The sequence below is a fragment of the Cryptomeria japonica genome, chromosome 5, assembly GCF_030272615.1.
Source record: "Cryptomeria japonica chromosome 5, Sugi_1.0, whole genome shotgun sequence".
NCBI classification, from domain to species: domain Eukaryota; kingdom Viridiplantae; phylum Streptophyta; class Pinopsida; order Cupressales; family Cupressaceae; genus Cryptomeria; species Cryptomeria japonica.
Genome location: NC_081409.1, coordinates 715,164,424 through 715,286,923, shown reverse-complemented (window position 1 = coordinate 715,286,923; position 122,500 = coordinate 715,164,424). Strand labels below are relative to the sequence as shown.

Genomic DNA, 122,500 nt, shown 5'->3' with positions numbered 1-122,500 from the left:
ATGTGCGTATGAAATTCTTCCAATTTGTCAAGGTCATGAGGCCAACAGACATTGGTGTCATCAACATAACGCTTCCACCAATGTGGCTTAAGGGGGGAAGACATGAGGGCCATCTCCTAAAAAAAATCCATATAGAGATTAGTGATAACTGGTGAGAGAGGGGAACCCATAGCTGCCTCATCCACCTACTCATAGATTACTCCTTGGAAGGAAAAGAAGGTAGATATTAAGTACAACTCAACCAAAGAAGCAATCTCATTACTCACCTTCCACTTGATGATCTAAATAGAGTCTAGAATAGGAACCTTGGTGAAGAGGGAGACAACGTCAAAGCTCACCAAGATGTCATTATTATTCAATTTGGTGTCCTTGATAAATTGGATAAAAGGAGGAGTCCTTGACGAAAGAATCAGATTTACCCACCAAAGGAGAGATGAATTTGGCAAGGAAAGAGGATAAATTATACAGAGGTGAGCCAATGGCATTAACAATAGGTCTTAAAGGAATTCCTTCTTTGTGAATTTTTTGCACCCCATAGATGCGAGGGGTGAATTCTTAAGAAAGTAGAAGTTGCCTCTTGGTGTCAACATCAAATGAGGAACTAGACATGGCAACTTTGACTTTTTTAATGATTTTGGAGCAAGGGTTGTGGGAGAGGATCTTTTAGCTGTTGGCATCAGAGAGAAGATCCAACATTTTGGAAACATAGTCTTGTCTATTCATAATGATTGTGGCATTTCCTTTGTCGGTTTTGGAAATAATCAAGTCATTATTACTCATAAGATTTTTATAGGCAAGAATCTTAGCTTTAGGAATGTTACGAGTGGGAGGCTTAGCACGTCTGAGGTTTACGACACAATCTTGCCTCACCTCCTCCACAACACCCGACGGGAGAGAACGGATAGAATTCTCGATTTCAATGAGGAACCCAATGTGGGGGATAGTACGAGGGGCCATAACAAAGTTGAGTCCTTGCTTAAAAAAATTGAAGGACAAAGGGTCCAAGGAGGCATTCGATAAGTTAACCACCAACTTACTCTCCCAATCACGAACAACATGAGGGAACAGGGAAGGCAAAGGGGAGGACGAGACAGCTGCAAAGGAGCTGGAGGACATAAAAGAACGACTAGACGTGGGAGAGGAACCCGAGGAAGAGGAGACCAACGACATCCCAACAAGATGATTGATGTGAGGTGAGAGAACAAAAGGATGGAACGAGGCTGAGGAGACAACCTCCGAGGGTGCCACGAAGATGCAAATGTATATGTTTTTATTAAAAAGATCTTTATTGTATTTTTGATAGTGAAGTATAATACAAATCTGTTGTTTAAACTTATCTTGCCATTTAAAGAATACAAGAGATGGTTTTTTATATAAAAACTATCCTCCACCTTAATAAAAGCTGAAACTTTATCATGTACTTTGACTTCATTATATTATACATAAGATGTAGTAACTGAGCATAAGATTTAGTAATTGAACATTCTATTATTATAATCTTCACCTCCCAAATACATGTTGTCTTCCACATTTTTCCACTATGAGAATCAAATCATTGCAACCCATTTACTATTATCAATATATAATAATAAAAAATATTTCTTCCATCTAATTCTTTGTATTTAATTCCTTCAAAATATGACCTTTATTATTTTCCATAAATACATAACAGAGCAATGGACACAATGGGAATGCTTCAGCCATGTTCACTAAGAGAACCTTTCAGAAAATTCTCAAGGCATTTTGAAATAAGTATAAAATGTGCTGAATTTTAAAAATCCTGATTTTAATGATCTAAGAAGCTAAAATGTGAGGAAAATATTGTGCCATCACCTAAATTCAAAATAAATTCAATAATATATCATCCATTTTTAAGGAAAGACTGGAGATCATAACATTACTATTAGTAATATGCAAAGATATAATACATAATCCATTATTCCAAGAAAGCGATGATGATCATGGTATCAGTATGAGAATTTGCTAAGGACATTTGGGTCCACCCTTGGAGTTCTTCATATTGGCATAGCAAGGGCAAACTTCTTTGTTGCCATATGTACCAGGAGGAACACAATTGCATTTGCTACAACATATTCCACAACACCTAAGACACTGATCATGCAATGATGCCTTGGAGCATCTCCTAGTGCATTCCTTATCACAATCTGCATTTGGACAAACCATATCATCACAAACCTTATATTTACTTATAACACATAATATGATATCTTATTTCATATGGACGACCTTCATACTCGTGGGTTCTGATCTTATTGATCTTTAAACTACCAATCATTTACCACTTCTCTTGTGTGCAGGGTGTCTAATAGGGAGATTGGAAGATTGATAAGTTCTTTTTAATTGTGTGTCTATTTTTAGTATCAATGTTTTGGATCACATTCTGTGATCTATTATCAAGATGTGAGTCAATGATAGATCACAAAATATGATCCATTTACATTAAAAATAGAGATACAATAAAATCCAAAAATTAATTAGAAAATTCAAATGAATTGTGAAAATCTGATAACCTAGATTGAAAAATGGTCCCACATTTTAGAAAAACACTTTCCGATAAACTTACTGATGGTAGCCGTCACTCCATAACCTTGTTCAACCCCATAAGTCTGCAGTTGAACCATTATTTAAAACACATAAATTATACAAGTTTCTCTCAAAAATAGAAATTTAATCAAATAGACAGAAGAAGAAGGAACATAGCTAAGAAACCATTATTACCTTTACATGCTTCGCATCGTTCTCAATTATATGGGCTGATACGTTCCAAACCTGTGCATCAATATCACACAATTCACATCCAAAGCAAAAGAAAACAAAACAAAAAACTAAAACAATTTTACAGTAGAGTTGTTACCTGGACTATGAGTAGCAGGATGAGGAATACAAACATGGGAGAAGACTAGTTTAAACAGGCCATTGACGAACAAATTATGTTTCAAACTTTCAAATGAACAGATACAACCATATCATCATAACTTTGAAATAAACTATGTTTCAATTGTTATTTTAGTAAATTAAAAGTTAAGGGTTACGTAGTTAATTTTAGGAAGAATAGTGAAGGTTAAATTTAATGTCGTAGTGAAATTTATTTAGGATTAATAGCAGATATTTTTTATTCAAATTTTGTTTTGTAATAAAAGTAATTTGTAGGTCAATTCATGTCATGTAATATTGTTCCACTCACCATGATAATATTTTATGTGGAGAGGTGATTTAATACACATGGAAGTGAACTAACAACAAAACTTGTTGTGGTCTCTAATCTATGTTGACAATCAAGGACAACTAATATTTAAAGGTAGTTTGAAGAGATTAGTAGATTGCAAGGGTTGTGTTCTCCTAGGTTGACATTCTCAATTAGAATAGCTTCATATTCGTTGAAGTGTTGGAAGGAAGCACTTTTCCTCATCCAATTGTCCTTGAATATTTGATATAGAATTGGGTTCATTTTATTGTTCCAAAAGAGAGGTGTTCCTAGAATGATTCTTCTCTTTGATGCACAGAAGTTTTTACTAAGAATTGAATCTAGTTCCTTGTCAAATGGTACACATTTAATGCCTTTATATACTAAGACAACAATAAATTATACAAAACATTTACAAGATTACCTCATATGAAGAATAAAATGGGTAGGAGCCATGGAAACTTCGATTCTAATTTTTTTAATCTTGAGGACCAAATTATGTATGACATTGGTTCATGTGTAAGAATTGACAAAATTTGATTTTAAATTATAGCGATCAATTCTACATGGTGCTTTATTACTTATGGTTACCTAAAGTTGAACCAAGAGAGGGGGATAATAGTATTCATGTGAGGAATTGATGCAGTAGCTGTAATAGTGAAAAATTAGTGTTTCCACCATAGGAAAAAGAAACCACTGATTTTGTGACCTGGGAACCAATACAATAGGGAAAGATAGGAACTTTATAGATCTAAACCTAAGAGGTCTAATTGTTGATCAAATTCTAGGGATGTTGAATGAGCGTCTTCTTTCCCTTGAGTTGAACTGATTTGTCAAAGATATTGAAATTAGGGCAAATAGGTTGAAATTCATATAATTATGTGCAAATAGTTAACTACAATCATCAGATCGAGCCACGAACCTGGATTTAAGGATTGTAAGAGGATTCAAACCTATTCCTAGAAGAAGCTCTTGATTTGTCAGGACTAGTGTGACAACCACTCTTGTCTTTTGCACTTTTTCGGACTCCAATGGGGGATCAATTTGTCTTTGTAAATAAAGCTTATCCTGAAGATCGTAGCTCCATACCTGCTTCCTACACATAGAAAGAAGGGGAAATAGGGGTTCTCCTAATTCAAACCCCAGTTTAGGAATTAACCTTGAATGAAATATTGTAAATACTTGAAATAAAATAATGGAAAGATATACCTCAGATCTACAATGACTGATAATGATGCTTTACTTCTTTAATATAATCACATATGTATGAAATAGAATGAATATGAAAAAATCCTAATCACATAGACATGCTTGTGTATGAATGTTGTAATTTGCTCCACAATGGTTGAATGAAGAATGTGTAGCCTTGAAGATCTCTGAAAAATGCTTGATGATGAACACTTGAATGCTTGATTGCTTGAATGAAATTTCTAGGTATGAAGTTAAGTTGATCAAATGTCTTTATATATGATGATCTAGGTCAATTATCGATTAGGCTAACCTCCAGTGGTCATATAGAGCCACCAATTTATTTTCCTGTCGGAGAAGTAGGTCCACCCCCTCCTTGAAAATTGGGCCCCAAAGAGGGAGACTAGGGCACTAGGCACTTTCGTCCAGGACTAGGGCGCTAGTGATTTCATCCCCCTCAATTGGAGACTAGATTTTGGGCCAAGGGAGGAGGACACATCCTGAGGAATCACTTGGTATGTGTATTAAGCATAAAAACTAGAGTTAAGGAACTAAACAAACCCACATAGGAGATGAGGGGGAGATGGGCTAAAGTAGGGGCACAAACATGAGGTGTAAAGTGACAATTTATGATGCTACATTTATCCCCCCACTTTAACGGGAGTACGATCCTACGCAAATACTTGTGTTAAATTAGATGAAAGCCATGAAAGAGAGAGGAGCAAAGGAGCACAACTGCAAGGAGTATAAGACCACTAGTTAATCTCGAGGAACTAAGCCCTCAGTCTTAGGACCTTAACTCACTCAAACACATGCAAGAGAACACAAAACCAAAAAAATAAGTCAAAAGGCACACAACACAAAAGCTAAAGACCAAAACACAAGACCTTATGTAAATTACCTGAAAAGACCTTGATATCGAAATGCTTCAACAACTGATATCATTCTTGAAAAATGTAATCTCAAGAACACAAGTAATCACATGAAAGAGAAAAGAACGCATCATCCATGAACCACAAATAGAAAAGACATGAGCTCCTGAGAAGAAGGAAAGAGAGAGCATTGATACAAGATAGATGTGTTTTTCTAGATGATCCATGAGAGGAATGATGAGAAATGGAGGGTATGTACAAGATCATGGTGTGCCAAAAGAGGCCCTTAAGTGGCAATGAAATTTTAGAAAATTAGTGTTATGCAACTTGACATGAAAATTTGAATAAGTTGTGAACACTATTTTTAAAATATGTAAGAAGAGAATATATAGAAAATTGAATGTAGTTTCTAAGCTACTAGTTGTTTTTTGGAAAAAAAAAATCCTATTTGATGAAAATTTCAAATTTCAATGTAGTGGTACTAAAATTTCAGGAAAAACATAAGAAGTAGACGTATATCTGACCACCCTAATCACAATCAAATCATAATATTTTTTTATAATATTTATAATATAAGTATTAGACTCATTTTCGGATGTGACACATATTTTTTTTAATTTTGTATAATGTAAATAATTATTTATGAATTTTTTACTACAGTTTTTCAGAAATTAAGAAACCCCTACATCTGACCACCTTAACTTGGTCAAAACCTTATGAATTTTTATTTTTTTTCCCTATAGTATACGAATCATAGGATGTGATGCATGTTTCAAATTCAAAAAATGTTATACCGTTTGAAAGTTATGAGTGTTTTTCATTCAGTCTATCAATCAAGACTATTGTCAGAATTCAATTAGAAAATAAATAATAATTATTTATTAAAGTCGAAATAAGACAAGCCTTATATTGTTAGAAAGCTGAGAATGTCCTTAAAAAACCCTTTTCATTTTATCAATTTTGGCTACAAGAAAAGTAATCAGCCACCAGTGTAAAGTCTGGAAAATCAAGGAATACTAAAAAACACGTTTTTTCAGTTGACTTTCCAAGCTTGTCACTTCCAAGCCAAATTGCAAAGCATTCTCGAGTTGAAATTTGAAATTTGAAAATTTTACAACACAAATTGGATATCCGATTATATTGGATATCCGATTTTAATAAGTAAATTCACTAACTAAATTTGCACATATTTAATCTAATGTTTATTAATATATTAATATATAATATTTTAATATATTAATTTATAAATAAATTAGTATATGATATTAGGGAGAGGGAGAGGGAGAGAGAGAGAGAGAGAGCAGGAGAGGGAGAGAGAGATTAGGGGAGAGAGAGACATTAGGGGAGAGGGGGAGAGAGAGAGATTAAGACACCAAATTGTGTCGTTATGGGTCATATGGTGTCCTATGACACATTAGGACACAATATGGCCCATAAAGACCAAATATGGTGTCTTAAGGGGTCGTAGGACACCATATGACCCCTATGGACACCATAGGACCCCTTATGACACCATATGGTGTCGTTAGGGGTTATATGGTGTCCTAAGGGGTCGTAGGACATAATATGACCCCTTAGGACACCATAGGACCCATAAGGACACCATAGGACCCATAGCAACCCAATATGGTATCATAATAGGTCGTATGGTATCCTAACAGCTCATAAGGGTTCATAGGACACCATATGACCCCTAAGGACAACATACGACCCCTTATGACACCATATGGTGTTGTTAGGGGTCATATGGTGTCCATAGGGGTGATATGGTGTCCTAGGACACCATATGACCCCTCAAGACACCACATTGTATCATTATGGGTCATATGGTGTCCTAAGGAGTCGTAGGACACAATATGACCACCTAGGACACCATAGGACCCAAAGCAACCCAATATGGTGTCATAAGGGGTCATATTGTGTCCTAAGGGGTCATATGATGTCTTAAAGGGGTCATATGACACAATATGACCCATAATGACTAAATATGGTGTCTTAAGGGGTCATATGGTGTCCTAAGTGGTCATAGGACACCATATGACCACTATCGACACCATAGGACCCCTTAGGACACCATATGGTGTCGTTAGGGGTCATATGGTATCCTAACGGGTCGTAGGACATAATATGACCCCTTAGGACACCATAGGACACAAAGAGACCCAATATGGTGTCATAAGGGGTCATATTGTGTCCTAAGGGGTCATATGATGTCTTAAAGGGGTCATATGACACAATATGACCTATTAGGACACAATATGATCCATAACGACCCAATATGGTGTCTTAAGGGGTCATATGGTGTCCTAAGGGGTCATAGGACACCATAGGACACCTTATGACACCATATGGTGTTGTTAGGGGTCATATGGTGTCCTAAGGGGTCGTAGGACATAATATGAACCCTTAGAACACCATAGGACCTATAACAACCCAATATGGTGTCATAATGGGTCATATGGTGTCCTAAGGAGTCATAAGGGTTCATGGGACACCATAGGACCCCTAAGGACAACATACGACCCCTTATGACACCATATGGTGTTGTTAGGGGTCATATTGTATCCATAGGGGTCACATGGTGTCCTAGAACACCATATGACTCCTTAAGACACCAAATTGTGTCGTTATGGGTCATATGGTGTCCTAAGGGATCGTAGGACACAATATGACCCCTTAGGGCACCATAGGACCCAAAGAAACCCAATATAGTGTCATAAGGGGTCATATTGTGTCCCTAAGGGGTCATATGACACAATATGACCCATTAGGACATAATATGACCCATAACGACCCAATATGGTGTTTTAAGGGGTCATATGATGTCTTAAAGGGGTCATATGATACAATATGACTCATTAGGACATGATATGACCTATAACGACCTAATATGGTGTCTTAAGGGGTCATATGGTGGCCTAAGGGGTAGTAGGACACCATAGGATGCCTTATGACACCATATGGAGTCATTAGGGGTCATATGGTGTTCTAAGGGGTCGTAGGACATAATAGGACCCCTTAGGACACCATAGGACCCATAATGACCCAATATGGTGGTATAACGGGTCTTATGGTGTCATAAGGGGTCATAAGGGTTCATGGGACACCATATGACCCCTAAGGAAAACATACGACCCCTTATGACATCATATGGTGTCGTTAGGGGTCATATGGTGTCCTAAGGGGTTGTAGGACACAATATGACCCCTTAGAACACCATAGGACCCAAAGCTACCCAATATGGTGTCATAAGGGGTCATATTGTGTCCTAAGGGATCATATGTTGTCTTAAAGGGGTCATATGACACAATATGACCCATAACGACCCAATACGGTGTCTTACGGGGTAATATGGTGTCCTAAGGGGTTATAGGACATCATATGACCCTTATGGACACCATAGGACCCCTTATGACACCATATGGTGTCGTTAGGGGTCATATGGTGTCCTAAGGGGTCGTATGATACAATATGACCCCTTAGGACACCATAGGAACCATAACGACCCAATATGGTGTCATAACAGGTTGTATGGTGCCCTAAGGGGTCATAAGGGTTCATGAGACACCATATCACCCCTAAGGACAACATACGACCCCTTATGACACCATATGGTGTTGTTAGGGGTCATATGGTGTCCTAGGACACCATATGACCCCTAAAGACACCATATAGTGTTGTTATGGGTCATATGGAGTCCTAAGGAGTCATAGGACACAATATGACCCCTTAGGACACCATAGGACCCAAAGAGACCCAATATGGTGTCATAAGGGGTCATATTATGTCCTAAGGGGTGATATGATGTCTTAAAGGGATCATATGACACAATATGACCCATTAGGACACAATATGACCCATAACGACCCAATATGGTGTCTTAAGGGGTCATATGGTGTCCTAAGGGGTGGTAGGACACCATATGACCCCTATAGAAATCATATGACCCCTTATGACACCATAGGGTGTCGTTAGGGGTCATATGGTGTCCTAAGGGGTCGTAGGACATAATATGACTCCTTAGGATACCATAGGACCCATAACGACCCAATATGGTATCATAACAGGTTGTATGGTGTCCTAAGAGGTCATATGGGTTCATGGGACACCATATGACCCCTAAGGAGAACATACGACCCCTTATGACACCATATGGTGTCATTAGGTGTCATATGGTGTCTATAGGGGCCATATGGTGTCCTAGGACACCATATGGCCCCTTAAGACACCAAATAGTGTCGTTATGGGTCATATGGTATCCTAAGGGGTTGTAGGACACAATATGACCCCTTAGGACACCATAGGACCCAAAGCGACCCAAAATGGTGTCATAAGGGGTCATATTGTGTCCTAAGGGGTCATATAATATATTAAAGGGTTCATATGAAACAATATGACCCATATTGAGCCAATATGGTGTCTTAAGGGGTCATATGGTGTCCTAGGGGGTTGTGGGACACCATATGACCCCTATGGACACCATAGGACCCCTTATGACACAATATAGTGTTTTTAGGGGTCATATGATGTCTTAAAGGGTCGTAGGACATAATATGACCCCTTAGGACACTATAGGACCCATAACGACCCAATATGGTATCGTAACGGGTCGTATGGTGTCCTAAGAGGTCATAAGGGTTCATGGGACACCATATGACCCCTAAAAATAACATAAAACCCCTTATGACACCATATGGTGTTGTTAGGGGTCATATGGTGTCCATAGGGGTCATATGGTGTCCTAGGACATCATATGACCCCTTAAGACACGATATGGTGTCATTATGGGTCATATGGTGTCCTAAGGGGTCATAGGACACAATATGACCCCTTAAGACACCATAGGACCCAAAGAGACCTAATATGGTGTCATAAGGGCTCATATTGTGTCCTAAGGGGTCATATGATGTCTTAAAGGGATCATATGACACAATATGACCCATTAGGACACAATATGGCCCATAGGGATCTAATATGGTGGCTTAAGGACTCATATGGTGTCTTAAGGGGTTGTAGGACACCATAGGAACCCTTATGACACCATATGGTGTCATTAGGGGTCATATGGTGTGCTAAGGGGTTGTAGGACATAATATGAGCCCTTAGGACACCATAGTACCCTAAACAACCCAATATGGTGTCGTAACAGGTCATATGGTGTCCTAAGGGGTCATAAGGGTTCATGGGACACCATATGACCCCAAGGACAACATACGACCCCTTATGACACCATATAGTGTCGTTAGGGGTCGTATGGTGTCCATAGGGGTCGTATGGTGTCCATAGGGGTCATATGGTGTCCTAGGAGACCATATGACCCCTTAAGATAGCAAATTGTGTCATTATGGGTCATATGGTGTCCTAAGGGGTCATACGACACAATATGACCCCTTAGGACATCATAGGACCCAAAGCGACCCAATATGGTGTCATAAGGGGTCATATTGTGTCCTAATGGGTCATATCATATCTTAAAGGGGTCGTATCACACAATATGACCCATTAGTACATAATATGACCCATAACAACCCAATATGGTGTCTTAAGGGGTCATATGGTGTCCTAAGGGGTCTTAGGACACCATATGACCCCTATGGACACTATAGGACCCCTTATGACACCATATGGACACCATATGACACCATATGGTGTCATATGGTGTCTCTCTCCCTCTCCTCTTTCTCTCTCCCCTAATCTATCTCTCCCTCTCTCTCTCTCTCTCTCTCTCAATGTCTCTCTCTCTCTCCCTCTCCCCTAATCTCTATCTCTCACTCTCCTCCTCTCTCTCTCTCTCCCCTAATCTCTCTCTCCCCCTCCCCCAAAATCTCTCTCTCTCTCTCTCTCTCTCTCTCTCTCTCTCTCTCTCTCTCGCCCTCTCTCTCTCTCTCTCTCTCTCTCTCTCTCTCTCTCTCTCTCTAAAATATGACTAATAAAATCGGATATCATAGAAAAGAGCCTTGTGGGCCATTTTGTGGATTCCAACGGCCCACAGTTTGCATATTCTATTTTTTGTCGATGATCACGGGTTTTCAGATAGGTTGAGACAAATTTGTGCTTTTGGGAGATTCTTAAAGTCAAATCTTACATTGTCAATCATTTAGGAGCATATGTGTAGAGGTAAATGGGGAGTAGTAGTCGTCGAAAGTCTAAATGCAAAAGAAAACTTTCAAATGACCAAATTGAAGTGTATAGAGAAAGAGATAAAGAATGTCATAGGAGGAGAAGACAAGGTATGTTAAATATTGCTAATGTTACTTCAAGTGAAGAGGAAATTGAATTTGAAAATGTGTCACAAGTTATTGAAAATGACAATGCGAAGGAGGAGATTCAACAATTTTGGCACTCTAATTCTAGAGTGTCACTCAATGTAAATGACGTTTTGAAATTAAGAATCGGCAACCGAGACCGCACACCACATCCAAAAATTTTTGTGAAGTACATCCAACTTTGCAAATATCACAAAGGGCCTTTGAATCTTTGAAACCATTGTATTGTGTTCCTCTTAAGATTCGCAATACTTGTTGTTGCAAGTACCATGTGGACTTTTCAATGTACCATGAACTTTTATGTCATATTCATTCTACGATGCATACTAATGAGATGTTGCAGGAATATTTCCGAGACCATCAAGAGACTTGCAAGATCTATTTTTATGCCCTACAGATGATGGCTGCTATTTCTATAGAAATGATTGTTTGAATGAGAAGTGCTCAGAATGTGGTGGGTGTCAAAGTTTGTTTCATGTTTTCATGAGGGTAGCGAACACGAGTTTGGAAAGAATTATGTTGAAAAAAAAAGATATGAGACAGTGAAATATACTTTGAAGAGTGGAGGTGAAGGTTCTAGATGCGAATTAGTCCCAAGAGAAGTGAGTATTGCTGATTTTATTTTGGATTTTAAGGAAAATATTTTCTACAAGTATGCAAGGCACACCCATAGGTCTCAGTGGTTGGATCAATAGTTTGGGATGTGTAAGAACTCTTTCCCGATTGGCACTATTGTATCGGTGGTTGATTTTGCAAAGGACTATACATTGCAACCACATAATGAGGTACAGTCTCAGTACTACAATTCAATCCAGGTTGCTATTTTTGTTCACATTACATATAGACATGCTCCTGATAGTATAGAAGAGGAGAGGAAGATAATCAGGGAGTATCATTTTTATATGAGTGATGATAGATCACACTCCTTCGAGTATGTGCAACATTCTTTCAAGATATTTTTTGAGATCTTGTAATTGACCGGCATATAATATGGTCAGATAAATGTATGGGTCAATTCAAGAATGCCCATATGTTTTATTGGTTGAGTAGAATGCATGTAGAGAGGCGTATACCTCATATTTGGTGTTTTTTGGGAGCAAGGCATGGGAAGGCAGAGCATGATGGAACAGGTGCATGTTTGAAGAGAGCTCTAGTTAAGGAGCAATTGAGGATTTCAGGTGCAAATTTCTCTGATGCACGTTCTATTGTTGATTGGTATAATTCAGCATTGTCACATGGATGTACTCTTGATTCAACAGTGAACAGATTCTTTAGGTTGGTTGAGGAGGGCACAAGTGGAGATAGATTGGATTGTCAAACAATTAAAGATTCTTCAAAGATGCATTCATTTCTCAGCTCAGATGCAAATACATGGACCATTTCAACACGAGCATTTGCTTGTTTTTGTCAAAGTTGTGTTCGGTGTGATTGGGATCAATGTGAGTCAAGTGAGTGGGTTGATACGTGGGTTCCCCAATATCTAATTCCTTTATCTCAAAAAATATCCTTTTCAAACATTGACATGGAAAGTTCACTTGAGTATGACCATCTATCAGATCTTGTACAGCCAGGACATGTTTTTGCAATTGTTGCACCACAAGGGAATGAAGAGAGATCAGAATATTGGTTGGCACAATGTATACAGGGAAAACAAAAGCTAACACAACTAGTGACAGATGATGACGGGTTCACATATCCTACAGGTTCAGTTGTTATTGTGGGAACTTGGTTGTGAACATACATGATTAGAAAGAATGCCATACCTGCATTTGAAGACTATGAGAGACACAAAACCATTATAATATATTCATACCTTATTATAGCTAAAAGTGTCAAGTTGTTGAAGCATCAAGAAAAATCAAAGACCAAAGAGCTATGGACAGTGACTACTACCGATCATGAAGCAATACTGGATACTCTTAAGAAAAGAGATGACCCTTCAGGCACACTTGAGTAGTAGGTCTTTAATGGTGCCTTATTTTTTTTATCATGCATTTCATTTCAAACAATGATCATTAAACCTTAATGTTCAATTTTGTTACTTGTATATTAAATATGTGTTCAAAATGCAGGTCTATTAATGAACATTTTTTTTTGGCAACACGGTTTTTGCATGCACATAGCGGGTACACTCGATATAATCAGAAGGGATGCATTTTTGCAACATGACTTATTACCATGAATTTGATGAGCTTTACAATTTTTGTTATTAGAGAACACTATTTGACAATTTTTGATGCTATAATTATTGCAAAATCTTTATGCTCGCGCAGGTCTTTTTTGATGATATACAACAGTATCACATTATGATTTTTGTGTCAACATAGTGGGTTATGTTGATATATTTCTAAGGGACGTATTTTTACGGTATATAATCCCACCTTTTCATTTATTATCATATTTTTTAGTTGAAGTGATTATCATAAGGCCTTTATGTTCATCCATGCATTTTATGTGTAGACTAACAATTCTTTAAAATACAGGTTCATGCTAGATCAGTCATCATTGACAAGACCCTCTCTTGGTGATGGTACATATTCCTTTGTGCATTAATGAGATTAAATTTTGTGCATAAACATTAAGTCAAGTGAGTGTATTTCTATTTAGAAATGACCGTATCTACCATCGTCTTCAACCATGTAGAGAAATGCAGTGAGAAGGGCTTTCATCAACATGCGTCTTTCTTCAAAGTTATGCTTGTATACTTTGCAGAGAAACTAGTAAGTTTCATAATTAAACAATCTTGTACGTCTTAAAAATGTTTCAAATGATCTATTTATAATTTGACAAACTAATTTGTATTAAGTGTTATAATTTGTTTCTTGTAGCACATTCATTCCGCATAAAATGGTTACTTATTTTTTACTTCATTTATATGCAAACATTGTTGTACGTAAGATTTTCTCTTAGGACATGAGGATGTCTAATGTAGATGAAGTGGGATGTTGTATTTGTATATGAATGTGAATTGATGTATCATTGTTATGATGATATAAAATGTCCATGAGCAAATTGGTTTAGTTATATTGATGATATACAATGTATCTGTACATGAGTACATTGGTTTAGTTGTGTTGATAATGAACAAAAAAATCATGTTTGCATATCCCTTCATGGATGTCACATGCAAGTGTAATGGTAATTATGTGTATACAATACATGAAAATATTGATGATCATCATGTGTTTACAGTGTAATGCTTGTTTATCTATATTTTTCATTGAACAAGTTAGGGCCACAGATTCTGAGATAGGCTTTTGTAGGGACCCCTCTCATGGCCCCATAGGTTCAAAAAGATCATTCACAGGTGCCATGGACTTTGAGTTAGGGCCCGTCACAGTTTGACAATTTTTACCACTTAGTACGCTCAAGGGATGATGCTGGTAGGGTAGTACCCCGAGCATTTGACTGAGTGGGGGGGAAAAATAGGAGCATGCATAGGGTAATAATGCATATCTGGACATGTCGGAGCCAACGGTTTGTCATCGTGACGAGCAGAACGAGAAAATGACCATGAGACAACATTCAAATGAATCAGACTAATGATTTTTTCACCAACCGAAAATTGTTGCCCTAATAAAACCGTAGGGAAACTTGAAAAACTGAGATAGGATTTTGTAGGGACCCCTCTCGTAGCTCGTAGGATCAAACGGATCATTCAAAAATACCACGGATTCCGAGTTAGGGCCCATTAAAATTTGATAATTTTTAGCACTTAGGGCGCTCAAGGGACGACGTCGGTAGGGTATGACCCCGAGCGTTCGACCGATTTGGGGGGAAAAATAGGAGCACGCATAGGGTAATAATGCCTAACTAGACATGTCAGAGTCGACAGTTCATCATCACGACGAGAAGAATGAGAAAATGGCCACGAGACAACATTCAAATGAATGAGACTGATGATTTTTTCACCCACCGAAAAATTGTTGCCCTGATAAAACCGTAAGGAAACTTGAAAAACTGATATAGGCTTTTGTAGGGACCCCTCTCATGGCCTTGTACGTTCAAATAGATCATTCGCAGGTGCCACAGATTTTGAGTTAGGGTATGTAAAAGTTTGACAATTTTTAGCACTTAGGGTGCTCAAGGGACAATGTCGGTAGGGTATGACCTCGAGCGTTCGACCGAGTGGAGGGAAAAAATAGGAGCATGCATAGGGTAATAATGCCTAACTAGACATGTCGGAGTCGACGGTTTGTCATCGCGACGAGCAGAATGAGAAATTGGCCACGAGACAACATTCAAATGAATGAGACTGACTATTTTTTCTCCAATTGAAAAATTGTTGCCCTAATAAAACTGTAGGGAAACTTGAAAAACCGAGATAGGATTTTGTAGGGACCCCTCTCATGGCCTGGTAGGTTCAAACTGATTGTTCGCAGGTGCCACGGATTCTTAGTTAGGGCCCGTCAAAGTTTGACTTTTTTTAGCACTTAGGGCGCTCAAGGGACGATGTCGGTAGGGTATGACCCCGAGCATTCGACTGAGTGGGGGGGGGAATAGGAGCATGCATAGGGTAATAATGCCTAGCTGGACATGTCAGAGTTGATGGTTCGTCATTGCAATGAGCAGAACGAGAAAATGGCCATTAGACAACATTCGATTGAATGAGACTGACGATTTTTTCGCCCACCGAAAAATTGCTGCCCTAATAATACCGTAGGAAAACTTGAAAAAATGAGATAGGATTTTGTAAGGACCCCTCTTATGGTCTCGTAGGTTCAAACCGATTGTTCACAGGTGCCATGGATTCCGAGTTAGGGCACATCAAAGTTTGACAATTTTTAGCACTTAGGATGCTCAAGGGACGATGCCAGTAGGGTATGACCTCGAGCATTCGACTGAGTTGGGGGGGGGGAATAGGACCATGCATAGGGTAATAATTCTTAACTGGACATGTCGGAGCTGATGGTTCATCATCGCGACAAGTTGAATGAGAAATTGGCCACGTGACAACATTCGAATGAATGAGACTAACAATTTTTTCGTCAACCGAAAAATTGCTCCCCTAATAAAACTGTAGGGAAACTTGAAAAAATGAGATAAGATTTTGTAGGGACCCCTCTCGTGGCCCCGTAGATTCAAACCGATCATTTGCAGGTGCCACGGATTCTGAGTTAGGGCCCATCAAAGTTTGACAATTTTAGCACTTAAGGCGCTCAAAGGACGATGCCAGTAGGGTATGACCCCGAGCGTTCGACTGAGGTGGGGGGAAAAATAGGACCATGCATATGGTAATAATTAATTGTATTAAGTATTGTTCATTAAATGAATTGTATTGTGTTTTTCATTAAATGAATTGTATTGTATTGTTCATTAAATGAATTATATTGTTCATTATACAAACAACACTTACGATGAAATGAAATGAATTGTATTGTTCAATAAATAACCATTATTAACCATTGTTAATTATTGGAATGAAAATTAAATATTTCCATGATAACATCACGCACAGATGAGCAACAATTTATATGATCGAATATCAACTTCTGTATGTATAAAAATGTCAAATGATTACAAATGTATGTCCATACACAAATATGGCATAAGCACCAACTCAAACAAAATGCATGTCTAAATACGTGAATGTATGTCCATATACAAAATATACATGCCAAATAGACATGTAAGCATCCCAAAACTATCTATAACATCCTAAGCTACTGATGGATCATCAAAATCGATCCTCTTCGTCGCACTGCTCAGCTCTGAAGGATCCTGTACAAGAAAAACAAACCACAATTAATATTAGTTATATTATATAATTCACATTCAAAAAGTTAATATAAAAATGAACTATAATTGAACTATTCGTGTTTACCTTATCTCCATGTTTTCTCTTTGGCTTTGCAAGACTCTTGATGTATGTCTTCGGTAGAGGAGGTATGCTTTCAATATTTTCATACACAACCTATATATGTTCAGAAACATGACATTGATACAAGTTAGCATATAGTTGTCACTGATAATAACAAATTATATCTACTAAACACAAAATAAAATAAACACACATCTACTCGAGGCATCTCTTCTTCTTCATCATCTTTATGTATATTGGGTGTAGTCATCAAGGATGTGAAGCCAAGAATACTCTGTACATATACACATCAAGTATATGAAACTATCAATCTATGTCTAGACGTTTATAATCACTAAAGTTATTTAAACTATTCATTCAATCATATTTGCATTCAATTACTTTTCCCTTGTTTCCAACTGCACTACGAGATCCTAAATCGCACTGCCCCGCACTCGTGCTGCTTGTGCCCTACAAGAGTAAAATAAGATATACATGCAAGTTACTACATAATCTAATTAATACCAATAGAAACGATGAGCATGTATGTATAATAAAATATATACAACTAGGTGTAATAATATATGTACTATCAAGCTATCAAGGCCAAATGAAATGGCCGACAAGGTGCCCTCCTGAATCTATCTCAACTCCTCCTTGGTCATCAACTGTTAAATAGACCATGTAAATAAAAATTAGTACTTAATATTATCTAGATTATAAATATTCATTTAAGATATAACATGAATTGTGAAAATACAAATCTTACCACTATATCATCAATGTATGATGACGGTGCCTCCTCGCCTCTAGCATGCAAGGACTCCCCAGGGTATCCTCCAGTCTGTGTCATAACATCTGGTGCATCATGCATCTCATGCACCACATAATTTCCATTGTCCGTGGGAGGATCAACGGGCTATCCAACTGGACCCAAGAATACGTGCCCCCACATGACACAACTATGGGGCACACATATGTGTGGAGCCGAGGATGATGTGTAAACACGACCGGATGCACCGCTACCATCAAAAGTAGGCTGAGCTATTGACCCAGCCTGAGAAACCAAAAGGCTACTCAAAGTTTGAATAGCCGATATGGTCTGTGAAACCGCCACACAAATGATATATGGATGCTCCACTGCAGGTGGGGGATCAATAGACAGAGGGGGGACATATGGGCCCTGGACTACTCTAACTACCCCAGGTCTATTTTGGGGCATACCTAAACCCACACCCTGGAAAGGTTGGATGTCAAAGTAGTTCACATGTTTGTGTAAAACAAACTCAACATACAATTTTTTTATGAAGTAGAAGGGGACATGAAGATTGTTGTTGAGTGGTTTATCGAAAACCATCCACCAACGATCCCAAAAGTTTTTCACAATACCTTAATTTGTGCACCATTTAATATAATTTTTTGGGGGAGGGGGGTCTACGGGTTGATCAGTGCGTGGATTCACAAACAATGAGGCAATATCGGCTTTCGATATCTCGAGATCCTTGATCTCCTTATATGACAAGCCATCCGCATATTGTTCCCTCATAGAATCTCGCCACAAAAGAGCGACATTGTGCTCCTTAGTCATGGTTTCCATACTCTTTATGATCGACGTGAGAGGATCAAACATTGGGTTTAGACGAGGGATCCTATGATATACATCTGCAATCCCCCTCAATGCATTCAAATTTTGTGCAATCAAATCCTGAATTGAGGGGGGGTTTGGGAAAGGAGGGTTTGGTTGTTGCGGTTGTGGTTGATCAATGTTTTCATTGTTATCCCCCATTTTTAACCTAATTGAATGTAAACAATTGAATTTAGTTAACAAATTTAAACAATTTTGTATTTGATTTAAAAAAACCTAGTTTTAATGAAAAAAACATATTTTCAATGAAAAATCAAATAAACATTTAAAAAAAACAAAAATTGAATGAAAATGATTGAAAACAATAAAAATCTTACCTTTCAATCTATTTTTTAGCAATTTTTGTGCAAAACACCAAATATCGGATACAATCAGATATCGGATTTCTATAAAATCGTGTAGCCCGTGTGTTAAAAATGACTCACGGGCTATCACAGTCGAAATATATTTTCTCAGAAAATTGGATATCTGATTTTATCAGATAGCCGATTTTTATACTTCAATTATTTTAAAATAACATTATATTATATAACATAATAATATATTATATAATATGTATTATATATAATATATAATATTATATTATAATATAATATTATATAATATATATAATATAATATATTATTATATTATTATATTATATAATATATTATTATATTATATAATTATATAATATATTATTATATTATATAATTATATAATATATTATTATATTATATATATTATATAATATATAATATATTATTATATTATATATATTATATAATATATAATATATTACATTATATATTATATAATATATTTTTTAATTTAAAATTACAAATAAAAATCGGATATCCCATTTTATCCGATAATCGATTTGCTTAGGTAATTACCATGCCAAGGTGTACTGACACCCAGACCAAGCAAAAAGTCAACATGGATTTTCACTTTTTTAGGCGAGTGGAGAAGGCTAATTTTTTCACATCGCCACTTTTTGGGCCCGCATGATCCTACACTAACCCTGGAATGAATACAAACTCTAGATGTAATTTTCTAGGTGATCCATGTTGGGGAGGAGAGTAGGAATACTCTAGCCTTGTTTTTCTAGTTCCACTCATCCTCGTGCATGTGTGTAAGTGATGTCTAGTTTCAAGTATAGAACACCCTATATAATAGTATGTTTCCTCTGGTTTTGAGTATGCATCAACCTATAAATAAGACATATAATGCAAATGCAAATGCCAAGGGGTAGGTCTAGTTCTAGGAACATTTGTTTAAGAGTTTGTTTTCTCTGGTTTCGAGAATGTGTAACCCCATACAAGACATATACATGCCTAGTTTTGAGGACATCCCATGTAAGATTTTTTCTCTCTCATTTCGGTGATGTGTATCCCCATCTAAGACATATATCAAATATTGTGTCTGGTTTTGGGCATGAAGCATCTCATATAAGAGTTTTTTTTCTCTGATTTCAAGTTTGAACACCCCATTTAGGACATTTAAAAATGATATACAAAAAGATGGTACAATATAGCACAAGGAGGGCAATATAGGATCCCCACCTTTAAGATATCAACATATCCCTAAGTTGATTTTTTAAAGAAGCAACAAACAAGGATACCTACCTTCAACACCAAGGAGATATCCTTTAGGCAACAATGCTCATAAATCCCAGCTAAAGAGGGAATAATCTTACAAGCAAGGATAAGATAGTTGAAAAAAAGATAGCATGCAACAAGTGTAAATAGGATCCTTGGAGAAGAAGAGATCTTTCCTCAAAAGATAAATACCTCCTAAAGGACTTCTTGAACAAATATAACATCTTCTACCAAAAGAAGGGAAGGAGAACAAGAATACATACCTTCTCCCTATTGCTAGGTTAAAAGGATTCTTGATGAAGGATGACACACTTTTGACCCAATGTGAAGAGGTAAGTTTATAGTAGATATATATTGCCAAGTGAAAAAAAGGTTGTAGCCAAGGACATTCACCTCTTACATAAGAGATAATCCTTGGGAAAACAACAACTTCACACAAGGAATGGCATCAAATCATAAACAAACGCTACTCAACGAACAAAAAGTATATCCTTGAAAGGGATAAAAGAAATAAAGAGAAATAGAAAGAAATCATTTCCACCCAAATGTAAGGACAATGAGAAGAATTACACAACCTCTAAGGAGAGATTATAAATAAGAAAATGCACAATATACACACATGAAGCAATATTCAATGTAAGAAAAAAACAATAATATATATGTAAAATGCAAATATAAAGAAAAGGTAATCTTCAAAGGAATAAAGAGAGAATTTTTTTGAATGAAAGATCACATATTTGTCTAAAGATAAATATTAATAATACAGACATACCACTCTATACAAGAAATGATATCAAATTATGAAAAATGCATCCCCTAAAGGAAATAGTGATATTTTAACAAAAATAAATAAGATAGAACCATATTACTGCCCCAAGATGTTTGATTTTGAAAAAGCATCACCTCTTATAACAAAGAGACCCTAATTAAGTTAACTAAAAGTGTCATGGGTTGAGGAGAAACATGAAGGGTGAGAAGAGTGCTAAGGCACCACTTTTTCACCAAGAAAGAGAGCAATATCAATGGAAAGATTTATTTGAGCCTTATCGAATCGTTCTTAAACAAATTCCTTAAATGCTTTACATTTTCCAAGAGAATGGAAATAACTACAATGAAAGAGACAATGCTCATCACATTCTTTATTCTTTTTGTTAAATTTTAAGAAAGGAAAGACAACGTTCTTATCATTTTTTAATTTCCAAAAGATTCTAGTTGCTAACCTTTCTTGATCATCAACAGAAATAGGCTTCATCTCTTGTGATTTAGGACAAGGATTATTAGAAGAAGATGGTTTATAATCCATTATTTTAACTATGCCTCTATCAATGAGTCCTTGCATTCCATTTTGAAAATTAGAACAATCATTGGAAGTATGATCATTCGTTTGGTGATATGAGCAAAAAGGAGTGTTTGAAGAAGAAGCACTTTTAGCTGAATGATAGGTTTGTTGTCTTGCCAGATGATCTTTTAAGTCTTGAATCCTAAGGAGATCATCCATAGGATGATTATGATAATGTCCTAGGAGTTCTATACTAGCTTGTGTAGGAGGGTTTATAGGGACTCTAATTCCTTGTTCAAATTTTCCAAGTCCTTGTCCTCTAAAACCTTGTTTTGATAAAATGTTAAAGCCAGTCCTATAAGAATCTCTTAATTGAAATTAAGGAGGAACATTATAATGAATTTACTTTAAGTTTTTATTGTAAGTGTGTTTAGAAGGAACAAAGGGACAAGTATACGAAGAAGTAATATATTGTGGAGGAGGATTTGCATTTCTATCATCATACATATCCTCTTTTATAGATTGGGAAGGGAGATCCTTATCTTCTAAGGTCTCATATTTTCTTAATGTTATGTTGGGAGATATATCATGAATAAAATGCATAACATCATCTTCTCTACATATGTTCTAATGATTAAGATAGGCTCTAGGAGAATAGGGAGGATCTAGAGAGATTGAAATACCAATATTTTGTTCTTTCCCACCTTGCGCTAGGTTATGCGCATGAGAAGAAGATGGTGCCATATTTCTCTTCAATGCTTGCTCCACATTAGATAGATCATTTATAGGAGTATTAGTCTGTTCTTCATTCACATTAGATACCCTTGGAGAGGTACAAGTATTAGGTTTTCCATTAACATCTCTAGGATTGGGATCTACGAAAGCTTTAATTTGATATACATATGCAATGCACTTTCCTAGAAATATCACAATAAAATAACATGCACCATAAATGAAATCTTTGAGATCTAGTTGTTTGAAAGGAATAAATTTAGAAATTCGAAAAATGCAATATGCCAAAGTGCTATGGATGAAAAGAAGGAATATTAAGTGAAAGAAACCATTGTCCAACACATGATTATGATAAATATAAGTGAAAAGTAAAGTAATCATATGTGAAATATCAAATAAATTAGATCTATTAAATGTCATTATTAATTTTTAAAATAAGATCTAAAAATTGAAGTGATGAATTATACAACCCACAAATCCAATTAGCCAAAATAAATTAGGGTTTTTATGAATTAAACCTCCAAATTTATGTAATTTGATTAAAATGAGATCTATAAATGAAAAATTAAATTTTAAAATGTTCAGAAATTAAATCTAGACCAATTAACCCAAATTAGATAGTTCTTACAAGCTCAATTTTAAAATTTTAAAATTAGGGTTTTTGTGAAATTAACCTCTAAATTTTTAAATTTAATTGGAAATTAAACTTGTAAAAGTAAATTTGAATTTTAAATTGCATAAACACTCAAATATGAGAACATAAATCAGAATTAAAGGTTTAAGGAGTCGGCTTTACCAAAATGTAATGGTAAATAATTAGGGTTTTCACCATAGGAGGAAGAAACTACTAATTTTGTCTTCGGGACCAATACATTAGGTAAAGATAGGAACTTGATAAATCTAAACCTAAGAGGTCTAAATACTAATCAAATTTTAGGGATGTTGAATTAGCCTATTCTTTCCCTTGAGTTAAATTGATTTGTTGAAGATGTTGAAATTTAGGCAAATAGGCTTAAATTGATGTAATTATGTGCAAATAGTGAGCTATAGTCATCAGATCAAGCCATCATCATGGATCTAAGGATTGTGAGAGGGTTCATACCTATTCCCAAAAGGAGCTCTTGATTTGTCTAGACTGGTGTGATAGTCGCTCTAGTCCTCCGCACTTTTCACGTACTCCAATGGGAGATCGATTTGTCTCTGTAAATAAAGCTTATCTTGAAGATCACAACTCTGTACCTACTTCCTACACAGAGAAAGAAGGGGAAATAGGTTGGAAATAGGTTCGAAATAGGGGTTTTCCTAAGTATTGAACCCCAGTTTAGGAATTAACCTTGAATGAATTATTGCAAATACTTGAAATAAAATAATGAAAAGATATACCTCATATCTGCAATGACTAATAATAATGAGCACACTTTGCTTCTTGAATGTAATCACATTTGTTGTATGAAATAGCATGAACATGAGAAAATTGTAATCTCACACACATGCTTGCATATGAATGTTGTAATTTTCTCCACAATGGTTGAATGAACAATATGCAGCCTTGAAGACCTTGGAAATGCTTGATGATGAACACTCCAATTCTTGAATACTTGATTTCTTCAATGAAATTGCTAGGTATGAATTTAAGTTGATCAAATATCTTTATATATGATGATCTAGGTTAATTTACTGATTAGGTTGACCTCCAATGGTCATATAGAGCCACCAATTTATTTTATTGCTGAATAAATAGGTCTCACCCCCTCCTTGAAAATTGGGTCCCAAAGAGGGGGACAAGGGCACTAGGCACTCTAGTCAAGGACTAGGGTGGTGTCACCCTAGTTCTCCTCGATTGGGTTCCATATTTTAGGCTAGGGGAAGAGGACACCTCTCTGGGGAATCACTTGGTAGGTGTATTAAGCATAAAAATTAGAATTAATGCACCGAACAGATCCAAATAGGAGATGAGGGTGAGATGCACTAAAGTAGGGGCACAAACATGAGGTGTAAATTGGCTCGGTGACAATTTATAATGCTACAAGGGCATATACCTAGTTTTAAAGAAATATCATATCAACGAAAAATAGTTGAATCTTGCCTTGCATTCAGTCTATAGTTGTCTTAACACTTTCTTGCACATTTTACTGCATTGTTTCTTCATGACCTGCAGACCTAGATTTACACTCAGCATGAGGTCATCTATGTCATATTGAAAATTCTTGTGATTTGCATTTTTCATCGCTAAGTTATCTCTCCATGAAGTTACAATCATTTTCTCTGTCGGAGCATTTAGTACCTAATTAAGACATTCTACTTGTATACCATTCCCATTGTATGTGGATATTTGATGAAAATCATTCCAAGAATTTTGGGTCATAGAGGAACCTTTCCCATGGTCTACAACACGTTATGATCTTCTGCAAAGTACCATCTTATGTTTTGAGACCGACCTACATGTTTCATCATTCCTTGGGTTTTGAGAGGCTGATGCAAATCTTCGCTTGACCAAGAGAAACATATATTTAAGATCATTTTGAAATCAATAGATAGTAAGTTATTAGTTGTTCATATAGATATATCATTAGCATTTAAATTTTCCAAATCGCTAGTCCATGAGACTATGATTAGGTTAGTGAGCCATTGTAATGTCATGTAATCCCTTGTGGTAGGCTCATGAGACCATTTCCATTCCGCATATAAAGGCATGTGATATAATATAATATTGTATATGGTAAATGAATAATATTATTAGTTTCTAAGAATTTTCTTATGTTATTTACACTATGTTGAACTCTATGTTGTATGGTTGGAGAGTCCTACCTTGAGTTGGAGAGTCCTACCTGGACCCTCCATCTGTAACTACACCAAGTGATATCAAAGTGTGCTTCGAGTCCTTGTAGACAAGAGGTATTTCTTGTGGTGAACATATCACCAACCTAAGGTAGTTTGCAAGTGTTTTCAATAAATCAACGATTGCGAGATAGTTCAGACCTTCTAGCCAGATCATAGAATTGAGGCACTTGCACCAGATCCAAGGAAGAGATGTCACCAAGGAGAATAACTAACTATTATGGTAAATACCATTGATATAATGGATTAAATGATGGAGATGATGAGATAAATGAGATTCTAACTAGATATTGTAGAGGAAGATAAAAGGAGAGGCCTAAGACCTAGACAGGAAAGTGATAGTGATAATGAATTAGACCAAAACCAAATTGAATATGATTCTAGAGAAGAGGAAGAAGAATTATATAAAATAAAGATGATGGAAGTTATTTCAAATATTAGCAAAAGACATTGAATTGAAATTTAAAAGTATATGGGAAAGTTAAACCTTGAGGAATTGATTGACATGATAAATGATATGGAGGAATACTTTGAATATGAAGAAATTTAAGATCCAGAAAGTGTGAGATTTGGAAAAATTAAGTTGAAAGGTTTTGTCATTTTATGGTGTAAAGAAGTTCAGTTGGACAAGAATAGGAGAGGAAAGGCGAAAATCACAAAATGGGATAGGATGGTGACAAAATTGAAGAATAAATTCATACTTGTAGTGTCATAAAATTGAGACCCTTATAATTTTAACCACATTTGAGGTCCTCACCTTGGCAAAAACATCTTTCTATTCGACTGAGACCCCTCTCTACACTTTCACCCTGATCTCCTCTCTTTTCGACCCGAAGACTACCTCAGGGCCTTGTCCAGGCCCCAAGATAGGACTGGATACGGGTGTGGTGCCCTCGTCCCGCCCTCTTAGGGTGATCCCAAGATAGGTCCCTCGAGTCCTATCTGCATTTTGGGATTCCAAATCTCCCTGATGTCGGCCTTTTCTGAAATGAAATAAATTTTCTAAGGCACGTATAAACAGGAGTTAGTCTGCTCATTTGCATAGGGGTGATACATGAAATACATGATATGTGAAATTGAAGCGAAAGGTCTTCATCAAACATTCAAGTCTTCAAGAATCCATCAAGTCTTCTTTTTCATTCATCTTCTTCATTCATCCATTGGAGAAGCATTACAACATTCATTTACAAGCATGTGTGTGTGTTAGTGTTTTGTCATGTTACATGCCATTTCATGCAACATTTGTGATTACATTCAAGAAGCAAAGCAATCATCATCAATCAATTGCAGATCTACAAGGTATACATTTCCATCTTTTACATTTAAGCATTTGCATTTGCTTTCTTTCAAGGTTGATTCCTCAACTGAGGTTTGACTAAGGAAAACCCCTATCCACGACCCTTCTTCCCTTGTTTTCTGTGTGTAGGTTGCAGGCACATGTTGTAATTACAGCTGTCGACTCCATTTATAAAGATGGAAAAACCATTTTTGGTAGGAGGATTTTTCAGAGGACTATGCATAGTTTCAACATGGTCCCAACGACTTTTCTCCAAATTTGTAGGGTAGATCCATATCAGTATGAATATCCCATATCCGAAGTTACAGTGCAATCCCAAACTAGTAGCTCTTTATTTTATCTATTTTATCTCTCTTGTCTACATAGTCAACAATCAACCTATCTATTACAAAATAGGACAAATCACATTCCAACCCTTGCAATCCACTTGGAATTCATATCTTTGTTCCCCTTGCATTTCGATCTAGTGGATTCACGTCCCTATTTTGAATGAAAAGTTTATCCCAAGTTAAAATCATCCTAGTGAATTAATTTCTCTTTCCTAGGTGGGGAGTCACTAGGGTTCAATTTTCCACTTTACATTTTGGTGAAGCCGACGTCTTACACCTTAATTCTGATTTCTTATTGTTAGATTTGAATAATTGCAATTTGAATTTTAAAATTTCATTTCCAAGTTTGATCTCTTTGCAAATTTTAATAAAAAACCTAATTTTTCATTTTGACGAAATTAAGCTTGTGAAGTGTAGCAAAATTGAAATTCAAATATGTCTTCAAATTCTTAAAATTAAGTGGTTACAAAGAAAAATCCTAATTTTTCAGAATCTCTTATTTCCACCTTTGACTGCTAATTTGGCTGATCTAGATGTCTCCAAATCAGCTATTTTTTTGGATTCCGCATTAAAATCATAATTTATCATCCCTAAAAATTTTGAAAAAAGGTGGTTTGACTAAGTATACTTTACACACAGTCCCTAGGTTTTTTACTTAAATTTCGGGAGTCGGAATTGACTGTATTTTTCTACTTAAATCCAGAAAATTGGCGTACAAGTTATCAACTTTTGCACTCCTTAAGGTCAAATACAAATTCAAATTTTCACACTCTTAATGTTTTAATTAATTTTTCGTAAAAAGGTCCTAATTTTTAGATCTTATTTTCAAGAAAATTGAGATTTTAATTAAGTGACTTTCAATGGCAATCAATGGATTAGATTTATTTTATATTTCACATATGATTACATTGTTTTTAACATACATTTATTGCAATCATGTGTTGGATAATGGCTTTCTTCATTTCATATTACTTCTTTTCATTCATAGCACTTGGTCATATTGTGTTTCTAGGATTTCAAAGTCATTACCTTTTCAAATTGATCTCAAAGATTTAATGTATCATTTTTGTTGCATTATGGTGAATAAGATGAGAGCTATTATATTAACCAATGATCTCTCTAAAAAAGAGAAAACATTGGAAAGTAATATGAACCCATCTTCTTATTGACATACCCTTGAGCAAGAGGAGCAAAATCAAAATATTAACATTATTACATCTTTGGACCCTCCTTATTCTCCTAGGACCTATCTTCAACACCAAAACATATGTAGAGAGGATGATGTTATGCATTATATTCATGATCTATCCCCTCACATAGAGATGAGTAAATATGAGCCTTTAGATGATGAGGATGATCATCCCAAATCTCCCAAAAAGGACAAGCATGACAAAGGAAAGAATATTATCCTTTCACATGATATTCCTTCTTCATCTACAACACCCTTTATTCCTCCTTACACGTCTGATTTCAAAGAGATTCATGACCTTATTCCACCATCTAGTCATTTGCAACATTCTTATAGTCGTGGCTTTAATATAATAACAAAACAAGGTTTTAGAGGACAAGGAATTGGGAAATTTGAAAAAGGAATTTGTGTCCCTATAAACCCTCCTATGCAAGCTACTACAAGAAGCCTAGGAAGAAAAACTCCTCTCTCTAAGGAGGAATTCCATAGGCTTGAAAATTTTAAGAATTATCTTCAAAAGAAACAAATCAAAAGAGTCTGCAAGAATACTTCTTCTTCAAAATGTCCTTTCTACTCATTTCATCAAACCCATGATCACGATGTTGAAGATTGCCCTGATTTTCAAAAACCTATTCAAGATGGTATCACAGTGGAAAAATTTGAATCATTGATGATAAACCTCCTTCTTCTAATAATTCTTCTCTTCCATGTCAAGAAAATGGCTTAAAACATATTTATCATCCTGAAAGACTAGCAATGAGAATCTATTGGAGATTGAAATATGATAAGAGTATTTCCTTTCCTCCTAAAAACTGAAACAAGAATCTTAAGCAAGTGAAAGGTGTGGAATATTGTATTTTTCATGATTCATATTCACATTCTCTTGGGAAGTGTCATTCATTTAAGAAATTTGTTCAAAAGCAATATGATCATGCACCAATTTCTCTTACAATAGATCTAGTTGTGTTCCTTGACATGAAAATTGTCCCTTAGCACTTCTTTTCTTTTCATGTTGCTCTTCACCCTATGACATAACTAGCCAACTTAACTGGGCGCTCTTTATCATTAGTGGTGGTATTGTTTCAATTTTAATACTTTGGGGGTAGCAACATGAGGTTCATTTTCCTTATTCTTTCTATCTTTATGCATTATTCATTATTAGATCTCCTTTTTCGTATAAGGTTATGTGAGCATATAATTGTTCTTGGGTTTTTCCTCTTTGTTGAAGAGGAGAATTTTTAATGAGTAATACACTTCTTCTTCTTCTCTTTCTTTCATTCTCTTAGAAAACTTACCTCTTCTATGGTTTTGATTATTTACAAGTATGATATGCCTCTAGCATGGAACGGTCTCCTATGAAGTACATGTCACTTCCTTGAGTGGATTTGTTCCATTAGGAAGGCATATCACTTGAAAATGATCACCATTAGAAGATGTGTAATGTTTCTCCTTGTTCTTCTCACTTGGGGGGAAAGGATTCTACTCTTTCTTCTTTATTTCTATCTCATTTATCATTATTTCCTTTAGAGGCTGCATTTTTCATATCCGATTATCATTTCCGACAATGATATGTTCTTATGAATAATCCCTCTTGGAGAGTATGTGATGCTTTTTATCTCTTTACTTAGAAGATTACCATTTCTTGAGACGTTCATTTTACATCTACTAATGTCTTTTCTTGCATGTGTTCATGTAAGTTCATTGTGCATCTACTTATGTTTAATCTCTCTCTAGAAGATTGTGTAAGCTCTTCTCATTGTCTCTACACTTGGCAGGCAATGATATTGAACTCTCTCTCTCTCTCTCTCTCTCTCTCTCTCTCTCTCTCTCTCTCTCTCTCTCTCTCTCTAAGGATCCACTCTTTCCTATGTTATGGATGATGTGAGTTTTGTTACTTGATGTATTTCCTTGTGTGAAATAGTTGTTGTTTGCTCAAGGGTTCTCTCTTATACAAGAGGTTTAACTCCTTGACTATACCCTCTTTTACAGTTGGTAACATACATCTATAATAAATTCACCCATCTACATTCGGATAACAGTGAGTCATCCTTCATCAAGAATCTCTTTCAACTAGCAATAGGCAGAAGGGTTGCATTCTTTTTCTATTCTATACTTTGTTCTACAAGATGATATATTTGTCTAAGACAACTCCTCTTGGGAGTAGATGTCTTTTGAACAAAGATCTCTTCTCCTCCAAGGATCTCCTTTACACTTATAGAAAGATATCTCTTTTTCAACTATCTTATCCTTGCTTGAAGAAGCATTCCCTCTCTTTCTTGGATTTATGACATTGTTACATGGTGGATATCTTCTTTGTGTCGAAGGAAGGTATCTTGTTCTACTTTCCTTAAGATATCAACATTGAACAATTTTGACATCTTAGGGGGGGGCATCCACACTACTCCTTTTGTACTATATTTCTCTTGTGCATTGTTTCTCTTGTACAATGGGTCATTATTGGAACCAGAGGACAACCTCTTAGAGAAAGAGGTCGCCACTTTTCTTTTGTATAGTGGGATATTCTCGGAACCAGAGCATAGCCTTTTAGAGTGAGATGTCACCGCTTTTCCTTTCACAGTGGGATATTCTTGGAACTAGAGGACAACCTCTTAGGGAAAGATGTCGCCACTTTTCTTTTGTATAGTGGGATATTCTTGGAATCAGAGAACAAACTCTTAGAGCAAGATGTCACCACTTTTTTCTTATATAGTGGGATATTCTTGAAACCAGAGCACGACCTCTTAGAGAGAGATATTGCAACTTTTCTTTTATAAAGGGTGATTATTCTCAGAACCAGAGCACAGTCTCTTAGAGTGAGATGTCACACCTTTCTTTACATTTGTATTATATATCTTATACAAGTTGTAGCATACTCGGGCATAGACTGCTACGAGATTATTTGAACCTCACTTGCACACACGTGCATGAGGTTGGGTGGAACTAATGGAGTTATTACCTTCCTCCCTTACATGGATCACCTAGGCAGACTCTAGGGGCTAGTTTTCCATGTCCTTTTTCTCCATGGATCACCTGATTCTAGGGGCAATATGTCCATAGTTTCCTCCTTTTTGCCTTTCTTCTCATGGATCACCTAATTCTAGGGGCAATATGTCCATAGTTTCCTCCTTTTTGCCTTTCTTCTCATGGATCACCAAAGATTGTTTTCATGTCCTCTCTCTCCTTCCTCTCATTAACCCATAGTTTTACTATTGATGGTTCATGGATGATGTTAGCTTTGCTCTTTTATGTGATAATTGGTGTTTATGTAATGGCATTAGTCTTTGTGTCTCAATTAGTTTATTGAGACATTTGTATTGAGTTCTCTTTGGCTAGTTGATGTGTTGTCTTGTGTTTTTTTTCTTTGTCATGTGTCTTTTGTGATTTGTCTCATTTTAGTTGGTATTGTCCTTTTTGTTTTGTGTGTTGTTGCATATGTCTGAGTGAGTTAAGATCCTAAGATTGGGGGATTTTGTTCCTCAAGATTAGGGATGTCTTATACTCCTTGTGGTATTGCTCTACGCTTCTCATCTTCATCTCTCTCTTTCTTCTACTTTATCGGTAGTATTGGCGTAATCCATACTCCCGCTAAAGTGGTGGCTAAATGTAGTGTCATAAAAATGAGACCCTTTAAATTTTAACAACATTTGAGGTACTCACCTTGGCCACAATATCTTTCTATTTGATTGAGACCCCTCTCTGCACCTTCACCCTAGTCTCCTCCCGTTTCAGCTCTGAGACTGCCTTAGGACCTTGTCCAGGCCCCAAGATAGAGTAGGATAGGGGCGTGGCGCCCTTGTCCCCCCTAGGATAGGGGCATGGTTCCTGTATCCCTCCCTCTTAGGGTAGTCCAAAGATAGGTCCCTCTGGTCCTATCTTCATTTCAGGATTCAAAATGTCCCCAATCATGCCCCTATCCCTCCCTCTTAGGGTGGTCCCAAGATAGGTCCCCCCAGTCCTATCTGCATTTCAGGATTCAAAATATCCCCAATGTCGGCCTTTGGTTATATGAAATTAATTCTCTGAGGCATGTATAAAAGGGAGTTAGTCTTCTCATTTGAATAGGGGTGATACATAAAATACATGATATGCAAAATTTAAGAGAAAGGTCTTCATCAAGAATTCATGTCTTCAAGCATCCATCAAGTCTTCTTCATCATTTGTCTTCTTCATTCATCCTTTGGAGCAACATTACAACATTCATTTGCAAGCATGTGTGTGTGTTAGCATTTTGTCATGTTACATGCCATTTCATGCAACATTTGTGATTATATTCAAGAAGCAAAGAAATCATCATCAATCAATTGCAGATCTACAAGGTATACATTTCCATCATTTACATTTAAGCATTTGCAATTACTTTCTTTCAAGGTTGATTCCTCAACGGAGGTTTGACTAAGGAAAACCCCTATCCACAACCCTTCTTCCCTTCTTTTTTGTGTGTAGGTTGTAGGTGCGCAACTATAATTGCAGGTGTGGACTATATTTGCAGAGACAAAAAAACCCTTTTTGGCATGCGGGATTTTCAGAGGGCTGTGTCCACTTTCAACACGGTCCCGATGAATTTTCTCCAAGTTTGCAAGGCAGATCCGTATCAGTCTCAATATCCCATATCCAAAGTTATAGCATGCTCTTGAACCGGTAGCTCTTTATTTCATCCATTGTATCTCTCTTTTCTACATAGTCAACAAGTCAACCTATCTATTACAAAAGAGGGCAAATCACATTCCAACCCTTCCAATCCACTTCAAATTCATTAATGAATAATGATGAACAGTAAATACCCAACACGTAATAAGAGGGGGGGTGAATCAGTACAGACAAAAATTTATCTAACAACTTAAACTGCAAAGACTGCACTAACTGGTAAACAACATCACCAACCTAAACCAAGATAATACCGGTAAAACACAGTGTGACTGTGAAAGTTATAAACTGGTAACACTTAGATCTTCTCAAAACCTAATATCTCATCTCAACTTCACCCACATGCTTAAGCAAGTAATACATCAAAGATACAATGACCATTGGATCAGCTTGCATTACTGCTTAACAAAAAACACTAAAACATCACATGAAAAAGCATTGATGACACATAAAACACTGATTTTTCATGTGGAAACCCAACTGGGAAAAACCACAGTGGGGATGAATACCCGCAACTTGTTTTTGAACTCTTCTAAAGTTCACTCTGTTAGGAGCCTAGTCCAGTTAAAGTCTTTACAATAGGTTCTGCTAGGAACCGATCCTGCTAGGGACCACCGGTTAAGGGATGGCTAAATACCTGGTTAGAGGTTGAAACTCTGTTAAAGGTTACCTTGTAAGAGGATTTGAAGAACTCAATGATTTTGAGTCACCCTCTTAAAGGATTTACTAAAAGCCTGTTAAAGCTACCTGGTAAAGGGATTTTCCATCTACTAAAATGGTTAGAAGTCAACAGGTAATACACTGATATGATAACAACACTTAATGCCAAGGCAGATCCAATTCAGTTCCTTTACATCTGCAATCACACTCTGCAAATCTCTACTTACTTCTCTGGTCTGGCAAGAATCTCCTCACATACATTCATTTGCCAACAACTTCAAATAAAAAACATCATCGACCTTATAGACAACAATTAGGTCAGTGGCCAAAACCTAAAACCCTAAGCATCTAGGTTAACAATACAGTCGGTCCAATCTTGGTCGTTTACACACATTACATAGGGTAAAACAATCTTGAACAAATCTCAAGACGTTCTTCATCATCTGTTCTTCACCGCTTCTAGAATCTGATAACCCATCACGTGCTCTCCACCGTTTACTAAGATTTTGCACATTCTCGAGGTAGATAGAATCAATCTTCTCATGCAAGATCCTCAAGGAAATCCTTCACACGCACAACACTAACGTGGCAACACGATCCGATCTTCATTTTAATGCTAACTCATCACAGGTTGTCGTCAGTCAAATCACACAGACTTGGAATACATCAACCGAAAACCCTGAAGCTAAGACTACCAACTAGTAGTCATATCAAATGAAACCCCGATACAAACTTTGCATATACCGGTTCACACTCCAACATAGCGGTTCACTTTTTGCATATACCAATTCACACCATCATATCAGTTCACTTGCCAGTTTGATTACTTCAATATACCAGTTCACACTTCAACATATTGACATCAATGACAACATTCATTACCATCATGTCATCAAACTCTGCACATATGCCAACAATCTCCCCCTTTGGCATTGATGGAAATACACAAATATATTTCTACATCATCTTCCATATTATATGTCTTCAACACTACAAAACACTGCAGATATCTTCTCTGCTTCACATCTTCTCCCCCTTTGATAACAATGCCAAAGTGGAGGCACAAGCTTCCATGTTCCACTATGTTGCTCCCCCTAAGGACTAGCATCCTTCATCACATCAATCCTGAAAAGATTTGACAATACAATACCAGACTGATGTGGAGCACATACCTTTAGTTCACCTCTTGAAGGGGCAACACCCCTAATTCACCTCTTAAATAGGTAAATGTAGCCTTCGGTAGAGGCTTGGTGAATATATCTGCTAAATGCTCCTTACTAGAAACATGTTCCAATACAATTTCTTTGTTCTGAACTTTCTCCCTCAAGAAATGATACTTGAGCTCGAAGTGCTTGGTTCTAGCATGCAATACCAGATTCTTGGAAATATTAATTGCACTTGTGTTACCACAAGATATACTCACCGGTTCGGATACAGGGACTTTGAAACCACTTAATACATGCTTCATCCAAATTGTCTTAGTGCAGTTCATAAATGCTGCTACATATTCTGCTTCTGTTGTGGACTGAGAGATACAACTCTGCTTCTCACTCATCCATGAGACTAGTCTACCACCAAGAAAGAATGCACCACCGGTTGTTCTCTTTCGGTCATCCACATTACCAACCCAATCGGCATCGGTAAATACTTTGAGATTGAAATCATTATTGTATGGATACCACAATCCATAATCTATAGTTCCCTTCAATTATCTAAGAATCTGCTTGGCTGCTACCAAGTGGGATTCTCTTGGACTTTTCCGGAAACGTGCAACAATGCCCACTGCATGTGCTATGTTCAGTCTGCTATGTACTACATAGTGCAACTTACCAATCATTGACCGGTATTCCTTCTCATTCACCAATGTTGAGTCATCTTCTTTTGACAATTTACAACCGATCATCATCGGTGTACCAACCCGTTTGTTGTCTTCCATGCCAAAGGTTTTCAACACCTCTTTGACAACTTGGACTGAGTGATAAAGATACCATCTTTCATTTGTTGAATCTGTAGTCCAATGAAGAACTTAATCTCTCTGATTAGTGACATCTTGAATTCCTTCTTCATTTCATCTGCAAACGCATGGATCATCTTGTCATCCCCACCAAAAATTATGTCATCAACAAACACTTCACAGATCAGAATCTGATCTCCTTCTGACTTCAGATAGATATTGTTGTCTTCACTTGTTCTTTCAAGTCCAATCTTCACAAGATGGGAGTGTAAACGTTCATATCATGCTCTAGGTGCTTGCTTCAATCCATACAAGGCTTTATGTAGCCTACACACCATATCACTGTCTTCTGATAGGGCAAGTCCATCTGGTTGCTCTATATACACTTCCTCTTCAAGTATTCCATTTAGGAATGCAAATTTTACATCCATCTAATACACTTTGAATCCCTTAAAGGTTGCATATGCAAGTAGCATTCGAACTCCTTCCAATCTAGCTACTAGAGAAAAGGTTTCTCCATAGTCTTCTCCTTCTTCTTGAGCATATCCCTTACATACCAATCTTGCTTTGTTTCTTACCACTATCCCATCTTCATTCAGCTTGTTTCGAAGAACCCATTTGGTGCCAATAACGTTATTGTGCTCAAGTCTGGGTACCAAAGACCATGTACCATTCTTTTCAATCTGGTCAAGTTCCTCTTCCATAGCCTTAATCCAGTCTTCATCTTTGTATGCCTCTTTAAATGTTTTGGGCTGAAATTCAGAAATCATGCAAGAATTCTCTCTGACCTTTCTTCTTGTAAGTATTCATGCATCCTTATCCCCTATGATCTTCTTTGGATCATGATGCAGCTTTACATACCTAGGAATGATCTTGGTTGATTCCTCTTGTTTTTCCTCTTGATCCTCATCTTCATCTTCATCTACATCAGCGTCTACTGGTGTAAGAGCACTATTACTTGTACTTGGTTGTTTTGCAATTGGTTCCCAAAAGGTTACACCCGGTTTATCTACCGCTCACTCATTGCTGGTTTCCTCAGGTTTCTCAGAGGTTTCATCAACTATAACATTGATACTTTCAACAATTCTCTGAGTCCTATTGTTAAACACTTGAGAGCTTTGCTCTTGGTGGAATACCCTAGGAATATTCCCTCATCACATTTTGCATCAAACTTGCTCTGGTATTCACTTCTCTTGATATAACACTTGCTACCAAACACTCTAAAGTAACTTACTACTGGAGTCTTATCGGTCCAATAAGGAGTTTTATTCTTACCATTCTTGATGAGTACCTGGTTCATAGTGTAGACTTCAGTGCTCACCGCTTCTCTCCAAAAAGTGTGAGCAACCTTCCCTTGAATCAGCATCGTTTTGGCTTCTTCAACTATAGTCCGTTTGTTCCTTTCTGCTAGGCCATTCTACTGTGGAGTCCAAGGGGTAGATAGTTGCCTCTTGATGTCGTTCTCTTCACAGTACTTATTGAATTCACCAGAAGTGAACTCACCTCCTTGGTCGGTTCTAAGGCATTTAATCCTCTTACCGCTTTCCTTTTCAACTAGTTCTTTGAAGGCTTTAAAATTTCCAAAAGCTTCAGACTTGTCTTTCAAGAATGTGACCCACATCATTCTAGAGCAATCATCAATAAGAATCATAAAGTACCTATCTCCCTGAACACTCCTAGTTTTCATAGGACCACACAAATCAATGTGCACAAGATCAAGTAAATTATCTGATGTGAAAGATTTACCTTTGAAGGTTGAGGAAGACATTTTCCCCAGTTGACATTCTCTGCACAAAAGATTCTCTGGTTTGTTCAGCACAAGCAATCCTCTAACTGCCTTGATCTTATTGGCCTTCACAATATTATCAAAATTTACATGGCAGAGTCTCCTATACCATATCCAACTGTCATCAAACTTAGCCATTAGACATTGACTGATATTTGTATTTAACTGAAATAAGTTACCTTTGGTTTGCATACCGGTGGCCATCAGTTCACCACTCTTTCATTTTATTTTGCATACTCCATCTTTGAATTCCAGAGTGAGTCCTTTATCATTCAGTTGGGCAACACTCAAAAGGTCAAGCCTAAGACCTTCTACCCAATACACATTATTAGCACTGCTTTTTCCATTTAGGGAGATGGACCCTTTGCCTCTTACCATACATGGTGCATCATTACCAAATCGGACTACACCTCCATCATACTCTTCCAAAGATAGAAGCTTCCTCCAGTCACAAGTCATGTGGTGAGAACATCCGCTATCAATAATCCACTCATTAGAATTATCAAAATAGGAGACAAGAGCCTTCTTGTCTGACACATCTTCCTTCACGCCTACAAACACTATGTCTTCACTTTCTTCATCTTCTGATTCATCATCAATGACACCTTCATCGACTGCAACAAGATAGTTTCTCCTATTTCCTCCTTTGAACTTTTTGAACTTCTCCAGTTTGTCCTTATTATCATTGTTGGGATAGTTGACAACAATGTGTCCTATCCTATTGCAAGAAAAACATTTCAAAGAGAGCTTACCTCTGTATTTTCCAGTTCCCTTAGGAATTCTCTTGGCAAGAAGAGCTTCAAACTCCATCAGGATCTCCTCATCATCCATATCCCTACTTTGTCTGGGTTCACAGCTGGTACCAACTTCTTTTCCCTTTCTAGATAGTGCAGCAAATGCTCTAAAGGTTGATTCAGTCTTCTGAACACTACCATCATAACTATTTAGCTCATATGCGGTCAACTTAGCAATGATGGAGTCTAGGGATACCTTTTTCTTGTCAATAGATCTCAACTCCTAAATAGTGGCAACCTTTATTGCATAGACCGATAACAAGGATCTCAAAAATTTGCTAACAATGGTGGGATCATCTATTGTGCCTCCTGCACTCTTGATGTCTCCAACAACAGTTTTAATTCTTATCCCATATTGTTAAATTTTCCCCTAAGACTCTCTTCCTTAGCTTTCTTCACATGCTCATCACCACCATAGATAGTCTCCAGAGTATCCCATACATCTTTGGAATTGTCTTTGTCTTGAACATCTATAAAGTCAATATCAGATAAACTATTGATAAGAGCTTCCATGACTTGCCCATTCTCCTAAATTTCTCTTCTTTGATCATCGGTGAGAGTACTAGTAGGGACAAGATAAGTATTCTCAACATAGTTCCAATGTTGAGCACCCATGCTTTTAATGTAGATCTTAATTTTGTCTTTCCATATCTTAAAGTTATCTCTGTTGAACTTAGGACCTTCCCTCTTCATCATTCGAATAGAATATTTTCCTCAAGCAGTTAAGCTTATAGCATCAAGGACCTTGAGGACACTCTGATACCAATTGATGGATAATGATGAACAGTAAATACCTAACAGGTACTGAGAGGGGGGGGTGAATCAGTACAGACAAAAATTTCTCTAACAACTTAAACTGCAAAGACTGCACTAACTGGTAAACAACATCACCAACCTAAACCAAGATAATACTAGTAAAACACAGTGTGACTGTGAAAGTTATAAACCGGTAACACCTAGATCTTCTCAAAACCTAATATCTCATCTCAACTTCACCCACATGCTTAAGCAAGTAATGTTGGCAGTATGTGAACCGGTATAGGAACCGGTATGAGGATATAATGACATTGTATGTTGCCATTGATGTCAATATGCTGAAGAGGAGAAGAATCGGCATATGTGAGAACCGATATAACACTATGAACCGACATTTGTGCCTAAGTGAGGTCGTATGTTTGTTTATGGGAACCGGCACATGGAAACGATGTATGACTACCGGTTGGTGGTCCCAACTTCAGGGTTTCCAATTGGAGTGCTTCAAGTCTGTGTGGCTCAATCGGTGACATTGTGTGATGAATTAGCATTGTAAAGAAGAACAGATCGTGTTGCCACGTAAGCCTATGTGCGTGAAGGATCTTGCATTAGGAAGATTGCTCCTATCCACCTCGGGAATGTGCGAAGACTGTAAAATGGTGATAACGTGTGATGGGTTATCAGCCGCCATAAAATCGGTGGAAATGGACGATGGAGAATGTCTTGACATTGGATCAAGACTGTTGCATTTAATGCACTGTTCTCAACGGTCAAGATTGAACCATTTGAATTCCTTAACCTAACAAGTTTAGGGTTTAGGGTTTATGCTACCGACCTGTCTGTTGTCCTATAAGGTCAATGTTGTGACTCTTTCAGAGGTTGTTGGCAAAAGTTGTGTGTGTGTATCTAAGAAAAGAGATACATGATTCTTGCCAGACCAGAAAAGAGAAGTGATATCTGCAAAGTGTAAGTGCAGAAGGTGAAAAGGAGCTTAAGCGGATCTACATTGGCATTGAGTGTTGTTATCAGGTCATTTGTATACCTATTGATCTTTAACCACTTCAACAATTGTGAAATCCCCCAACAGGGTAGCCTTAACCGGCTTGCTGCGAAATCCCCTAACAGGGTAGCCTTGACTGGCTTGCTGAAAATCCTTTTACAGGGTAACTCAAAGCTACTGAGTCATTGATATCTTTTAGCTATTGAGTTCTTGAAATCCTCTAACAAGGTAACCCCTAACAGGGTTTAACCCTTAACCGGGTATTGTAGCTATCCCTTAACTGGGTGATCCCTAACATGATTGGTTCCTAACAGAACATGTTGTATCTGCCTTTAACCGAACAAGGCTTCTAACAGAGCAAACTTCAAAAGAGTTCAAAAAGCTTATGGGTATTCATCCCCACCATGGTTGTTTCCATGTGAAAAATATGTGTCAAGTGTGATGATTTCTTTATGTGATGCTATGATTTGTTTTCTGTTAAGCGGTGATGCATGTTGATCTTCCAGTAACATGTACATCTGTGATGGTAGGCTATCTTCTCATGCATTAGGGTGAAGTGGAAATAAAGTGCTAGATTTTATGAGAAGATAAGAGTCAACTGGTCTATGCTTGTCTCAGTCATTCTAGGTTTGCCGGTTGAACTCTATTGAAGAACTGGTGTCACGGTTTGTCTGTCAATGCACAATGTCTGCTGACAAACCGGTTTAAGTTTATGTTTTTGTCTGTACTGATTCACCCCCCCCCCTCTCAGTACCAGTTTGGTACTAGTTATTCATCACTAAGTTATCAATTGGTATCAGAGCAAACCTCCAGGTCCTCTGTATTGTAAGCTTAACCGCTTGAGGAAAAGATCCTACTGAAATGATGAAGAGGGAAGGTCCAAAGTTCAATAGAGATAATTTCAGTATATGGAAAGATAGAATGAATATATACATCAGAAGCATGGGTGTTCAACACTGGAGCTATGTTGAGAATGCTTATGTAGCCCCTATCGATACTCTTACCAATGACCAAAAGAGAGAAATGCAAGAGAATGGGCAAGTCATGGAAGCCGTAATTAGTAGCTTATTTGACATTGAGTTTATTGATGTCCAAGATAAAGGAAATCCCAAAGAAGTATGGGATGCTCTTGAAAATATTTATGGCGGTGATGAGCATATAAAACGAGCCAAGGAAGAAAGCCTTAGAGGGAAGTTTGAAGACATGCGGATGGTTGAAGGTGAGACCATTCAATAGTATGGAACAAGAATCAAAACTGTTGTCGGACATATCAAGAGTGCAGGTGGTACCATGGATGATGCCACTGTGGTAAGCAAAGCTCTGAGAACCTTATTATGGTCTATGCAATAAGGGTTGTAGCTATTCAGGAGTTGAGATCAATAGACAAGACTAAGGTATCTCTAGACTCCATCATTGAAAAACTAACTGCTTATGAGCTAAATAGTTTTGATGGCAGTGTTCAAAAGACTGAATCAACTTTTAAAGCTTTTGCTGCACCATCCAAAAAAGGAAAGGAAGTAAGCACCAGTGATGGAACAAGACAGGGCAGAGTAATGGATGATGAGGAATTTCTAATGGAATTTGAAGCTCTTCTTGCCAAGAAACTTCCTAAAGGAACCGGTAAATATAGAGGTAAGCTTCCTTTGAAATGTTTTTCTTGCAACCGGATTGGACATATTGCTGTAAACTTTCCTAATGGTGATAACAAGGACAAACCGGAAAGGTTCAAGAAATTCAAAGGAGGAAACCGAAGAAACTGTCTTGTGGCAGTTGATGAAGGTGTCACTGATGAGGAATCAGAGGATGAAGAGAATGAAGATATTGTGTTTGTTGCTATCAAGGAAGATGCATCAGACAAGAAAGCTCTTGTCTCCTGGTTTGATAATTCTAATGAGTGGATCATTGACAGTGGTTGCTCTCACCATATGACTGGTGACCGGAGCAAGTTCCTATCCTTGGAAGAGTATGATGGTGGTGTGGTTCGCTTTGGTAATGATGCACCATGTAAGTTCAAAGGCAGAGGGTCCATCTCTCTGAATGGAAAGAGCAATGCTGACAATGTGTATTGGGTTGATGGTCTTAGACACAACCTTTTGAGTGTTGTCTAGCTAAATGACAATGGACTCACTCTGGAATTAAAGAATGGAGTGTACAGAATCAAAGGAAAGAACAGTGAAATTGTGGCCACCGGCATGTAGACCAAAGGTAACCTATTTCAGCTGAATGCAAATGTAAGTACATGTCTTATGGCTAAATTTGATGATAGTTGGATATGGCATAGGAGACTCTGCCATGTAAATTTTGATAACATTGTGAAGGCGAGTAAGATCAAGGTAGTCAGAGGGTTGTCGGTGCTAAGCAAACCGGATAATACCTTGTGCAGAGAGTGTCAATTGGGAAAAATGTCTTCCTCAACCTTTAAAGGTAAACCTTTCACTGCTGAAATTTTGCTTGATCTTGTGCATACTGACTTGTGTGGTCCTATGAAGACTAGAAGTGTGCCGGGTGACAGGTACTTCATGATTCTCACTAATGACTGTTCAAGAATGATGTGGGTCACATTCTTGAAAGACAAGTCTGAAGCTTTTGTAAAGTTCAAAGCTTTCAGAGCATTAGTGGAGAAGGAAAGTGGCAAGAGGATCAAGTGCCTGAGAACTGATCAAGGAGGAGAATTCACTTCCAATGAATTCAACAAGTACTGTGAAGAACATGGCATCAAGAGGCAACTGTCTGCCCCCCGGACTCCACAGCAAAATGGCCTAGCAGAGAGGAATAACCGGACTGTGGTCAAAGCAGCTAGAACCATGTTGATTCAAGGAAAGGTAGCTCACACCTTTTGGAGAGAAGCAGTGAGTACTGCAGTCTACACAATGAACCGAGTACTCATCAAGAAAGGTAAGGATAAAACTCCTTATGAGTATTGGACCGGTAAGACACCTGTGGTTAGCTACTTTAGAGTATTTGGTAGCAAATGTTACATCAAGAGGAGTGAACACCAGAGCAAATTTGATGCGAAATGTGATGAGGGAATATTCCTAGGATATTCTACCAAGAGAAAAGCTCTCAAGTGTTTCAATAATAGGACTCAGAGAATTATGGAAAGTATCAATGTAAGAGTTGATGAAACCTTTGAGAAAACTGAGGAAATCGACAATGAGCAAGCGATAAATGAACCAGTTGTAACCTTCTGGGAACCAGTTGTCAGTCAACCAAGTACCAGTAACAGTGTTCCTACACCAGCAGAGGCAAATGCTGATACTGATGGAGATGAGGATGAAGAAGAAAAGCAAGAGGAATCTATTAAGACCATTCCTCGGTATGTCAAGTTGAATCATGATCCTAAGCAGATCATAGGAGATAAGGATGCTGGAATCCTTACAAGAAGAAAGGTCAGAGAAAGCTCATGTTTGATCTCTGAATTTGAGCCTAAGTCATTCAAAGAGGCACATAAAAATGAAGACTAGATCAAGGCAATGGAAGAGGAACTTGACCAGATAGAGAAGAATGGTACATGGTCCTTGGTACCCAGACCGGAGCATAAAAATGTCATTGGAACCAAATGGGTCTTCAGAAATAAGCTGAATGAGGATGGCAGAGTGATAAGGAACAAAGCCAAACTAGTGTGTAAGGGGTATGCTCAAGAAGAAGGAGAAGATTATGGAGAAACCTTTGCTCCAGTAGCAAGATTGGAAGGAGTTTGTATGCTTCTTGCATATGCAGCTTTTAAAGGATTCAAAGTATACCAAATGGATGTAAAATTTGCATTCCTAAATGGAGTACTTGAAGAGGAGGTATACATGGAGCAACTGGATGGGTTTGCCCTATCTGAAGACAATGACATGGTGTGTAGGCTACATAAAGCCTTATATGGTCTAAAGCAGGCACCTAGAGCATGGTATGAACAGTTGCACTCCCACCTTGTGAAAATTGGATTTGAGAGAACAAGTGAAGATAGCAATATCTACTTGAAAACGGAGGGAGAACATATTCTGATCTGTGAGGTATTTGTTGATGACATTATCTTTGGTGGAGATGACAAGATGAGCCATGAGTTTGCAGATGAGATGAAAAAGGAGTTTGAGATGTCACTCATAGGGGAGATTAAGTTCTTTATTGGACTGCAGATTCAACAGATGAAAGATGGAATCTTTATCACTCAGTCCAAGTATGTCAAAGAGGTGTTCAAGACCTTTGGCATGGAAGATAGAAAACTAGTTGGTACACCAATGGGGACCGGTTGTAAGCTATCCAAAGAGGATGACTCAACATTGGTTGATGAGAAGGAATATCGGTCAATGATTGGTAAGTTGCATTATGTAGTGCATAGCAGACTGGATATTGCTCATGCAGTTAGCATTACTGCAAGGTTACAGAAAAATCCAAGAGAATCCCACTTGGTTGCAGTCAAGCGGATTCTTAGGTATCTAAAGGGAACAGTTGACTATGGATTGTGGTACCCATATAGCAATGACTTCAACATGAAAGTATTCACAGATGTTGATTGGGCAGGTAATTTGGACGACCGGAAGAGCACAACCGGTGGTGCATTCTTTCTTGGTGGTAGACAGTGTCTCATGGATGAGTAAGAAGTAGAGTTGTATCTCTCAATCTACAGCAGAAGCGAAGTATGTTGTAGCTTTCAGGAACTGCACTCAGACAATCTGGATGAAGCATATACTAAATGGCTTCAAAGTCCCTGTATCTGAACCGGTAAGCATATTCTGTGACAACACAAGAGCTATCAATATTTCCAAGATTCCGGTTTTACATTCTAGAACCAAGCACTTTGAACTTAAGTATCATTTCTTGAAGGAAAAGGTTCAGAACAAAGAGATTGCAATGGAACATGTTTCCAGCAAGGACCAGTTAGCAGACATGTTCACCAAGCCTCTCCCAAAGGCCACATTTACCCACTTGAGAGTTGAATTAGGGGTGCTACCCCTTCAGAAGGTGAACTAAAGGTATGTGCTCCACATCAGCCAGGTTTTGCATGGTCAAATATTTTTAGGATTGATGTGCTGAAGGATGCTACTCCTCAGGGGGAGCAGCATAATGGAACAGGGAAGCTTATGCCTCCACTTTGGTATTGTTGTCAAAGGGGGAGAAGATGTGAAGTGGCGAAGATAACTGAAGCAGAGAAGATATCTGCAGAAAATTGGGGGAGAAGATGTGAAGCGGAGAGATATCTTTGTATATTGCCATCAATGCCAAAGGGGGAGATTGTTGGCATTATGTGAACCGGTATAGGAACCGGTGTGAGGATATAATGACATTGTATGTTGCCATTGATGTCAATATGCTGAAGAGGAGAAGAACCGGCATAAGTGAGAACCAGTATAACACTATGAACCGGCATTTGTGCCTAAGTGAGGCAGTATGTTTGTTTAAGATGAACCGGCATAAGGTTATGGGAACCGACACATGGAAGCGATGTATGACTACCGGTTGGTGGTCTCAACTTCAGGGTTTCCGGTTGAAGTGCTTCAAGTCTATGTGGATCAATCGGTGACATTGTGTGATGAGTTAGCATTGTAAAGAAGAACAGATCGTGTTGCCACGTAAGCCTATGTGCGTGAAGGATCTTGCATGAGGAAGATTGCTCCTATCCACCTCGGGAATGTGCGAAGACTATAAAATGGTGATAACGTGTGATGGGTTATCAGCTACCATAAAATCGGTGGAAATGGACGATGGAGAATGTCTTGAGATTGGATCAAGACTGTTGCATTTAATGCAGTGTTCTCAACGGTCAGGATTGAACCGTTTGAATTCCTTAACCTAACAGGTTTAGAGTTTAGGGTTTATGCTACCGACCTGTCTGGTGTCCTATAAGGTTGATGTTGTGACTCTTTCAGAGGTTGTTGGCAAAAGTTTTGTGTGTGTATCTGAGAAAAAAGATACATGATTCTTGCCAGACCAGAAGAGAGAAGTGATATCTGCAGAGTGTAAGTGCAGAAGGTGAAAAGGAGCTTAAGCGGATCTGCATTGGCATTGAGTGTTGTTATCAGGTCATTTGTATACTTGTTGATCTTTAACCACTTCAATAGTTGTGAAATCCCCTAACAGGGTAGCCTTAACCGGCTTGCTGCGAAATCCCCTAACAGGGTAGCCTTGACCGGCTTGTTGAAAATCCTTTAACAGGGTAACTCAAAGCTACTGAGTCATTGATATCCTTTAGCTATTGAGTTCTTGAAATCCTCTAACAAGGTAACCCCTAACAGGGTTTAACCCTTAACCGGGTGATCCCTAACAGGATCAGTTCCTAACAGAACCTGTTGTATCTGTCTTTAACCAGACAAGGCTTCTAACAGAGCAAACTTCAAAAGAGTTCAAAAAGCTTGTGGGTATTCATCCCCACCATGGTTTTTCCCAGTTGGGTTTCCACGTGAAAAATATGTGTGTCAAGTGTGATGATTTCTTTATGTGATGCTATGATTTGTTTTCTATTAAGCGGTGATGCATGTTGATCTTGCAGTAATATGTACATCTGTGATGGTAGACTATCTTCTCATGCATTAGGGTGAAGTGGAAATAAAGTGCTAGATTTTATGAGAAGATAAGAGTCAACTGGTCTATGCTTGTCTCAATCATTCTAGGTTTGCCAGTTGAGCTCTGTTGAAGAACCAGTGTCATGGTTTGTCTATCAATGCACAATGTCTGCTGACAAACCTGTTTAAGTTTATGTTTTTGTCTATACTGATTCACCCCCCCCTCTTAGTACCGGTTTGGTACTAGTTATTCATCACTAAGTTATCAAGTAATACATCAGAGATACAATGACCATTGGATCAGCTTGCATTACCGCTTAAAAGAAAACAGTAAAACATCACATGAAAAAGTATCACACATCACACTAATTTTTCATGTGGAAACCCAACTGGGAAAAACCACAGTGGGGGTGAATACCCACAATTTGTTTTTGAACTCTTCTAAAGTTCGCTCTGTTAGGAGCCTAGTCTGGTTAAAGACTTAACAATAGGTTTTGCTAGGAACCGATCCTGCTAGGGATCACCCGGTTAAGGGATGGCTAAGTACCCGGTTAGAGGTTAAAACCCTGTTAAAGGTTACCTTGTAAGAGGATTTGAAGAACTCAATGATTTTGAGTCACCCTCTTAAAGGATTTACCAAAAGCCTGTTAAAGCTACCCGGTAAAGGGATTTTCCATTTGCTGAAATGGTTAGAAGTCAACAGGTAATACACTGATCTGATAATAGCACTTAATGCCAAGGCAGATCCGCTTCAATTCCTTTACATCTACAATCACACTCTGCAAATCTCTACTTACTTCTCTGGTCTGGCAAGAATCTCCTCACATACATTCATTTGCCAACAACCTCAAATAAAAAACATCATCGACCTTATAGACAACAATTAGGTCGGTGGCCAAAACCTAAAACCCTAAGCATCTAGGTTAACAATACATTCAGTCTAATCCTGGTCTTTTAAACACATTACATAGGGTAAAACAATCTTGAATAAATCTCAAGATGTTCTCCATCGTCTGTTCTTCACTGCTTCTGGAAGTTGATAACCCATCACGCGCTCTCCATCGTTTACTAAGATTTTGCACATTCCTGAGGTAGGTAGAATCAATCTTCTCATGCAAGATCCTCAAGGAAATCCTTCATGCGCACAAGGCTGACATGGCAATGCGATCTGATCTTTATTTCAATGCTAACTCATCACAGGATGTTGTCGGTCGAATCACACAAACTTGGAATACATCAACCGGAAACCCTGAAGCTAAGACTACCAACCGATAGTCATATCAAATGAAACCCTGATACAAACTTTGCATATACCAGTTCACACTCCAACATACCGGTTCACTTTTTGCATATACCGGTTCACACCATCATACCGGTTCACTTGCCAGTTTGCTTACTTCAATATATCGGTTCACACTTCAACATATTGACATCAATGATAACATATATTACCATCATGTCATCAAACTCTGGACATATGCCAACATTCATATACTTGTTCCCCTTGTGGATTCACGTCTCTCTTTTGAATGTAAAGTTTCTTCCAATTGAAAATCATCCTAGTGACTTCCTTTCTCTCTCCTAGGTGGGGAGTCACTAGGATTTAATTTTCCACTTTAAAATACCTATTGATTATGAGCTTGAAATGCTAAAGGGACTACAAAACTTGAGACAAAAGAGGAAATATATGAAGTAGTACACTGAAGAATTCTACAAAGTGATCATTAGGGTTGGATATAGTGAAGCAATTAAAGAAAAGATTGTGTGGTACATCAATGGAGTAAGAACAAACATTCTAGAAGAATTGAGTTTGGTAATGATAACCATAGTCAAGGAGGCATTCCAATTTTCACTGAAGGTGTAGGAGAAATTGAACAAGAATTTTGAGTAGAGGTAAAGGTCTAAAAGAGGAAGATTTTAGAGAGGAAAAATATAGTCTAGATAAGGGTAATCTTATGTCAAAAAGAAAAGAAAAAAAGATAAGCCCTACCATTGTGAACAGAAAGAAAATAATCAATATCCCAAAGGGAGAGATGATAGAAACTCCTATTGCAATGATAGTGTAGGCTATAATTCCTTCTGCAATGATGAAGACAAGAGAGGTGGGAGTAGATCTGAATGAAGGCCACTTAGAGGAAAATGTTTCAAGTATGGAGGTGAAGGGCACAAAGTATTTGAGTACCACTAAGGAAGTATTGGTAAGAGAACTGAGAACAATGCAAGAGTAGTGTATCTGGAAGAAGAACCCATTGGATAACACATATTATAATAAAAAATTAAGGATATTTATAGAGATTGTTAGTTTTAGGATCATGAAAGGAATGGATTATGATGGAATTATTTTGGAAATGTATGAGCAAGGAACTAGAGAGCCCATTAAACAAATAGTCACACCAAATAATTAAGGCCTTGCATATGTTAGAAGTGAATAAAATATAAATGGTGTTGCAAACGAAATAATATAAATAAGTCATTTCAATCAATGAAAAGTCTTCAATATTCTTATTGCAATAGGAGAGTACATAAAAAGGAAATGTGTTGTGGGATCTCCATCTTTGTAGTATTTTTAGATTGAGGAATCATTCTAAAAAACTATGTTGGAATAGGGAGTAGAATAGAAAATCTATGAAAGTTTGTTTACAAATTATAAGTTTAGATGAAATTGTGTTTCTAATTGCCCAAACATTATATATACATTCAAAAGGTATTACAAGCCCGAATGTTCACATGCCAAATATAATAGTAGTTAAGAAAGGTTTAAATATTTGAGTTGCATACGTCTTTGTTGCTTATTATGATTGAAAGTTGGTAATAAGTGGAATTATATGACTAGGTGTAGAAATGTTCATATTGTTACATAATATAAGGAAAATCAAGTTCCAAAGGTTCAATTTTTATAACTTCAATGTCATCTTGTGAGTCCATCTACATTAAGGTGGGGCATGTTGATAAGTGATTCAGGCATATGTTTTCATGCAACTTATAATGGACCAAGGTTTCCTAAGTTCACATGAATTCTATTTTTAGATGCATTTGTGTTATATTTTTAAGATATAAACTCATCTTGCATGTTCAATACATGAAAGGAAAATAAACAAATTTATTATTATTTACTTTATGATTATTTTTCTTGTTATTTGAAACAATCTATAATGAAGACCTCTATGTTGAGGCACCATCAATATGTAAATATTTTATAGGTTGAATAGAAAAATATAGTTGAAACAATTTTATATGTTTTCCTTTATCTCCACAGTGTTTCTATGCTTGCATAGACCTAGTTTATGCAATTCTTGCAAATATTGATTCAACCATTTCTCCTTATATAAAGAATAAGGCTTTTACATCTATCTACCTATTCTCAAAGTTATGAAAATTATTCTCTACTTGTATCAAAACATTATATGTTATTTGGTCAATAGGCCTAGGCAAATTATTTTGTTCTAAATCTCATACATGTTTTGGTTTTTGGTTTTTCTATGCTACAACATACATTCTCTTTTTATTTGTTTTTATTGTTGTACACTTCTACATGTTAACAAAATACCTACATAACATTTTAAGAACTTTGAAAACTTTATTTTTTAAACTGTTCTTTTGATATTTTTTATTATATAAAATGTATAGATTATTTACAAATGCAAAGAGAAATGATCTTATATCTCACGTCATTTCTTGTATACAATTTTGTTTAAATTTAAGTGACTAGAGTGTTCTTATGTAAATTATTAATTAGGAGAAAAAGATAAACCAGAATATTTCTCTATTTCAATGAAGCAACAATCTTTTGTTGGGAAATGATACATGACTTCACAAAATAAATTTCTTCTTTTAATTTATCTCCAACTTTTTTTCCAAATTTTATATGCAAAAAATATTATTAAAAATTTTATTGAAGAATATCATCTAAGACAATACTTAAAAATGAAAAAAAAAATTAATAATATTCATGAAATCACCAACTCTACAAATTACTACTCCAAAATTTAAAGAAAAATTGATAACGCAAATAAATTAAACAAACCCTTAGAAACCTGCCCATTGACAACTTCTATCATCCATCCCCATCGAAGTGGTGGCTCATCAAATTCATACCGTCGATATGAATTGCGTACGTTGATGTTGAAATGTAATGCATAATTAAACACTTCTGAATCTTTTCTCCACATCAGCATATGTACTGCTGACTCATCCACAGTAGAAGAGTGGGTGGTGTAAGTATGACCAAGGAATGATACTTCAATCTCACAATTCGAATATGTTACAACTGGTTCTCATGATTTTTAATGATAAATCAAGATATAACTTGAATCATATATTTCATTTTATATTGACTATTTTTCTTAAATAGTTTATACATTACTTTATTCTTTCAAAATTTTATATTCTACTCATAACTAATTTTATAGTGATTCCACTATATAAACTAATTTTCTTTCTCATATATATATTTTTGATTTACTAATACTATTGTGTTATAATTTTTATATTTTCAAACACTTTTGTGTTAAAAGGTTTTTTGTTTTGACATGATTTTTTCCAAATCATAACATATGAACATGGATTCCTCTCTTGAATAGTATTGTGTATCTCTTAAATATTATTTATTTCACATTTTCATTTATATGTTTTAGACATTTTCGTCACATAGTGGCACAACTCTACTTATATGGGGGTGAAAACTATGGTGAAAAAATGTCATACATTATACTTTTGTCCTTATAAAGTTTCCACACATTCTTTTTCATTTTTATAATAAGTTGTTGGACATTCTATCCCTCTTTCCTAATAAAAAAGGAGCATAATAGAAAGGTATGTTTTCTAATTCTATGCATTTATGTTTTTGTGGTGTATTTCTAGTGGTTCAATATCTAATATGTCTATTTCATAATTTTTACATTCATTTAGTTCTAGGCATTAGTATGAGTGTACAATTTTTTGTTCAAGATTCTATGACTATATAAGGTTTTTCTTGCTAAAAAAATATTAGCTTGACTTTCATTAATATTTAACTATCATTTACCCAACCTACTAAGTTTTCAATAGTCCTTTCTTAACTTCTTTTAAAAAATAGTCTCTTAGTTGATTTAGGTTTTAATTAGTGATTTTTCTATCCTCCCTATGCTTTAAATTGGTTTTTGGATTCTAAATCTCATCCTATTTCATCTTTCATAGCACTCAATCAATATTTAGCATCCTCCATTTTCATTATAATTATCTTTCCAACTTCAAGGGATGATTTATTATTCTTTCTTCACCAGGTTTCTTTTATTATCTTGTTATTCATTTTTCTCTTTGACATCTTTAACTTATCACATCTCCCCAAAAAAAATCTATGCACACGAGGACAATAATTTTGTTTGATGCCTTCACAACGTTGAATGCAAGAGTTTGGTGTGACTTTTCATTTGTATTTTTTAAATTTTATAGTCATTAATTTTTTATCTTATAAGAAAGGCAACACAATGCAATGATCTCATTGCTTTTTGGTGGGGACTTCATTTTCCAAGCATTCATGCTTGTAGGCCCGAGGAATATATTTATTCCAGCTATGGATTCATTTGAAAGATCCAACATTATATTTAGCACAAAATTATATGGTTTCAATTAAATTAATTTAAAAATTTGAAGGTTTCTAAAAATAAATGTAAAAGAGAAACCTATAGACATGAGTAATCGTGAAAAATAGGGTAAGGTGAATATGAATGTACTTTCAGCTATTATATGGCATGAAGGAAGAAAATAACATGAATTATTGTAAAGTCAGAAAATGAAATAAATCAAGTTAAAATGTTGAAGGTAAAATGTGTAGACACAATTTTTGTAGATTATATATAAGAAAGTATTTCAAATGAGCATCATAATTGGAGCTAACTAGAAGTTTGACAATATAATTCAACTAGAAAAAGTATATAAGATTTTATTTGATTAAGATAAGAGTATTTATAATTTTGTAGACAAGTTCATAAAGAATTCATAAGATTTTATGGCTATAGACAAATATAAGAATTAGAATCAAGGTAAACCATACAAAAATTAAAGATCATAAATTAATGAAAATTAATCAGAAAACAATTTTAAAAAATTAAATCAATAAACAAATAATATTTTTTAAATTATAAAAGGAATGCAAGACTATCACATGATACAAACTATGGAGAAAAGGGGCATAAAAGTTATTAATATCCTAAGATTCATGTCATGGAAGACATTTGAATTTTAATATATATAGATAAGTTTTCATTCTTCATAGAAATTTTATGAAGTTTAATATATATAGATAAGTTTTCATTCTCTATAGAAATTTTATCAGTTGTGTATATATATATATTTGGATCTCTGATAGAAATTTTATAGTTGTACACAGAAGAAATAAAGGGAAAAAAATGTTCTTTCAGCGAAAAAAATGTTTTGGATTTTTTTCAGGTAAAATAAATGTTCTAGAATTCTTTTATAGGGAAAAAAGGGTTCGACTCACCAGATAGCTACGGAGAGATGGTAACGGCATCCACCATTCTTGAACGGAGATTTGAAAACAGGATAACTGTTCCAATAGATCCAGACCCTGAAAGCTTCGCAGTTGCCAACACCTATTGGCTTTAATAGCTTGTTCAAGACATCCGCTTATATCAAGAACTCTGAGTCTTGCCAGGTTAGAGAGGCATGCCAGTCTTGTCAGCTGTGAACAGTTCGTCAGTTTCAGACTCGTCAAATTGGCCGGTAACCTTCCAATCTCTGTCAAAAGACGATTGTCGGACAGATCAAGAATTTCAAGTTTTGGAAAAAGACATTCGGCCTGAGGAATGTGTATCTCTAGAATGCGGCTGTGTCTTATGATTAAATCTGTTAAACAACCAGGGCGATTTGGATGACCACTCTGACCAATACTTGCCTGCACCTGAGAACTATCCAGAGGCATATTTCCTGGATCCACTCCTGTCAGCAACTGCTCCATATCAAGTGGACAATCTTGAACATCCAAAATTTTCATATTCACCCATGCAACAGGTAACGTTCTCATTCCACAATTATATATTCTGAAACTTTCCAAATGTACTAACTTTTCAATAGAGTTGCCAATAAGAAGTAGATTAGTGCACCCTATCAGAGTTAAATCTGTTAACCTGCTCAAATTATATAGAGAAGATGGCATCTCTCTCAATCCTGAGCTCCCTATATGTAGTTCTTCCAGATCTTCCAGCTGTTCAAGATTGTGAGGCAATTTTCTCAGCCCTGTATGGACCACATTTAAATGCTTTAAAGACTTCTGAACCTCAGTTCCTTTGGGCATTTCCTTTAGCATGGAGCAACCCTGAAAGTCGAGGTACTCAAGCGTGGAGATTTTTCCCAAATCTTGGAGATCAAGATTCCTGCAATCTCGCAATGCTAAATATTGGAGTTGCAATAATTCTTCCGTAAAAGAATTTGGCAAAACCTCCAAATCGCTGCAGCCAGATAGATCTACATGTGTCAGATTTGTTACTTCCTCAAATTTTATTGGGAGTGTCTTCAGGCCTCGAATATTTTGTAAAACTATCTTTACCAAATTCCCGAAATTCAGCTTTCCTAACCACGCCTCAGATTTCCGAATAGCTATTGGAGGCGGCAATGACTCTGAAGTTGAACCATGTGTTTTGAACACGGCTGTGGATGGTCCAGCTGTGCTCGTGCTTGCGCTTCCAAAATCTCGATTGAATGCGACTTCCAATGCACGCAGTTCCGAAGGAGGCTGCGATACGAACAGTGATTTAATTGCTATTAATATTTACTATTACAAAATGGAAAAGCTCTGCTCTAATTAAAACGCTGGCTGAGGAAAGATGCACATACCTCACGATCATCAAACAAGTTGCAGAAATCTTGAGGGCTGACGCCATGAAGTTCCAACACTCTTAAACTTCTCAGTAAAAGAGTAGAAGGAATATTCCATAAACAACTCAAGCGAAGCCATATCAAGTCTCCCGACACACTATTAAATTGCTGCAGGATACTGGAATTTTGAACCGCTAGAATCTTTAACCCGTTTATATCTTGATTTTGCAAAAGTACGGGCAACTCATGGGATTCATCTCTACGAATTCCTCGTACATCATACTTTTGCGTGGAGACATGGTAACCAAGCCAGCCATAATGATGGGAAGAACGTGGCTGATCAATCAGAGGAGATAGAATATGTTAAATTGCAAATAGCAAATTTTATTCTAGTAATTTTGTTTTAATACAGATTATTCTACGTAGTTTTTTTTAATGACTATATAAAATAAATTCTCTTCATTAAAAATAAATTCAAACTAACATAAATAATTATTTCTCTGTCTGTATAGAGACTGTAAAACTAGAAGTTATACATGAGCAAAATAAATATGTTATAATGTAAATAAAATAATTAAATAAATAATATGTACACAATCTAAATAATATACATTAATTTAAAATAAATAAATAAAAATTATATAATTGTAAGTCATGAATAAAATATAACATTTTATTATTATTATTAATAATGATTCATTTCATTTATATTTTATGATGAGATAAACGGGTTGCTATTTGGTGACTGATGGAAGAAGGGAAAATGGATGAAGATCACAGTAAGGATCTATAGTAGCATTTAAGAAAATGAAATTATTGAAAAGAGAAATAATATAGATTAATTAGAACCTTCACTATTATTATAGAACAAAAACAAGGGATTACCCATAATTTGGGCAAATTCATACAAACAATAATAAGCTTTCTTCACTCTAATTTTAGAAAATTACATTGATCTTTATCATAAATGAACAAATGTTGTGTTTTATTAAATTTTTAATTGATTGTCTAGATAATTTTAATTATAATTAAAGTTATTGTATCTTTTGGTAAAATAATGATCAAGTCTTGTTCAGTGCAAAGGCTTGAAACTATTGAATTTCTGTAGAATGATAAAATTTTGTACTCACAAAAAGTAAATATCTTGATTTTTTAGAAATTTTGACAACAAATGATCTTGATCTCTACAAATTCCTCATACTATTAGACAGAGCCATGGGAACTAGAGACCTTAGCTATGCAAAAACAGAATTTATTATTTTATGTAAAATATATTTTGAAAATAATTATTATTGAATTAATGTATAGATAAATTTAGCAAGCATGTATATTATCTAAAAAAAAGGTGTTGTGGTTATTTGAAAACGCTACAAATGTATTGGAACCTTCAGTACGAATGTAGAACAAAAATAGGGGATTTCACAAAATAAACTTTGTTATACCTTGATCAAAATTACATTGATATAAATTAGAGATGTGCATTACACTAAAAAATTGGACAACTATTGTATTATTTTTCTTGAGCATATATATATATATATATAGACACACACACACACACACACACACACACACACACACACAAAATTTATATTAAAAGTTGATAACTATATGTTATCGAGTTAACAATGAATAATATCCGATTGCGTTTTTGTTTTGATTGGCGACTTGCTTAGCATTAGTTAAGCGTCGATCATATGCTATTGGGTTACTAGACCCGATAGCATATTGGTGTCGATTCATCGGACTATTAACTCGATAAAATACATTACAGATTCACATTGTTATCGGTTGACAATACCTATCGTTTGGCATAAACAAAACATTGATCGTTGTGTTAAACCCAATAAGCATACACCGATTCGTATCGATTTATTTGTAGAGGCACAATTAAGAGATGCCATGGATAGGCATGTCTCCATGTTGTGGAGACATGTCTACCCATGACATCTCTCTTGTAAGATATATATGTCCCTGTTATTGTTATCCAAAGGACATCGAAATTATTAATGTTCTTTCTCCACCATCTGCAATACATAGAAGATAATTAGAAAATAGAATTGATATATATTGTGAGTAATATTTGCGTTGCAATACAACATCATTATACATACCTTGATTTTGAATTGAAATTTGAATAACTTTTACATGGTATCAAAGCCTCGGTATATCGAACCTGAGGCATTCAAATTTGTGAAAAAATTCAAAGTCAAGAAGATATCTAACATCACATTTCTTCAAATGGCCAGCACTATCAGATTTGAAGATAGACTCAAAGAAGGCAACAATTTCTCAACATGGAAATTTAGAATTAAGATGATCCTAAAGGAGAATAAAGTTGAATCATTTGTAAGAGTCGAATCTAAAGAACTTGAGAATGAACCTGACAAAACAACATGGATCGAGTGTAATGAAAAGTCCATCAAGATCATAATTGATGGAGTGAGAAACAATATTATAACAATCATAAAGAAACATGAGACTGCCTATCATATGTTCAAGGCACTCGAAAATGCATTTGAGATTTCCAATGCAAGCAAAACCTTGGCTCTAAAAAGAGATAAATCATATAAGTATGATAAATGGGTAGTCAATCAATGCCTACTTCATGCGAATATCTACCCTAAGGGATGAACTAGCAACACTTGGATACGAAATCCAAAGCAAAGAGTTAACACTCATTGCTCTCGATGGGTTACCTAGTGTCTACGTTCATTCAAGACATCAGTGCAAGGGCTAAATATCCAAATTTTGAGAGGCTAAGAGCAGATTGTCTTCAAGAAGAATCAAGGTTGAATAAGAAAGGGATCAAGCATAAGAATATAGATGAATATCTTCAAGTTATAAACACCAACTCCAATAAGAAAAGAAAGAAGAAACAATTCAAGAAGAGGAAAGGACATCAAGGCAAGAATACCTCCAAGAAGGATCTCTCTAATAATCAATGCTTCGGGTGTGACAAGTTCGAGCACTATGTTGCTAAATGTCCTGAAAGATCTAAACAAGCTACACTTGTCAAAGTTGGAAAGTCAAAGGACAAAGATGATTCTGAGAAATATGTGTTCTACTCAGCACTTTTAAACCAAGTATCAAACAAGGCTAACTCATGGGTGATTGACACTGGCTCATCTAGACATATTACAGGGTTCAGAGAAGTGTTAGATTCCATGATAGAGGAGACAAATGAGGAAGTAACAATCAGAGATGACTACATATCAAGTCAAAGGAATTCGAACCTGCACCATCAGACTGAAGTTAGGCTTATCATTACAACTTACAGTTGTACTATATGTCCCAGGCATCAAGAGGAACCTAGTCTCCATCTCAACACTAGAGGATAATGGGTATAGGGTGACCTTCATGAACAACAAAGTGTTGGCTTGGCCAAAGAATTTGTCCATCAAGAAAGCCAAAACCATTAGTCAAAGACAAGGTTACTTATATGAGCTATGGACAAAGCCCAACCTGGCCCTAATCCATGAAGTTGCAGATACAAATGAAGTTTGGCATAGAAGACTAGGTCACTAGAATTTCAAAGCTTTATCATTTATGGAAAACCTTGTCACAGGTTTACCCAAGTTAAAACAATATCATTTAGGGGCATGCAAGGGATGTGTCGTAGGTAAAAATAGTAAGGGCTCTTTTCAAAATAGTACTATGTAAACAAGTAATGTTTTAGAATTAGTCCACTCTGATGTATGTGAACCTATGTCAGTACCCTCTTTAGGGGGATTTTTGTATTATATAATATATGTGGATGACTACTCTAGAAAAATTTGGATCTACTTTCTGAAATGTAAAGAATCAGAAAAGATCCTTAATAAGTTTAAAGAATTTAAAACCCTAACATAAAACTTCTCAGGTAATAAAGTTAAAACCCTAAGAACTGACAATGGGGGGGAATACACCTCAGATCTATTTAAAGAATTTTGTAAAAATGTTGGGATTAAGAGGGAGTTTATTGTACTTTATAATCCTCAACAAAATGGGGTAGCTGAGAGGAAAAATAGGACAATTGTAGAAGCTGCCAAATCTATGCTTCTTGATCAGAACCTAGATACCCATCTTTGGGCAGAAGCTTCATGCACTGTCATGTATATCCAAAATAGATGTCCTCACTCCCATATTGAAGATAAAACCCCTGAGGATTTTTTTACTAAAACAAAGCCAAATATTAGCCATCTTAGAATATTTGGATGCCTTGTTTATATCCATCTACCTAAAGAGAAAAGGTTAAAACAAGAGCCTTTAGGAAAAAGGGGAATATTTATTGAGTATAGTGAAACCTCCAAGGCCTACAAAATCTACATACCTGGTCAGAGGCATATTGAACTTAGTAGGGATGTAATTTTTAAAGAAGGCTTAGCCTTAATAAAAGCCCAAAGTTCTATAGACCCTGAAGTCCATGTTCCTGCTCCTAGCATAGATGAAGATCCCGCTCCTAAGTTTCAGAGGGAGAATCTTGAGGAAAATGAAGGTGAAATTCAAAACCCACCTAGAGAAAATCTCAAGAAAAGATCACTATGGGCCACCAAAACTATAGAAGAAGCTCATAAGTATGCTGCCCCTTCAGGAACCTTCAAATAAAGAAAGAGGCCTAACAGATTCACTAGCTATGTTGCCCTCATGAATGACCTTTCAAAAGCTGAACCTACCAATGTATAAGATGCACTTAAACATCAAGTATGGAAGGATGCCATGTTTGATGAATACCAGTCCATTGTAAAAAATGATGTTTGGGAGATTGTTCCCAAGCCAGCTAGAAAATCTGTTGCATCTTCCAAATGGCTCTACAAGATCAAACATGTTCTAAATGGCAGCATTGAGAAACATAAGGCCAAATTTGTAGCTAAAGGGTTTTCACAAAAGGAATGAATTGATTACGAAGAAACCTTTGCACCTGTGGCCAGATACACCTTAGTAAGAGCAGTCTTAGCCATTGTCGTAGCAAATGGATGGAAAGTACATCAGATGGATGTAAAGACAACATTTCTTAATGGAAAGATTGCAAAAGAAGTATATCTAGAGAAAACTAAAGGATTTGAGATTCATAATGCAGAGTCTCATGTGTGTAGACTCAAAAAATCTCTTTATGGGCTTAAACAAGCTCCCAAGACCTGGTATGAAAGAATTGATACTTATCTCACAGGGCTAGGTTTCTCAAAGAATGATGCAGATCCAAATCTTTACTATAAACAAAACAAAGGTGATATGTTGATATTGATTCTATATGTTGATTATTTGTTAATCACAAGTGAAGATCACCTCATATAGATCAGTGCAAGAAAGACCTTGCTAAATAATTTGACATGAAAGACTTGGGACTCCTTCATTACTTCCTAGGATTAGAAGTATGGCGAAATTCGAATGGCATCATACTAAACCAGGGTAAGTATACCTTGGACATTTTGAAGAGATTTGGAATGTTAAACTGCAGACCTATGACTTCTCCAATGGAAACAAACCTTCATAGACTTAAGGAAGCAGCAATTCAGAATCACAACCCATAGATCCTACTCTATACAGGCAAATGATTGGGTCCCTGATGTATCTGGTAAATACAAGACTAGATATATATTACGTAGTTAATGCTTTGAGTCAGTTTATGTGTGAGTATCTGGTAAATACAAGACTAGATATCTATTACGCAGTTAATGCTTTGAGTCTATTACGTAGTTAATGCTTTGAGTCAGTTTATGTGTGAGTATCTGGTAAATACAAGACTAGATATCTATTACGCAGTTAATGCTTTGAGTCAGTTTATGTGTGAACCAAAGGAGATACACCTGGTAGCAGTAAAACACATCATGAGATATCTACAAGGTGTAGACACTCAAAATTGTCATGTTTAATTTAATTATCTAAGCCTAATTCTTCTATTAATTAAATAAATATTTATTTATTTAATTAATTCATTTATCCTCTTCTAGCCTTATTTCTCATTTAAATAAATACATTTATTTATTTAAATTATCTTTTTTCTAATTAAATAAATATTTTATTTATTTAATTGATCCCACTTCTTCTATTAATTAAATAAATCTTTATTTATTTAATTAATTCATTATCTTTTTCTACACGACACATGTCATTCATCTCTTAATTCCTACACTACCTACCTCTTTCATTATTTTATTATTTCCTCTACCTACCTTCTAATCATAGCCGACCTCCTTTTTACACCTCTCAATCTTATCCCTCCATTTCATATTGTGTCTTCTATTTAAGGAGATGCTTCCTTCATTATCAAACCCTAACAACTTGATCAATTGACTACACTACGATCCTACTTGCAACCACATTCCGTTCTTTGTTGAGCTCTTGTGCACATAAAATCTGAGAGCAAATATATCAAGCAAGATCAATGGAGATAGGAAGAATGAAGATTCAAAACCCTATTGGACATGTGATGGTATAATCTTTGTGATTTTGTTTTATTTACATTGTCTTAGGTAATCTTCATATGTTATGGTGGATCTTTGTTGTTGTTAGGCTAGGGTTTTTGTGGTTGGATTCATTTAGCCTTTCAATCTTGTTATTATTGTATCCATTTTCACCATAAACATTTTGGCACGCTCAGTGGGACTCTTGTCCCTTTGCATTTAACCTCCTTGTTGCAGATTTTGCGTTTTTGAAGTTGCAGATCGGACATTTTCGACAGCATTTTAGGTTTTTCCACGTCTGTGCACTTTCGGATCGCGTTTTTGATTTTCTGGCGCGTCTGCGAAATCTGGAATCGCGTCTGTGTTTTCGACAAATTTTATTTTGCAGGTTTCAGAAAAAAGTGTCTGTGTTGCAGAAACGCGTCTGTGTCATTTATATCTGCGTCTGTGTCTGGAAACAGCGTCTGTGTTTTTTAACCGCGTCTGTGCATCACAGAACCGCGTCTATGTTATCTAGACGTGTCTGTGTTGAAGGTAACAGCGTCTATGTATCTTCTGTTTCAAAATTTTGAAGTTTTCATTGATTTAGTTTTTCGGATTTTGTGCTTAGGGTTTCAGATCTGGTTTATTTTGGACTAAAACTTTCAGATCTAACTAACTAAATTGGTGCAGCATGTCTTGGAAGCAAAACGTTTTGTTGAAGGCCCCTATTTCACAAAGTCTTTTTGGGTTTTTAAAATTTACCTAACTTGTGTGTTTGCAGGAAGGGGTGATTATGTCAAACAACCCAAACTACTAACAACTTTTGTTGCAAGTCCTTGGCTAGGGTTTTGAATTTTTGTTGTGTGCCTTGTTTTCATAGATTAACAAACACTTCCATTGGTGCACTAAAATTGAATCATTGTCTTTTGTGTCTTGAGCAATAGGCTCTTTTTGTTTAATCTTTAGAGGGTTTGTCTTCCCGTGTGGTCATTAAGACTACTAATGAGAAGAGAACGACCCAAATGGTAGCGAGGAAAACCCACCTCTTCCGAACCACTATAATCAAATGTATTCATGGTGAAAACTATGAATAACGTGTGCTGATTAGTTCATACCGACACTATGTCTCTCCATAAACCCGTTTGATCAAATTTATTTGATCATTTGTAGGGCGTAACCCCTACCGGCTGGGAGCCTTTTGTATTTACAGAGCTGAAAGTACCGCATGTATGGCCACACGAGCGGATGCCCTTACTAGCACCTTTTTGTTTTAGAAGCCCAAATCCTTCTAGTTGTTGGGGCAGGAGGTCGGACCTCTGGTAGCGGCCCACACACATACGGTTCTTAATAGAGATACAAAGTTCGCCATGGGGAGTTTTCATGGGGACTGATGCTTGGCTGACCCGAGAAGTGAATGCTGAGGGTGGAGCCAGTGAGGTCAAGCATCTAAGTATCCGCTCTGAATAGCGTAGCCTCGGGTGTAAAACCCTATGTGGGATCAACAACTATTGTCTTGGCCAGCCATAAGAATTGTGCTTGACTTATTTTAAACATTCAAACATTCAAGACCAAACAACAAAACATTGTGTCTTTTGTGTCTTCAAGTGTATGCAAAACAATTTTACATCAAACAACACACTTTTCTTGGAGTCATTTGGAGTCTAAACACTTGCAAACATTGAGTCCTCATCAACATTGTGTCCTCTTGTCACAAAAAACAGTCAAACAGTCAGATTTGGTCACAACAAAATGACTTCACAGATTGGAAAAAATTGCACAAGGTTTACAGAAACGCGTCTGTGAAGGGCATAATAGCGTCTGTGTGTCTAGCAGCGTCTGTGTCAAACAGAGACACATATGTGTCTGGGAATCGCGTCTGTGAAGTATACAGAAGCGTCTGTGTCCAGAATTGAAAAATTTCACAGTCTAGCAAACAAAAGAAATCAGTTTCGGAATACTTGAGCTTCTTAGGTTGTTTCTTCAGGTTTCATCTAGCATTCAACCAGCCTTTGGGTCTCACATAGTCCATCATTGCTTCACATCTCATTTTACGTTCATACTTGTCTAAACTTGAGTCAAAAGGTCACTTGCTTGTCCTCATCATACTTTCTCAACACACTACATACAACAACACTTTGCTAAGTGGTCCCTCATCAAGGTTTCTTACCTTTGGGTCTCATTTGGTCTTACTTAGAGTCAAGGTCAGCTTACCTCACCAAGAGAAACTATCCTCTCTTTGGAAGTCACACCTACTCTATTACATACATACTTGGTCTTACACTTTGGACATTGCAAGTACACTTCAGATTCATTTACACTCCATCCAACTCTTGGTCTTCCATACTTTTTCCATTTTCATCTAGTCTCACACATCTTAGTTAATACCTAGTTCATGGTTGAAACCCGTCTTCAAAAATCTAGGAGAGAAACTAATGAGGCTCAAGAGTCCGCAAACATGAGTTCATATGAGTATGACAACGATTTATTTTTCAATCCGGAGCACACTACATTGCCTGACATGGATGTCTATAGAAACATTCCACATGTGGAAAACGCAGACACTACAAACAACAATGCTACACACAATGACAATGTGGACAACTTTTCAATACATTCAGTAGCTGTGGAAGAATCCATTATGAATCCCCATTTCAATCGATTGGTTGAGGAAATAATGAGGAGGGATAGACAATACTTCTTACATATGATGGCACAAAGTGGAGCCAAGATACCTCATGATTTTGACATGTCTCAAATTATGGAAAATCAACCCTTGCAACAAATTCACTCCAACATGGATCAAAGGAGACCTAATAGTGGAGGAAATAGAGGACCACATATGGTACCTGAATCACCATCAGCTTTGCTTCAAAAACTAGAGGTCCCACATACACATGGTCAAGCATATGATACTTACCTTCGTAGACCATTATGGAAATCTTATGCAGATAGATATGCTCAAGCTATGGATCAACCAAAACAATTGGATACTCAAAGGCATGCTCAAAATTTGGACACAAGGAAACCCAGTGTCAAATTTGGGGGCAACACATTAGAACATGACATGCCTGTAGAATATGGTATACATGCACAAAATAAATATGGTGTTCCTCAACATGAATCTATACCAAGTGCTCCATATATGTCGCATCAATATAGACCTCCTCCATATGAACATGTGTATGATCAATATCATCCATATATGCAACATGCTCCTCCTCCAATGGGTGCCTCAAACATGGGGTATGCTTCAAGAAGTCGATCTCCACCTAAGAGCAATTTGGAGCAACAAATCAAGGACTTACAAAAGAAAATGGAGGACATAAATACACCAAAGCCAACATACACAATGAGAGACATATGTCCTTATCCATTTGATAAAAGCATTCCAATGCCTCCATTTCCTACACACTTTGTGACGCCTAAATTTGATAAGTATAAAGGAAAAGGAGATCCCAAGGCACACATAAGACAGTTTTTCATAGCTTGCATTGAAGTAGCTTCAGAAGAGACATATTTGATGAGATTATTCCCACAAAGCTTAGGTGATCAAGCTATGGAATGGTTCTCCCAACTCCCACCTGGTATTAAGTCATGGGGTGACTTAGCAGAGGCATTTATTCAACATTTCTCCTACAATATAGAGACAGACATATCAGTCACTACTTTATGCAACACCAAGCAAAAAGAGGGAGAGTCTTTTGCATCATTTTTACAAAGATGGAGAAATCTAGCTAGCAGATGCTCTTGTGAAATTCCACAAAAACAAATGGTAGAAATGTTCACCCAAAACGTTAACAAAGACATTGGCTATGATCTAAGGAAAGCTTGTTTGTCCACCTTCAAGGATGTCATTGAAAAGGGCTCAGCAACAGAAAAGGTTCTAATTGAGCAAGGAGTCATTAAGATATTTAAGGAGAATAAAGATGACTTTAAAGGAAAAGAAAAGTCAAGATTTTGGAATAAAAACAAGAACACAGTCAATGATGGTGTTGTTAATGCCAATACGGTGCGACCCAAATTCATCTTTTCGGGATCGAGTTCTACAAACAATCAAGTGAATACTCAAACAACTTCTAGATCACGAAGGAAGTATACTCCATTGGGAGAACCACTTGAATCAGTCTTCAAAAAGCTTGTGGCAAACAAAGTGATCACAGTTCCAGATTTTCCTCCATATGAACCAAAGGTCAAACCAAATTGGTGGAATGATGATGAGTATTGTGAATTTCATAACAGCAAGGGTCATAAGACAGGAAATTGTCATCGACTGAAGAATATTGTGCAGGATCTTATTGATAGAGGTGACATTGAGATTGAGGGACACTCATCCAATCAAGAACATGAGATGTTTAAGGAACCGTTCTCAAAGCATGACAAGGGAAAAGCCAAAGTCATAGATGATCAAGCCAACTATACTAGAGCACCTTACAACTATGATTCAACTATCAATCACATCTCGATGGACAATCATATCTCTACTATTACCATCAAGAACAAAAATCCTGAGAATCTTCCTCAGAGACCCAAGATTGTCCTAAGAGGTGTTGGATCTTCTTCCGAACCTACTTCTGAATGTCATGTTACAACTCATCGAGGTAAAATTACTTTGCCAGGTGCCTCCACTAAAAATACCGCTTCTTCATCAACCAAACCTGAGTATGACCTTGTAGAACAATTAAGGAAGACACCCGTGCTCATCTCCATCCTTGAGCTCTTACGCATATCCCCTGCTCAAAAAGCTATTCTTGACAAAATTTTGAGACACCACCATTCCTACTGATCTAAACGTGGACAAGTTTCAAGCCATGGTGGGATACCTTTCCATTCCACATTCCCTTACATTCACAGAAGCCAATGACGCCTCCGTAAGTCAGCCACATAATGCACCATTACATATTGAAGCCTTCATACACAAACATCGAATAAAGCGAGTCCTGATAGATGGAGGAGCTGGTCTAAACATTTGTACATTGAGCACCATTAAGCAATTGGGATATTCTGATAAAGCTGTGAATTCAAAAAATCAAATCACCATCAAGGCATATGACGATGAAGAGCGCTCATCCAAGGGCACAATCACCTTACCTCTAAGAATTGGGCCAGTCACAAAGGATGTGGTTTGTCGGGTCCTAGATCTGGATCTCACTTATAATATATTGCTAGGACGTCCTTAGATTCATGAAATGAGGGCAATCCCATCAACATATCACCACTGCATTAAGTTTCCTCACAATGGAGTCGAGGTAACAGTTAACGGTGATCCTAATCCGTTCATATATTGCAATAACTTGAGATCACATACTGAGACCATCATTCCCAATAATCGTGAAGTTGTTTCTTCTTCGGCATACATTGACCCTAGGTCATTGAAACCTTCGATATCAAAACAAGGTGAACTTAAAAGCAAATTTCAGGACAAAGGCATGGGAGAATACACTTTAAATCAGACCGTGTATTTACGACAAGTCATGAGCTCTCCAAAAGAATATGGAAGGCCACATCCTAATAAGCAAATATCCATCATGGTATTCAAATGGGATCCTACTACCTTTCAAAGATGGGGCAAACTGGAAGAGGAAGGTTTATACAAAATGCTCTACAAAGACATTGAAGATGACACACAAAATCAGATCAATATACCCTATGAGAAATATGGCAAAGGCTTCAAGATTCTACAAAAATTCGGGTATGATGGAAAAAGCCCTCTTGGGTTACACAAAGAAGGCGTTATGGAGCCCTTACAACCTGAATTGACTGTAAAAAGGGAACGCTCGAAGGGACTTGGTTTTCTGACTTCCAAGATCCACACTAAAAGGACAGAAAAGGCATCACAAATCAAAGTTGCCAAAGTTCAACAAGAGGATTGCTATTCCACAGACTCCAACAAATGGGAATAGGGTTCAGACAAATCCTCCAGTGACTATGAGCTCACCAAGACATTCAAAGAGCCAGATGAACCCACAGAAGAAGAAGAATTTTATAAAAAGTTCAGAATTGGTCAAGAAACAACCCATAAGGATTGCACACAGTCTTTGTCTCACGGTTCTAGGTTGAAATCACATAGGATGAGAACACCTGTCCCGGAATGCGCTACTAGTGATGACAATTTGGATTCGTTCACGATCGAAACTGATGAGGAGAGTGCCATCGATGACCTCGACGATTGCCTTGATATACCCGAATATAACCACATCTTCACTCTTAGCCCTGCAAACTCCGAAAACATTAAAGGCCTTCCCCTTGTGCACCACTAACTCATTGATTGGGATTATGAGGGACCAGCACAGTTTGACACATTCCAAAATGACGAAGCTATTATTGACTACCTTGGCATACAAGATGATCTTCCGCCTGGGGACCACAAAGCAAGATACACTATAGAACTCAACAACATAGCATATTTTGGTGAGGGTGTCGGACCTTCTAGTCGCAAAAATGTGAAAATAAGAACAAATCAAGGGTCTTATGACAAAAACCACACTGTGACGCTATCTGATCCCAAAAAAGTAAAAAGAAAGGACGTATCTGAGGGCGAAAACCTCTCTGAGGCACCCGAAGATGGAAGGCTCGACATTCTCCCAGCCTCGTATGAAGAAAAGTCATCCATGTTGGTAGAGGAGACTATCAAGACAAACATAGGTACAGAAGAGGTTCCACACAATATATTCCTGGCTCAATCATTGACAGAGTCCGAAAGGTCAAAATTCATAAGCTTCTTCAAAGAATGACAAATCAATTTCGCATGGTCATACGCTGATATGCCTGGACTAGATCCAGATTTGGTAATGCATCATTTGACAGTCAAACCGAATGCAAAGCCAGTGAAACGGAAATTAAAAAAAATGCATCCACAAGTGGCATTACTAGTCAAAGCAGAGCTGAAAAAATTATTGGATGTCGGATTCATACGCCCAATTGATTATCCTGAATGGGTCTCCAATTTAGTACCTGTCAGTAAACCGGATCGCAGCATCAGAATATGTACAGATTTCAGAGACATCAATAAAGCTTGTCCGAAAGATGACTTCCCATTACCAAATATTGACTTGATCGTTGATCTCACAACGGGTCATGAAATGTTATCATTAATGGATGGATTTTCTGGTTATAATCAAATCAGGATTGCACCCGAGGATCAACACAAAACATCATTCACTTGTCCTTGGGAAACTTTCTGTTGGAATGTCATGCCCTTTGGGCTAAAAAATGCAGGTGCTACATATCAAAGAGCAATGACCACTATCTTTCATGATCTCATGCACATAACTGTGGAAGATTATGTTGACGATTTTTTGGGTAAATCAATAAACAGAGATACACATTTGGACATACTTTCAGTCATCTTTGATCGGTTGGAAAAATACAAAGTAAGATTAAACCCCAAGAAATGTGTCTTTGGAGTAACCTCCGGGAAGCTCCTAGAATTCATTGTGTCCAAAAAAAGAATCGAAGCCGATCCAACAAAAGTCAAGGTTATCTTGGACATGCCACCACCTAGAAATATCAATCAACTTCGATCCTTACAAGGGAGACTCCAGTCTATACGAAGATTCAGAGCACAACTTGCAGATAAGTGTAATCCTTTTCAACACCTGCTACATAAAAATATCAAATTCAAATGGGATGATAATTGTCAACAAGCTTTTCAGACGCTCAAAGATTATCTCTTGAATCCGCCAGTTTTGATGCCACCAGTTTCAGATCAGCCTTTGATACTATACATATCAGCTACTCCAACAGCACTGGGGGCACTCTTAGCGCAACAAATTGCTGACGGCAAGGAAAAAGCAGTATACTATATCAGTTGCACATTGGTGGGATATGAGCTAAACTACACACCAATTGAGCGTGCATGTCTCGCTGTGGTCTTTGCTTCACAGAAATTACGACATTACATACTTACTCATAAGACTAAGTTGATTGTAAGGATCGATCCATTGAAATACCTCCTCAATAAAGCAACACTTACTGGACGGCTGGCCAAATGGGTAATGATCCTTAATGAATTCGACATCGAGTATGTGGACAGAAAAGCAATAAAAGGACAGACAATCACGGATCAATTAGTAGATGCCCCCATGATTGATGATGTTCCTCTAAATTCAGAATTTCCAGACGAATCCATTTTAACAATATCACATGCAAAGCCATGGCAACTATACTTTGACGGCTCATACACACAGCATGGGGCAGGAGCTGGTATTCTCTTTATAACTTCTCAAGGCGATTCTATACCAAAATCATACCGCTTATCATTTCCTTGCACTAACAATATAACAGAATATGAGGCATTAACAACTGGATTACAAATTGCAATTCAGTGGAAGATCCAAGAAGTTCGTGTTTTTGGATATTCTCAACTTGTCATTCGTCAAGCAACTGATGATTACCAAACCAAAGATGAAAAATTAATGCCTTACAAGCAAATGGTGGATGATTTGAAACAACATTTTACAAAGATAGATTTTGAGCAGATACCAAGAGAGCAGAATCGTGTTGCAGATGCCATGGCTACAATTGCTTCATTGATTGATCTACCTCAAAATGAGACTTGCTATGAGTTCTTGGTGGACAACCTGTTGGTCCCTTCATATGAGATCACTCCTACTGAAATGATATGCGTTGTTGGTCCCAAATTTCAGTTATATGGTTCCATCTTCACATACCTTCGCGACAATACTCTACCTCCTGATCTATCAAATAATCAACGCCGCACTTTCATTCGCCAATCCTCTCGATATGTCATTCTAGCTGATATCTTATACCGACGAGGTCTTGATGGCACTCTTCTTAGATGTCTAGAAAGCAATGAAGCTCAGATTGCGTTACGTGAAGTGCATGAAGGGATATGTGGTCCACATGCTAGTGGTCCTACCTTGGCCAAGAAACTCATCATGACTAGATATTACTGGCCCAATATGGAAAAAAACTCATCAGTTTGTCAAGAAATGTAAGCAATGTCAAATTCATGGAGACCTCATACATGCGCCAGCACAAAAACTACAACCACTTGCGTCTCCTTGGCCCTTTTGTCAGTGGGGATTTGATCTCATAGGCAAGATTCACCCTCCTTCCTCCAATGGTCATAAATTCATTATCACAGCCACAGAGTATTTCACAAAATGGATTGAAGTCGTGCCTCTCACACAAGTCAGTGGAAAACAAATTGCTACCTTCATCCTTAACTATATCATATGCCGATATGGTATTCCTGATTCCATTATTACTGATAACGGGCGTCCCTTAAAAAATCAGGATGTTTGTGAACTCTGTGACCGTTTCCATATTTCCCATCATTTCTCCACACCATATTACCCCCAAGGTAATGGCCAAGCTGAGGCGTCTAATAAAACAATCCTTAAAATCCTTAAGAAGACAGTCGACGACGCTGGCCGTAATTGGCATATCCAACTCAATCCTGCACTTTGGACCTACCGCACAAGTGTTTGTACACCTACAGGAGCTACACCCTACTCACTTGTCTATGGCGCTGAAGCCATCTTGCCTATCGAGGTCGAGTTACCCTCTTTACAGGTCTATTTGCAAAACATCATCACTGATGAAAATTACAGAGTCTCTCGCTTACAAGAACTAGAACTACTGGATGAACGGAGACAAACTGCTTTTAATCATCTCAAAGCTTACCAACAACGAATGAGTCGCAGCTACAATCACAAAGTGAAGCCTCGCACATTTGAGGTAGGTGACTTGGTTCTCAGAGAAAACCCCAAGAATCAGCAAAACAGAGAGAAGGGCAAGTTCGAACCAAACTGGCTTGATCCCTACATCATCACAGAAGTATATGGACTGGGGCATATCAGCTCTCAACTACAGAAGGTGAACCTTTAGAGGATCCTATCAATAGCCTGCACCTTCGCAGATTCTACACATAGCTCTTCGGAATATCCTAATTCAAAAATACAAAAAAATCAAAAAATTAAAAATACAAAAAAATCAAAAAATTCAAAATACAAAAAAATCAAAAAAAAAAAAAACAAAAAAATCAAAAAAAAAAAAATCAAAAAAGTAAAGAGATAATTTTCGTCCAACGGTGAAAACCACTTTGGTGGTGCCCTGGGCAAGTACCATGGTGAAAACTGGGTCACCAGCGCCATGTGTAGAGACATTGCTCCTTCCTCCTTCAGGATCCACTTTCATCCTTTCACTTTGCACACACTCACAACCAATTCATTCATAATAAGCTTACCCATTCCCATCATGACTTGTTATTGATCTACCCAAGATTGGTTAGCCATTCATAATAAATCTCCCTTTTCACCTCCCTTTCTATCCATAATAAATCAGATCCTATCTATGGCTAAAAGGCAAATCCTACGTCTAGTGATGGGTGTGGAACTGAGAACATCACATGTTTCGAAGAGTACAGTTTCTTCCAGCTTCCTTCAGTCTATTCACGCACAATCCGCAATAAAACAACATCTGCATCGCCAGTCCGCAATAAAGTTTCATCTTCTCCACAAGAAAATATCAGTTTCATAGATTCAGTCAGTTTCAGATGAGACACAGCAGCAACAATGAGCTTCAACAACATCAAATCTTTCAACAGATTTAGACAACATATGGTTCAGTGTTATCTATCCATTTTGTGAAAGTAAACATTGTGACCACAATCAAATAAGACTTATACAAGTGACAAGAGACACTAAACTTGAGGACTACAGTGGATGTTGGTGTCGAGTCTTGGTTTTCTTTTGATTTTATCTTTTGGTGACATGTCTTTTAGCTTTTCCAGGATGTCTCTGACTAGAGATTTTATCTCCAAGATGTCTTTGACTAGAAAGGTGAGGATGGGGTATCGTCACTTATTTGCATTTGCTGTCTGTGGATTGTCTTTTAAGTAATACTATGACTTGTCCAAGGATATGAGGACACTGAGAGTCTAGTGTGAACTGGGGCATTCCTTGTTTGTGACTGTCTTATCTCCATGCAAACAGGAACAGTGACTTTCTGGGTCGAACATATGCCTCGATTGTCATAACCTACTTGCCATAATAAAGCTCGATGATGATAACGCACAAGAAGCTCTTTCACGTTCATATCTTCTCTCTTTCATTCCCCTTTCTTGATTGACTTCCATCGTCATTCTTGAGTCCGCGTAGCCTGCTATCACATGACTGAGTATAATGACACATCAAAAACATTTGCATTTCATGAAGTTTGCACCTGCATTACCACATATAAGCATTTCATACATACATATAGATATCACAACTGCATCACATCCTGCACACAACACTTGTTAGCACAATTTACATTTACATTATCATATTCATCTGCATCACATACATTCACATTTGCATCATGCATACACATTAAACATAAAAAAACAAAAATATTGCATTGCATCATATACATATTTGCATCCATATCATAAGCATCACATAAAAACAAAAATCATGAAACATCTCATCACATAAGTACACATGCATATAGCTGCTGCAAAAATGAATCATCTCATAAATATAATCAAAAGTGTCATGATACAATGATGTCAAAAATACATATGGCTACAAAATCACCCGCAGGTGTCTACATCATCATACAAAAATGGTACAATACTGATACATAGGGAGCCCTCTAAGGCTATGATGAACTCCCTCCCTCGGAGCCGCCTAGCCTCGACGGAATCTGAGCCTTAGACGGACCTGCCCTAGAATCATCCCTCGTGTCCTCTCTATCTAGTGGTGGTGGAGGACCCATAACCCCACCACTCAATGCCTGTCTCCTTTGGCTCCCTCCCGTAGCTGTCGTTGTCCGTGATGGTCTATGGAAGCTCCTCGCCCGCTGATCTGCTGGCACGGCACCATAATAAAGATCCCGCCAATAGGCAATCTCCTCTCCTGCCCGCAGGACATATGCATAGCCTGCCCCTGTGTCCTCTGCTGCCTGTCTCCCTGCCCTCAACGCTGTCTCAGCCTCTGTATAGCGCTGGATCGCCTGATCTCTCTCCCGCTCAGTATCCCTGAGCCTCCTCCTGAGCCGATCTCTCTCCCTCTCCAGATCTTGTATCTCATCTGCCTGGCCCTGGCAGATCTCCCTGAGCTCAATCAGCTCATCCTCCTCTGGATCCCCCCCCCTCTACCTCTGCCTGTGGCTCTCTCTTTGCGAGTGCCTCCCCCTGTACCTGAACCTGTACTGGTGCCTGTATGGGTACCTGTATCTGTACATGCCTCGATCCTTGTACCTGTCTTCGTCCCTGCTCCTGTGCCTGTACTAGCACCTGTCCCTGTCTCTGTCCTTGTGCTCTGGGACCCTGTGTTGTTGATATCTGTAGAGACAATCCACCGCGACCCCTCACCACCTGAGCTTGTCCCTCCTGTCCACCCTCTCTCCGAGGTGCAACTCTCCTCTCCCCAACTACTCCCCTCCGCCTCCGTCGGCCTCTGCCCCCATCACCTCCACCATCATCATCGTCTCCGCCTCCATCTCCCTCCAGTAGCTCTCCTGGATCTGTCAATCGGGGGAATGGATGCTCTACCCAATATGTTGCATACTCTGCATCCATCTCGGCATCCTCGATCTCCGGCCACGTATCGCAGGGTAGGGGCACCATCTCCGCCAACTGTGTAAGCGCCTGATCATATGACAATAACGGTCCAAACTGCGCCTGATCCCTAACTATGCAGGCATACATACTTGAGCCTCGTGGCATCCTCTGGATCCTGCCATACTGCCTGCACACCTTTTCCACCAGCTGTCTCTCTAACACATAGGGCATCCACCCAATCAGGTACCTGCTCTGGAAGGTGTAGGGCAACTCCACTGCGTCATCCTCCCACTCCTCGCATCCCAGATATGATCTCCAGATGACCACATCAATGTCATCTATCACTCGCCGCCAATGCTCCAACCTGCCAATCTATGGCTGCGATGTAATCATGTCGTATAGATGAACAAAGTTGCGTCCATGACCTCTACCCCTGAAGTGTGTCGGTCGAGTAATAGGCAGATGCTCATAGGCCCAAACCTGCAATAATGTCACTCCATAGCCCAATCCCACTGACCCATGGTATACAAACTGGTGAAGCTCGTAATATAAATGGGCCAGCACACATGGTCCCCAAGCATATCTGGTGTGTTGCGTCACCAGTGTCTCCAGTGCTCCTCCCCAGCCCACAGCGAATCCCCATGTCGCCTTGTCTGGACATAAGAACCCACTGATAGCTCCTCCGATCACGGCTGGCAATGCTAACCCTGTCGTGGTCATGGTGTCCCATGCCACATGCCCTGCGCTCATCTCTAATCCGTGATCCTGAAACACTCGTCTCAATACCTCCCTGTCCCCATCACGATCATATGAAATCAAATCTCCATCAATCAGTATCCGCAGAATCCTGTAGACATACTCCAGGGTGACTGTCATCTCACCCATCGGCAAATGAAAAATGCACGTCTCAGAATGCCATCTCTCGGCAAGCGCAGTCAGCAAACCCATGTTTGCCCGAAACTCAAACACATATAATATATGTCTCAAGCCCATCTCCTCGATGGTAGCTCGCTCCTCAGCTGTCAGCTCAGGTCGTAACCTCTGAGTCGACGGGTATCTCTCCCGTGACTCCAACATAGGCAAATACTCCTGCAGTCAAGCAAATCAATCATGTCAGTCATGGTGGCATTCACTATTTATCACAAAATGCTACTCGTCATTTAAATGCATATGGCTATCTACTCCTAGTGACACTGTTCATCACAAAGTGTTACTATTTATCCTAGTAGTACTCTTTGTTCATCACAAAATACTATGTGCATGACACTCACTATTCATCACAAAGTGTTACTCACATTTGCACTCCCTGTTCATCACAAAATGCTGCTCATACTTGGGTACTCCCTGTTCATCACAAAGTACTCTATCTTGGTACTCACTGTTCATCACAAAGTGCCTTGATTTATTCTAGTCTTCCCTAAAGGACCTGCTTGAGTGTATCCTCTCAGTAGCTTATCCAATCGACAGCGTATGTTCATCACAGAACTGCCGATTTGACCTAGAAGACAAAACTTGCATTTTTTTGGACATAAACGCGCTTTTAACTGACAAACGTGCCTAAAGACTGCACAAGCGCGCCTTAACAACACAGACGCGCCTGTATGACATAAACGTGTCTATATTATGCATAAACGCGACTTGGCGACATAAATGCCTCTGCATGACGTAAGTGCGCCCGCATTCGACACAGACGCGGTTAAAAACGTAGACGTGCCTAGCACCTGCACAGACGCGCCTGGCACCGACACAGACGCGTTTCAGCGGTTTTTGACATTTTATTTAGCCCTACTTCTAAGCGCATTTATTGCTCTAACTAGCATGCATTAATGACAAAAGTAAATGCGTCAAAGTACGAGGAGGTTTGGTGGTACTTACCGGCTCTCCTGCCTCTGCTAGCCTCTGGAATCGACGAACGCGATCGAATCTGTGAGCGAAGGCCATCGCTGCTGATTGCTGCTGCTCTTTTCTCGCTCTGCACTTTGATCTCGTGAAGATGTAGATGACAATGAGGATGTCTTTTGCCCGTGGTCTATCTTATAGCCTACCCTAGCCTTAGCCTTCATTTCCCGAGCCAGTCTTCTTCATCTCGTGACTTTGTCACTTTATCTGGTCAGTCCATTCTATCCCGTCTTTCTTATCGAGAGATTGTCTGCAATCTTTTCAGACATTTTCATCCAATCTCTCGAGGGGGCATATCATTCCCATACTGGGGCAACTCTGTATCAGTTCATCTTATCTTCTTTGAAACAACGCGACAAGCCACATTGTCTCAAAGAGGGGCAAAATGTAAACACTCAAAATTGTCATGTTTAATTAAATAAATATTTTATTTATTTAATTATCTAAGCCTAATTTTTCTATTAATTAAATAAATATTTATTTATTTAATTAATTCATTTATCCTCTTCTAGCCTTATTTCTCATTTAAATAAATACATTTATTTATTTAAATTATCCTTTTCCTAATTAAATAAATATTTTATTTATTTAATTGATCCCACTTCTTCTATTAATTAAATAAATCTTTATTTATTTGATTAATTCATTATCTTTTTCTACACATGACACATGTCATTCATTTCTTAATTCCTACACTACCTACCTCTTTCATTATTTTATTATTTCTTCTACCTACCCTCTAATCATAGCTGACCTCCTTTTTACACCTCTCAATCTTATCCCTCCATTTCATATTGTGTCTTCTATTTAAGAAGATGCTTCCTTCATTATCAAACCCTAACAACCTGATCAATTGACTACACTACGATCCTACTTGCAACCACATTCCCTTCTTTGTTGAGCTCTTGTGCACATAAAATCTGAGAGCAAATATATCAAGCAAGATTAATGAAGATAGAAAGAATGAAGATTCAAAACTCTATTGGACATGTGATGGTATAATCTTTGTGATTTTATGTTATTTACATTGTCTTAGGTAATCTTCATATGTTATGGTGGATCTTTGTTGTTGTTAGGCTAGGGTTTTTGTGGTTGGATTCATTTAGCCTTTCAATCTTGTTATTATTGTATCCATTTTCACCATAAACACAAGGTACTTTAAATCTTGGTCTCCTGTATAAGAGAGTTGATTTGGATTTACATGGATTCACATATTCAAATTGGGCTAGAAATATAACTAACAAGAAAAGCACCTCAGGATGTTGCTTCAGTTTAGGTTCAGCCATGATATCCTGGATCAACTGGAAAGCAATCATCAGTAGCACAGACTTCCACTGAGGCCGAGTATATTGCACTTTTCATGGCTGCTTGAGAGGCAGTATGGCTTAAGAAGTTGCTTGTAGGGTTATTTGGTGAACCAATGAAACCTACAGTTAGTCATTGTGACAACCAAAGTTGCATAAAACTCTCACCAAATCCGGTGTTTCATGACAGATCCAAACATTTTGAGATTCCATACCATTATGTGCGAGATATGGTAGACATGAATGTGATCCAGTTGGAATACATTTGTACAGGGGACCAGACAACAAATATTCCTACCAAACCACTTTCCAGGGTGAAAGTTGAGCACTTTAGAAAAGGTCTTGGTATGATTGAAAGGTAATTTGCTTCATAATCTATACTTATATATTAATAAAGATGTTTAATGTGTAAAGTTCTTTGTCATGCTATGACATTTATGGGCTCCACCCCCTATGTACATTTCTAAGAGGTGACGATCTCTTAGATAATGGACACTTGTATGTAGACATTATAAGGTGACGATCTTATAATGATCAAACCAGATATCGTGTGATTCCTAGTATGTTATGGATGTGCCATAATTATATTATGGTAAAGACATTTTGAAATGTCAATGCAAACACCACAATTTGGATAAAATGAGGATTTAATTATTCTCATGTTTTTATCCTTAGTATTGCTTGATTTGCAAGATTGATATCACGTGCTTAGGTGATATCTTGTCATCACAAGTTATTGTGGTGAACTTTTGTATCACGTGTTTAGGTGATACTTCATGTCACGTGCTTAGGTGATATGATTTTTGTATCACGTGTTTAGGTGATACTTCATATCACGTGTTTGACTGATATGATCCTCTATAGAGTGAGATTATGAGACTCCATAAGGAATCCTGACCATCATGAGAAATGTGATGCTAGATATGTTGTCATTCATCTTCCCAAGCTAAGAGGGAGTGTTGATGAAATAGCATCGATCAGATGAAGAAATCCTTGCCAAGAAATATATATATAATTAATTTATATTAAAAGTTGATAACTATATGTTATCGGGTTAACAATGAATAATATCCAATTGCATTTTTGTTTTGATCGACAACTTGCTTAACATTAGTTAAGTGTCGATCATATGCTATCGGGTTACTAGACTCGATAGCATATTGGTGTCGATTCATAATGAATTGGCACCAATATGTTATCGGACTATTAGCCCGATAGCATACATTGCAAATTCACATTGTTATCAATTGGCAATACCGATTGTTTGGCATAAACAAAACATTGATCGCTATGTTAAACCAGATAAGCATACATCGATTCATATCGGTTTATTTGTAGGCACAATTAAGAGATGCCATGGATAGGCGTTGTGGAGATATGTCTGCCCATGAAATCTCTCTTGTAAGATATATATGTGCCTGTTATTGTTATCCAAAGGACATCGAAATTATTAATGTTCTTTCTCCACCATCTGCAATACATAGAAGATAATTAGAAAACAAAATTGATATATACTGTGAGAAATATTTGCATTGCAATACAACATCATTATACATACCTTGATTTTGAATTGAAATTTGAAGAACTTTTACAATTACGTGTTGAGATAACTATAATAAAATAGAGCTACAAAAATACTACATTAAAAATATATAAACAGATATTAAATTGATTTTCTCTAAGCATTGTTTTTGTTGACTAGAATCACATATATAGACAACCTTTACCAGGGTGGGGTAGGAGAAAGCAATCTCTCGCAAAAATCCTTTTTAAGTTATTCTCTGACCACATTATAAAATGCTATACAAGACGGTATTTAAAGGTCTTCTGAGAGTAGCAAACTAGGGACTTAGAAATCATTGAATTTCAAAATCCTTGCAATTTTGTTAAGGCAATGAAGAAGTACAGATTAAGATAACAAGACTCGAAAGTTATAGGATTATTAGGACGTTTGCAAGCTTCTGGACATTCAATTTACTTTGATATCAATGGTCTTCAGGGAATCCATCAAATTGTAAACTCTTCAAAAAGGGATTTATTTTAATATTTGTGCAAATGATCGTATGGGCTGGTCTTTTCTTGCAAGCTTGGAAACAAAACTTTCATTCCACCAATTATGCTCTATGGTTAAATCCTCGCTACATCAGATTTTATAACGTCCCAAAGGAATATTGGGACGTCGTTCTTTTGTTTGGAATTGAGAATAATTTAGGAGGATTTATGAAAGTCGATGAAAATGTTTATGATGAACAATATCTTGATACAAAAATGGGATAGATGGTGATCTCCAAAAGATTGGGAAGTTTTTTGTTGTGCTATGATCACTAGCCTAAAATCATCTTTATTGGCAATTGTAAAAAATAAGCTTATTACATAAAATAGAAAATCTTTCTATAGATGTGGACTGATGGGAGTATAGCAAAAAAAAAAATGCAGGATTCATTTTCTAGAAAAATCTTTCTTATATTTGATGAACTAGTGATGCTTTAGAGAAGATTTCAGGCACAAAAGAATCGGAGAGGAGCGTTGACAATAACTCAACCCTAAAGAAATTAAGAATAGACAATTTGCAACATCAATAAACTTCTTTTAATAGGAACATGAATCTTTAATTACAGCTTGATCACATGATCAATTGATCGAATGATGAGAAATAAGAAATGCAATACAATTGCTTTAATAAAGAGGTCTTGGACATTATGGGATGTAGTCATATACATATTCATACAAAAATCAAATTTAAACAATCTAACTTAATCTCATTCAAAAACTATGTATGTTGTTCTCATGCAAAATGGAAGAATTGAATATAACAACCACCTCTTCCTTAATTTCAAAGAATAATCAGCTCAACAAATTTTATGACCAAAAAAAAAAAAAAAAGAAAAGAAAAGAAGATAAGATAATTTCTTAACTTTAGTAAGCTTATCTCCTACCACGATGCACTAAATTCTTTGCTTTTGTAACTTTCAAGCCTATTCCAAAGCTGATTTCGGGGGTGGCTAATTTCTGTGGCTTTTACAAGATCTGCATCTTATTCATGCAAAGCAACTTTTTTCTAATTTGTAATCTTCCTGCAACTTACTCTTACAAATCAAAGGCTTCACCCTTTTCGAAGGTAGATTCAAACTTGACAAATTATACCAGATGATCTTTTTGACTTTGATCTCCTCTTTTAAAAGAATTGGCTTCACTTTTTATACAATCGATTTGGAGCAGTGGCAAACATTGGGCGATCTCCTCTGAAGTGACGCCTCTTTATTAATTAAAAATAATTCTTTCAAAAATGAAGCCAGCGGCTGATGTGTTCTTTGCAGGCTGCGATTCTCCTTGCTATCGACCAAGTCTTCCTCTACTAGATATGGCTTTGATGCAAGTGCAGCCATGTGCCAAATGGGAAAACAGAGTATGCACATCTGCCAGAGGGTAAAGGAAGAGGTTTATGCATGCAGAGTGTGGAATTAAAGACTCAACCATTACCATCATGGGAGAGGGTCATGAGAAAGGCTGCGTAGAGAGACAAATAAAAACAGAGTAAAAGCATATGGTAAACACGTCTCTGTTGTATTGAAGAGGGGAAAGGTTGAGGGTATAAAGGGGCCCAAATAGAGGAGAGTGGGTATCGGCCTTGAAGGTAGCTGTGTGTCGAGCGGGTAAGTGAAAAAAAGATTGAGGCATCGATCAGAAACAGAAATATAAAGAGAAAGCTGTGTAGGCCTGAGAAGAGGTGAGCCCTCTGCAACAAAGGGAAAGTACAAAGGAAGCAGAGATAGAGCCAGCGAAAACAGAATACGAAGAGGGCTGTGAATGAGGTAAAAGGGGAAAGAGGGAAGTGGCTGCTAAATAAATAAAGATGGGAATCAGCCAACGAGGAATTAATAATGAATCGGCCCAAGAACAGAGTAGTGGGTCAGAATCGGCCCAGGGAAAGATAGAATGAGATGAGGCCGCTTGGAAATTGGTCTGAGCTTAGAGAAATAGGGTTTGGAGGTTTTGAACAGAGTTGAAAGGCCATTGACAGGCCAAGCTTGTAATTAATTTGTCGCAATAACTTGATGGTGACATGGAATTTAATAAAGTTGAAATCTTTGTTTTCTTGCTAAGTGAGTTTATGAGTTGTGAATTGTCGGTTGAGTGAAGTTGTTGCTGGGGAAAGACTTTTGTTCTCCCCTTCATCAGAATCACTGGATCCCTTGAATGGAGCGTCTTGGAAACAAGGACTTTTCTCTGTTGATACTAAACAATGCGAACATTCCCACTCCGATATCAAATGTAGTTTCTGAAGCCAGCCCTTACCCTTAAACCAATTGATAAAAAGATTACAGTAAATTGAGAGAAAAGATAACAGTAATAAAAACGGTGATAAAATCAGATCACTTACAAGAAAAATAAATTGATCATTCATGGATTTCAACGATTGCAGAATCCTCTGTTTTTTATTACTGGACTGTTTTGATACACAGCAGTCTTTTGTTCCAGCTTGATTGAAAACTACGCTAGGCTTGAATACAAATAGAATTCAATGGAATAGTTCATAGCATAACAGAAGGAACTTATTACGCATTAGCGATCACATGCATTATCATTGATTATTCGTTGGCAGAGGAAAAGGAAAAACAGAGTTGTTAGCTGAATTTAAGATCTTCTTAACTGAATTTAAACGAAAACAAACTACAATTAAAACTAACTGTCCAAGCAACGCAAGGAACGAAGGGCACGCAAAAACAGGTGGCCGATGGCAGAACTGAATGATCAACTGGACGGCCAGCATCAATCATCAACAAACCCCATGTAGATTTTGCAGAGTTTGTGAATAACTAGAGTTTGACATATATCGAACGACCGAGTAGAAATTGTCATTGATAAACAGAATATTAGGGTTCAACTATATTGGGAAAAGTAATGTAATAGGGAGAAACTAAAAATTGAATCGGTACTGTAGATCCTAAATGAAAAGATTCAAATAGAAGAAAGGGTCAGTCAGCCTATCTTGAGGAAAACTTCTTGGTTAACTTCAGTCAGCCTATTTTGGAGAGGTTTTATTAGAAGATGGAGATTGCTGCAACATTAATAGAAGTTAACCGAAGATTCAAAAAATAGCTTTTGGAAAAATTAGACTTCCGTTTACTTTCTATGTACATTTCCATGCTTAATGGCCAAAAAAATAACGGAAACTGTTGAAAAGTAATGAGATCAAATACCCGTGTGGAGATCATTTTATCGTTTGAACAACAGAGGCGAAGAGGTAAATCCTGTCTGCCGATTTGTCTTGCCAAGTCCCTCACTAAATCGTGCATTCTTATTTTGAAGCTCCCCTTTGCTCTTCTCCAAATACCTACACTCCAATCCACGCTTTCAACCTGAAAGTAAGTTCATTAGTTACATTACTGTAATAAACAGTTCAAATGACATATATAAATGATGATAAAAATCTACTCCTATTTAAGGGTTGCAGGTAATATTTTACCTGTAACGCTCTTGAACGAATTATATCTGCAAGCTCAAATTCCACAAGGCATTTCTGACGGAGCGTCTGAAGGCATTGAAAACCATTATCATTAAATCCATCCAAAACCCTCTCCACCAGATCTCTGTCTTCTCCCATTAAGAAATGGGCAACGTCTAAAAAGGCCTCTTTCTCTGTATTGTCGAGAGATTTATAGCTATCCATTACTATCCTTCCTAGTAAGTCTTCCGGCAGTTTTTTAAGGAGGCTTTTCAACTGCTGCTTCCACTTTCTTGGGTTACGTTCATTGTGGAGCTGCCCGGCTAAAATTTTCAAAGCCAAAGGAAAACCACCACACATTCTAACCAACTCTTCCACCATATCTTTCAAATCGTCGACTGGTTTGGTGTTGCCGAAGGCATACCAGCAGAATAGCTCTTGGGCTTGTTTCTCATCTAGTAATTTGACATTGTATGTTTCTATTTTAGAACTGACAAACAAAGTTTGGTCTCTAGATGTCACCAAAATCACACTGCCATTTCCCAGCACATCCTTTACACATAACAGATTGTCTACTTGCTCTGTGTTATCTATATCATCAAAAACAATCAAAACGCGTGTCAACCCTCTTAGACGATCTTGAAGCAAGGCCTTACCTCTACGCGAATCCTCAATACACAAATTCTTATCACGCAGCAGATTTCTGAGGAGTGTTTGCTGCAGACATGGTATTTTCTCTTTACTCACATCAGACAAGAAACAACATCTCTGGAATTGGGAACACATGGAGCTGTAGAGATGAGTAGCCAGAGTTGACTTTCCCGATCCGCCCAGCCCCAAAATCCCGACAACGTGGGTGCTCTTTGATTCACTTCGACTCAGAACCACCTTTTCGAAATGCTCCGCCGCTTGACGAAGTCCCACAGGGTACTCACATACATGCAGTTGTTCCCTTCCTACCTTTACTAATACAGTCTCTACGATTTCTTTCAATCGCTCTCCATGGTCGCTGAAACAATTTTGGGACTTGTCATAAACCAGAAGTTCAGGTTAAAAACTTTAAATCAATATATTTTCATATCATGTAAATACTTACTCTATCTCTGTCCTGAATGGGATGCCAGAAATAGCAGAAACTTTTTCGAGGGCTTTTATCCAGCTTTCCACTCGTTCATCGGTAACCCTGCCTTTCCTTCTATGCTTCTCAAAGGCTGTGGCATATGCTTCCTTCTCCACATGACGAAGTTCTGAAGGTTCGATGTCATAGAATATGGGGATGATCTTAATAGAAGTTGGGTCAGAATCAAGCATCCATACCAGCTCATCCAAACACCACGGGGATTGCGCATATGTTTCGGAGAAAATGGCGATCTGAACGGAGGCACTACGAATGGCAGATTGAATTGCAGGGGTTAAGAAATCCCCAACTTGCAATTCCTGTTTATCGAGAAATACCCTCAATCCATGCGTTTCGAGAGCATAATAGATATGACTGGCAAGGGTTTTCTTGACATCAGGTCCTCTGTGATTAATAAAAACATGATACGGAGGAAACACTTCTTCCATAAGGAGATCAAACTCTTACACAGTGTAATGCAACAAAGATAAACTAACAAATGGATTGACACAAAGTAAGAAATCGGAGGAACCAGTCAGAGAACCGTGACACAGGGAAGCGCTCGTCTATGAGAAGCGCTCAAACTTAGGCACACACAGAAAGTTAGGGTTGCAGGTATGATGATTAGGTCAAACTTATCTACAAATTGATTGCTTTTTAATTCTCCCTTAAAATTAAAAAACAAAAAAAGGATAGGTTTAAGATGGGAAAAGGAAATAACGTGCTTTTTGGCTGTGGTATGATTTTAGTTAACAAATTCTTTCAGACTGTTTAATGTCATACAAATTAGTCTAATTGGTGCGGTATTCATTATAATTGATTCGATCTATCGTAACGTGTCCAATTTTCTATATATGTTAAGTAAGGGTTGTGTTGATATCCCATCTTTGAAATGGCATTGTTAAATAATAAGTGTTTAAAAGAAAGTATGTATAGGCACCTAGTGGGAAAATGGGAACATACCCCAAGTCTTGGGAGTTTAGGATAAATTTAGGGATGCCCCATCAAGAGGATAGTCGGGTATGAAGAACAAAAGGGTGCCCTCAAAATGAGTATAAAAAGGATAAGCAGGTAGGGATAAGATGATATAATAGATTTGGATAGGGGATGTAATTGACTAATAAGAAGGAATAAGCAGGTAGGGATAAGATGATATAATAGATTTGGATAGGGGATGCAATTGACTAATAAGAAAAGAGAATTTTGGGAATATAAATGATATTCATGGTACATGGTTTGAATCATGATTATGAGACACTTTGATGCTCTCTATATCATATACTATGGAAGACCATGATGTTATTTTTGCTATGTGGTACAAGATTGACTCAACGGGAAAAGTAGTCATCAAAAGAAATTTGACACATAAAACCATGATATGGAATATCGTGATGCTTGTTGTTGAAAGATTCTTAAATAAAAAACATAAATGTACACCAAACTCAAAAGATTCTCAACAAAAAAATATATGAAAATCCAAATAACAAACTAGATTTTATCCTATTCAAGTTAAATGCAAAATATTGATTGATGATGATGATATCTAGCATTTTTTATGTAGGAGTGGTGTGTCCTAGGAAGAACTTAAGGACTAGGAAGGATAGTTCCTAATAATGATGTTAATTTATTTAGGGATGATTAAGGCTTCTATTAAAATCAAAAATAAAGAACATGGGTTCTTTTGAATGGCTACTCAACTACTTGGTGAGATATTTTTCTAATGCTTCTATTTCATTGCTATGTTCTACAAGAGTAGTTTTATATTTCACAATTTATTTTTTTTCTACTTCATTTCAATTTTTCTAAGGGATATTATTTTTTTGTATTTAGATAGATGGTATGTGTTAGGACAAAATGTTCTTTAGATAGTATAATGCTTTTATTTCTAAATAGTTGTGTTTTCTTAACATTATAACCAATTACAAGGGAAAGCCACTTATACATGAAAGGATTGATGGTAGGCTATATGGAACTATGGATAGATTAAAAATAGAGAATGGAATGGATGCACAATCTATAAAGCATTTATAATGTGATATCCAAGGACTAAATCATGTAGGAATAACATTTCACCAATATAGTTATGCTACTCATTCAATGTTATATTGTGATGCTTATTGAAGGACATAATCCTTACTGCAAGAGGCAAGATATGAAAAGTATCCAAAGCATGAGTTAACATTTTTCTAATGCCCTTATTAAGGTCAAAAGTAGGAAGAGAGAATGGATTAGTATAATGTGGATACAATATGTCATCATGAGGGATGATGATACTTTAAAGGATGAATAATGTAGTAAGATGAGACAACTTGCTCTCAACTGTAGAGAACACATAGCTAGCTAATTAACATGTGATCTTTGTTTGCTAAGTTTCAATTATAGTACTTTCCCAGTGCACCATTTTGAATTTTTTTAACAAAATATTCTTTTCACTTTTCTATTTTGTCGATTTTAAAAAAAAAAATTACTTTCTCCAAACTACTACTACAAAAGATGTTTGAAATTCATGACTTCCACTATATGTTATAACTATTGACTAGATTTTGATGAATAATGATAAACAACAAATACCCTAAACGGTATTGAGAAGGGGGGGTGAATTGGTATAGACAAAAACTTTCTCAACAACTTATCAAGTTAAAACAATGATAACCAGTTGTCTTCATTACTAAACTTAACCGTGGCAATACCGGTTAAACATAGTAATACTTCGGACAACATAAACTGGTAAAAATGAACACTTCAAATACATTCAATAATTGATAACTACTTCACCCATAAACATATGCATGTGGTATATCAACAATATCATAACCATTAGCTCTGCATGCATAATCACTCAAACAAATAATACTTAATCATCACATGAAAAATGCACAACTCATGACACACAGATTTTTCACATGGAAACCCAAATGGGAAAAACCACGGTGGGGATGAATACTCACAAGCTTGTTTTTGAACTCTTTTGAAGCTCACTCTGTTAGGAGTCTAGTTCGGTTAAAGACTTTAAAATAAGGTTATGTTAGGAACCCATACTGTTAAAGATCACCCGGTTAAGGGATGGCTATATATCTTGTTAAAGGTTAAAACCCTGTTAAAGGTTACCTCGCTAGAGGATTTGAAGAACTCAATGATCTTGAGTCACCTAGTTAGAGGATTTGCAATAAGCCTATTAAAGCTACCCAATAAAGGGATTTTCCAACTATTGAAATGGTTAGAAGACAATAGGTAAAACTCTGATCTGATAACAACACTACATGCCAAGGCAGATCCTTTTCAGTTCCTCTACTCTGCAATCACACTCTGTAGTTTTCTACTCACTGGTCTGGCAAGTATCTCATCACTCGGATACACACACAACATTTGCCAACACGAACAATAACAAACATCATCGACCTTATTGGTGTAGGAGCACCTAGGACTTAGACTATTTAGTTTTCTCAATTTTGGCTTGTACTGACCCTAGCCAAGTTAGTAGTGAATAAGGACTTCAGGAGGGTCCAAGAGTTAGTGTTTTGAGGCAATGTAGGCCTAGGTTGATTTCATTCTTCTTAGGTTTGCATTTTTGTGTAAATAGTGGGTTTGAGTAGGTAGTTGACCTTCTTGATGGTCAAAAGTGTCAAAACTTGGTATAGGCATTAGGGAGGGTTAAATTAGTCTTAGAAATATTTTAAAAGTCATGTGTGATGACTTAGAATAGGTTTCATAAGTTGGGAAGACCCAAAAAATGGAATAGTGCAAAATTGCAAAAAGTTGTCATGACAACTTTTGAAAGTTGTCATGACAACTTTTGAAAGTTGTCATGACAACTTTTGTAAGTTGTCATGGCAACTTTTGTCCTAAATTGGTTAGTGATGGAGTTAGGGATTGTCCAACACCCTAGGATGACTCCACATGTGGGAAAATCTATAAGTACCCACTCTTGCATGGTTACCAAGGTTGGAGAATTTCTTTTTGTAAGTTCAACAATCTGAAACTACTCATTTTCAGACTAGTTGGCAGCATTTTGGCTTGATTTTACTCATTTTTGTAATTGAAAATAGATTGAATCCATTGATCTAGCAATGGATTGAGTTTCTCTAGTGTGTTACAGTATTGTTGTCTCCATTTAAAGCTTTGTAGATAGTTTACTTTGGTTTTTTCTTGCTTTGGTTTGCAAACAACCAGTTTTGGCTTGTATACAGAAGTTTTATGTAAAAATGGTTGCCCTATGAATTCCACACGTGCTACCATCATGGCCTATTGGTACATGAAGGGAAACCACTTGTACAGTGTACATATGCAGGGACAAGTGTTGGAGATGAGTTTCAGTATGACTATCACCTTGTTCTAAGCAAGTCCAAAAGCAACCCGGCTAGAGGAATAAGGTGAAATTGAAGTGCTAAGTGTAGGGGTGAATGCCAAACCACCGTCTAAGATTTTCGAGGGTTCCATGAAGTTGGGATAGAGTTTCCAATGCAATGATAAGCCTTGACAAATTCATTTGCTGCCCAACCCCCAACTTGACCAGTCACTGCCGGCTAGAAGGCCTAGAAACCCTCCAAAACCCTCATTTTGGGGTTAGCATATTGTACGGTGAAACAAAAAGCCAAAACCACAAAAATATTTGGAGGTTAGGTGAATCATTGAAGAAAAACTAAACTTTCTAGGGGGTCTTTTGGACCGTTTTCCTTCAAGCCCTAGAAAACCAGTTTTAGGAGGCCTAACAGGGCTAATTCCTTGTAGCCCTTTTCTAGGCAAAATATTGAAATCGGTAAGAAAGCTAATGGTTGCAAACATCAAATGGACCCTAAATGCAATCAAAACATATTAGAAGACACCTCCACACCTCTGCATCAACTCATGATAGTAGGAGGTCAGTTTGACAAGTTGAAGCCAAGAAGCCATAATTGAGCACATGGGAAGCACTGTGAATTGGTAGGGTTCCTAGCCAAAACACTTGAAGAAAATACCTTGGAATGGTTAAGAGTCAAGCCCTAGAAGAGACTAAGAAGTACTTGGAGGTCTAGAGAGCAACTAGGCCTGGTGAGTTGGTGGAATTGAGCAACACCAACTAGGTGAACCCCATCAAGTTGGTATCAGAGCCTATAAGATTTGGGCTAGGTGAGTAGATGTCCTCAGTGGAATCTGTAGGAGATAACAGTATGGTGACCAATGTAGAGTTGGCAAAGAAAGTGGATGATCGGGAGGAAGAGAATAGAAGAAGCTGCTTGAGGGTAAGTGCACCAAGATGGTGAACAAAAAAGTGGCCACGTGCAAAAAAAAAATGAAATTTCTCATAACCCGTGCGTGTTCTATGAAATTCAAAAACGTGCTAGGCTTGGTAACACCAAGCCTAGCCAAAAATAATAAAAAAACCAAATGTTCCTCAAAACCCATATGGGTTTTGAGGAACATTTTATTTAATAATATAAAAACAAGTTCCTCAAAATCTGTACGGGTTTTGAGGAAAAATTTCTCATAACCAGTATTGGTTATGTAAAACTAGAAGTTTTGGCCTTAGTTCTACATAGCCCGTACGGGTTATGTAGAACTAGGAACCAAAGAAGAAGTGGGGAGAGAGAGAGAGGTGTGAAAATAGGATTAAGAGAGAGAGAGAGGGAGAGACAAACAGACAGACAGAGTTAGAGACAGAGAGAGAAGGGGATAAGAAGAGAGGGAGAGAAATAGGGAAAGAAAGAGAATGGAGAGGGTGAGAATAGGATTAAGAGAGAGAAAGGGGGGAATAGGACTGAGAGAGAGAGAGGGTGTAAATAGGACTAAGAGAGGGAGAGGAAGAAAGAGAGAGAGAGAGAGAGAGAGAGAGAGAGAGAGAGAGAGAGAGAGAGAGAGAGAGAGAGAGAGAGAGAGAGAGTAGGATAAGGAGAGGGGGAGGGAAAGAGAGCTAGAGACAGAGAGAGAAGGGGATAGGAAGAGAGGGAGAGAGATAGGGAAAGAAAGAGAAGGGAGAGAGGGTGAGAATAGGATTAAGAGAGGGAGAGAGAGGGAGAGAGAGAGAGAGGGGGAGGGAGGGAGAGACAGAGAGAGAGAGACAAAGAGATAGAGAGAGAGAGAGACAGAGGGGGGAGGGAGAGAGAGTTAGAGACAGGGAGACAAGGAGATAGGAAGAGAGGGAGAGAGATAGGGAAAGAAAGAGAAGGGAGAGAGAGTAAGAATAGGAGAGAGAGAGAGAGAGAGAATGGGAGAGAATATGATAGGGAGAGAGAGAGAGAGAGAGAGAGTAGGGGGTAGGACGAGAGGGATAGAATAGGATAAGGAGAGGGGGAGGGAGAGAGAGTTAGAGACAAAGAGAGAAGAGGATAGGAAGAGAGGGATATCGATAGGGAAATAAAGAGAAGGGAGAGAGGTGAGAATAGGATTAAGAGAGAGAGAGAGAGTAGGGGGTAGGAAGAGAGCAATAGAATAGGATAAGGATAGGGGAGGAAGTTAGAGAGAGAGAGAGGAGGAGAGAGAGAGAGAGAGAGAGGAGGAGGAGGGAGAGAGAGGGAGAGAGAGAGAGAGAGAGAGGAGGAGGGAGGGAGAGAGAGAGAGAGAGAGAGAGAGAGAGAGAAGGGGGTAGGAAGATAGGGATAGAATAGTACAAGGAGAGGGGTAGGGAGAGAGTAAGAGACAAAGAGAGAAGGGGATAGAGAGACGGAGAGAGATAGAGACAGAGATAGAGACAAAGAAAGAGAGAGACAGAGATAGCGAATGGGATAGGAAGAGAGGGAGAGAAGAGGATAGGGAGAGGGGGAGGCAATAGGATAGGGAGAGGGGGGGGAGAGAGAGTTAGAGAGAGAAAGTAGGGGGTAGGAAGATAGGGATAGAATAGGATAAGGAGAGGGAGAGGGAGAGAGTTAGAGACAAAGAGAGAAGGGGATAGGAAGAGAGGGAGAGAGATAGGGAAAGAAAGAGAAGGGAGAGAGGGTGAGAATAGGAGAGATAGAGAGAGAGAGAGAGAGAGAGAGAGAGAGTAGGGGGTAGGAAGAGAGGGATAGAATAGGATAAGGAGAGGGGGAGGGAGAGAGTGTTAGAGATAGAGAGAGAAGGGGATAGGAAGAGAGTGAGAGAGATAGGGAAAGAAAGAGAAGGGAGAGAGGGTGAGAATAGGATTGAGGGAGAGAGAGAGAAGGGGATAGGAAGAGAGGGAGAGAATAGGATAAGGAGAGGGGGTGAGAAAGGCAGTTAGAGAGAGAGTAGGGGGAGAGGGGGTAAGATAAAGAATAGGGAATAAGAAGAGAGGGAGAGAATATGATAAGGAGAGGGGGAGGGAGAGAGAGGGGGAGAGAGATTGGAGAGAGAGAGAGAGAGGGGGAGGAGGAGAGAGAATAGGATAAGATAACGAGAGGGGGAGGGAGAGGGGGGAGAGGGAGAGGTAGGGGAGAGAAAGAGAGAGAAGGGGGAGTGGGTGATAATAGGATAGGATAACGAGAGAGAGGGAGGGAGGGAGACACAAAGAGAGAGAGAGAGAGTATAGGAGAAGGAGGAGAGGGTGAGAGACATGAGGTAGAGAGAGAAGGAGAAGGAGAAGAGGGTGAGAGACTTGGCAGAGAGAGAGGTGAGGGGGAGAGAGATGAGATAGAACTCAAAAAGGATAATTAGGGCTTAGAATAGACAGAGACGGTGATGGGGGAAGGAAGACGAGAGAGAGGAAAAGAAGAGAGACCTGCATGTATACAAACATATATACATATATCTATATAAATATATGTATATATAACTATAGATATGCATATATACATACATAAACACATATTATATATGTATGTCTATACATATGTGTAGTATATGCTAAGTTTACAAGCATACATTTTGATGTCTTCATAACCTGTACGGGTTTTGTGAAACTCAAAATGATGTTTTTCATAACCCGTACTAGTTTTGTGAAAATCAAAATAATAGTTTTTCATAACCCGTACAAGTTTTGTGAAACTCAAAATGATGTTTTTAATAACCTGTATGGGTTTTGGGAAATTCAAAATGATGGTTTTAGTTCTACATAACCCGTACGGGTTATGTAGAACCATGAATGGTACTTTTTGTTTTTCAAAACCTAAGCGGGTTATCTTGCACATTAGAACTCGTGTCGGTTTTGGCTTGGTAAGAGGGTTGGAAAATGACCCTAAGACTTGCAAGCCCATTTTCCCTCCCATTTTGTCCCTTTACACGTTTTTTCGTCTTCCAACATGATTTCTCGACTTCATCATCATTAGGTTTACAAATGATCAAGTGGGTATCTCTAAAATTACCACCATAATCTCACATGTCTTCTCATCTTTCTGACCATATAAATTTTTCTATTTTTAGACAACATTAGAATAGTAAACTTTAATTTTCTTTACCAGTGCCTTGACAGTCCTCACAGACATACGTCTACCATTTTTTTAATAACTTTTGATATACTTGACCAAATTCAAAATAAATTACATATTATATTTCTACACTAGATTCTATACAATTTAAAAAAAATAAAATTCATTTTCGATTATTTTGATGCAAGTTATGCCCAGCGCACGAATAGGTACCAAATTTTTAGGATGCGGTCACTTCAAAAAATCATAAAAAAAAGAAATACTAAACGAAAAATTATAAAAAAAATACACAACTTCTAGATCTCAATCTTACCTATCATTCTACCAAAGGGTTTTGCAAAATACTAAATCTAATTATATATTTTGTGCAGCGCACAAAAATAGCTATGTTATGTTTTTCAAAAAGAAACAGGAACAATTTTTCGTGCGAGAGAGGTTTGACCCTCTTAATCTTATCCAATTTTAAAAAACTTTAGTAGTTTAGAAACTAGATTCAGAGTACTACAATTCTTATTGTTTTCTCAACTCCTATTTTTGAGTGTGTGACCTTCGAATATCTCTTTGAAGTTCAGGTTTACCTGTTTTCAAAAAAAAAAAAAAAGGAAAAGTGGCCACTTATACCCCCGTTTTTGTTCACCATCTTGGTGCACTTACCCTAGAATTGGAGAGTAAGCTCGGTGAGGTAGAAACCAAGGCAGATGAAGTGTTGGTAAAGGTTGAAGGAGCAGAAGGGAAGGGTAAAGAAGTGTCAGAGATAGACAAAATACCTGAACCTTATCCTATCCTAGAGAAAGAACCTTTCCTGAAGGCATTGAAGGCCTTGAGTGGTAAATCACTGGAAGGATTGCCATTGTTCACTGGTAAGATGGAGGCAGAAGTGGTCCTATAATGGATAGAAGGAACGTGAAGAACCATTTTGAATGTGAAGGCATAACTGAAGCCCAGAGAGTCAAGGTAGCCAAGTCAAGGATGAGAGGAGTTGCTCTCACATGGTGGAAATTTGTGCAAGATGAAAGGAAGAAAATGGGCAAAGCACCCATCTCTTCTTGGAAAGGGATGTTAGTCAAAATCAAAGAAGTCTATCTCCATGATGACTATAAAGTGCAAATTCATAGGAAGAGGCAAAAATACCTTGATGTCAATAGCTATATGGAGGAGTTTCACAAACTTAGCCTTAGATCTCATGCGGTGGAAGAAGAGTCTCAAGGTTGCTAGGTACCTAAATGGCCTACGGTGGAACATCCAAGAAGAAATCAGTCTAATGAGCCCAAAAATAGTCCATCAAACCTATCAACTTGCCCTTAAGGTGGAGGAAAAACTGTAAAGAAGACATGACTCAAGCAACAACAGGGGCAGGGGTAGAGGAAAGGACAATAGAGGCCGTAGGGGAGGCTTTCGAGGAAGAAGTTTTGAACAAAGAACACAAGGAGAGTCTAAACTCACTGAACAACAAGAGAGTGGCACTAATAGAGGAGGATTGAATAGAGCAAGGGGATCCAACAGTGGGTTTAGAGGAAGATCTAGTGGCCAAGGTAGAGGTTCCTCATATTTTACAACAATGAAGTGTTACCATTGCAACCAACTTGGTCATCCAGCATATAGGTGTCCAGAGAAGGGTTCATCATCACATGGTAGTGAAAGAAGAGTGAACTATCTTCAAGTGGAGTTTTCAAGCAACAAGACTTCAGAGGTTGCCTTAGAATCAAAGGTAGGTGACAACTTGATGATAAGGAGAACTTTGATCAAAGAATCGGTTAGAGAAGAGCCAAGGCAAAGAAGGTCTTTATTGAGGATCAAATGCAAGATTATGGACAAATTTTGCAAAGTGATCATTGATTCAGGGTCTACAGACAACATTGTGTCAGAAGAGGAAGTGAGTTAGCTCAAATTGCAAAGGATACCTCACAACAATCCTTATAGAGTCACCTGGTTGAACAAAGGCCAACATGTCCTAGTCAATGAGAAAGCATGGGTGGATTTCACTATTGGGAGGTATAAGGACAAGGTGTTATGTAACATCTTCTATTGAGAAGACCATGGCAATTTGATAGATAAGCTATCCATGATGGAGCCAAGAATGCATACCCATTCAAGAAAGATGGAGCCAAGAATGCTTCCCTCTTGAGGAAGGTGAAAAGAGGGAAGCAAGTCCTAATGTTCTTTTGGTAAGTGAAAAGCAATTATTGAAGACACTTGAAGAAGGTGAAGGTATAGGGTTTGCACTAGTAATGAAGCCCAAAGAGGAAGACAAGAAAGAGAAGCCAAATTTGCCAATAGAGGTGCAAGATTTGTTGAAGAAATTCAAAGGCATAGTAAGTGATGGATAGGCAACCACCTTACCTCCTAAAAGAACCATAAGCCATCAAATAGACTTCATTCCTGGGGCATCCTTGCCTAATAAGGCAGCTTATAAAATTACTCCCTAACAAAATGTTGAGATTGCCAAGCAAATCCAAGAGCTCTTAGACCAAGGCCTAATTAGGAAAAGAATTAGCCCTTGTGTTGTCCCTACTGTGTTAGCCCCAAACAAAGGTGGTACTTAGAGATTGTGTACTGATTTTAGAGCTATAAATAGGATCACCATCAGATATAGGTTCCCAATTTCTAGAATAGAAGACCTAATGGATTGTTTAGGGGAATCCAAGTACTTTACCAAGATTGACCTTAAAAGTGGATATCACCAAATTAGAATTAAGGAGGGTGATGAATGGAAAATTGTCTTTAAGACAAAAGAGGGTCTTTATGAGTGGCTTGTAATGCCATTTGGCTTATCCAATGCTCTAAGAGCCTTCGTGAGAATCATGAATGAGGTGATGAAGGACTTCATAGGTAAATTTGTGGTGGTATATCTAGATGATATTCTCATTTTCAGTAAGGATAGGGCAGATCACATTAATCAGTTGCAAGATGTATTACAAAGATTGTATGATGAAAAGCTAACCATGAACTTGGATAAGTGTGAGTTTGTTAAGCAGGAGTTGGTTTACCTTGGGTTTGTGTTGTCTCAAGGAAACCTCAAGATGGATCCCAGCAAGGTTGAAGCCATTGTAAATTGGCCTACTCCTATGTTAGCAACAGAGGTGAGAAGCTTCCATGGCAGGAAGTTCATTAGGCAATTCAGTGCTATATGTGCACCAATGTTAGACACCATTAGAGGTTGAATAAAGGCAAAATTTCAATGGGCTAAAGAAGCAAACAAAGGTTTTGAAACCTTGAAGGAGAAGATAGCTACTCAACCGGTGCTAGTGTTGCCTAGTTTTGAGAAACTTTTCATAGTGGAATGTGATGCAAGCAATGTTGCAGTAGGTGTTGTCCTAAGGGAAGAAGAAAGACTAGTAGCTTTCCATAGTGAGAAGCTAAGTGATGCCAAGAGGAAATACTCCTCTTATGATCTTGAGTTATATGCTTGAGTGCAGGCTTTGAGGAAGTGGAGACACTATCTCCTCCCTAAGGAATTTGTAGTCTATACGGACAACCAAGCATTGAGTTTTCTAAACTCACAAGACAAACTCAGTCATAAACACATGAAATGGGTGGAGTGCATGTAGGCCTACACATTCACCATTAAGCACAAGAAAGGGCAGTTAAATCGGGTAGCTAATGCATTAAGTAGGAGACTTTTGATAGTCTAAGAAATCCAATTGAGAAGCGTAGGTGTTGACACTTTTAAAGGCTTGTACCTGGAGGATGAAGACTTCTCAAATTCCTACAAGGTGTGTAAGGAGTATCAAAATCACTTTCATAGTGAGTATTCTGATTTTACTTTGCAAAATGGACTATTGTTTAAAGGTGGACAACTTTATGTGCTTAGAGGCTCAATGAGAGAAAACCTCATACAAGAAAAGCATAATGACAGCCTTAGTGGACATTTTGGAGTCAATAAGACCCGAGAGTTGGTTCAAAGGTATTACTATCGGCCAAGGATGAATCAAGATGTGAAGAAGTATGTGGAGACTTGCATAGTTTGCCAAAAGGCCAAAGGTACTTCTACAAATGTCAGTTTATACCAACCTCTTCCCATACCAAATAGACCTTGGGAATGCATTAGTATGGACTTTGTAGTAGGTTTACCAAGGACAAAGTAGGGATATGATATCATTTATGTCATTGTGGATAGATTTAGCAAAATGGCTCACTTTGTGCCTTGCAAGACTACTCATGATGCATGCCAAATAGCTCAATTGTTCTTCAAAGAGGTAGTGAGGATACATGGTTTACCCGTGAGCATTGTTTCAGATAGGGACTCAAAGTTCATGAGTCATTTTTGGAAGACACTTTAGCAAAAGCTCGACACCAACCTCTCTTTTGGATCAACTTACCATCCTCAAACAGATGGGCATACCGAAGTGGTGAATAGAAGCTTGGGAAACTTATTAAGGTGCCTTACTAAGGAATATGGTCAGACATGGGACCAAGTACTCTCACAAGATGAATATGCATATAATGACACCATGAATAGGACTACTGGCAAGAGCCTTTTGAAGTGGTCTATGGTGTGCACCCAAGAGGTATTTGGGAGTTGAGAGACTTAGGAAGTGCAACAGCAGAAGTGGATATGCAGAAGATTTTTCTCAATCAATGAAGGAGGTCCATGAATCAACCAAGCAAGCATTGATGGAGAACACAAGAAAACTCAAACAAAAAGTTGATGCAAGAAGGAAGAACCTTCAATTTCAAGTGGCAGATCTTGTCATGGTGAATCTAAACAAAGAAAGGCTACAACAAGGAGTTCCTAACAAGTTTCAAATGAGAAGGATAGGTCCACATGACATTCTAGCCAAGTATGGAGAAAATGCATACAAGGTGGATCTACCTAGTGACATAGGATTGTCACCAATTTTCAACATAGCAGACTTAGTTGCCTACAAGGGACCAATTCAAGGTTCAGATTGCAGTCACTCAGAGGTACAAGATGATGCGAACAACCTTTAGTTACCAACCAAACCAAATCCAAAGGCCGAGAAGGTGTTGAGTTCAAGGATCGCCAAGAAGACAAGGCATCAAGCCTATTGGGAGCACCTAATCAAATGGCAGGGTATGGATTATGTTGAAGCTACATGGGTGCTTGAGATAGAGTTTAAGAAGCTTGGAATTGATTAGGATCTGATTCCCAAGGAGGTGACATGATTTTCTTTTGTTTGGGAGAATGGTGCAGGAGCACCTAGGACTTAGACTATTTAGTTTTCTCAATTTTGGCTTGTAGCGACCCTAGCCAAGTCAGTAGTGAATAAGGACTTTAGGAGGGTCCAATAGTTAGTGTTTTGAGGCAATTTAGGCCTAGGTTGATTTCATTCTTCTTAGGTTTGCATTTTTGTGTAAATAGTGGGTTTGAGTAGGTAGTTGACCTTCTTGATGGTCAAAAGTGTCAAAAATTGGTATAGGCATTAGGGAGGGTTAAATTAGTCTTATAAATTTTTTAAAAGTCATTTTTGATGACTTAGAATAGGTCTCATGGGTTGGGAAGACCAAAAAAATGGAAAAGTACAAAATTGCAAAAAGTTATCATGACAACTTTTGTCCTGGATTGGTTAGGGATGGAGTTAGGGATTGTACAACGCCCTAGGATGACTCCACATGTGGGAAAATATATAATTACCCTCTCTTGCATGGTTACGGAGGTTGGAGAATGTTTTTTTGTAAGTTCAACGATCTGAAACTACTCATTTTCAGACTAGTTGGCAGTATTTTGGCTTGATTTTACCCATTTTTGTAATTGAAAATGGATTGAATCCATTGATCTAGAAATGGATTGAGTTTCTCTAGTGTGTTACATTATTGTTGGTTCCATTTCAATCTTTTTAGATAGTTTAATTTGGTGTTTTCTTGCTTTGGTTTGCAAACAACCAGTTTTGGCTTGTATATAGCAGTTTTATGTAAAAATGGTTGTCCCATGAATTCCACATGCGATACCATCATGGCCTATTGGGAAATGAAGGGAAACAACTTGTACAGTGTACATATGTAGGGACAAGTTCTAGAGATGAGTTTCAGTATGACTGTCACCTTGTTCTAGGCAAGTCGAGGAGCAACCCAGTTAGAGGAAATAAGGTGAAATTGAAGTGCTAAGTGCAGGGGTGAATGCCAAACCACCATCTAAGATTTTGGAGGGCTCCATGAAGTTGGGACATATTTTCTAGTGTAATTAGAATCCTTGACAAATTCATTTGATACCCAAACCCCAACTTGACCAGTCATTGTCAGCTAGAAGGCCTAGAAACCCTCCAAAACCCTCATTTTGGGGTTAGCATATGATACAGTGAACCAAGAAGCCAAAACCACAAAAATATCTAGAGGTTAGGTGAATCATTGAAGAAAAACCAAACTTTCTAGGGGGTCTTTTGGACCATTTTCCTTTAAGCCCTAGAAAACCAATTTTAGGAGGCCTAATAGGGCTAATTCCTTGTAGCCCTTTTCTAGGCAAAATATTGAAATCGGTAAGAAAGATAATGGTTGTAAACCTCAAATGGACCCTAAATGCATTCAAAACATGTTAGAAGACACCTCCACACCTCTGCATCAACTCATGACAGTAGGAGGTCAATTTCACAAGTTGAAGCCACGAAGCCATAATTGAGCACATGGGAAGCACTGTGAATTGGTAGGGTTCCTAGCCAAAACACTTGAAGCAAACACCTTGGAATGGTCAAGAGTCAAGCCCTAGAAGAGACTAAGAAGGACTTGGAGGTCTAGAGAGAAACTAGGCCTAGCGAGTTGGTGGAACCGAGCAACACCAACTAGGTGAAGTGTTAAGCAAACTAGGTGAACCCCATCACTTATAGACAACAGTTAGGTCGGTGGCATAAACCCTAAACCCTAAGAATTTTAGGTTTACAATACAAGTGATCCAATCCTGACAGTCCAAACATTTTGCATAGAACAATACAATCTCAAATAGATCACAAGTCAATCTGCATCGTCCATTCTTCACCGCACATGGGAATCAGTAACCCATCACATTCTCTTCTCATACTGCTAAGAAGAATGATCATTCTCGAGGTAGACATTCAATGCAATTAATCCTCAAGGAAATCCTTCATACATACAAAACTGACATGGCATCTTGATCTCATCCTCAGCTCTTAGCTAACTCATCACAGAATGTCACTGGTTGCATCACACAAGCTAGATTGCCAAATCGAAAACCCTAGAGCTGAGACTACCAACCGCTAGTCACACTTAGTGAAACCCCGATACCAGTTCACTACATCTCTTCATACTGGTTCACCAACTTCTTCCAATTTGCATAGCGGTTCACTTGCACTTATTGACATCAATGACAACATACATTATCATCATATCATCATGTTGATTCGTCATATGCCAACAATCTCCCCTTTTGGCATTGATGGCAATACTCAGTGTAGCATTGCAACTATAAATAACATAGATAAGTGTATCTTCATCATCAGATATCTTCTCCCTCGTACATCAGATATCTTCTCCCCCATACATCAGATATCTTCTGTCCCTTTGACAACAATGCCAAAGTGGAGGCACAAGCTTCCATTTTCCACTTTGCTGCTCCCCCAATGGAGTAGCATCCTTCAACACATCAATCCTAAAAGATTTGATTCTGTAGGACCTGACTGATGTGGAGCACATAACTTTAGTTGACTTCATGAAGGGGCAGAACCCCTCATTCACCTCTCAAATAGGTAAATGTAGTCTTCGGTAAGGGCTTAGTGAATATGTCTACTAGCTACTCCTTACTAGAAACATGTTCTAATACAACCTCCTTATTCTAAACCTTCTCTCTCAAGAAGTGATACTTAAGCTCAATGTGCTTATTTCTAGCATGCAATACCGGATTCTTGGAAATATTTATTACTCTTGTCTTGTCACAAAATATACTTACCGGTTCAAATATAGGTACTTTGAAACCTTCCAATACATGTTTCATCCAGATTGCTTGAGTGCAGTTCATAAATGTTGCCACATATTCCGCTTCAGCAGTAGATTGGGAAATACAACTCTACTTCTTACTCATCCACGAGACTAGTCTTCCACCAAGAAAGAATGCTCCACCAGTTGTGCTCTTTCGGTCATCCACATTACCTTCCCAATCAGCATCAGTATATGCTTTGAGATTAAAGTCACCATTATATGGATACCACAATCCATAGTCAATTGTTCCTTTTAGATATCTAAGAATCCTCTTGATAGCTACCAAGTGGGATTCTCTTGGACTTTTATGAAAATGAGCTACTATTCCCACTACATGAGCAATATCCAGTCTACTATGTATCACATAGTGTAGCTTACCGATCATTGATCGGTACTCTTTCTCATTCACCAACATTGAATCATCTTCCTTATTCAATTTGCAGTCGGTCACCATCGGTGTACCGATTGGTTTGCTCTCCTCCATGCCAAAAGTATTCAATACCTCTTTGACATACTTGGACTGGGTAATAAAGATACCCTCTTTCATTTGTTGAATCTGTAGACCAATGAAGAATTTTATCTCTCCAATCAGAGACATCTCAAACTCTTTCTTCATTACATCTGCAAATGCATGGCTCATTTCATCATCTCCTCCAAAGATTATGTCATCTACAAACACTTCACAGATTAGAATTTGATCACCTTTAGATTTTAGGTAGATGTTGCTATCCTCACTTGTTCTCTCAAATCCACTATTCACAAGATGAGAGTGTAATTGTTCATACCATGGCCTTGGTGCTTGTTTTAAACCATACAGGGCCTTGTGTAATCTGCACACCATGTCACTATCTTTTGATAAAGAAAACCCATTCAGTTGCTCTATATACACTTCCTCTTCAAGGATTCCATTCAAGAATGTAGACTTCACATCCATCTCATATACCTTGAATCCCTTAAATGGTGTAAATGCAAGTAGCATTCAAACACCTTCCAATCTAGCTACTGGGGCAAAGGTTTCCCCATAGTCTTCTCCCTCTTCCTAAGTGTATCCCTTGCATACAAGCCTCCCCTTGTTCCTTATAACTGTGCCTTCTTCATTCAGCTTACTTCTGAAGATCCATTTGGTACCTATGATATTCTTGTGTTTTGGTCTGGGTACCAAAGACCATGTTGCATTCTTCTCAATCTGATCTAGCTCCTCTTCCATTGACTTAATCCAGTCTTCATCTGTAAGTGCCTCTCTAATAGTCTTAGGCTCCAATTTAGAGATCATGCAAGAGTTCTCTTTCACCTTTCTTCTTGTGAGTATCCCTGCATCTTTATCTCCCATGATCTGCTTTGGATCATAATGTAGTTTCACATATCTAGGAATGACTCTAGTTGGTTCTTCTTGCTTTTCCTCTTCTTCTTCTTCTTTTCCATCTTCTTCTTCACCTACATCAGCTTCTACCGGTATAGGAACATTGAGATCTTTGCTTGATTCTTTTGTAACCGGTTCCCAGAAAGCTACACCTGGTTCACCTTCCACTTGCTCACTACTGGTTTCCTCAGGTTTCTCAGGGGATTCATCAACCCTGACATTGATGCTCTCAATAATTTTCTTAGTTCTATTATTGTAGCACTTGAGAGATTTTCTCTTAGTGGAATATCCTAGAAATATTCCTTCATCACATTTAGCATCAAACTTTCTCAGATGCTCACCTCTCTTGATATAGCACTTACTTCCAAATACTTTAAAATAACTCATAGTGGGAGTCTTCCCAGTCTAGTACTCATAAGGGGTTTTATCTTTACCTTTCTTGATGAGTACCTGGTTCATAGTATAGACTATAGTGCTCACCGCTTCTCTCCAAAAGTGTGAGCAACCTTTCCTTGGATCAACATTGTTTTGGTCGCTTCAACTACAATCATGTTATTCCTTTCTACTATGTCATTCTAGTGTGGTGTCCTAGGGGAAAACAATTGCCTCTTGATGCTATTCTCTTCACAGTACTTGTTGAATTCATCAAAAGTGAATTCACCTCCTTGATTAGTTCTTAGGCATTTTATCCTTTGGCCACTTTCCTTCTCTACTAATGCTCTGAAGGCTTTGAAATTTCCAATGCCTCAGACTTGTCTTTCAAGAATGTGACCCACATCATTCTTGAGCAGTCATCAGTAAGAATCATAAAATACCTATCTCCCTAAATACTTCTAGTTTTCATTGGACCACACAAATCAGTATGCGCAAGATCAAGTAAGTTTTATGTTGAAAAAGACTTACCTTTAAAAGTTGAGGAAGACATCTTCCCAAGTTGACATTTTCTGCACAAAGAACTCTCTAGTTTGTTCAGCAAAGGAAATCCTCTTACTTCCTTGATCTTACTGGCTTTAACAATATTGTCAAAGTTTATATGACAAAGTCTCCTATGCCATATCCAACTATCGTCAAACTTAGCCATCAGACACTGACTAATCTTGGCATTCAATTGAAATAAGTTACCTCTGGTCTGCTTACCGATGGCAATAAGTTCACCACTTTTTCCAATTATACTGCAGACTCCACCTTTGAACTCCAACGTGAGTCCTTTGTCATTTAGCTGAGCAATACTCAAAAGGTTATGTTTAAGTCCTTCTACCTAGTAGACATCATCTGCACTACTCTTTCCATTCAGTGAGATGGATCCTTTACCTTTCACCAAGCATGGTGCATCATTGCCAAATCAGACAACACCTCCATCATATTCTTCCAAAGACAAAAACTTTCTCTGGTCACCAGTCATGTGGTGAGAACACCCACTATCAACAATCCACTCATTAGAGTTGTCAATGCGAGAGACAAGGGCTTTCTTGTTAGACACTTCTTCCTTTACAGCTACAAACACTATGTCTTCATTCTCTTCAACCTTAGATTCTTCATCAGTAACACCTTTGTCCACTGCAACAAGATAATTTGTTCTACTTCCTCCTTTATACTTTCTAAACCTCTCCGGTTTATCCTTATTATCATTGTTAGGACAGTTAACAACTATATGTCCTATCTAATTGCAGGAAAAAACATTTTAGAGGAAGCTTATTTCTATATTTACCGGTTCCTTTTGGAAGTCTTTTATCAAGAAGAGCTTCAAACTCCATCAGGATCTCTTCATCATCCATATCTCTACATTGCCTAGATTCATAACTGGTACCTACTTCCTTTCCTTTTCTGGATGGTGTAGCAGATGCTTTAAAGGCTGAATCAAGTCTTCTAAACACTGCCATCATAGCTATTCAACTCATATGTAGTCAACTTTGCAATGATAGAGTCTAAGGATACCTTGGTTTTGTCAATAGACCTTAGCTCCTGAATAGCAGCAACTCTGATTGCATATACCGGTAACAATGATCTCAAAAATTTACTGACAATGGTGGCATCCTCAATCATTCCACCAATGCTTTTGATATCTCCAACCACACTCGTAATCCTTATGCCATATTGTTGAATGGTCTCTCCTTCAACCATCCTCATGTCTTCAAATTTTCCTCTAAGTCTCTCTTCCTTAGCTTGCTTTACATGCTCATCACCACCATAAATGGTTTCCAGTGCATCCCATACATCCTTAGGAGTGTCCTTATCTTTTACATCAATGAACTCAATATCGAACAAGCTGCTGATAAGGGCTTCCATGACTTGCCCATTTTCTTGAATTTCTCTTTTCTGATTATTGGTCAAAGTGCCAGTGGGGATCACATAGGTATTCTCAACATAGCTCCAATGTTGAGCACCCATACTCTTGATGTAAATCTTCATTCCGTCCTTCCATATTTTGAAGTTATCTCTATTGAACTTAGGACCTTCCCTCTTCATCATTACAATAAGATCTTTTACCTCAAGCGGTTAAGCTTATATCACCGAAGACCTGGAGTTTCTCTGGTACCAATTGATGAATAATGATGAACAAAAAATACCCTAAATGGTATTAAGAGGGGGGGGGGGGGGGTGAGTCAGTATAGACAAAAACTTTCTCAAAAACTTATCAAGTTAAAACAGTGATAACCGGTTGTCTTCATTACTGAACTTAACCATGGCAATACCGGTTAAACACGGTAAGACTTTAGACAACATAAACCAGTAAAACTAAACACTTCAAATACATTCAATACTTGATAACTAGTTCACCCATAAACATATGCATGTGGTATATCAACAATACCATAACCATTAGCTCTGCATGCATAATCACTCAAACAAAGAATACTTAATCATCACATAAAAAATGCACAACTCATGACACACAAATTTTTCACGAGGAAACCCAAATGGGAAAAACCATGGTGGGGATGAATACTCACAAGCTTGTTTTTGAACTCTTTTGAAGCTCGCTCTGTTAGGAGCCTAGTCTAGTTAAAGACTTTACAATAAGGTTTTGTTAGGAACCGATCCTATTAAAGATCACCCGGTTAAGGGATGGCTATATACCTTGTTAAAGGTTGAAACCCTGTTAAAGGTTACCCCACTAGAGGATTTGAAGAACTCAATGATCTCGAGTCACCTGGTTAGAGGATTTACAATAAGCATGTTAAAGCTACCTGGTAAAGGGATTTTCCAACTGTTGAAATGGTTAGAAGACAACAGGTAAAACTCTGATCTGATAACACACTACATGCCAAGGCATATCCTTTTCAGTTCCTCTACTCTGCAATCACACTCTGCAGTTTTACACTCACTGGTTTGGCAAGTATCTCATCACTCGGATACACACACAACATTTGCCAACATGAACAATAACAAACATCATCAACCTTATAGACAACAGTTAGGTCGGTGGCATAGACCCTAAACCCTAAGCATTTTAGGTTTACAATACAAGCGGTCCAATCCTGACCGTCCAAACATTTTTCATAGAATAATACAATCTCAAACATATCACAAGTCAATCTGCATCATCCATTCTTCACCGCACATGGGAATCAGTAACCCATCACGCTCTCTTCTCATACTGCTAAGAAGAATGATCATTCATGAGGTAGACATTTAATGCAATCGATCTTCACATGCAAGATCCTCAAGGAAATCCTTCACGTGTACAAAACTGACGTGGCATCTTGATCTCATCCTCATCTCTTAGCTAACTCATCACAAAATGTCATTGGTTGCATTGCACAAGCTAGATTGCCAAACCAGAAACCCTAGAGCCGAGACTACCAACCGGTAGTCACACTTAGTGAAACCCCGACATCGGTTCACTACATCTCTTCATACCATTTCACCAACTTCTTCCAATCTGCATACCAATTCACTTGCACTTATTGACATCAATGACAACATACATTATCATCACATCATCATGCTGGTTCATCATATGCAAACAAATTTTTCTTAATATATTAATAATATCATTTATTTGAGAATAGCTTCATGTGGACCATTTATTTCAATTATGTATGTTATTCTAAACATTTTTGATGGGTGGGCTCAATTTTTTGGTCTCTGGGTGGCTATTCTTTGCCTGGTGATATAACTATGTAATTTTTTTTGTTCTTGGTTCAAGGCCATCTCCCTGCTTATATAATAAAAAACATTAATTTTACCCTAACCATGATGCCATCATGGCCCATGTTCTTGAGTCATGGGAGCTTCACTTAGTGAACTTGGGCTCTATCACATGCATTCATGGCATACTAAATAATCCTCCTATTTTAAAAAAAGATTATCCTAAACTCATTTTTGTCACCCCCTCCCAATACATAACCTGAAATAAAAACCTTCCTATATTCACCAGATATTGTATTTTTTAATAGCCTTAATTATAATCCCCCTATTTTCACTAGATGGGCAATATATTGTCTTTGATTTTTAGGATATTAAACCCCCCAATATGAACGCACATGATATAATATATCCTATCCATTGACACCCTCATGACTTGAGGATGCTACCAAGGAAAATGGTATAGGAGTTTATTTGAATGGGGGATGGATTATGGTCATGAAAATAATTGGTTAACATAATTGGTTCTAAAAATTGTTGGACAAAAGGTTGGGATTGTTAAGACATGAAAAAATGTTATGAGACTAAGAAGAATCGTGACCAATAACTCCACACACCATGCTAAATTTTACAATTGAATTTTATTTGCGTTAGATGACGGATTTTAGATCTTTGAGTCTTTAGTAAAATGATGTTGGATTTTCAACATATGAAATTTAAGGTTTTTAAAAGTACAATTTTAGGTTTTTGGCTTTAATGATCCAAATGTATTTTGGGATTTTAGGTTTTAGACTTGAAAATTTATGGATCCAAATATATTTTATGTTTTAAAATTTTTGATTGAGGGTGTTTCAAGAATCCTCATCACTATCATTCCTATGTAAATTATGATCCTTTCCAGTAGTCCTTAAATGTTGTACTTAATATATTGTTTAGATAAATTAGGAGTGGGTAATTTATAGATTTATGGAATATTAGGTGAAGGAATTCCATGCAAGGATAAGGCTTGTTTTTATCTTCTTAGTGATTTTAAATTTAAACATGGATCAGTATTGAGGGCTTGTCCTAGAATATTGTCTCCCTTGTCACTGTTGATCTAAGGATGGAAGGTTTTTGTATGTTTTCTTAAAATATTATCATGTAAGGATGGTGAGAGCTCATCTTGATCCATAAGAATATTATCATCACTAGGATTGAAAGGAGGATACTCATTTTTATCAACAAAACTACCAACATCATCATTGTCATTGACTAAATTTAAGAATTAATTTCATCCAATAGGCTTATAGTGTCTAGTTTATCATTAATATTGATTTTACCTTTATTATGGTTGGATGTGGATTCATGATTTGGTTTTGAACATTCTTTTTCTATTTCTTTTTTGAGGATTTTTTGAATTTCATTATCATTCTTTAGTTTTTTTTAGTTTTCTATATTTTTTGTTAAATCAACATCAAAATATGCATAAATTTTGAGCCCCAAATAAAAATGAAGAAGTTGAGAAAATACAACTTCAGAGATCCCAAGAACACCTGCAAGCAAAATACCCGTCACAAGAGAAGAATGGAGGCAAAAAACAATAATGGCTTTGAAGAAGAAGATTATCATTCAGAGAGGGAGTCAATTAAATGAACAAGTACAATACAATCCTTATAAAAGGATAATAGCAACCCTAAAGGTGTGCAACCCTAAATATGTGCAACTCTAAAGAAACCCTAAAGGGATAATGTGTATTTAATAATTAGAATAATTATTAAATACTTACAATATTTATTAAATACCTAAGTTTAGCTTAAGCATAGAGTTTAATAGACTAATAATTAAATAAATAATTATTAGCTAATACAAGGTAACTCTAACAAAAAATATGATGTTTAAGTTTAAGCCTAATTTTAATTATGAATAGCCAATCTAAAATGCTGTCGAAAAGAGCTAATAAATACTAAATTTAAGTTCATTGTAATTTTTAACCAATTTAAACTATTAAAAATAAATTTGTACACTAAATCTTACAAATAATTAAAGCTTCCAAAGTAAATTATGGCCTTGAAAAAATTATACCAAATTATTGGTGCAAATTCTAGAAGAATGATTTGTTCCACTATGAAGAGCTCCAGACCAACTTTCAAATTCCTAGAACAATTAAAACTTTGATTAGCAAGACAAACATTATAATCGTTTGACTAAATGTATTATAATAAATGTGTAGAAAGATAAAATATATATGAAAATCTCTTCCTTGAAATGTTCTACATTAAATTAATTATAAATTTTAAAAAAATTTGACAAATGCTTTAAAATAGACTACAAATTCTGAAAAAATAAATTACAAATATAAATACTTACAAGCTTTCAAATTTTAAATATCAATTGAAAAAAATAAAACATATTAACTATAACTCAAATACAATAAAGCATCAAAACATTAGCACAAACATTAGTCTTCAAATCTTTCAAATTTTAAATATCAATTGAAAAAAAATAAAACATATTAATCACAACTCAAATACAATGGAAGCATCAAATCATTATCACAAACATTAATCTTCATTATTTGTACACATGCTTCAAAAAATGGAGACTTAAACTACTAACAAATCACAAAATGATTTGGTTGCATCATTGTATAGTTGGCAAAGCGTTTGTGAGTGTTATTAGAAAAGATAAATAAGTTATCTCCAATACACATTTCGTAAGATCTAGGGGGTTACTAAAAACATTCACACATCTTGAATTTTATTCATGTTGGAGGCTTGGCAAAGTTTGCGAAGTTGAGGTTGATGATGTTACCAAAGTTTACATAAATTTTAAGTTGTATACTTTAATGGCATGAGGAGGCAAGTGTCATTATGTAGAAAGGAAACACCCATTGAACATTGCGAAAACACATTAAGAAAAAAATAATAATATTAACATATTGTTTGATGGAGTAGGACATCCTATATAATACCAATGTCTAAAAGTGCATGTGACTTAAAACTTGTTTAAGGAGAATTAATTGATTTCCTAAAAAAGTCTCTAGAGTTAGCTACATTTTGCAATCATCGGGAATTTCACTAGGACATGGATTCGTCAGAAATTCCAAAGAGGACATGGCTTTTAGCAAACTTTGCATCTTATGTTTCAAAAGAGAGATTTCATCTTTAATAAATTGATGTGGTTGTGGATTTTTCCATGAGAGAGTGATTTTTTCAAAGTTTTAAGACCTCTACAAAATGAATGTACATTTGAAATGCAAGGACTCTCTAACCTCTAAAACTTTCCAAGATGAGCTCATTTCCCTAAAGCAAGGTTTTAACGAATGTGGGGATTCATAAGGTTTGTGGAATTTTCATAAAATGATGGATTCCTCAATTATTCCTAAGTTCTATAGGTTGGGTAACTTGGTATGTTTTTCAAGATTCTAGATAACACAAAATATTTTTCCATTTTAGATCTAGTTTCAAAAATTAAGGGTTTTCAAAATGATTTCATGTTAAAAAAAATTGACAAATTTTTAATGTAATTATTTTTGGGAACTAGACTCAATGTCAGATAGTGTTAAAAAGCACTTATATTTTTGCAAGATTTAATGAGTTTGAGGGTTTTGATCCAATTTTGAGTGGAATTTTTCCTTCGATGTCAAGATCTAAAATTAGGGTTTTAAAGGATGAATATTTCTTCAACACAAACCCTAGTTAGTGGATCCCTTATGTGCTCTCTTTTTGTCATATACTTTGTTGCCCTTGATTTGTCCTCGGTTAGGGGGATATATCATTGTGTCAATGTCTTGTCTTTTGGATGCATGTATGCTACCTTAAAGAAATTATTCCCAATAAGGTGTATGCAATCACTTTAATATGAGAGAATATACTATGCTCTTTGTTACACTTTGTTCATACATCACAAAGTTTGGCTCGTACACTTTGATCACAGACCATGACATGCAACCCTTTGCATCAATTTTTCAATTCATATTTTTCTTTCTCTACATAACTCATAGTAAGCGTAAGCCTTACTAGGCTAGCATAGTCATACACACACTCTCTCTCTCTCTCTCTCTCTCTCTCTCTCTCTCTCTCTCTCTCTCTCTCTCTCTCCCTCTCTCCCCTCTTTATGTGTTTCTCCTTTTATCTTGATAAACTAGATTAATAAGATCCTAAGTCCCTGGGGGTTTGGTGTGTCTTGCTTGATTATTATCTTGAGGAAAGGCTTTCAAGCTATTATATACGTTACCAAGAGTATGAGTGTAGGATCATGCTCACACTAAAGTGGGGCTATATGTAGCAATATAAATTATATCCTTATACAACTTTTATCCATACCTAGGCCTCAATTTGGTATTTTGGCCTTTCGTTCTTTAAACATGGTTGATTTTGCTCACACCACTTTCAAATTGTAATCTTCAACTAGCATCTAGTCCATGGAATTTTTTGGAGCCCTGATTAGCTAGAAAAAAGCATCTCAAGTGCCATTGTCCTTGTATAATTGCACCTCAAGGCACCCCTGTTCACTAAAAGGGGCCCAATTTTGGTCTCGACAATGGTCGTGAAATATGGGTGGGAATTCCCTTCCTATGTCATCCTGTTTTGAAATTTCAAACATGTTTTGTGATGACAAGTATAAAAGTAAGCCTTACCCCCTCATTTGAACAAGTCCATCCATCTCTCTACAAGTTTACAATTCAATTTCTCAAGAGAAAGATTCAAATCAAGTGAGCAAGCAATTAAGAATTTTCACAATAATGAAGGAGAGGACAAGTACTCGATTTCAAGCATTCAAGATAGTATCCATGATCAAGATCAATTGAAAACACCATAAATTCCACATGACAACATCAACCTTTGTATGGAGACTTGAAAACAAGAGTCATTAAGGTATCACAAATTAAAGCGACAACTGCTGATCATGATCAATGATCTATATTTTTTGACAAATTTCGTATTATTGACTTTTCATGACTTTTTGGAACCAATTTAGCCTTACTGCTATCGTAGATTAAATTTCGTACCACATTAATGAGACGATGGTTAATCCATAATTGCTATATACAAGAAAAATAATGAAAACATTGGCATGTGGTACAAAACTTGATACTCACTACAGAAACTAATAATAATTCTTTCAATGTCAATGGGTAAATTTAGTTTTTAACGTTCAAACGATTGTACTCAAAGTTAACGCACGAAAATGATGAGAAAGTTCCGCTTTACCATTGAGCGCTCAGCTATTTTCAACAACAATAATGACACTACTGCCAACTGCGAAACTCCTGCACTGTAAAATTGACACTACAGCTTTGTACTCATAATAGTCAATAGTCCAGGGACAATGATCCGACTTTCGCTGAAATGAAGATAATTATGTTCAACGTCTTGGTTTGTAAGAAAAAATTAGACGTAAAGATTGCACATTTTATGAGTAGTCAAGCTGGATAGCGGGAAAAAAAGTAGACATAAAGATTAATAATAAGTAGTTAGCTGGATAGTGTTATACGATCACTTATGAGACCGAATGCACTGGAAGTACCGACATCACTTTTGTAGTGATCTCAGATAGAAGTTTTAATAAAAACTTACATGTCCTTTTCAAATAAACTCAGATTATAACCGAGATCAAAGAGAGCCAAAATTAAAATTAAAACAAAATCAATTTAGGGATTGTTGTTCTCTTTTTTCCCCCTTCCCAACAGTCAGAAAACCATGAAAAAGGATAAGGTAACCCTCCCTAAATTGCTTTAGTTTTAGGTAAACACAAAATAAGGAAATCGTCACTTCGAAGTTAAATATCTTTTTATCAGACGAGAGTGATTCTTCCGTATGTTAGTCGATTCGCGAGACCTTCCGATTTATTTTATCGTCTTACTCTTTGAAGGAGTGAAGAGGCGGGGAAAGGGCTCGCTGCTAGCTGATAAGCCCAAATTATTCTGCGTGTCGCGTGATAGGCAGAGAAAGGACAGGGTATTATTCTGCTTTAAATCTGCGCATCTTTGACCAAAGCTAATGCAGGAAAGAGACAGGACTCCCAATGCTCTGCTTTCCATTGTCAATTTCATATGTCCAATTTATGTACCCACTATGCATGAAGGTTACTTTCGCATTTTACATCGTCAATTTTGTAATGAATGGCTGTGATTGATTAACCCATCGCTAACACATTGTACAAAAGATCTGTTTTGGAGCCAGAATAGCTTCAGCCACTTTCAATGAACAAGACAATGATGTGAAGGATGCAACAACACCTCTTGATGTAGATGTTTTTAATGTTACACCAAGTTTACACCAAGTTTGTTCATTAGTAGCAGGATGCTAGATTAGAACTGATTTTTTTAGAGGAGTCTATGTTTGCACACATAAAAATACTACCTAGGGTAACATTTTTCTAAAAGAGTGGGAGAGTAAATGACATGGATCACAAAATGATACTCATTTACTTTGTTGTTTTCTACAACTGATTACTTTAATTCATCTGCATATTATTTAATTCTTATACAAAATCACTTTAAGATTGTGGCCAACAAATAGCAATACCATTTAATGAGATTACTTAACTGCATGGTTATCAAAAGGTCAACATTCTCTCACTCAATGAGACTAAGAAACTTCAACATTTATAAGAAATTTGGCTAAATTATTAGATAATTCATGTTGTTGATCTTGAGAGCATATATTCATTTCAAACATAAGAAAATCTTAAAGGTAAATTGATATTTATCATTTTGCAATACGATTACATCTGATGAAGGCAAATATTCTTGATCGATGATTGTCTAGGGTTACAAAGTCACTATTAGCAAGCATACAACACATATATAGCAAGTTGATTTCAATCACAGGGTTCACAATGTTAATTTCTTACACTAACACTCCCAAATTATATCCCATTTATAGTTCTTCTTTTAGATCCCTAATATTATACTCAAATCCGTATACTTTATTTCAAGCAATTTAATCCTTTCTTTGAAAAGATGCAAAAAATAAGACATACACATTGTAAATAACATAAAGAAAGAAACAAATGAATATTGCTCATTAAGTTTGAAAGCAATTTTTAGTACGATATTGTAGAGACAAGTACAACAAAACCCTTTGAATTCATTATTCATTCTAAAAGAAGACTTGATATATAAAATATCAATTGTCAAATTAACACTTTCTACTATAACGTCTAAGATGACATTTTACAAGACAAGAGAGAACCTCAAAACCTCAGAATTTGAATTCTTCAAAATGGCTTAGAATTCCCTTTAATAAAATAAGGGAGCAACATGCTTAGAGCTATGCAAAAGTGTCATACTTTTATTTGACAACTACTTGAAGCAATGGGATATGACAAAATGCATCTTCGTGGGACAACAAGACAAAAAAAATTCTCATTGACCTAAAGAATGTTGGAGCTATAGAAATCGTTAATGAGGTGCTCAAAAGTCGAGGAAGACTCCGCCTTCTTAACTAAATGGAAATTGACACAATGTTGTTGGAACGGCTGCCCATGAAAGGTTGCATTCTCTGTGGGGAGGCTATGGCCTTCTTCATGAAGGACGCATTTCTCCAAGAGTTGTATCCCCCTTTATTATTATTATTATTCTTTCCTTATTTTATTTTATTTTATTATTTGTGAATTAACTTGTTTATTTTTATTAAAACTATCTTTAATAAAATAGAAAATAAATAAGAGCTATTAATACGAAGAGCTCTAAATTACCTTTTTAAAATTACAAAAATCACAAAAATTGAAGATACTAGTGAAAACATATGATCTTAAAAGTAAAAACATAAGATCCAACTTTGATTGAGTATAACAAAAATATAGAGGTAAATCTAATTATAAAACTTCATTATTTTGGAAGGTGAAAAAGTCAATTGATTGTTGGAATATTATGTTGTTACTTTGCCAAAATATTCTTTCCCAAAAAATATCAAGCATTGGAAAAGTTTATGGGTTGGAATATGCTTTAGAGAATCCAAAATATTTTTGAGTCACATGTAAGAAAGAGAAGTTGCACCCAAAAAATGTCATATCATGTGGATGTATGGCTAAAGAAAGTTATGGGAAGATGGGGCAATGCATGCCCAAGGCTCGGGGGTGTATATATGCATAGGAATGCATGTGGGCACATGCCCTTTTAAAAGGATTTTTAATTTATTTATTTTAAATAAAATAAAAATTGCCTCCTCCTTTTGACCTTTTTTTTCTTCATGGAATTTTAAATATTTTTTTCAACAATATGGGATTTTTTTGAAATTTTTTTTTTTCTAGAATGAATTAGAAAACTAGAGATTTTTTTATTTTTTTTCACTTTTTTTTTTTTTTAAAGTTTGTTTTGGCCTTGTTCTTTTTATTTTCTCAAAAAAAAAAGGGCTAAAAATAAAAATAAAAATTGATTTTGAGGAAAAACATTAAAAACTCAAAAAGTAAAAAATGTTGTACTTATGCACATAGATTGAGAAATGGGAGCAAGATGGTACATACATATCATTATGCAAGGATCTTGCCACAAATTTTTTTTTTTGAAATCTCATATTTGGACAAATTGACTATTAATCTTTATGCTTTTTGTTATTCTTAACATGATAGTGAGGTTAGATTGAACTCACAGTGCGCCAAAAATTCCCTCAAGGTTGGATCCCTCAAAATTTGGATAGGAACTTACCATATTTGAAGCTATGCTTGCTCCAACGTAGGTTTGTTCCTTCAATCACTTATTTTAACTAATTTCACTAAAAGCGCATCCTACCATTGTGTCCTTTTATAATATATGCACATTTAAAAAAAAATCTATTCTCATTAATTTATTTAATCAATATTTTGTGAATTTAGAGATCATTTATACAATTCTACCTCTACACTCATTTAATCTATGAAATAAGTATTTATTCTCAAATGTTAAAAAATAAGCACCTAACAAAACTTATATTACTTATTACATATTCAATATATCTCATTTTCTTTCACTACAAACTCAACTTCCAATTCCAATAGTTTACAAATTTGATTTATACAAAGGAAGGGGCAATATTGTGTTCATTGAATACATTGTAATATTTAAAAATAAATAAATAAATAAATTTGACAATTATATTTATGACCTATTTTGAATGAGTGAAGAGGTGTGTGTTGTGTGATAGGAAATGAAAGGGTAGGGTACCCTGCTCGATATTCTACTTTAAATCTGGGCATCTTTGACCAAAGCTAATCGATGAAAGAGATAAAATTGCGAATGCTCTGCTTTTTGTGGTTAATCGCATCCATCCAATGTAGGAAAAGAGAATCAGCATTTAATCGTGTTTTAATAATCAATCACTTTGTTTTTTCCATAGAAAAATAATAACGAAAATCTCATTAATAATTTCAAACAAACTATTAAATTCATCTTTTTATTTATTTTTTACTCAACTTGAAGCTGAGAAAATAAAGAAATAGATATTAAAACACATCAGACTGTAAAGAAGTGATTTCACTACCCACAAGATAATGTAGTCTAAAAGAGAAAATAGCCATTGATTACCTTCATTGATAAATATTACAGTATTAAACTTGGCTTAGTAAAATTGAGTGATCAATTAAGAATTTGTATAGTATGAAGGACATTTTTTTTACTGATTTTATGTGAATATAAAATTTTCTTATCTTAGTTGCAATTATTTGCAAAAAAATATAAAAAGACATGAATTACAAAATTAAATAGAATAGACATAAAGAAATCATCACTAACAAGATAAGCTCTTAGTCAAAGACATCAATGGAACCTACAAATGATGACTTGGTCCCGCTATCATTCAACAAGAATCAATTGTTAAACTATTAGGTTGATGTCCTTCAACCAATCTTGTATCTAAAACTACACATAGAATGAATAAGAAAAATGCTTGGGGTTGTATTGGGGCTTGCTTCACTCAAACCTCTATTTTGGTGTTTCAACTTCCATGGAAAGCAAAATAAATGATATAAACACAACTAAAACAAAAGACATCGAAAATAAAAATATACGTGTTACAAACAAACTCTATTGTAAAGAAAAGACCATATCATGATAAAAAAAACAAAGTGTATTTTTCACCTATAAATTTATGTTTATAATGGAACCTTATCACAATCCTATAAAAAAATAAAATAAGGAATACACATTTGTTGGGGTACACAATTCTATTGCTTGAAGAAGAAGGTTGTAATATCAAAGCAATCATTTGAGATATGTTTTACACATTGTGTTCTACACAAAAGTGTATTCCATATTGCATTTTTTAAATCTACACAAGCTTAGCTTGTGTTGGTGTGTAGCGTAAATTGTGAGACTAAGAGAATAAACCCTAATCCCACTCTCACATACACACTCACAAAATACGAAAGAACCTAGGGAGGTAACACACTTCAGCTACTTCTTGTGAGGAAGAGAGAGTCGAGGATTACCTCTTAGGGTTTCTATTCCCTTGTTGCAAATGAGAGAGAGGAATGATGAAAAATGCAAATTAACCTAGAATGCAAGCATACACAAGTAACCCTAATATGGAAATATAGAACTGAGAATAATTGATATGCTGCTGAAAAGTACAGATTAAGAGGCAAATTCAGAGGTGCACCTATACCATAAATCATAAAAAAAATGTCTAGGACTAGAGTGCTACGCCCCTATCCTAATTCTGCAGACTGAAAGTTGTACCTATCAGATTGAGATCTGAGGACTAAGACCTGTTGCCCTACCAAAATCTACCCAGATTTGGGAGGACCAGGACACCACGCCCCTATCTTGGGTAGGACCAGAGTGCCATGCCCCTGTCTAAGGGGTTTTTGCTGATATTTGACCCTCAAAATAGTTTATGTGCGCTCTGCCAATCTTGAAACTTTCAGCGACGCTCAGATCCCAAATCTACACTTGTAGCTGAAAAATAGGGTTTTGGGTGGCTATGTAGGGTTTTTCCTTAGTCAAACCCCCGACTTGGTGATTTCCACCTCAACAAATAGCCTATTTGTATAGTAAAATAGTGTGTGCAAGACCCTAGGATGAATGCAAACAATCTAGAGCAACCCTAAAGAGTAAAACCTAAATGTTTGTAATTGAAAAAGAAAATGCTCTAAATCAATTATGCAAAGTGATCTAAAGCATGAATGTGAATCAAATTGATGTAATTAAGCTCATACAAAGACATGGAAACAAGATGAAACCATACCCAACCCCAAGGGAGGGGTACAAGCCAATCTTTAGTTGGTGATCTCCTATTGCTTTCCTACATTTTCAAGAGCCCCCAATTGATGAAATAATGCTTGGTGAATGCTTGATAGGTGCAATTGAGTGTTGTTGAAGACTTCAAAATATCTGCTCTTTTGCTACATAGAAGGTTCCTTGTGTTTTCTCCAAAAGCTTTTTCCTAGATCTTAGATTGCCAAAAGATTCCTAAATGCCTCCAAATGAAGAAAGAGATCTCCTATGTATGAAACCCTAGATCTTAATTTAATATTTAGGTTGACCTAGGATTCAAATTTCCCACCATTTTCTTGGTGTTAAGCAATATAATATCATAGAATTATGCTCCCAAAATTTCGGGAACCATGTACACTTTGTACTCGGTCCAACCAAATTTTCACCAAATTTTCAAGGTCATTAGATATGATGATATTAGAGCGAATCCTAAAGTTACAGCTGATTCTGAGATGTTTTGATATGTGAAAACGGGCCTTAAAGGTCAAAATAGGACAAAATTAGGGTTTGTGATTAAAAGATTTATTGAAAGAATAAAATTAAAAGGGGCACGCTTAGAGTAAAGGGCCCAACTTTATAATGTGTGAAGTGATGAAATATGAATTTAGATTTAATTAAATTCATTAATTAAATGCTTAAAGGGGTTTAGAAATGCGAGATGCAAAACACATTAAGGCGGGTGCTAACCCAAGTGTGGAATTGTACCACCCTAGCAAGGGTGTACAATTAATGACGCTATAGTTGGTGTGATATGTTTTTCATCATTTGACACTATTTCAAATGAACAACCTCCCTCTTTAGGTAATATATGCAAGTGGACCACAATAAAATAATTTTATTCATTCTATTTCATTGCAGAGTTGTGATAGGATTCCACTGTATATGAAGTCGTAGTTTGAAAGGAATATTAAGTTATGCAACCTAAAAAATATTAGTTCATGGTTGATAGGACACTTTTTTTTCTCATTTTATAATCTCATAAATGGTTTGATATCACAAACTTATTTCATGAGTGTTAGAATTTCAAATGTCATTATAGTGAGTGTCATATGATTATCATGGTTGAGTATGATAATTATTATGAAATGTTTTTTATTAAGTGAAAAATAGGTTTTGAAGGGATCTCAAAACCCTTTACAACATTACATAGAAAGATTGAACTTTAAAGACCTGCATAGAAAGAACATAAAAAACAACTGACAAGCAGACAAAAAGATAGTGAAGGACCAAAGACCAATAAGGGACAACACATAGGCACCCAAGGGAAAACATAGGACCCGTCAAGAAACAAGCCTAAGTAAAACTTTTAAGGAACTCTATAGCTTCCAGCTCTAGTTTATCCATAGAGGCAGTTGCACTCTTAATTTATTGGATCTCCTTATGAGCACGCAATGCCTTTTTCCTGGTACTTGCACGTGTTCTCTTACATGGACCAGTATAAGCATCTTCAGAGTTTGTATCCTTGTCTTCCATAACTTCAATAGTAGAATTCTCCTGGTTGACCTCTTCCAGCTTGGTGATCAGGATCTTTAGGTTTTTAGCAGAGGCCTTGAGGATTTTATGACACTACCCCCCAATTTTCTTGAGGGTACTCTCCACATTGGAAACCCTCTTCTCCATATCTATAAACCTAGCCTTCACCACCTTAAAATTATAACTATAAGCATTAGTGATCGCTTCGAAATCGCTAACCACTTTTGTCAGCTCCCTCAAATTATCAAGGAGAGAGCTAAGCTTGCCAATGTTCATGGCTTCAATAAGTTTATTCCTACTTGAGGAAGCACTTTGCTTAGATTTTACATCATGAACCTCACAAAAGACCCATTTCATTACCTTGTAGATATCCAATGCTCCATCCTTGGTAGTTTGCAACACATTGAGAGTGGGGTCTTTGCTATCATTTCTCAGGTCAATAAAAATAGTCTCTTCACTAGGGGTTTCCAAATTAACAACAGGTATTTTATCATTGATAGGAGGGAAATCCTCACCTACCATTTCTGTAGGAATATTATCAATAGGTCGAACAAGGATATTAGATTCCAGACGAGGGTTCAGAGCTTTGGAATTGCCCACATCATCTCCCATGTACCTGGCAGAGATGGAGGGCATAATATTTTCTTTCTTCTTTGGAGGGAAGGCAACCCATTCATCCTCATTCTCTGTCTCCATACCCTCATTGTCATCATCTTCTTCCTCATACCATCTCTTATCCTCTTGAGTTTTCTTACCCCTTTGCTTAGACACTTTCCCCAAATTCTTCATGGCAAACCCAACAACCATCTCTTTGTTTTTCTTTTTACCATACTGCTCTACTAATTCTGTATCAGACTCTCCTTCCTCATCATCATCTGAATCATGCATGTCCTCTTCCGAGGTAGAGTGGTCGGAAATGGTTTGTTGTATAGAATTGGATTTGAAATAATCATACAATAACACCATTAACCCTTCATGGAGAGCATGGTTACTATTTGGATTATCCCTAGCATCCTTAATGCTATTATTCATAGAACAAAGAAGATAGAAATGAATGGATACCTTATCTTTATGATGAAAATGATTTAGCAAGAGAAAATGATACTTGTAGACCCAAGTAAACCTTCCATCTAGAGTAATGTATTGCATAATAGCAAATAAAACCCACCTCTAGACCTTCTTAATCACCTTCAAAGAATAGTAGGTCTTACTTCCCTTGACCAATTTGGCCTTTTCAGCCTCTTTCAGAAATTTGTTGATGGCAGAATCAGTGAGTTTCTAGTCTTTGCAAAATTTCCTACCATCAAGGGGTAGACCAGTAATGTCAACAATAACACCCTCATCAATATTCACCTTCCTTTCATAGATAGTTATCCTATCATCTGTGTAGGGGAAAAAGCGAGACTAGGTTAACATGCCCTAATCCTACCTTTTGACACACATTACGGAATACGAAAGAGCCTAGAGATATCGCACAATTGGCTACTTCTTTTTGTGAAAGAGAGAGCCACAGGATATCTATTAGGATTTCTATTCCTTTGTTGAAATTGGAAGATCAAATGATGCAAGTTCAATCCCTAACCTCAAAATGCAAGTAGGAACTAATGACAAGATTGCAGAATTGAACTTAAATGATGGAAAGCTGTAAACACAAGGATAAGACAAGAATGAAAATGCGTACCCGGAGTTAAAATCTGACTGAAAATGTTCGGGACGGGGGCGCGGGCGCCACTGTCCTGATTCTGCCCCGGAAACCACTGTTTTGCACCCTGAAACACTGTCTGGAAACTGTCGGAAAGCTGTCTGTCCGGAGGACCAGGGCGCCCAGCGCCTCTGTCCCAGGGACCAGGGCGCCCAGCGCCCCTGTCCTGGCAGGACCAGGGTGCTCAGCGCCCCTGTCCCAGTCTTCTGAGCTGCAATTGCACACAGAGTTCTGTCTCAGTCTCCTCTTTCCGGATCTGTGTCCTGCGGCGTCGTCCGAATCCCGAAACCTGCAATAATATCTGAAAAGGGGGAAGGGCGGCTATATAGGGTTTTGCCTTAGTCAAACCCCCGCTTTGGTGATTTCCACCTCCACGAATAGCCAAGTTGTTTTGTAAAATGTATTGTGTGTGCAGACCTAGTGTGTGTGCAAGGTCCAAAATGCAAGAAAGCAAACAAGAGCATCCTAGAAAGTAAACCCTAATTGCTTGTAAATGATAATGCAAATGCTCTAAATCAAGATGCAATGTGATCTAAAGCATGAATAAATGATATATCAAAGCTTATGTAAGGACATGAAAACAATATGAAATCATACCCAACCCTCAAGGGAGGAGTACAAGCCAATCTTCAGTCAGTAATCTCCTATTGTTCTTCAATGTCTTCCAAGCCCTAAGTGGATGAATGAATTTGATAAGTGCTTGATAGAGGAATGTTGAATGTTGTTGAAGTCTTCAAAGATCTGCTCTTTCGCTGCATAGAAGGTCCTTGAAAGCCAAAAATCGGATCCTTTCAAATGAGGAAAGAGAGCTTTTATGTATGAAACCCTAGGTTGTAAATTCGTATTTTGGCCGACCTAGAGATTGAATGTCCCGCCAATTTCTTGGGGTTAAGCTTTATTTTATGATTGGATCGTGCTCCCAAAATTTCAGGAAAAATGTCCGGGACCATGTTGCACGGGCGCCATGGTCCCGACAACTTTTCACCAAATTTTCAGGGCCGTCAGATATGATGATTTTAGAGAGAATCCCGAAGTTACAGGTGATTTCGAGATGTTTTGACCCCCGAAATCAAGCCCCCAAGTTCAAAATAGGACCTAATTAGGGTTTTTGATTAAATGATGTATTGGAAGAATAAAATGAAAGGGGCACACTTTAATGAAAGGGCCCAACTTTATGATATGGGAGATGATAAAATAGGACCTTAGACCTAATTAATTTAATTAATTAAGTGCTAAAGGGGAAATGCAATGCAAAATGCAAAATGCGCCAAGGCGGGTGCTAAACTAGGTGTGAAATTGTACCACCCTAGCAAGTGCGTACAATTTACGACGCTACACCATCCTTCCAGCTCTTTTTAAAGATTTTGGTAATGGAGAGGTTCTAGCCTTTCAGAGACTCCATGAAACCATTCACATTACCAGCCTCCAAGATCTTCCATACTTTAAGCTTTTGCTTCCATTCATCACAGCATAGGGGCTCCACTCTCTTCCTCTTTCCTCCCATCACACCTTCAACAACATTGTTCAAAAACTCCTCGATTTATAGAAACAACAATAGAGATAAACCCAAGATGAGATATGATCTACAAAATTTAGAAACCCTAAGGCTAAAAGAAACAAGAAAAACCCATAAAACATGCTAGGTCTTATCAGAATTAATCTCCAGTTTGTCAATCGGATTCCATCCTTCACAATTAATAATAACTTTATTCATTAGAGTGTACATTGTAATCATCAGTAAGAACTCCCACTTTCCCATTAATCCTATCATAATTAAGGATGGCATGTACCTCATGGGGAAGATCCAACTCACCTTGCCACCAAATCGGTTGATCAACTCTCACCGCCATGTTAGCAATCCAGTCCGCCATACCATTAACTTCTCTGTAGTCGTGAGATATAAAGAATTGTTCAAAAGATTTAATAGGATATTTTACCAAAGCTATTATATTATTGATAGTACAAGAATGGGGGGTAATACCCTTAAGGCATCTTATTATATTGTTAGAATCCCCTTCAATCCAAACCTTTTTATATCCCATCATTTTAGCTAGAAGAAGGGATTGAAGAGCAGCCATGGCCTTGGCTAGGTGATTAGTCTAACAACCTAGATGTAGAGCCACTATCACAATACATTGGCCAAGTTCATTTCTTATCACTCCCCCACACCTAGCTGGCCCAGGGTTACCCTTGGTGACCCCATCCAAATTGATTTTAACCCACCCATTTGGTGGAAAGTTCCACTTACAATTCTCTGTTATCTTTATTATGGACTAAAGCTGAAGTAGCCAAGATTTTCTAGGTTTTGAATATAGAATTATCACCTTCGCTACTAGGAGGATGAAGATTTCCAACAACATTCAAATTGTCTATAATGGATCTCCAGATTTTAGCAAAAACCACTTCCAGGGGAGACCTAGAGTCTTTAAAAATTCTATTGTTCCTCTCTTTCCAGATTCCCCATAAAACATGGGGAAAGACAAAATCCCATAGCATCTTCATGGATTTGTTGGAAGAGTAACACATCCATTCTCTGAAACAATCTTGAGTAGAAGAGGGGAAAGCCTAGCTCAAATTCCACATTTGCAAGAAAAGGAACCTGTAGCATCATAAAATTGTACCCCTTGCAATTTTGACTACGTTTTAGACCCCTTACCTTGGCAATATCATCTCCCATGCTTGATTGGGATCCATGTATGCCTCCACCATGAAACTAGGCCTCATTTCCACACTTTAGAACTTGTTTAGACCTCATTTCAGGCCTCAAAATGGGTAGGACCATGGTGTGGCGCCCCAGTCCCCTTGGGACAGGGGGGTGGTGCTCCTATCCCCTTAGGACAGGGGCATGGAACCCTTGTCCTCCCTCTTTGAGTGGCCCCAAAATAGGTCCATCCGACCCTTGGACCTAAATTTGTTTGAATTCAAGAACAGTAAGAGGGGGGGTGAATCAGTAATCTCTCGGCTTGGTAATTTTTAACCTTATTGACAAATCCACTTATTAACCAGAATGCATAAAAGGAAATAACAAAAAATAATAACAATGCAACTACAAAGATGAATACCATAAGACATATATTTATACATGGAAAACCTCGAAGAGGAAAACCAAAGTGGCATTTGTGAACCACAATATCTATCCACTATCCAGTTGAATAAATATTACATGAAAGGGGCATGGACATGTAGGAAGGCACATTTCCTAGAGCACAATGCTCATCACTAAGGAGCCTCACCGACTACAGATACAAAATATTGAATTATAATAAAAAATCTGAACTCTGAGTGTACGTCTGATATGCTAGATGAGTTCTGGTTTAAGCACAAACTGTATGAGTGAATACTAAAACCTTCCTTACTATTATATCAATTCGTGTCCCAACCCTTTATACAAATATTCAAGACCGATTACAGATCATGACATTTGCATATTGTCGATCAAGATCTCGCTCATTACATTACCATACAATTGCATATTGCCTATCTCCCAAAATGACCTAATAGATTGACTTATATACCCTTACATAAATGAATGCCTTATCTTGGCTTACAATCATATTACAAAAGATAAATTCATGTCAGCCCAAAACAAAATATAAACTTAAATCTTCATGATCGTTGTTGCTTTAACCTTTGCCGGATCAATCTCCTATGTCGGCCTCCAAATACCAGTTCCAAGTTTTCTAGTTTACTTCGCCTACCAGTTTCCTTTCCATATGCCAGTTACCTAAATGTCAGATAGAAAACCTTGATTAACAGATCCACAATGATG

General features: G+C 37.1%; 1 protein-coding gene across 2 annotated transcripts; it reads right to left on the bottom strand.

The window, feature by feature from the left end:
• Positions 1-17,034: 17,034 nt before the first annotated feature.
• LOC131034764 (disease resistance protein RUN1-like) lies at positions 17,035-83,548 on the bottom strand. Of its 2 annotated transcripts, XM_059221661.1 has the most exons (9): positions 82,733-83,548; positions 81,658-82,645; positions 81,392-81,550; positions 54,130-54,447; positions 52,778-54,028; positions 17,734-17,802; positions 17,546-17,626; positions 17,356-17,445; positions 17,035-17,252 (listed from the first exon to the last, which is right to left on the bottom strand). In XM_059221661.1, the coding sequence occupies exons 1-9, from the start codon at positions 83,200-83,202 to the stop codon at positions 17,190-17,192; spliced, it is 3,489 nt and encodes a 1,162-aa protein (XP_059077644.1). In that variant the 5' UTR covers positions 83,203-83,548; the 3' UTR covers positions 17,035-17,189. The 2 variants fall into 2 exon arrangements, with proteins under 2 accessions (XP_059077644.1, XP_059077645.1); XM_059221662.1 differs by lacking the exons at positions 17,546-17,626; positions 17,734-17,802 and having other exon boundaries at positions 17,036-17,252; positions 82,733-83,545.
• Positions 83,549-122,500: the final 38,952 nt, after the last annotated feature.

Excerpts from the sequence above, each read along its gene's own strand:
- LOC131034764 (XM_059221661.1), bottom strand. The coding sequence starts at position 83,202 with ATGGAAGAAGTGTTTCCTCCGTATCATGTTTTTATTAATCACAGAGGA. Across the intron at positions 82,646-82,732 it reads CCATTCAGGACAGAGATAGA|CGACCATGGAGAGCGATTGA; the intron begins GTAAGTATTTAC and ends AAATTGTTTCAG. Across the intron at positions 17,627-17,733 it reads CAGTTGGAAACAAGGGAAAA|AGTATTCTTGGCTTCACATC; the intron begins GTAATTGAATGC and ends GTATATGTACAG.